The following is a 115,078-nucleotide window of genomic DNA, read 5'->3' on the forward strand; positions in this document are numbered from 1 at the left end:
GCTGGATCATATGGTAGTTCTATTTTTAGTTTTCTAAGGAACCTCCATACTATTCTCCATACTGGCTGTATCAATTTACGTTCCCACCAACAGTGCAGGAGGGTTCCCTTTTCTCCACACCCTCTCTAGCATTTATTGTTTGTAGAGTTTTTTGATGATGGCCATTCTGACCGGTACGAGGTGATACCTCATTGTAGTTTTGATTTGCATTTCTTTAATAATTAGTGATGTTAAGCATCTTTCCATGTGTTGTCCAGGACCAGATGGCTTCCACTCTCCAGCCTCAGTTTCTCCATCTGTGAAATGGGGTTATTAACCCTTGTCCAAAAGCCTTATTGGGAGGATGCAGTGAAACAAGGCAAAGCCCAGATGCACTTTGTGATGCTCACATGGACCTCTTCTCCACCTTCGGGGAAGAATTGGTCTCTGGCCTGGTAGACAACACACATGATAGCTAGACGTGCCCACCTCTGCCCGCTATGGCAAGACATGCCTACCTGCTTCCTGGCACCCCCACTCCAACACAAGCTGGAGCCAGCCTGGTAAATGATGTCTCCTTAACCAACTCCCCTGAGGGCCTTCCAAGGGCCCTCTGGCTGGAGACCAGGGCAATGACCAGAGGGCCCATTCACAGGCTCTGCTCAGGCTTCTGCTGACAGAGATTGGAGAGAAAGCAATATGAATGGAGCTCAGATGGACATAATCAAAGTGCCAGGGCTGCTGTCCCCTCCTCTCTCTGACCTGGATACTTTGAGCCAAGCCCAACCACCCAGCATGGTCCGACCCACCAGGAATTCCTGGAGTTCCCACCAGGAACTCCAAAACCAGCAAGAGGGGGCCATTTGGCCGACTCAGTGCCAGCCGTGGGGAGGGAGGAGGGGTTGAGAGGGGATTTTCTTCATCCAAGCTTCAGATCCGTGGTTCTCAGCCTTGGCTGTGCGTTCGAATCACCTGGGGAGCCTTCTAAGTACTGATGCCCATGTCCCACCCTCAGAGGTTCTGACTTACCCATCTGGGGTGCAGCCTGAACAAAGATATTTAACAAACCTTTCCAGGGGCTCTAAGTGCACCAAGGTTGAGGCCCACGGAAGTGGATTCAGTTCTTTTCCTGATTTACACCTCTTCCCCAAACCCAGGGGAAAATGGTTTCCCTCCTGCCAAGGGCCCTATACAGAAGGAACCCTTGGGCTGGTCTAAGCTCCAGAAAGCAGGGACTGTGTTTTGTTTATCACCATGTCCCCAGTGGCCCAGCCTAAGCCCTGGTACAGACTAGGGGCTCAGTGAACACTGGTGGGATGAGGTGTATGTAACTGAATGAGTGAAGTAATGAAGGAATTCCAGTGGGGACAGGCTACCAAGTTCAAATCCCGCCCCTGCCACTTTCCAGCTGAGTGACTCTGCACGAGTCACTCAACCCCTCCACACCTCCGTTTCCCGTTTCTGTACAATGGAGCTGATGAGGGGTCGGGGGGGAAGGGTGGACACTACTCCATAGAATTGTGTGAGGATTAAACAACTTAGCGGATCTGAAGCACTTAGAACAGTGTCCCTTCCCTGACGCTTCCTTGGCCTCTGTATCAGGCTTCCTAATAGAAAAGTTTACACGAAGAGAGCCTGGATTAGGAACCTCACTTCTGGAAACTCTGCTTCCATAAAGAGGGCAAAAGAGAAGTAAAGGTGGTCACAGTATAGGGAACTTCTTGGGAAAATCGAGACTAAATAAAGAAGCTTAGCCATCTCCCTTCTTTGCTTTCATTATTCGCGAAGAAAAATCAGCCTCACCGCGTCCTTAGACAGTTCCCAAGCCCGGAGCGTGGGAACCGAGAGGGAAGAGTAAGGTTAACACTGTCAATCTCTCCCTCGGTACTGTCCCCACCTAAAAAAGGCAGGCTTGCACCGTCGTGCCCAGGACCGGGGCAGGTCCAGTTCAGCCACAGCCGGGTGTCTCTCCGTGGACTTCCCTGGGCCTTCCCAGGGCTACCTGATTCCCAGGCCCTTCCCTCGCTCCAGACCAGGGTGTGTGCATGTTGCCCGTGGGGGAGGAGGGGGCCCCGCAGGTTCTGAAAAATGGTGTCCTTTCTTTCTTCCTCTTGAGGGCTACGCGGCCGCCTATCCTCGCTGCAAACAGGCCAGGCCGGGCTGGGCGCCGCTCCCGGCCCGGGCGAGGCCGCTGCCCTCTGCGGCAGACGGCGGTGCGCGCTCCCCGCTCCAGCGCCCCGGCTGCCCGGCGGCCCGCGCGCCCTCCCGGTGCAGCAGGCGGGCGCTGTGACGTTCTCGGATAAATGCCGTGTAACTGTGTAGGCGAATGGGAGCTAAAAATAAGAACGGAAAATCTATCATTAAGGTATCATTGCGCCAGCGCAGCTATTTGAAGGCTCCCATGGTCCCTGGCGCCTGCGTTTGAAGCCCGCCTTCAGGCTTTGGAGGGTATTTGCAGAAAACTCCCAGCAGCGGCTCGCCGACCAGACCTCAGGGCGCAGGGGGTGGCGCCCGTAATTATGGCAACACTCAAAATAAAATAAAATAAACGCTCACCTCCCCTCCACATCTCCGTCTGTATTGTCCTTAGGTCGCTGGGGAAGCCACCAGAAGTGGGGCTGGATGCTGAAATGAATGTGACCTGGCCGATTACGCAAATATTAGAATTGAAAGCTCTTTCAGCTCTGTTTCGCCATCCACCTTCCTCCATCTACCACGGATTAGAAAAATAAAGTACCAGGAGGAAGCCTTTGGAGGAGAAAATGACAAATGGGACTTAACCCCAGGTCTACAGTGCGCCGCGGCGGGGCGCAAAGACGCAAAGTCCCGGGATGGCGAGCCTCTGGTGTTCCACTGGGTTAAACGAAAATTGATCCGATTTGCTTTTTAACAGCCGAAGGGGAGAAGAGGATATCAGGGGAGGGAGGACAGGATTTGTTTATGCGTGTGCGTCTGTGTGTCCGGGGAGGGGGAGGAGGCGCCAAGGTGCAGCCTGCGCGCGGCTCTGCGCCTCGGCGGGCTGCGTGCGTGTGTCCCTGTCCGCGCTGCTAAAGCGGGCTCTTCGAGGGATCGGCGTCACATGACTCCGCCTGCCCCTCGCCAGCGCGCAGCTCGCCAGTCCCTCAGTTTGCCCGGCGCCAGGGGAGGGTCGGGAAGCATCTCCAGGGCCCGGGGGCTGTGCGAAGCGGGGAAGAGGTTCTGGAGGGGAATGGTACATCTGGATTCCAGCAGCCGCGGCTCGGCGCCAGATCCCGGACTGTAGAAATTTGGGGGGAGGGGAGAGCGAGAAGGAGCGAGCGAGCGCCTGAGAGAGGCAGCGCGCCGCACGGACAGGGGCTGCCGGGTGCCGCGCGGAGAAAATGTAAGCGCGTGGAGTCTAGCTGGCCTCCGAGCACCATGCAGAAGGGGATCCGGCTGAACGATGGCCACGTCGCGTCCCTGGGACTGCTGGCGCGCAAGGACGGCACGCGCAAGGGCTACCTGAGCAAGCGGAGTTCGGACAACACAAAATGGCAAACCAAGTGGTTCGCGCTGCTGCAGAACCTGCTCTTCTACTTCGAGAGCGACTCGAGCTCGCGGCCCTCGGGGCTCTACCTGCTGGAGGGCTGCGTCTGCGACCGCGCGCCCTCCCCCAAGCCTACGCTCTCGGCCAAGGAGCCTCTGGAGAAACAGGTGAGGCCAGCGCCGCGTCTGACCTCCCAGCGCCCGGGCCGCGGCCCTCGGGGCGCAGGCCCTTCCGCCGGCCGAAGGCGCCCGAACTTTAGTCCTTCTACTCGGCGCCCTCGGCGAGAAGGGAGGGTTGGCCTAAGCGGGCAGTGACCCCGCGGTGGCCAGAGCGGGCAGGGACTGCGGACAGGGAGCGAGTGTGGGCTGCGGCTGCCCTTCACCCGGCGAGCTCGGTGGGAGGCGGGCGCAGAGCGGCCGAGACGCGGAGACGCGGAGGGGGATGAGGCGCGGAGAGAGATGGGCTCCCGCGGGAGACGTAAGCAGTGAATGTAGACCCACATCCAGCCAGAAATGGTGCTCCCACCTCCACTCCCACCCGGGAGAGCCCCGGACCGGGGAGGTGTAATTCCCCGCGCTTAGGCACGGGAAGGGCGAGACGGAGGCGTGCGAGCGCCGCGGCCCCTACCTCACCGCGGCTGGGAGCGAAGAGGAGCCTGCGCGCTCTCTGCCAAGTTGGGAGGCTGCGAGGCCGCAGGGGTCGGTTAGGTGCCATCGACCGGTGGCGCACTCCCAGCCGGCCCCGGGCGCAAGCGACAAACCGAAGGGTTCCAGGGACCTTTCTGATGCGCCGGGGCTGGCGCCAGGGCCGCTGCGGAGGCCGCGGGACAAGTGGGCACATCTCTCCTCCTCCGCCCCCTGCGCCTCCGCCACCGCCGCAGTCGCGGCTCTAGCGCTGCTCTAGCGTTTCCGGAGTTGCGAGGCTAAAAGGCCAGGCTCGGATCTACCGGGGGGCCTGGGCGGGGCGCGGGTGTGCCTTTGGTGTGGAGGGATGGATTAGCACCTGCGGGTGCCGAGCGAGAGCACCAGACAGCGGGAGTGCAATTTTTAAGCTTGATGCGCTCTCCAAAGGCATCTAGTCTGTCCCCCTCCTCTGGGAAGGTAAAGTCAAAGATAGTGGATGCTAACATGTCACCGCTGGGAGGACCTGCGATCCATGGGGACCCAACCAGCTGGTTATTGCCTACATGAGGTCACTGAGGCCAAAAGAGAGAAATTTACTTGCCCAGTGTCATGCCAGGAGTTGAGGCCACCTTAAGGTTCTGAGAAGATAACCGGGGGCTCAAAAGCCATTACTGCAGGCAGACTGGTGGTGATTGAATTGGCTGAAATAAAAGCATCCTTGAAGTCGCCCTCCTAATGGTCGAGACAGATCTGAGCTCAATCCCCGCAGCACATCTCTTCCTTCCCTGCCCTCAGCCCAGAGGTACTGTGAGATGATTTCGAAGGCTGAGAAAGGTGGACAGGAATATGTGAGGGTGGGTCTCTGGGGATGGCAAGCCATGTGGCAGGTAGGGGCTCCCAGATGGCAAAGCAAAGCAAAGAGTAGGCAGCTTCTTAAGTTAAAGGCACAAATGGGGCCTGGAAGACACCTGGGAGACCCAGACCCAGGCTAGGCCAGAGATGCCCTCTCAGCCCTTGATAACCTGCCCTTTGCCAGCCTTCCAGAACATTATCAACACCTGTTGGCCAAAGTCCACCTGTACTACCAGTGGCCTATAGCCCCAACTGGCGCCCATCCTCGGCCCCCTACCCCAGAGCACAGAGCTGAGCTCCCGGGCAGGCGGGGAGAGAGGGCTGAAGGAAGCTGAGTTGTTGGGCACACAGTGTGTGCTCTCAGCCCCTTGGATGCAAAGCCAGAAACAGGCCTGAGACTGAATCACAGCTCTGCAACTTCCTGTCTGTGTGACCTCAGTTAACACACTAAACTTCTCTGAGCCGCTGTTTTGTAAGCGAAATGGAGGTAATAACACCTATATTTCTGGGGTTTTGAGAACACAAATAATATGTATGGAAGTGTGCTCACAGTCCATTTTAGTTTGACATGATAAATGTTAATTGAATCTGAATTATACCCACCTGGACAAGGAATAGAGGTCTGACATAAAATGTTGAAGCTGAAAGGAACCTCAGAGAGATTGTACAGCCCACTCCCATTTTACAGATAGGGAAACTGAAGAGCAGGTTGGGAAGAAACTACCTACCTGTTTCTGATTCAGTGGCAGAGTCAGACCTAGAATTCACCCAATGTCTAAGAATTCCTGAAAATGAGATCTTAGCGTTGATTCCAGATCATTCACCTCTTGGCTTGGGTGTTGAATCTTGCTAGCAGTGGATTATGGGAGGGACAGGAGTGCAAAACCACTTGACCATGTGCACGTGTGGTCTGAGCCGTTTCCCCAGAACACCAACAGTCAGAGATCCTCAAATGTGGTCCCAAGAGTAGCCCTCCTGGCACAAGAGAACAGCAGAGGGTTGGGAATAATAGGGGATGGTCTGGTGCTGCCCAGCTCAGGTGCAAATTTCTGTTAAAGACGTGTGCTTTGTTCCGTACACTTATAGAGATGTTCCATTTGACTCCAGACCGAGAGTTTGGCTCGTATGGAAAAGTAGATCCCGTTCCTTTGGTCTGCACGTGTCTATAAAAACTTCTATCTTTTTCTTTTCTAAACCTTTGAGTAAAATTGACGGCCTCTGCAGCTGCTCCATGTTTCTCCTTGAGGGGGAGCCCCCGTAGCACCCACAGAGCACCCTCATGAGAGGCCCAGCTCCAAGCCATTCTGTGACTGGGTTTGCCTTGTAAACCACAGGAAACCTTGATTCAAAACCCGCTGGGCATGTGGCAGAGAACCCATGTTAGGAGGCCTCAAAGAGGCTATCAGTTTGGACTGGCCAACATCTAGTGAAGACTTGGTTTTAGCAGGATGTCATTTTTATCCAGGCCTGAGCAGGCAGCTTCCATCTGGAGGGGCCAGAGATGGTTTCTCAAGAAATAGAAACCAGGTTTTGGCTGGGAACCACCCGAATGACAGGGATGAGTCAGGGACAAAGCACACAGTATGTGCTCAGGAGACTAATTGAGCTGAACTTACTGGTGTCGCTTGTCAATTCCACATTTCATGTCCTGAGGACTGACTGTGTACCAGTCCAGGCCCAGCGTGGGGTCATAGGCCCAGGAAGCTGGATGTCACAGTCCCCGGCCCCCAGGGAAGATGAACACAGATAAAGATGGTACCTTACACCGTGAAGAGGCTCTAGTAGGATAGGATGGTCACCTTACACTGTGAAGATGCTGTAATAGGAAGGGCTCTCAGGGTGCTCTGGGAGCCCAGGCCCATCCTAACGTGATGTGCTATCCTCTGGCTGCTTCTACACTGCTCTGACGGCGTCTGTGGTGGCTCTGGCCTGGAATCCCGAGGCCTCCTGAGATCGGAGGGGCACAGCCGCGCTCCTGTGCTGACTGACAGTTGCAAGCACCCCTCCACACGCTGGCCTGAGCCCTGCTTGCTCAGCCCTGACCTCCTCACCTCTGACCCTACAGCCCACACACTGAAGGCCCAGAGGCCCTGGACTTCGAATTTGGGTTCAGAGATTGACCCTTGGGGTTCTTGCCCTGCTCAGGCATGGAGTCACCCCACACTGGCTTTTCCCACCCTCACTCCCAGCCCCCCGAAACAGAGCTTCCAGACCCAGCTTCTCAGTGGTGGACTTGACCAAACCAACCCCAGCACTCCCCTTACCGCCCCCCGCACCCCGCCCAGACTCTTCCTGATTCCTGTAAAACAGAAGGGACACAGGTCCCTTCAGCCGGAACCTCAGCACTGATGTGGGCAGAGGTTCCGGAAGCTGGCGGTGCCCATTAGCACCTGTTATCCACCCAGTGGGTGGCTTTCCCTGGAGACAAGAGGAAGTCCCTCTCCTGGTCCTCATTCACAGGACACATTTCTGGTTGGCCTGGTGGATACCTGTTCACAACAGCCCTAAAGCCATGAGTGTGCCCGGTTTACAGATGAGGAAACAATCTCACCAGCGCCACCCAGCAAGGCAGCCACTGAAAGGCTCTCTGGCTTTCTGTGCAGCTGCGCCGTCTTCACCACAAAGCCTGCCTGCCTGTTGCTGTAGCACGTTCAGCCCTCTGGGCCAATCAGAAAAACACAAATGTGAATGTAGGGGAGTAAGTGTACTCGAAAAGCAACCCCCGCCCCAGACACAGGGACACAGGGACGTCATGCACACACGTGGTACCAGCAACTCAGCCCACGATCCTTGCACCTATGGAAGGGCCAGCAGGGCTGCCCCACGGTTCCAGACCAGGCCCAGCCCGGCAGGTGTGGGACCCCAGGGGTAAGTGTGTGGGGTGCCCATCTCCCCACCCCAGCCCCCAGATATTTCTAGCACTGAAATGAGGTTGAAGCAGCTCAGTAAGGACACCTTAATTGGGACAAGGAAGTACCAGGTCCCTGACCCTCTGCTTGGCGACAGTGGGATGAAGGTCAGAAGCAGACGGTACACACACAAGCCTACCCTAAAATCTCACTGCCATTTGCGCGTGCCGTAAACATTTTGGCTCTCGGTGTGAAGCCCATGCTGGGTCTTGTGGATACAGAGAAAAATCAAACTTAATCCTTGTCTTCAAAGGGCTCACGGTGGAGTAGGGCACTCTCCCTAGACTCACTCCCGCAGTAAACACCAAGTGCGAGGAATTCTCCATCCTAAGGAGTCCGGACTCTCTCCCTGCCCCTGCCTTGGTTCAGGAGCTCACAGCGTCAGGGTTGATGTGCTGAACTCGCTCACATGGTCCCATCTCGCCCCACGCCAGTCCCCTGCCACACAGCAAGCCACCAGAGTGAGCTTCTAAAGGGCACACCTGACCATGTGCTAAGCCACTGAAAGTGTCACTGGCTCTCACTGCCTTTAGGAAAAAATGCAGATTCTCCAACATGACCTGGAGGAGCCAGCGGGCTCCGGCCTCTGCCTGCCTTGCTAACTCTGCCCCATCCTCCCATCCCCCTCCTTCCTCACCCTACACCTGCCTCCTCTTTCCCACCTCAAGGCTTCTGCAGCAGCTGCTCCCTGTGCCTGGAATGATCCCCAACTCCCCCCAGCCTTCAGTGACCAACTTCTCCTCCTCCTAAGACCTCCCTTTAGCTCTTAGCCTAAAAGTCACCTCCTGAGGGCCTCCCCTCACCGCAGGAGCTAGAGGAGCCCCAGGTCCCCCATCACAGGCAGGGACAACCCTCTCTCCTTCATCCACATCGCTCATCAGGTTGGGATTAATTGATGTATTTGGCTGGTGGTTTGTGAAGGGTCTTCCTTCCCCTTAGAAGTAAGGGTCAGAGTGCATGTTTTACGTACAATACCTCCCCTAATCGTCCCAACAGCCCTGTGAGGTTATACCTGGTAACCCATTTTTGAGATGACCAAACTGAGGCTCAGAGATGGTAAGCAACTTGTTCAAGGTTACGGAGAGCATATGGGGCAAAGCTGGCCTGTGAACCCAGGTCTACCTGACTCTAAAACCTGAGCTCTCCAGGCACAAGCACAGCATAAAGACTTGGGCTGAGGGACTGTGTGAGTTTACCATCCTCTGCCGAGATAAATGACAAATGAGGGAGAGAGAGAATTAGCAGCAAGCGGAATGATGCCACTGCCTCTCTGGTGACATCTGTGAAGCAGCTTTTGTTTCTGCTTGGGTTGGAACCTTGCACCTCGAATCCCAGGAGTCAAGGATAAACACCCCAAGGCAGGCATCCATACCCTACAGTCCCGTTTCCCTGGAATCCGTGGGAGCCTGGAGCCGGCGCCCCTGTGTACAGAGCCAAGAACAGGACTCAGCCCCCGATGTTTATGCAGGAGAGTTGGTGACGCGTGCACTTGAGGGGGGCCCAGAACACTGCCAACGCCCAAACACCTCCGTAAAGGCGGCTGTCGTGCAGGGAGCAGCTGGGAGCCTCGGACTCCCCCACTGCCCATCATCCGCTGCTCGGGGAGGAGGGCGCAGCCTCGACTCCCGGCTCATTCGCTGAGGGGTTTCTCTGTCTCTGGCAATGACGCAGCCTTAGGTAAACGTTGTGGGTTTCGAGCCACACAGACTGGCTTTGGATCCTGGCTCTGTCACCTCCTACCTAGGGAAGGTCTTATTGCTCTCTGAGCGTCAGTTTCCCCATCTGTGAGATGGAAACCGTAACACAGCCTCCCCGGCAGCCCCGTTCTGAGTGTGGTACTTGATGCTATTGGTAAAGCCCTAGCGTAGCACCGTGGGTCCGATCAATTCACGGTAGCTATTGTGGCTTCAGCTTTCACCTTTAGGACAAGGCTGCTTCTGCATGAAGCAATTACCCAGATCACCTGGCTCTCTGGCAGGTTTGAAGTGAGTCAACACGGAGCCCTGACCCTGGATCTAAAAGTAGGATGGTAAATCTTATCTCAAATAACCTATGGGTTTCTGAGAATGTCTGAGCAAGCATGCCCCTGAAAGAGAAAAAATGGCTGCAGGAGCTTCCTTCAACCCTGGCAGCCACACCTTCACCCAGCCCCATGGATTTCACCTCCTAAATCTCTCTCAGACCATCCACTCTTGTCCCTCTCTTCCTCCAAGGCTCTAGTCCAGACAGCCATCATCTCTTGTCTGGACTTAGGTGGGGGCCTCCTAACAGGTATACTGGTCAGCATGAGTGGCGTCATGCTGCAGTAACAACCAGGCCCCAGATCTCCATGAACATGACAGAGGCTTATTTCTTGCTCATGCTTTAGGTCCCATGCGGTTGGCAGGAGGGCACTGCTCATTGTGATCGCTCAGGGACCCAGCCTGATGGAGATTCATCCTGACACTTGCCTCCACAGTCACCACAGCCAAGGGCAGAGAATGCGGCAGATCTCTCCCTGGCTCTTAAAGCGCCACCCGGAAGTGACCCACGCTGACCACATGACCACAAGGCAGGTCATGTGGCTTCAGTTCAGCGGTGGTGGGGACGTGCAGACCCACCACGTGCCTGAAAGCAGGGCTCTAGAGATGCTGGGAGAACCGTCTCCCTACATCCGCTGCGTCCCGCCATCCCCGTGCCTCTCCGCAGCCAGACCACTTTCCAAAATGCAGATCTGATCACTCACACACACACACACACACACACACACACACACACACACACACTCGAGTAACTGAGGAGAAAGGCAAAGGCGCCGTCTTGATGGGTTTAATGACAGAAAGCAGAATCTGTGCTCACGCTTACAGGGGCATCTCCTTCCCGCCTGGGGGCATCAGGGAGACTCCGCCAAGAAAGGGACAAGTAGGACAGGAAATGTAGGTTGCAGGGTAGGCAGAGCTGGCCCCTAAAGCCTGTGTGCAGGCTACAGAGCGCAGTGGGGAGCCAGCACAGGTCTCTCCGCTAGAGATGAACTGCTGTGATCTCTGTGCTGGAGAGATCACGGCAGGGTGAGAAGAGACAGAAGGACGACCCATCTGGAGGCAGGAGGTCAGGTCAGAGGAGGCTGTGGAACTGAGCAGTAAAAGAGGCCTGAATCTGGGGAGTGCCGAGCACTGAAGGTCCCCCCTCCACTCCCATCCCAGCCGGTCACTGCGTCACCGTGTCACTGAAACCTGGGCTTGCGCTGTGCTACAAAAACCATCCCAGGATGCACCGCACAGCCTCTGGGGCTTCCCACCTCCCGGGCTCGGTGGGCAACGGCAGGGAGTGTCAAGTTCTCATCCCGTGAAAGCACCAGGTGCTGTCCTACCATACCTTCTCCTCCAGCCACCGCTCAGATAGAGCACCTTTGCGGCTTACAAAGTCCTTTTCAGGCTTAGCATTTCCGGTAACCACCAAAGTAACGCTGCTCTTCCTGCAGTTCTACACAGGGGAGAGAGAATCCCCCTTTGGCAGATGAAGCTCAGATAGAGGGAGCTCATCTCCCAACAGATACCTGAGTGTCTGTTGTGCCAGACCCCGAGCTGTCACTGCTAATAAATGTCAGCCCTCCTTGTTCTAGATTGTTCAGGTCAGTGGACATCCAGGCCGACTGTTAAATTCAGCAATTTATACTTAAAGACCAGATCTTACTAATCCAGCAAGGCTAATGCAACTTCTTTGCCCTGAAAAAAAGAGAGAATTATTTTCAAGAAGATACTTCCTAGTTGAATTTTGATTTTTTTTTCAACTTGGAAAATCTAACTCAGACCTTAAAATAAAATTCATTTTAGAAGAGTGAATGAATGAATTTTTAGCAAGCTTAGCCAGTATTCCAGAAACGCATCTAGAAATTCAGACAAGCTTGATCTAGATTGACTTTTCCTCTGTCAGACTATATGAATAAAATATAACCAACTTTATTTAATTCTCTTAGACTCTTAGCCACACTCAAGAAATGAGTGAAATAGTTTGGAAGCACCTAGGCAATCATGCAGCATTCTCTGCGTGCCCACTCACCTTGCCCCGAGCCTGCCGCTGCCCTTCTACCCTCTTTCTCCCGCAAGGGGCCTTACCTGCCCTCCGGCCACACTGGTTGTCACCTGGGCTCCCCTCACCTCTGGTCAGATCCACAGGCTTTGGGGACCTGGGGGAAGGGCTGGTGTTCCAAAAGGAGAGCCCGTACGGTGTGGGCACAGGTGAGGAGAGGCAAGTAAGTAATTACATCTGAGAACTTCTTGGTAGCCTGGACAGAAAAGGGAAACAAGCTGGTTATGGGACACCCATTGCCTCCTGGAAAGACATGGTACAGTTCCTCAAGCATGAGCACTTGTATATCCAGGGGCTTTCATAAGGGGGACCAGTGGGGAAGTGATGACGATCTCCAGGGCAGAATCACTGCAAGAACAGGGGCCCACCCCATCAGTGGCTCCCGTGGGCTCTCAGGGCAGGCTAAGCATGTTTGGTGGAGATCACTCTCCAGTACGCTGGACCGCTGGGGTCCGAAAGAGGAGTGTCCTGGTGACCAGGAGTGCAGGGTGCAGGTTGGAGAACCTGGGGAGTGGATGGCCGGCTGGGCCTCTCAAACAGCCACTGCCTTTTATTTTAAAATTTTAGAATTGGGACTTCCTTGGAGATCCAGTGTTTAAAACTCCATGCTGTCAATGCCAGGGGCACAGGTTTGATCCCTGGTCAGGGAACTAAGATCCCCACATGCCACGTGGCATGGCCAAAAATAAATAAGTAGGTAGATAAAATTTTAGAATTGGTAATATATTACCATGGTTCGACATTCAGAAGTTACAAAGAAGTGTACGTTGACAATGCTCGTTTCTGCTGCTGACCCCGGCAATCCAGTTCTCCTCTCCAAAGGATTTTGATGTTACCAGTTGCTTATGCATTCTTCCAGAGACATTATATATGCAAATATATGCATTATATATGCAAATATATGCAAAGATGTATCGCTCTATGGCCATATATATGCGCATCTGTATAATTATACAAGTGGTAGCATACTACAAACACTATTCTACACCTATTTTTCTCACTATGTTGTGGAGATCGTTCTCTATAAGTATATGGATCGTCCTCGTCCTTTTTTACAGCTGCATAGTATTCCACTGTGTGGATGTGCTGTAGTTTATTTAGCTAATCTCTCGAGGGACATTTGGGTAATATATAGTCTTTTGTTAATTACAAACAGAGCTGCAATTAATAAACACCTTTGTGCATAGGTCATTTCTAACAGAAGGTGAAAGGCAGACATGTCCAGACTGGAATTCATTCCTTCTTTCAGCAAACGTCTAGAGAGGCTGTTGGTGGGAGGGGGAAGGGCAGGCTTGTTGACTTGTGATGACAGATTGAAAGGTGTTCGTGCAGGACCAGCCAAGCATGACATCTGTGGCTGTGGCTCATGGGGTCTGGAGTAATGTACATGGAAACACAGACCATTCAGCAGCAGAAGCTTGGAGGATGACACAGTCCCCCAGGCCACTGGTCAAGCACTGCCTAGTTCAAGGCTGACTCTGGGAGGGAGGGACTTTCACTGGGCTCTTCAGCTCTGACATTCCTGTCTCTCCTCCCACCTCTGTTCCTGTCCCCAGGGGGCAGGCAGGGAGTAGAAGCAAGCGAGTGATAAGGTGTCTAGGAGGTCGGTCCCCGGCAGCAGCTCTCAGCCCTGGGACTCTCAGGAGCCCATAGGAGATGGGGGTCTGAGACAGGCGCTCATCCCCGGGTCAGAGCAGAGGTCACGGTGCAGTAACCAGGCCCTGGGAAGGCCAAGACTTGAGAACCCAGAGGCAGAGGTCGGTGAAGCGAGGCCACTCAGAGCAGGGGGCAAGAATGTCATGAAGTGGGGTGTCCAGACCCTGTGCGGAGCCATACCAGCTGAGCCACAGCCATAGGGCAGGATAGGTGGGTCTTTTCTGGATTGGTGTGGGAGCACCAGTGGGGCTGCTCGAAGCCAACACTTCTGTTGAGCAGGGCCATTTGGGACATACTGTGCCCAGTGAAGCCCCGCTGTGTGGCCAGCATGAGGCTGGTACAGCCAGAGCGGGGAGGGAGCAACGCTGAGAACCGTGCACGGTGCTGCAGAAGCCCTGAGAGAGGGCAGAACACACTCCCAGGGTGGCCTGGCCCAGGTAAGAGCGGGATCTCTCCTGCGAGAGCCAGAGAGCAGACAGGCTTCCCCTGGGATCTCAGCGGTGAGAGGTGGACAGGGACCTCAGGTGACGGGGAGCCTGGATGGATAGCCCCTTATAGAGGGAGAGATGGACTCCAGCCAGAGCATACACACACACACACACACACACACACACACACACACACACACACCCGCAGAGGCCCCTTCAGGTTCCCTCTGGCACCGTCCCCTCTGCACTGGGACTTCGGGAGCGTCGAGCAGAGAGGACTGCCAGGCCAGAACCAGCTGGGACTGTGGTCCCAAAGATGGACCAGGAGGAAGGAGCCAGGACCCAGTGGGGGAGAAGCTGACCCTGCCTGACCAGGCCGCCAGAGTGGACCTACTAAGTGGAAGGGGTGGGGTTGACTGAGAGTGATGGCATCCATCCTGCAGCTGACCCCAGCCCACCTCCCTCTTGGAGGAGACAGCAAGCAGGGGCCCAGACAGGACAGTGGGTCTGGATTCTGGTCAAACAGGATGAATCAGAAGGGGGCAAGACCAGGGGCAGGGAGACCACAGGGGACAGTGGCCCGGGTGGGAGATGAGGGAGCCTGGAAGCAAGCAGTGAGTTTGGCAGAAGGCAGAGTTCCAGAGATATCCAGAGCAGAGACCCTGGTGACCAACTGAATATCAGAAATGGGAAAGAAATGGGAGCCGAAGGTGATGGAAGGAATGCCGCGAATTGCTGATTCGCCGTCATCCTTTGATCTTGGCACAGCTTTGACTCCAGTTCCTAAGCCTCTCCCATGCCTCCTGGGTGTGTGCACGTGCATATGGATTGGTTTGGTTTTGTTTTTTTGAGGGGGGTTAGTTTAAAACAACAGGAATTTATTCTCTCACAGCTCCAGAGGCTAGAAGTCTGAAACCAAGATGCCTGCAGGGCCATGGTCCCTCTGAAGTCTGGAGGGAAGAACCTTTCCTTGCCTCTTGTAGCTCCTGATGGCTGCCAGCAGTCCTCGGTGTTCCTTGCCTTGTAGACACATCTCTCCAGTCTCTGCCTCCCTCTTCACATGGCTTTCTCCCCTGTGTGCCTGTGTCCACATTTCCCTCTTTTTATATATTAAGGCCTCTTCTTATGAATCTGGTATGACTTCATCTTACCTTGATTACATCTGTAAAGACCCTATTTTCAAAGAAGGTCTTTTTCTTAAATTTGTGTTCGAGTAGAATTCATTTACAATGTTGTGTTAGTTTCAGGTGTACAGCAAAGTGAGTCAGTTACACATATACATATATCCACTCTTTTTTAGATTCTTTTTCCTTATAGGTCATTACAGAGTATTGGGTAGAGTTCCCTGTGCTATACAGTAGGTCCTTGTTGGTTATCTGTCTTATACATAGTAGTGTGTATATGTCAATCCCAGTCTCCCAATTTATCCCCCCCCCAACCTGTCCCCCCTTGTAACTGTAAGTTTGTTTCCTACATCTGTGACTCTGTTTCTGTTTTGTAAATAGGTTCATTTATACCATTTTTTTTAGATTCCACATATTTTCACATAAGGTCTTCTTGACAGATTCCGACGAACATGAATGTTAGGGGGAACGCTGTTTGTACACGGGCATGTGAATGCACATGTATGTGGTTTTCCTAGTAATTGCCCACGGATAGGTTGATTAGACCCATCTCTTGGACTTTGCAAATGATCCAGTTACTTTAAAAACCATCATGAGCCCTTTTATGAACCAGGAGCTTTGACAACATCATCTGTTTTACAGAACCCTGTGAGATGGGTAAGAGCCTCCCCTTTGTGTGAAAGAGAAAACAAGTCCACAGAAGTGAAGAGACACGCTGGAGACACCGAAGCTAAATAATAAATAATAAATTTAAACCCAGGCGACTCCAAAGCCTGGTATGTGCCACAACTCCAGGGTCCCAAAGTCCCCGGAACACTGGTTTTCTGGAATGTTGGTAGATCTTCCCAAAAATGAAAACAAAAGTGTTCCGTGGTGGGATAAGTTCTGGAAGAAGGTCCTACATTGCAGGACTGTTCAGTGCCTTTATGAGGTGAGTGGGCCTCCTCTCCCTGAAGAGATATAAGCCTCGTTCATGAAAAGCCAGTGCCCACACCCTTCCAGCCAGCTCACTGCCCAGGCCTGAGAAGCAGATTCAGTGCCACCTGCTTTACGGCTTTTGCTGTTAATCAATTAATGAATAAGCCGGGCTCCCATGCCATGCTGACAAATGCATTCGGTCACCCATTCAAGAAATGAAGGCTATTCCATGCCCAGGCCGAGGAACAGTGCCAGGCTCTGGGGATATTCCTGGTCAAGAATCATTTATTTGAAAGGAACAGGAGCCCATTCAAAGCAGCTTAAGGTTTTTGCTTAAGGAGGACTCTTGGAATAGTTACGGTGATAATTAACGGAACCCAAGGAGAAACCATGTGTCCGGGTCTCCAAGGCCTGGACCAGGAACCATGTCTCTCCGCTCCACCTTCCCCAACTCCCACTCTAGTTACCAGGTCTCCCATCTCCGCTTTTCTCTGAGACACTTCCACTTCCTCCTTTGTCATTTGTGCTTAGAGTTCAGCACACACAGCTCATTCATGTGGTCTGTCTGTGTCACTTCCAAATAACTGGGAACTCCTGGCTGCATAGTGTCTATGGCTACTCCAGGTATCGGCTCCAGGACCGTGCATCTCTAGGAGAACATGGGGGGATGGGGGGAGGGGAAGAGGTGCTTCTGCTGCAGACATTGCTCCCTCTTAGGGGTTCCCAGCACTGGGTGAACATTGCAACCAACTGGGGGGCTTTGAAAAATACCAGTGCCTGAACCGTGTCCTCTCCCTGTTCCCCTTCTCCCACGATCTGCTTTAATGCATCTGAGAAGGGGGCTCAAGCATCCGTGTTTTCTTAGATTCCCAGGTATCCCTAATGTGCACCCCAGATTGAGACTCTCTGCTGTGGTAGGAAAGACAGTAGAAAGGCATTACAGGACTTCCTTGACGGTCCAGTGGTTAAGACTCTGAGCTTCCATTGCAGGGGGCGCAGGTTCCATCCCTGGTCGGGGCATGAAGATCCCGCATGCCACATGACGTCCCAAAAGCGGGAAAAAAAAATCACTACAAGCTGATAATGGCTTTGATGGGGAAGGACGGGGGCGGCACATTTGACAGTCTAGAAGGAGCAGGAAAGAGATACACTAAGACCCGATGGTGTGGAGTGCCCGTGCCTTGCAGAAAGCATTCAGCATCGTGGGCTTTCGTGTGTGTCATTGATTACCATGAGGTGGACAGTGTCTGGGTTACAGTGGGGACTGAAAAATATGGGTTGAATTCACGAATGAGATATCATTCAGGTAGAGAGTTAAAGGTGGAGAGAACTTGATTTTTCATGATTGAGGCCACTTGTGTGTAGCAGACCAAGGCAAGTGTTAGTGTCATGCCCATTGGCCAGAGGGAGATGCAGAGGTTGCCCAGAATCCCTGGCTCTGAGCAACAGAGCCAGACCCAGACCCGGCTGCTGGGACTTCCACCTCCTCCACCTTTTGTAGGGTGACCAAGCACCCCGGTTTGCTCGGGTGTCTTGGTCTTAGCGCTGAAAGTCCTGTACCCGCGGAAACACCTCAGTCCCAGGCAAACTGGGATGGTTGGTCACCGTACCTGTCAGTGGTTTCCCAATGTTCTCTGTCCTGTGGAGGTGCCGCAGCCCGGCCAGCCGGCTGGGACAGGCAGGAGGCAAGGAGAAGGCCAAGCAGGCAGGGTTCCAAGCCTACCTCCCCAGCCCGCAGAGGCTCAGGTCTGCTTTAGCTGTGCTAGATAGAAGTTTATTACCGTACAGGCACTTGGGACTTTGGAAACAAAGGCCCACCTGAGGCAGGAGGGGGCGTAGATCAGCCCACACAGGCATGGGGCAGCAGCATTCAGTTAGTGGTCAGGTGATACAGGGCAGAGAGAGGGCATCCTGGGGACCAGGCATGAGCTGAAGTCCAGGATCGCCGCCTGGTGAGGCCCCAGTTCTAAGTCTAGTACCTCGAACCCAGATGAGGCCACAGGTGTGCTTCTAGAAGGTTTCCTCCAGCCAAGATAAGGACCCGGACATGACTCTGGTCTCGGCACAACCCCAGGTGTGATTTCTGAGTCCCTTCCTAGGAGTTTGGTAGTCCCAGGTGTAGTTTCTGGATCAATCCCTCTTAACCTGCTGAGGCCTCAGGTGAAGGTCTAGACCAGCGAGTGGCTCTCCACCTTGACCACACATTAGGATCACCAAGGGGCGCACAGGCCACACCCAGACTAGTGACAGCGGAGCCCAATGTACAGTCAGGGTTGAGACCCGCTGGTGGAGATGCTTAGCAGCCCAGGTGAAGCCCCAGGCTCTGCCCTGAACCTGGTACGGCTCCTGGAGTCGTTTGAGATCGTTCTAGGGGTCTGATGTTGATGCTTAGAGGGTTTCGGGATCCATCTTGGGACTCCTGGTGGAGCCCCAAGTCAAGGTATCCACCTCTCACTTCAGGTCCAGGGAAGCTCTGGGGAGGCCCCAGGTGGAGCTCTGGGCCCATCCCTGCAGACCTGGTGAGGCTCCAGGAGTAATTTCACCAAGTCTTGCTTCTTCTTTAATGAAGCCAGGGATGGTCCATTGGTGGTTTCTGCTTCTGTTGGATTTCCAGATATGTTCCAACAACTCTAGTTGGGCCTGTCAGGATTCCACATTTGAAATGTGGGTTCCTGGAGGAGGCCCCTGGGTTTATTTCTGAATTTATCCCACATCCTTGATCACATATAGTGTGTGAGTCCTGATCAATGTCCCAGGGAGGCCTCAGATGTGGCTCTGTCTTGACTGGAGAGTTCTAGAGTGCCCCAGGGCTGACTCCAGAACAATGCTTCTGTTCTGCAGAGGGGTCCAGCCAGCACCCACATGAGCCCATATGGTCACATCGTTTTGGCAAACATGGCTAAGCTCTTGTCCCATGGTCATGCTGAGGCCCACGTATTGTTCTCAGTGAGTCTGCCAGACTCCGAGAAGCTTTGAGGGAGTTCTGGTTGGGCAGAATGCCCAAGGTGTGGTCCTGGTCTCATCACAGCCGCTCTAGTGGCCCCAGTTTGAGCCCGGTGTCCACTCTGCCGCTCTGCAATGGTTCACCTCTGGCCTCGACACATCCTTGTAACTCTGGGAAAGCCCAGGGGTGGTTCAGCTTTCAAGGGTGACCTGGGGTCTGTCAGAGCTCTGATCCAACACCAGCTGAGGTGATGGGGCTGTCTCAAGAGCTCTGATGGTACCCAGGGTCACTGTTCATCCCTAGAAATGATGGCTATTGATAGCATTTCCCCAGAACCCCCAGAAACACCCCATTCACCTGCTAGACCACCAGCCTTGTGAGATCCTCAGGCAGTTGCTGGCAGTGGAGCTCCAAGATCTGAGTGGACAGTAGGTACCCAGGGAAGGTGTGTTATTCCGGCTTCTCTTCCTTCCAGCCATGTGGGCTCAGGCAAGCGGCTTCACTTTTCTGCACCTCAGGTTTCTCTGCAGTAAACAGGTAATAAGACCTGTTCCACCTGGTGAATATGGGAATAAAAGAGATCATGGGAAACAAGCATCTGCGTGTTCACCACCTCTCGAGAGATGGGGAAAGTGCATAGGTGGCCACCGCAGCTCGGGCTTTCACCTGCTCCCTCGCAGGGGGAGGACAGCCAGTTATCTGCTTCCTAGGAAAGAAGTGAGAGACCTTGACTCTGCAAAACACACACACACACACACACACACACACACACACACACACACTTCTGGCTGCCACCAAGAACGACAATTAACAGAAAGACAGTCATGTCAGCGGAAGCTAAAAACAAGTTTACGTGCTCCATCCTGCTGTTCCCTGCTGCCTGGGCCCCGAGGGACGGAGGGACAAGGGACAGCGCCCACTGACACAAGACCGCACCGCGGCCTGCGGTGCATCTTCTGAATGGGCAGGCCTCGGGGGCCCTCTCTGCACCTCACTGCCTGCCTCTCTCCTCCTAGTTTCACCAGGACCAGACCCAGGAGGCCTCCGCAGGTGGGGCCCCCAGCACTTTGCCTGTGCACCCTTCTCTCTGGCTGAGCCAGCTTTCCTCTCCGCCCCGAGGCTGACACCCCCGACCCCTGTCTGCAGCCCGCAGAGACGTGGCCTACAGGCACACAGGGTCTGCATGTCCACCCCCCACCCCTGACCCCCGACACCTGCCCTTTATCCTGCCCATGCCTCCCCCAGTCTATGGCATCCCCACCCACCTAGTTGCTCCAGCCGGAAACCTGGGCTTTCTACTCTCCTCCACCCCATCCCGCCACTCAGCTCCACCACCCAGGCCCCGCCCCCTGCCCAGCCTCCTCCCTGGCATCCTTAACCCCACCGCACGGCCCCTCCTACCCGCAAGCACGCCGTACGCTCTCGATTCCATCAACTGAAATAAAACCTGGACCAACCAACGCCTCATCCTCTGGGAAGGCCTTCTGCTTTCCCTGGGCTGAATCAGTGGCTGGCTTTCTCTGGGCCCTTTTTTCTTACCTCCATGACAGTAATGATCGTTGCACTGTGTTCATTATAGCAAACACTTGTACTTACTAGATTTCAGGCATTGTTCTAAGAGCTTTACACGTATTCATTCATAGAACGATATTACAGATGTGTGTCTCTCGTTGGCTCCTCTGCTTCCCTGGGAGCTCGGGCAGCAGACCCCACGTTTGAGCAGCTCTAAGTCGGTCACTGCACCCAACACGAGCTGGCTTCCAGTGGGCTCTGCTCGGGTCTATCTGTTCATTGCTCTAACTCCAGGACCTAGAAGAGTGTGTTGAAACATTTGTGTGGAGTGAATTAAATGCATGCTGCCCTGAATTGATACCAGGTCCCCAAAGGGGATGTTCTCTTGGTGTGTTTTCTCTGCCTTTCTCCCAGCATACCTGATGGTTTAAAAGTGGCTTTTTTGCAGTTTGTTGGTAAATAGGACTTTGTGGGGTTTGCTTCCTTCTTACAATAGCCTAAGCGTAGGTTCTGTTACATGGTACAAAGCCTGCCTTAATAGAGAGCTTGAAACCGCTAAACAGAATGGCGTTCCGATGATCACGAGTAATGAATCCTTGCCTAGCAGATGTGGCAATGAGCACTTTGCAGAATGGCCAGATCGTTAACGGGAGACGCTGCCGGTTCCGTGCCGATCGCCCTGGTAATCGGAGCTGTCTTCTTCTTGGTGCAGCACTATTTCACGGTTAACTTCAGCCACGAGAACCAGAAAGCCTTGGAGCTGAGGACAGAGGACGCCAGGGATTGTGACGAGTGGGTGGCAGCCATCGCTCACGCCAGGTATGTCTCGCCCACCCGAAGGCCCCGTCCTGAGCAGACTCAAACCCCAGGAGGGGAAGGCATGGAGGAGGAGGAGATGGGGGGAGGATGGAAGCTGTAAGAAGGGCATCTTGACAGGCCCGCCCTTAGAGCCCCGGAGCTCTGGGACGTGCCTCCCTGGGGTGCACAGGGAACCAAGGGCCCTGAGGTGCAGCGTTACAGCCTCCTGCCCCCTTCAACCAGATGAGCTCCTTTTTTTCATACTAGGAGAACTGAGTACAATTTGGTTGGATTACAGGGCTTTATAGCCACCAAAGGCTAAGACCACCAGGGTTCTAACCCGGATGCGGCAGGAATGGACTAGTCCTGTCTTTTCTCCGGGCCTTGGTTTTCTCATCTGTAAACTGAAATTCTGTAAACCTCTCTGAGCTCAGATGTTCAGGGATTCTAGACCTGCTCGTCCCTTCATTCCCAACAATGTGTACCCCTTTCTGGAGGGATTCACTGGGCCAGGTGGGGAGAAAAGCAAAAGGAGAGTGTATGCTGCAGAGAAAATGGGGGCTCCAAGCTGCGTTGAGTCTTCCTGGGTCTTGGGGAAATGATGGGCTTGTGGGCTAGGGTGTGGCCCCCAAGCTAACAATCCCCTGGCAAAGCTAAGTACTGTCAGGTGGGATGGACACCCAGACTCACCCCTTTGAGCAGTAGATCTTTCTGGCTGACTGGATAATGGTGTGTTCCTGTGTCTACTCTCCAGTAAAGTGTAAGCTCCTCGGGGCAGGGACTAAGTAGGATTCTTTGCATCCCCAGGGCCTTATAAAGGTATAGACAAGTTCTCAGCAGTGTAGATGGGAAGAATGCAAAGATGAATGAATGGATAGAGGTTGGATGTTGAGTTTATATGTGGAAGGTGAATGATGGATCAATAGAGGGTAAATGAATGATAAATGGATGAGTGTTGAAAGTATATGTGAAGGACGGATGGATGGATGGATGATAAATCAATGATGGGTAGATGAATGTTGATGGGTAGATGATGGATCCATCAGGTGAAGATGGATATAGATAGATGGATACCAGAGCCCTTCCTTGAGCCTTGGATCAAGCCAGCTGACCAGAAACCATTTATTATGGCTATAGCACTGACCTTGACCCTGAGGTCAAGCCACCTCCATCCCTATCCTCAAGGAGTGTCCAGTCTAGCTAATGGAGACTAGGTTCTCACCTATGAATCAACAGAGTCAGGCTCTGAGTGTGGTACTGGGCAGACAGGGATGGATGCAACACAGGTATTCCCCCAGGGCTACCCCAGCCTAGTCAGGAAGACACTAAACAGATGTACAAACAGCTCCGGTGCATGAAGGCCGTGTTAAGTACAAGGCACCACAGGAGACATCTTCAGGGAAATGGGGGAATCTGGGGGATCTGGAAATAGGGCATGTCATGCTATGGGCACGTCAGCCCCTCCACCAGCCCCCAAAAAGCCTTAAATAAAGGCAGTGATCTAGGAAAGACAATTCCAAGAAAAATGAAGAGACAAAGTTTGGATGTCAGAAGGCTGGTGATGTTGGACATTGGACTGGAACCAGATCAGAACGATCTTGAATACCCAGCTGAGATGTTTGAGCTCTCCTCTGTGAACAGTGGGAAACCATCAAAGGTTTTATACCAGGATGATCAGAGCTATGGTTTGGAGTGGAAACTGCTGGCATTGTGGAGAATGGAATCAAGCAGGAAGAACCCAGATTCAGGAAAAGCAGTTGGACCTCAGGCTCCCCGCACTAAACTAGAACCAATAGCAGGGCTGTTTTGAGAAGCAAATGAAATGATTTATGTGGCGGGGCTTTGCAAGTGTTGAGGTATTATAGAATTCTAATTTGGTGTATATTCTGGATAACCAGGACTACCTTGACTTCGAAAATCAATTCACACCAAAATTTTCTAGAGACAATGAGATACCACTACCTGTAGAATCTACAAGGGCTGAATTGAAAAAAAATGACAGTAGCAAAATTGGAGAGGGGGTGGAGTAACCATAAATCACATGATGCTAGTGGGAGCATAAAGTGGTTCAACCACTTTGAAAAATTGTTAGGCATTTCCTTTAAAAGTGAAACATACACCTACTCTGTGACCCAGCAGTTACACTTCTTAGTATTCATCTAAGAGAAACGAAAAACATCTACCAAAAATCGGGTATGCAAATGTCCTTAGCAGCTTTTTGCACAATAGTCCCAAAACTAGAAATAACCAAGGTGTCTATCAACAGACAGATGTAGAAAGGAATCTTAATACATCCATGCGATGGAATGCCGCTCAGTAATAAAAAGGAACCCAATGGGAGGGAGGCTCAAGAGGGAGGGGATATGGGGACATATGTATGCATATGGCTGGTTCACTTTGCTGTACAACAGAAACTAACACAGTATTGTGAAGCAATTATACTCCAATAAAGATCTATTAAATATATATTATATATATATATATACATAAATATGTAACAAAACAGATGAATTTCAAAGTCGATAGGCTGCGTAAAAAGAGCCAGACACAAAATAGCACATGCTGCCTGATTCCTGTTATATGAAAGTCTAAAACAGGCAGAACTCAACTGTGGTGATAGAAATCCAAACAGTAGTTGCTTGTGGGATGGGGATTGACAGGGAAGGGGCACGAGGGAACTCCCTGGGTTGATGGGAATTTCCTTTATCTCGATTAGGGTGTATGCATTTATCTACATGGATCAAACTGTTTATTTAAGGTCTGTGCTTTCCATTATATGGGCATTAATCCTCAAATTTTTAAAATAAATTCTATCTATTAGAGTGTTTTAGTTCTCTACTGCTACAGAACAAATTATCACAAACTTAGCAGCTTAAGGGACTCCCCTGGAGGTCCAGGGGTTAAGACTCCATGCTCCCACTGCAGGGGGCGTGGGTTCAGTCCCTGGTCAGGGAACTAAAATCCCACACGCCATTGTGGTGCGGCCGAAAAAAAAACCCCACAAACTTAGCAGCTTAAAACCACACCCATTGCTCAGTTTTGTAGGTCGGAAGTCTGGGCTCGGCTGTGGTCTCTGCACAGAGACCCATGGGCTGAAATCAAGGAGTCAGTCAAGCGGGACTCTTACCTCGAGGTTCTGGAGAAATCTCTGCTTCCAAGCTCACGCCTGTCGTTGGCAAAAGTCAGTTCCTTGTAGGACTGGTGTCCCTGTTTCCCTGCTAGCCGTCAGCTAGGGATGGCTCTCAGCTCCACGAGGTCCTGCCTTCCTTTCCCTGTGGTCCCCGCCATCCTTAAGCCAACAACGGCTCACCAAACCCTTCTCCAGCCCCAAATCTCTGACCTCCCCTTCTGTAACCAGCCAGAGAAAACTCTCCATTTTCAAAGGCTCATGTGATTGGGTCAGGCCCACCTAGAGAATCTCCCTGTGTTAAGGTCAGCTATGCTGCATAGTATAGCCTAGTAAGAGGAATAAAACGCATCATAGTCATCATCCCAGAGATTATGCAGGGCTTCGAAACCAGGGCAGGAAACTTGGGGCTATCTTAGAATTCTGTCTGCCACAGAGAGGGGACAATGATTCTTTAAGCAACTCACTAAACTGGAAATTGGTTCCAAGTAGCCCATAAAATCCTAATCATATGGGGTTTTTTGGGTTTTTTTTTTTTTTTTTTTTTGCGGTACGTGGGCCTCTCACTGTTGTGGCCTCTCCCGCTGCGGAGCACAGGCTCCAGACGGGCAGGCTCAGTAGTTGTGGCTCACGGGCCCAGCCGCTCCGCGGCATGTGGGATCTTCCCGGACCGGGGCACGAACCCGTGTCCCCTGCATCGGCAGGCGGACTCTCAACCACTGCGCCACCAGGGAAGCCCGACACCACCTACCTTTGAACAAAAACCTCTCGGAACTCACCATCCTTTAGGAAGCCAGGGGGACGTGCCAGTTGGACATGGTTTGTCTTCCCTGGTCAAGCCCAGGGGTCTGAGTCAACCCACTGGCCTCAGAGGAATGTCCTCCTTTGGGCCTATAGGGCTGGGACGGGGGTCACAGTGATGGTCACCAGTAAGGGAAACAGAGTCCCCTTCCCTAGAAGAGTTGTCACCAGCCAGTCTGGCTCAGGTGCAGCTTGTCAGGCACCTCCTGGGCCAACAGAAGCCACAGGCTCTTCCCTAGGCAGCCGGCTGTGTGACCAAAGGACAGACGATAGGCTCTGAGCGTTATTTAACCTCAGATCGTGTGCACCATGAGAGTACGTGCACGTGTGTGTGTCAAGGGAGAGACCGGCTCTCTTCCACAGCAATATTGAGTAGTAGGTAGGCTTGCATGTACCTAATTTAGTTTTTATTTCCATATACATAGTAGATACATGGTATATACAAAAATAAGCACTGTAGTGTATGAATAGGTATAGAGACACAATGTACTCTCCCACCATATGCATAATAGTCTAGTATTCTGGGATGCCCCTGTGGTATGCGTATGTACAGCAATGTATAAAATGTAACACCGAGTGTGGCTTGTGGCCTGCATCTCAGCGAGGAGAACTAGATGCAAACCAGACAGCCACGTGGGAGTCCTCTTCAGGGACTGGAGCCTGATTCCGACTCCACCTTTGACGCTCCTTGACTGTTATTTGGGGGCAACTCACTTCCCCTCTCTGGGCCTCAGTTTCTTCATTTATAAAATGAGGCAGTTGGCCTTTCGTGATTCCCGAGTATCCTTGCAGCCCTGCGAATCTGTGCATCTATAAAGACAGTGTTGCACAGAGATGTGGATGGACCTAGAGACTGTCATACAGAGTGAAGTAAGTCAGACAGAGAAAAACAAATATCTTATATGAACGCATATATGTGGAATCTAGAAAAATGGTACAGATGAACCTATTTGCAGGCAGAAATAGAGACACAGACGTAGAGAACGAATGTATGGATACCAAGGGGAGAAGGGGGGTAGGAAGAACCGGGAGATTGGGATTGACGCATATACACTATTGATACTACGTATAAAATAGATAACTAACGAGGACCTGCTGTAGAGCACAGGGAACTCTACTCAATTCTCTGTGGTGACCTACATGGGAAGGAACTCTAAAAAAAGTGGGGATCTATGTATACGTATAGCTGATTCACTTTGCTGTTGAGCAAGAAACTAACACAACATTGTAAAGCAACTGTACTCAATAAAAATTTAAAAAAGAGACAGTGCTGCACAAAGAGGTGTATTGATGAGAGGGGGGAGGGGAAGGAGAAGAAGGAAGAACAGGGGGAGCCGGAGTGGGGAGGGAGGGAGGCAGGCAGAGAGGGCCGGTGAAGGGAAGAAAGGGAGGTGCAAACAGACCTAATTGTCCTGCAGATGAGACTCTGGCTCCCCATTTTGAAGCACCAGGGCGAGTGCCATCGCTGAAAACAAGCTACTGAAGGCTCTGCATTTTCATACCCCCTGGAGCGAGGAGAGATGAGGTGGTGTGAAAATGGATTCCTTCATGCTCTCGGTTGAAGTTCCTTTGCAAGTAAAGACAATTAAGCCTCTTGGGAAGTTGGGAAAACATTAAAACCTGATCATTCTGGTTTAAATTCATTATAATAAGAGATGCACAAAAATCCTCATTTTAACCAAGTAGTACTGCAGACCGAAGAATTCTCTCCCTGCCCGGCCGCACCCTCCCACCTTCGGGGCACAGCTGGGCAGCCTCCTTCTCTGACACCATCAGGGGACCACTGCCTACCACTTTGCTACACAGCCCCTTTCATAGAGCAAAGCTGTTTCCCACCCTCTGCCTCCTGACCTCTTCACCTCAAACCTGGGGGTTTGTAGGGAAGCTATCCTTGTCCCATTTTGCCATGAGGGTCACAGGGACTTAAAGAACTTGTGTAACACAGCTTCTGAGTCTGTGACGAGAGCCAGTGTCCCTAAACTGGCACCCCCCTGACTAGCCACATCCAGGGTACCTGGAAGGTCATGTCAGTAGATTCCAGACTGAAAAGTGTCCCCTCCATGTAAGCGGGAGATGGTTGGTGACCCCAGAGAGGGACCCAGTTCCTGTGGGTGCTGGGGCCGAATGCCAGCCCGCAGAGGGCTGAGGGGTGAATGGGGAAGAGGGAACATGGGGATGATGGGTGCGGTTGCTCTTCCAGCAAGCCTCACCTTGAAGGTGGAAGAGAGGGGCAGGAGTTCAGGGGAGGGTGGAGGAGGGCGAGGGCGCATCCTCATCCTAAGTGGGGAGTGACTTGAGGCTTCGCATATGCTGAGGAGAAAAAGCCAGTGGAGCTGTTAGGCAGAATCTGATGCACAGAAATCCTGAGGAGGGGTCGGGGGCTAGGGATGTGGCGGGGAGGGAGACGGTGGTTACCACGGCACTGGCATACCGCACAGAGCTTCGTGTGTGTCCACAGATTTCATCCTCACGGCAACTCTGCAGGGTGTGGACTGCCATCATCCCCATTGTATGGAGGAGCAAACTGAGGCACAGAGAGGCTGAGTGACCTCTCCGAGGTCCCTCAGCTGGTGGGTGTGGGAGCTGGGGCTGAGCCGGGCAGATTAGGTCCGAGCAGGGATGCTGCCCTTGAGACAGGATGAGGGTGGGCGTGCCGTGGGGCTGGCGGGAAGTGACGGAACAGCACTGCACATCATGCAGGCTGTGATGTCAGAGCAGGACCGCCTGCAGAGGACTGGGGGTGGGGGTGGGGGGTGGTGAGGAATGAGGTTGAAGGGGGCCGAAGCTCTGGGGTGGGTGGGGAGCTGGCAGGGACACCAGAAATGTTTCAAAGCCCCGCTGAGGTTGGAAGGTGGGAAACGGGGGGCTGCCCACTGCCGAGAGGGGGACACAGGAAGGAAGACGAGGGTGAGCGCGAGGAGGAGCCCAGGATGCGGGCAGAGGGGAATCTTATGAGATCCTATCTGGTGGTCCTGGGCTGAAGCAAAAAGGGAGAGGAAAGATGGGGGCCAGGGAGAGGGGGGACTGGAGACCTCGGCCCCCAGACTTCGTTGCAGACACTCCCAGAGACCAATAAACCTGCCCTCCGAATCTGTGCCTTGCAAGTCTCCTGCCCCTGCCCCGGTGGGCACCCCTCCCTGCAATGGTGAGCTTCCCTTCCACAGCCTCTCTGCCCTCTGAGACTGGACCCCATTTATAGAATCGGGTTTCTCCCCAGCTCTGACACCTTCAAATGCAGGTGTTGTGGGTATCAGGGAGAAGCCAGGCCTGTGACCTTGGGCAGCCCTCGGCCCAGCTCATCTTCCAAGTCCCACCTGCCTGCCCTCCCCCTCGTCGTGATGCTCTGCAAATCTGAGACGTGTTCATTTACACAAAGGCTGGGACCACTTCTTCTACCCTCTGATCCTTTGGGGTACTCTCTGATCTGGCCCCACCTAAACACCCAGCCCCATTGCTAATTACCCCCAGCACAGGCCTTCCACCTGAGGCTGCCCTTGGATGGGCATGTGCCCAGAGCACTGGGTTTGGAATCCAAAGACCTAGATTCCGATTCTGGTGGGAGAGAGTGCTCCGCCTCCAGGAAGTCTTCCCTGATTACAGGTCCTTGTTGCTGGCCTGGCCCCTCTTCTGATTCCTACAGCACTAACAGCCTTTGGTGCATGAGTTGGCACCCAGGTGTACTGCACAGGTTCTTCAGATGTCTCCCAGCCAGTGCAATGTCTGTGCCTGACTCGCCTCTGTGTGTCGTCCATTCACTCAGTTGCATCCATGCAATAAATGTTCACTGGGCTAGGCCCTGGGCAGACAGGAGTAAGCAGCACAGGCATAGTCCCTGCCATCAGAGAAGGCAGGGTCTCCTGAGGAAACAAAAGTAACCGGACACCCCCAATCAGTCTGGCCAGCGCTATGGTAATAGCACCCCGGGAGTACTGCAGGAACACCCTACACATTATGGCGGGAGGGGGGAGGGAAGACTTCTGGGAAATGACATTTCAACTAGGACCTACTCTGGGAAAGAGGATGGAGCTAGCCCAGGGAGAGGGGGGAGGAGGCATGTTTCAGACAGAAGATCTGTCTGCGCAAAGGCCCCGAGGGTGAGGGCGGTTGGGCAAGGTGAGAACAAGACCAGGTGGAGGAACCAGATGTCAGAGTGTGAGCCGGGAGCTGGGGAAGGGGCCAGAGCCATCGGTAGCAGCACAGCAGCCAGGCTAAGGCCTCGGGCACTGTGTCTGGCAGTCAGGACCTTCTCCTAAGTGCAGTCTGTGGGGAGCCCCACTTCTGGTTGGATCTCCAGGGGGCCAGGAGGCCGTGGCTTACCTGCCGTGTTCCTCTGTCCACAGCTACCGGACCCTGGCCACGGAGCACGAGGCATTGATGCAGAAGTACTTGCACCTGCTGCAGATCGTGGAGACCGAGAAGACGGTGGCCAAGCAGCTGCGGCAGCAGATCGAGGATGGGGAGATTGAGATTGAACGGCTGAAGGCAGAGGTGACCGACCACCTGGGGAGCGGAGGAGGCTGGCGGGGGGCCCGGGCCTCAGACCTCAAACCCGGGCTCCCGCAGGGTCAGGGAGGCACGTGATGGGCAAGAGGGACCCACTCCAGCCACGGCTGTGCCAGCTTCCAAACTTAAAGTCAGTGATGCTGGCAGAGTGGGAAGGTCCTGGGGTCAGATCTGGGGTCGAAGCCCACCTCTGCTACTTACCAACTGCAACCTGGAGCAAGTCCTCCAGCCTCTCTGCACCTCCATCCTTAAAACAGGCTGTTTCTCCCTAGCTGACAGGTTGTGAGGATCAAGTGAGATCATTTATGGGCGAGTTCCTGGTTACTCTGCTGACAGCCACACGGGCGGAGGGGGTGAGGGCAGGGCCAGAGGGTGGCTGGTAGGTCCTTAGACTGTGGCTCGGGCTCAGCTCCAAGGCGGTCCCTTCCCTCTGCCTCTCACAACTGTCCGGAGGCTGAGCCGTTGCTAGGTTAAGCCTTCTAGAACTTCACCACTCAACGTGTGGTCCATGCAACAGCAGCCCATGAGAAATGCAGAACCTAGGGCCCCACCCAGATCTCCCAAATCAGAACCTGCACTTTAACCACATCCCGGGAGATTCTCATTTATGGGTTGGCCAAAGAGTTCGTACAGGTTTTTCCGTAACATCGGCGGAAAATCCCGAACAAACTCTTCGGCCAACCCAATACATTAAAGCTTGGGAAGCGCTGGCTTTCAGCCCTTAGACACCCCTTCCCAGCTGTGCACGCCGCCACGCAGTGATCTGATCGCCTCTCACCCCCTCACTTCACCAGCGCGCTCAGAACCATCTGGCTCCCTCACACAAGGTCTGCGACTCTGAGCCGAGGAGGGGCATATGAAAACACAGATCCCTGCAATCGGAGTTAGCTGCATAATTTGCAGGGCCCGATGCAAGGTGAAAATGCAAGGCTCCGGCCAGCGTGGGGGAAGTCAGTCTCCCCTTCCCACTCGCCACGGCCTCCGCCCATCGTGGGCAGGCCACCGACGACTTCAACCGCCAACTCCCCTAACCTCTGCACCACGATGCACTCAGTATCTAGATTCAGGTGGGCAAGGGACCCTTGCCAAGTCATCCACTTAATGCACCAGGCAGTATCAGCCCGGGCAGGACAGTTGTCTCCTCGCCCTGCCCTGTGACACCACAGGTATGCACAAGACCCACCTTCGCTGTACCTACACCAGGCCCTGCAGAGGGTGGAGGCGGACAGTGAGATGTGTCTGCTGGGCTGACTTGACCCGTTGTCACCCAGACAGAGGGTTGCAGAGGCCTGGGTCCCAGGATGCCGGGGTATAAGGAATAGGCAGGGAGACAGGAACACGCATGAGCTGAGGCTCCAAGCCCCTGGGGTGTGCCCCATGGTCCCATCAGACTCACTCACAAAACGCAAATTCAAAAAGAAGATTCTTAAGAATTTCAAGACAGCAACAGCTGTCTATCACCTTTGCAAGAACCAATTGTTACGTTTTCAAGAATTTTGCAAGCTAGTTATTCAACCTTTGGTAGCTTCAAATGGGCTAAGGTAGGAATGCCCACACCATGGAAACTGGCAGGTGCTACCAGTCAGAGGTTTTCTTTCAGAGAGCTGGTCATGAAGCATTTACCGATATCCCATTGTCTACATCTTTTTTCCTAATGTGCAGGACCTGGTGCAAAATAAAACTGCAGGGCCCTTAAGAATCTCAAAGCAGCAGCAGCAGAGCTTTAAAGCAAGCGTTGGTCCCTTCTAAGCCTGGAGCCCTGCACGGGTCACACATCCAGGAATCCAGCCCTGTTTCTACTCCCAACCCTGTAGCCCCCACCCCTAGCACTGGAAGTGACAGGAGATCACATCCAAACAAAAGCCTGCAGAAAGCTTTACCAGGCGTATCTATCCACCTCTGTCTTAGTCTCTTTTCTCCCATCTAAACAGCCCTGTTAGGCTTCATCTTTCATAACCCAAAGACCCTACGGACCATCTAAAACAAAGGGAATGTCTACCTCTGAGAAGAATCGCCCCCCCCCCCCAGAATGCTCAGTTTGGCCCATTTCATTGTTTTGTTGGTTGGTTGGTTGGGGGTTTTTTGGCCGCTTTATGCGGCTTGCAGGGTCTTAGTTCCCCGGCCAGGGACGGAACCAGCGACCCCTGCAGTGGAAACGCGGAGTCCTAACCGCTGGACCGCCAGGGAATTCCCCCATTTCATTGTTTTAATAGCTGTTTTCCTCCCATTTATGATGGGAAGTAAATTTGGAGAGTGAAGACAGGCCCTAAAGGGCAAAATAGGAGTTTAGAGGTAGTCGTAATATTTTATTGGCTTGGAAGCACTCAGGATCCTGGGCGGCTGACACTGGAAGAAATGGAAAAGATCTTTAGTTCAGGGTTTAAATAAAAATTTAGGGCTTCCCTGGTGGCGCAGGGGTTAAGAATCCGCCTGCCGATGCAGGGGACACGGGTTCGAGCCCTGGTCTGGGAAAATCCCACATGTCGTGGAGCAGCTAAGTCTGTGTGCCACAACTACTGAACCTGCGCTCTAGAGCCTGTGCTCCGCAATGAGAGAAGCCACCGCGATGAGAAGCCTGCGCACTGCAACGAAGAGTAGCCCCCGCTAGCCACAACTAGAGAAAGCCCACGTGCAGCAACAAAGACCCAACACAGCCAAAAAGAAATTAATTAAATAAATAAATAAAGAACTAAAAAGAACTAAAAACATTGAAAAAAAAATTTAGCCATGGGATCGGTTCTGCAAACAAACTTCAACATGGTACCCCACTTCATAAACTAGGTCAGTGAGGGGACTACTCTGGGAGAAGTAAGAAAGGACGGCCGTGACCCCTCCCATGCAGCCCCTCCCCAGGCCCCCTCTCCAGGGCCCACCCTGCATGCCTTGAGTCCCGCTTCCCATCTCCCCCTTGTCATCCTCGCCCCTGCCTCCCTGGCACACAACACCCTGTCATACCTGTGCCTTTGTTCACACACCCCCTCTCAAATTCCCTCCATCCTGTAGCCCACCTGTTGGGCTCTTTGTCCTTCAAAACTCCTTCCAGGTAGCCCTTGCCGCTTTCATGGTGAGACCTTCCCATTGCAGTAGGTACATACCTCGCTTCTGGCCTCTCCTTGTCCGATTATAAATTGCCTCTCTGGGGGTCTGACCCCCTTCTCAGGCTGAAAGGTCCTCCCGGGAAGGGATCTGACTCATCCACCTTACCCAGTGGCGAGCTGTGTCTCACCAGTACCCAACTCAAAGACTGCATCAGGATCCGCTGACACTGTTGGCACAAAGGCAGACAGAGATGGGCACCCACTGGGCTTGGAGGAGACCAGAAGAGATCAAGAAGGAGGGAGAAAGAACTGAGCTGCATGGCAAGAGCTACAGAGACCTGCAGGAAAAGCAAGAGCTACAGAGATCGTTAGTAAAACCTTGGAGGCTAATAAAAAGGAAGGAACCTGGATTAATTCCACTATCAATGACTGCACTGCCGAAATGCATTCTGGATGAAAGACACTGTCTCCAGAGGGGGGAGCAGGATGGGGCAGAAGCCCATGCGCTATGCCTCAAAGGGGTGTGGCAAGCAGGGTTTTCCTCTGATGGGTCAAGGGGGCCAGACCATGGGTGGCCAGTGGGCGGGGGCCAGCGGAGACACCAGGCTTTGAGCCAGCTCAGACAGCTGGAGCTGGACTCTAGCTGGCAAGTTGGGTGTGAGCCAAAGTCCCCACTCTGTATGGCCTTCATTGACTGGGGTCAGCTGAGCAGACCCTGAACATCCAGCAAGCAAACCAGGGTCCAAGGCGAATCCATCTCCAGAAGAGACCTGCCAGGGTAAGAGAAAGGCTGCCTCCGTGAGCTCACCTGACACTGGCTCCTGGCAGAGATGGGCTGTAGCCCAAGACTTCTGCAGGGTCCCCAGGCTCACAGCCCTCTAGAGCTTTGCCCACCAAGCCTGATCCTTAAACAAAGACTCCAAGGCTGCTGGCACTGCCTGTGCACGTAGCATAGTACCTGACCTAATTGCATCTATTTTTTGCCCTGGTCCCTGCTGAGTAGATGTCCTGGAATGCCTCTCTCTGAGACAAGCGCCAGTTTTAAATACAGACCACACACACACACACACACACACACACACACACACACACTGCCATCCAAAAGAAAAAAAAGGTTTCCGTGTGCAAATCTCAAAACTGGCAAAGAAAGCAGACTGGCAAGGAGGTGACAACATCAGACCAAAGGTGGGCATTGACTGGGCATCCTTGCGTCTCTGAGCTCTCCAGTAGCCTGCCTCTGTGTGTGTGTGTGTGTGTGTGTGTGTGTGTGTGTGTGTGCGCGCGCGCGCGCACGCGCACGTTCCTTAGGCCTTTAGAATACAGATCAAAGAATCAGCCTTTATTTTAATGTGCAGATGTTCCCAGAGAATGGAGAGAAAAGGTGGGGGGGAGAGAAAAAAGAAAAGCCCATGTCGGTGCTGAATATTTCTCAGATATTTTCAGCCGCTCTCCAAGCACAGGCCAGGGTAATTTTAGCAACCCGCAAGTGGAGAGCGGGTAACTCTTCCATCTTGCTTTCAAAGTGCTCAATTCGCTCAATTGTGAGAGCCCATTCATTCTGCACTTCAGCAAGTGGCCTTGAGGGGACAAAGCCACGTGCTCTGAAGAGGATCGAGGGGCTCTGGCTTTGTGGCAGTGTTTGTGGATTCCCCTGAGCTGCTATCTTTAGACGTGTGGGGCTCGATGACTGCAGTGTTTTCCTGTGGTTGAGGTTTGTGTTGCTGCTGCTTTTCTGATCCTTTCGAAAAAAAATGTTTTTAATGAAACCTCTTTTATTATTTTTTATTTATTTATTTTTTTGCCGAGCTATGCGGCACGTGGGATCTTAGTTCCCTGACCAGGGAGGGAACTCGTGCCCCCTGAAATGGAAACGTGGAGTCCCAACCACTAGACTCCCAGCCAGGGAGGTCCCTGCTCTGATCCTTCTTTAACTTACTTACTTATGTAGCCAACAAATATATGTTGAGTGTCAGCCGAATGGTAAGCGCCGGCAGCCCAGGAATGAATGAAACAGGGTGGTCCTTCGCCCACAGAGCTCACAGCCGCGATGGAATACATAGGCATTGCCTGCATTTTCCCGGGAAAGTCCGCAGGCCGTGGGAGCCTTGTGGAGGACCCCCAGCAGAGACTTGTGGACTCGGGGGTGGCAGGAAGGAACCCACCCAGGGGCTACACCACAGGCCCGTCCACCTGAGCGGTGCCAGAGGCTCCAGCCACAGTATGGCTAAAGGCACCCCTTCTCCTGGTCACCACCCCGTTGGTCTTGTTCTTGCAGCTGGGCCGACCTCTCTGATCCCGAGATCTGGCAAATGGAGATTCTTAGATCAGCTCAAACGTTCGTTTCCGGGGCTGTTGCATTTTTCTAGGCCAGCAGTTTCCCGGTTGTGCTCCAAAGAGGGCTCCAAGTCAGAGAAGTGCTTCCGGGTTGTCCCAGGACGGGACAGCCAAGCCAGCAGCGCTTTCATCTGAAGTCCTGCTGGGGCTCCAGGACGGTTTTGTTTGAAAAAAATAGTGGGACTACCCAAGTGCCCACCGATGGATGAATGGACGGCAACATGGGGTCTGTACATACGACGGATGTTACTCAGCCTTAAAAAAGAAGGAAAGTCTGACACATGCTGTGACATGGGTGAACCTTGAGGATGTTCTGCTGGTGAAATAAGCCAGCCACAGAAAGACAAATACTGTCTGATTCCACTTAGGCGAGGTCCCTAGAGGAGTCAAATTCATAGAGACAGAAAGTAGAAGGGCGGGTGCCAGGGGCTGAGGGAGGAGGGATGGGGAGTCAGTGTGTTTTGTTTTGTTTAGGCTGCACCGTGTGGCATGCGGGATCTTAGTTCCCTGACCAGGGATCAGACCCACACCCCCTGCAGTGGAAACGCAGAGCCTTAACCGCCGGACCGCCAGAGAAGTCATTAAACTCATTATTAAACTCATTAAACTCATTATGGTTTAATGAGTACAGAGCTCGGGGAGTTGAGAAAGTTCTGGAGGCGGATGGTGGTGACGGTTGCACAACAGTGTGAATGTACTTGACGCCACTGAACTGTGCACTTAAAATTGGTTAAAATGGTAAATTTTATGTTATATATATTTTACCACAGTAAAAAATTCGAAAGTAAAGGGACTGATGGTTTAGGGAATAAGGAAGAGAATCACAGATTTGGACCAAAGCTCCCAGATTACAGATGGGTTGCCTGCAGCCCAGAGAGTGCCTCGCCCAGGGTCACTCGGAGTCAGAGCCCAGCTGCCCTGGACCCAGGTGGACAGGGTCCCGGTCCGGTGCTCACTCACCGACTTCTGGCTCGAAACCTCCCACAGAGCAAAGGACATGAGCTGCAGTACCACTGGTCCTTGGGGAGCACGTGGCAGGGCGCTCACTCACCACACCACGCCTGGTGGCAGCCGGAGGGGTGGGGCTTCCACCAGCTGGTGCCGCGCGGCCCCCGCAGCTGACCTGTGTTTCCATTGCAGATCGCATCCCTGCTCAAGGACAATGAGCGCATCCAGTCCACCCAGACTGTCACACCCAACGACGAAGACAGTGACATCAAGAAAATCAAGAAGGTCTGTACCATCTCTCGGGGCTGGCAAATCTGCCCTGGCCCTCTTTAGAGAGCCCCCTGGCACAGCCCAGGGTCTGCAGTGTCCACCTACTGTCCCACTGCTCCCGGGCGTGCCACTCCCACCTCCGCTCCAAAGGCAGAATCAACAGCCCCTCACCCCAGACCAGCACCTCGTCGAGCCATGTTTTCTGGTTGTCTCTGTGAGGTAGGGTGGTTCAGCCCATTTGACAGATAGGAGCACTAAGGCTCAAGAGATGAAAGAGTAGATAGAGCCAGGGCAGGAACCCAGGCTGTGAGACTCACAGCCGAGAGCTTTCCGCACAACCCTGGGCAGCCTCAATGAGACCCCAGGCCACACGTCCACTGTCACAGCCCTGCATGCCCGCCTTCCCCCCAGCTACTGTCCTGCAAACACCTCCTCCTTTCATCCCCGGCAGGCGTCAACATGGGAGCCGGCCTCTGTGACACCCCTTAGCTGGCCCCACTGGTTTTACACTATTAGAGGCTAGGAGGAACATCTCAGAAGGTATGAGAAAGCTGCCCGGTGGCAGAGAGAATGACCAGCACCATAGGCCACCCCATGGAGGGGCATGTGGAGAGGAAGAGTATGGTCTGTGTTTGCAGCTTGCCAGACTTGAAGCAGGGGAGCCTGACTCACTGTAAGAAAAACACACGAAACCAGAAAATCCTCCTTGTTGAGAGCGTAAAAGGACACCAGCGCCATCCAGACCAGAAAACTGCTAACTGGCATCCCACAGGCCAAGTTCAGCCTACCAGCATGTTTGGGGTTCTTAGCCCACACGGTGTTTCTTTTTTCCCTTTTTAATTTGTTGCCAGTGCTTTAAAAGCTAAACATTTCACATAAAAATATGTATTTCTGGTTTCTCAAAAATAGGAAGAGCTAACATTCATTACGCACTTTCCATGTGCCAGACACTATTCTAGGAGATTTATGCAGATTAATCTGTTCCTAACTAAAAGCCCTCTGAGGTTTTATTATTATCTGCGTTTCACATGTGGGGTTGCTGAGGCACAGAAAGGCAAAGTGACTTCCCCAGGTCACACAGCTAAGTATTTGCAGAGTGACATTTAAACCTTGGCCACCAAGCTCCAGAGCCCACATCCTTGGTCACTGGGACACACGATCTCTTGGAAAAGCAGAAGGTCTCACAGCCCGGGCCCACCTCCTGCACGTGGTGACTGCTGGCCCTAGGCCAGGTGCTCTCCCATTAGTGCCCACCCAGCCGGCTTCAGGATCTATAGGACCTGCCAGGCCCCCATGGACATTGGGATTTGCCACCAGTGCCACCTGGGGTCTGAGCCAAGCCCCGCCCAGGCAGGGATGCACTGGCCTTCCTTCTCTGCCATGGCCCCACTGGGCTTCCCGGCCCGTTTTGCAAAGCCATTCTGGTTGGAACATTTTTTTAAGTACCACCTGAAATGCACCTCCCTCCTTTTGTTTTCACCCTCCTGGGGCCTCAGAGCAAGGCCCTCCTTTATCCAGAAAAGCTTTCTCCTTCAAGGAGATCTGTCGTGCTGAGGCCAGGCCTCTCCTCCCCAGGGCAGACATCCTTGGCCAAAGGTCTGCACCCGGATCGTTGCATCTGCTGTGCATGGCCAGTGCCCTTTGCAGCTGATAATATTTTGATGAGTGCCTTGGCAGGTGGCCCCTGGATCTCCAGGTGCCCCCACCCCAGCACCGCCCAGCACCCTTGCTCCTGGGGCCCTGGGGCCCTCCCTGTGCAGCCCCTGAGCTTGCACACAGCTCAGCAGCAGGGATGGTGGGGAGCTGCATGGTGCCTTGGTTGGAAGCGTGCATATCTTAAAACAGTTCTCTGTGTCTGTGAATTGAGGCCCTTCCCAAGTTCTTGCCAGAACGAGGCCAGGCCAAGCAGCCCGACTCCAAGTTGGGCAAGTCAAGTGTCTGTGTTCATTTCCCCACGGAGGTAGAGGAGAGGCTCCAGGCGGGCGCCGATGAGGCCCAAGCATGAGATTAACTAATTTGCCGCACTGAATTTGATAATCGCCCTCTATCCAGACGAGCTTTCATTGAAACTTCGGGGCTTTCAGGCCAGTCATTAGGCAAGAAGAGGTGTGAGCCATGCCCAGCACAGCCTGGCAACCCTCTATGCTCAAGCCCCCTCCCGTGATGGGGACTCAGGGCCACACTTTTCCTCCTTCGGAGGATGTTGCCAAAGCAACCTGGGGGATGTGGTTTAAATGCAGAGGGCCGGGGCAGGGCCTGGGGGTTTGCATTTCGAACAAGTTCTGGGGAGATGCTGATGCTCCCGTGCAGGGACCTCACTTTGAGTCCAGCCGTCATCTCATTAGCCCCGTGGCACAGATGGGAAACGGGCTTAGAGGAACCAGAGGGCTTGCCCGGCACCACACAGGCAGAAGCACCAGGCCTGATCTTTTGCCTCAGCTCTTTTCCCTACGTGCCCGGCGTGGGGGACAGCAGGGCCTTGGCCCCTGCCCTCGGGGCGCTCACAGCCTGGAAGGACCAGAGCAGCTGAGGCTAACGGGAGACCCTCCCGCTGGTCTCGGCGCCCAGGTGCAGAGCTTCCTGCGGGGCTGGCTGTGCCGGCGCAAGTGGAAGACCATCATCCAGGACTACATCCGGTCGCCGCATGCCGACAGCATGCGGAAGAGGAACCAGGTGGTGTTCAGCATGCTGGAGGCCGAGGCCGAGTACGTGCAGCAGCTGCACATCCTTGTCAACAACTTCCTGCGCCCCCTGCGGATGGCCGCCAGCTCCAAGAAGCCTCCCATCACGCACGACGATGTCAGCAGCATCTTCCTGAACAGGTGAGCACCCTGAAGCTCAGCGCCCCCTCCCGGAGCCCTTGGCTGGGGCGGGAAGAGGCAGCCTAGCCGGCACTGAACTTGGACACGAGCCCTTGACTAGTCCCCGCCAAATGCATAGGAGGAAACTGAGACCCAGAGAGGAAGGAAGCTGCCCGAGGTCCCATGACGAGAAGCCAGTGCCCAGCTACTGCAGGCGGGAATACAGACAGAGGCCCACGTAGTATATGTCTAAACTAGTGGTTCAACTGGGGCAATGCTGGGAGACATGTTTTTTTTTTAATTTATTTTTTGCTTCAGAAGGATCAAGGAGGATCCATGGCTGGCAATCCCTGGGAGGCAAATTTTTTTTTGAATTTTATTTTGTTTACTTTTTTATACAGCAGGTTTTTATTAGTTATCCATTTTATACATATTAGTGTATATACGGGAGACATTTTTGATTGTCACAACTTGGCGGGGCTGCAGGGGAGGGTTTGCAACTGGCATCTGGTGGGTAGAAGTCAGGGAAGCTGCTGAACATCCTACCGTGCGCAGAGCAGTCTCCCACAGCAGAGAATTCTTCCACCAAAAATAATCATGCCAAGGTTGAGAAACCCTGGTTTAAATGTTTACAAGTTATAAATCAAGCTACAGAAAACCACATGGGTTCCATTCTTCTACCTTCATATCACCGTCGTAACGATCTAGAAGCCAGGGCTAAATTTTTAGAATCCTGAGTCCCCTTAGCGTGGGGCTGTGTATCACACTACCCACATATCTTACGAAAGCAAGGCTGAGCTGATGGCTGCCCTTCTGCTGTCAACCTCTTTTTAAAAGTCTTAGGAAATGGTTTAAATGAGCTTTTTGGTAGGCATGAAAATTGGGTAAACTAGGTAAAAGCAACAAATATGAAAACCTATCAACAGAGTGCTATCTACAAATGATTCTCGATCAGGAATTAAAGGAAATCACTGTGTGCTCCAGGTTGTTCATTCAGCTGCATTTCTTTTAAAGTATCCATCATTCCAGTCATTTCACTAATTGCAGCTGGCCCTCATCCACGCCCTCTGCAGAGGTGTTTGGGACCCAGGGTCACCTCCCCTGTGCCCTGCTCTTCCCCTTTACCTGCCAGTGTGCTGTGACGGGTTTAGGGACCTGTGGGACACCCGGAAGGAGATGGGATAGAGGCAGTGGACGTGGGTCTGATTCTGAGAGGTTGAGCCGGAGATGCTGAAAGTCACTGGGAGAAGGACAAGGACAGGGACATTGGGATGCTGACACCATGGATGTGGATGAGGTGTCGGAGTATGGGGACATGGTGGGGGTGAGGAGCAGGGGGAGGGGAGTGGCTTTCAGCCTCATTAGACCTTCTAGAAACTGAATCACTGGGCCTTACAATGTTGCTTTTTTTTTTTTTTTTTTGCGGTACGCGGGCCTCTCACTGTTGTGGCCTCTCCCGTTGCGGAGCACAGGCTCCAGACGCGCAGGCTCAGCGGCCATGGCCCACGGGCCCAGCCGCTCCGCGGCATGTGGGATCTTCCCGGACCGGGGCACGAACCCGTGTCCCCTGCATCGGCAGGCGGACTCTCAACCACTGCGCCAGCAGGGAAGCCCAAGGTTGCTTTTTAATATACATTTCAAACACAGTTTTTAGAGAGTAAATAAATGCTTTGATTTCTTTATTAAAACAAAGAAAATAGGTATTATTGTTTTGTGAAGTCAGGTAAGATTTTCTCCAGAAACTACAGTTGGGTCTTTTAAACTCAATGACCTGGAATTTGGCTGAAAAGTGTGAAGAACTTGTTTCTTCCTGAATAAACTCCGGACAGCTCAGCTGGAGTCACAGCTTCTCGAGCGTGAACGCTGGGCCTCACCCCGAGCTTCTCAGTCTGTAGGTCTGGAGTAGAGCATAGGGATTGCATTTCCAGCAAGTCTGTAGGGGCAGCTGCTGCTGCAGGTCCCAGAGCACACGGAAATGAGAGGTTTGAGGTAACCGCAGGGGACTGCCTGTATTGGAGGCTCGGCCACGGACCTGCCTGAGAAATACTTCAGGAAGCATTGTAATAGTTCTAGGTTGTTGGTGCTTTCCTTGCATTTTAGGCCACAGTTGCAAACTTTTGGTGACCGTGTATCATAAGCACTAAGAGATAAAGGTGCCCTTTTGTATTTATTTAATCTTTGCATAATTTTGTTACACTGCATTCAATGGAATTCTTTTCGCCTGTAATCTTTGGTTAAGAGTATTCAGACCAACTCACAGAATGTGTTCAAAAGTTGTTTGAAGAAAATCACAACGTGATTTTATATTTTTGTCTGTTAGTCACTGCATGGATCAGATCAGATGCCTTTAACAGAATAAACAGGAGGGAAGAAAGTTCCCTCTTTTGCTGGTGTCCTTCTAAGCCCCTGCAAGGCCTGTTTCTCCTGTTCCACAATGTGCCCAAGGTTGACTGTTTCCCATCTTAGCAGTCTCATTGATCCTGGTCAAAATAGCCCCAGCCTGATCAATCTTTAAGGCCTCCAGAATATGGACTCTAGCGGTCCTCGGAAACACTGACCAGGGAATGGGACCTGCCTCTTGTAGGTGTTGGAGAATCAGATGAGAGCTCACGTAAAGCATCTAGTACAGAGCCCAGCATAGCCCAAGTGCTCATAAGAGCTAGACATTAGTACAACAAGAAAGCTTCACTATGATGCACCCTGTGAGAAACTGAATTCAAATCTAATGTGGAGGGAGCACTTCTCAACTCATTCTGTGAGGCCAGCATGACTCTAATACCGAAATCAGAAAAAGACATTATGGGGAAAGAACACTGCCGACCCCTATTGCTCGTGATCATAGATGCAAAATATTATAAAATCGAATCCAGAAATATATGAAAAGGATAATACATCATGACCAAGTGGAATTTATCCCAGGAATGCAAGGTTGGTTCAACATTGAAAATTAATCAAATATGTTTTACTGTATTTTCTTACAATATTAAGTAAGAAGAACCAATGATCCTATCAATGGATGCCAATCTGAGGTGACTGGCTTCTCTCCACCCCCGGCCCCTGTTCTCAATCGGGAGCAGGTCAGAATTCTTTCCTTCCCCCGGGGCCCAGGGTGGGGCAGGAGGAGCTGGAAAATTACTGCCTTCTAATCATTCAGCCCTCACTATATGATCCACTGGGTACATAAGAGCGTAAGCTTCACTGTCTTAACCTCTGTGCTTTTTGTGAGCACAAAGAACGGCTGAAATTTTTTTTTCATTAACTGTGTAGCAACCCTGCACAGCACTTTGCGTGACTGAATGTTTTGGACTACACTCACCACGTTAAGATGGTGTTTTGTGGGGCCTGCTTGGTGCCAGGCTCTCTGTAAGCACTTGGCCTACGTAATTTCCAATCCTCAGAGACGCCCCATGAGGCTGGTACCAGAGATCAGAGAGGTGACGGGGTGTGCTCATGGTTCGGGTGGGCTGTGATTTTAAGCCAGTTCTGTTTTATGTGAAGGCCTGTGCTTCCCCCCTGCTGCCCTGTTAAATAATGGGCTGGAATCTTCACCGACCCCCATCCTCCTTACCCCCATGCCTGCTCATCACAGCCCAGGTCTCAGCACGTACTCCTGCCCACGCCTGCGCTGTCGAGAACTTTCGATTGTACGTGAGCCCAGCCTTCCCTCTTACCGTGTAGGTGCTGTGGAGGCCGGATCCGGGACATGAACCGTCCAGGTCTCCCTGCCTCGGACCACAGCACAGAGTCTGTATGTGTCACAGGTCAAGGGCGGAGGCTGCCAGCCCACTCACTAGAAGGCATTTCTGCACATAGCTTTCCCTTGGATTTGCATTTAGGCTGAAATGTACAGCCACATTAGACACCTGATGCCAATTTGGTGACTTCATTTGCTGGAGTTCTTTAAAAGAAGTCCTTGAGAAGAGAGAGGCCTCTCTCCAGGTTGGCAGATTCACGGAGGACGCTGCCGAGCTGGGGAGGGGGTTAATTGTGTGCTTCCTGAATGCTGCGGGGGGAATCTTTGAAGGAAACGTGTGCACCAGGTTATGTTTAACTGAAACAATGAGCATATACTCTTGGGCTATTTCCCTTTAATAAAAACCATGCCCAGCAACGTGTGCTGGGAACCACAGGCACTGCCCCGTGATGAGCGGCATCCCGCCTGGGGGACAGATGGTTCCTATCTTGATGCCCGCTCTGACTGATTGGCAGAGGTTGCCTGGAGTCCTGGGTGGAGAAGAATGATGAGGCTCAGTGGGGGCGTGTGCTGCCATCGATTCGTCTTGTCTGCATGGCCCGGGGAGTGAGGAGGGACAGGCACAGGGTGAGGCTGGAGTGAAGAGGCCTGGTTCTGCCCTCCACGGGCCAAGCCCTGTGTACCTAGGACCAGCCTTGGGCAAGTCACACTCCTTTCTGGGCTCAAGAAGGGAACCAGGCAAAATGAGCACTTCCCGAAGCAGACAAGTCACTTCCTCTCCCTAGAATTCTTCCCACCCTACTGTCGTTCCTATTTTCCTTATGACAGCTGTCTCCGACTCTTTTTTCCATGTCTTTCCTTGGATGTCCCTGACCACCCCCATGCCCCTTGTCACCATTGGCTTATGTTCCCTTGTTGTGTGCTTCCAGGGCCCCCATGCTGCCCCTTTTGTAGCATTCATGGCACTTAAATAATGATTTCTTCTGTGCATAGATTCCCTGCTGGACTATAAGTGTGCGGGGCCATAGAATATAGTTGCCCCGGCTGTGCACTGCACAACTCAGGGACAACGTTCACATAGACTAGGGATCAGCAAACTTCTTCTGTCAAGGGTCAGATAGTAAATATTTTAGGCCTTGTGGGCCAGAGGGTCTCTGTCCAAACTAGGTGGTCTTAGGCAATCCTAAATGAATGGGTGTTGCTGTGTTCCAATAAACCTTGACTTATGGACACTAAAGTGTGAATTTCATCTAATTTTTACTTATCATAAAATATTCTTTGGATTTTTTTTCAACCGTTTAAAATTATACAAAGTCCTTCTAAGCTTACAGGCTGTACAGAAACAGAAAGTGGGCCAGTATTCTATATGGCAAGATTCCATGTCGTAAAGACGTCATTTCAGCCGAATCATGCTATACACTCAATATAATTCCAATCGAAGTGCAGCCTAGCAGAGTGATTTTAATGTTCAACTGAAGGAGTAAAATGCATGTAAATAGATAATAATGTGCTGAAAAAAACAATGAAAGAAACATTTCCTACATTGATTAAAATGTATTATAGGCCCATAAATATATGAAAAGTAACGAAAACAGCGTGAGACTATTGCCAGAACAGGCCAGTAGTCCATCAAAATAAAATACAAAGTCCAGAAACAGACTTAGGCATGTATGAGAATTTAGTAACAAAAAAGGCAGCTTAGCAAAGCAGTGAGAGCAGCTGCAGTATCTGATAAATAAAATGGGGCAATTGGCTACAAACTGAAAGAAAGATTAACGTTTATATCCCTGACTCACATCCTACACCAAAGTAAACTCTAGGTAAGTACTTATGTGTAAAAATGAAAGAGTAAAATAAAATATAGGTGAGTGTGCATGCAGTCTAAGAGTGGGAAAAGACATGATGCCTGAAGCAAAAACACAGAAAGAAAAGCTCACAGGGCAAAATGGAAAACCTTCCAAAAACACCAAACACAAATCGTTGGGCAAATAGCTGAGCAAAAAAATATCTGCAATGTATGTGTTAAGATTATACGCTTAATATGGAGAGTTATTTTAAATTAATAAAAGTGAAACTAGTAAATGGACATGACTTGGCAGTTCCCCAAAGAAGCAATTCAAATGGTCAATACAAAGGAGAAATGTTCAACCAACCCACTCACAATGATTTTGTAAAGCAAATCGAATCAAAATGAGATTATTTTTTTCTTATCAGATAGGTAACAGTGGTAGTTTCTGCGTAGTAGGAGGACAAGTGAAATCCTCACAGTTTATAGTACTTTAAAAACGGAGGTTTCATCTATTATATTTTTATAGTCCCAGCTTATGATGTTCCTAACGTGCTACCCTACAAGTCCATGCCGTGAATCCCGCACAGTGCAACCTGCAGCCGTCTGTGGGAGCTGCCCGGGAACGGGGCCCTGAGTCTTGCTGTGGCGGTGCTCGGGGGCATCCAGAGCCTCTCAGCTCCCCAGGAACCCCTGAAAGTCCTCCTACCTCCACCCTGCCCCGCATCAGGACCCACGTTCTCCCTTCTGTGCACTTTCACGCACCCCTGGACGGGTGTCTTTTGAATTTTTCTAAGGGTCTTCCCATGTGGACGACTAAAGTGCTTCACATTGGTACAGTACATGTTTATCTATTCAGTAACTAGTTCAGGGGCCACAGACAGGAAGAAACCAGCCCTGTCAAGGGTGAATCTGTCACAGACTTGTTACCTAAAACTGCAAATGACTTCAGCCATCAGGCGGGGCCCCTAGTCCAGAAATCACGGTGTCACCACACCTGGGGGGGCCTGTTCTTTTGGGACTTTAGGGAGATGACAGTTAATTCACGGTAATGAGAGGAGCCACTCTCAGGAATGAGAACTCGGGAGTGTTTCTGCTACTTAGATACTTGTTAAAGGCCCTACCGGTTCCAGCCCTTCTGCACATCCTGCGGGTGTGATGGAGTTATAAGCTCTGCTCTTCAGCTGTAGGTGCCATGTTCTGTTCTCTCTCCGCACCACCACCTCTCACCTCCCTCACCCCTTTCTCTCTTGCAGCCCTCCCTTCTTTTCTTTTTCACACCCTTTTTCTCCCCACCCACCCTGTTTTCTCTGCAGAGTGGGGTGCTCAGGGCATTTCAAACTCCTCTGGGGTCAGGAAGCCCCGTGCCTCCCAGGCCCCCTGTGAACGTGAGATTCCAGGCCCCCATTGGCTTCCTGTGCCTCACAGCTCAGGGGCGTCTCTGCGCCCACCCAGCGCCTTCCACTCCCTGCCCTTGTCCTGAGAGTGTGAGACCCCAGGATGGGGGTTTGCCTTCAGGACACAAACTCCTGGGAGAGGGGACAGCACCCAATGACAGAGCCAGTGGGGACTTGAGGGGGCCAGGGAAGCCAGCAGCCGGAGTGCCCCCTCCTCGGCCGGCTTCACGGGCATTTGACTGCATGCTTAGAAAAACCGTGCTTAATTTGAGGCTCTGCTGTCACCATCCTGAAATTCCTCATCATTGGTTAACCAGGGGCCGGCGTGTTTGTTTTGCGTTAGGCCCCGTAGACTGTAGGGTCCATCCCACTGATGGGGTTTCTCGTGGGGTCTCACCTGAGAAGGTTTGCTGCTATAGTCCCACAGGCAGTGACAGCCCCTGCCCTCTCCCCTGGGGCCCCTCAGCTCTACTGAACTTTGGGGGAGGGGACACCTGGAAGGAGAGGAACTCCTGGCCGGAGCTTACCCTGTGCTTTCTCTTCCAGCGAGACCATCATGTTTTTGCACCAGATCTTTTACCAAGGCCTGAAGGCCCGCATCTCCAGCTGGCCCACTCTGGTCCTCGGTGAGTAGCAGCCCTGGCAGAGGTCTCCTGCCCCTCCGCCCCCATCCCCACCTGAGAAGTCCCTGTGCAGGGGCCACACCTCCTGGCTGCTGGTACTTTTGTCCTTCCCGAATGTAACAGAGCGGCCCCTTAAAAACTCACAGAATCCCTCAGAGGGAGCAGAAGAGGAAAGAGAAGTTGGCAAAAGCTACATTTCTAGGAGGAAGTGATATATTTTTAGTTTCTTATCTGCTTTTCCCTTTTAAAAATAATATATAGGTACCCATCTGAGAAAATCTGAGAATCCAGAAAAGTAGGAAACATTTAAAAATATCAACGTTTCTGCTTCCCAAAGATAACTACTGTAAACACTCCGGTGTGTTTCCTTCCAATTTTTTTTCCTATGCATAGATCTTGGGGTTGTTTTTTTTTTTTCCATTTTACATAATTGCAAACATACTGAATATAGAATTTGAATCTTGCTGTGGGTTTTTCTTTTTTTTTACTTAACATAATTGCATAAGTGTTTTCTCAAGCTGAAAGTATGCTTTTTGATGGCTGTATAATGTTCCAGTGCCCCGTGAGTCTGCCACCATCTGTGTAGCCATCTCCCTTCGTCGACTCTTAAAGTTGTTCTACCTTTTTGCTACTAAAAATAATCATCCCTGCGTGTGAAGTTGTCTCCATGTTAGAGAGCATTCCCCTGAGACAGGTGCCCAGAAGTAGAATTACTGAAACAATGGGGATGGACTCCCCGCCGTGTACACGTCGTCACCTTGCTCTCCAAGCCCTCACTCCTGGGAGTGATGTACAGGAGTGCGTCCCACATCCCGCCCCTCCCACACTGGGTACCATCTTCCTTTCACTTAATTCAATAGGAAAAGGTGAGTGTTGGTGTCACTTCCACTCTGGGGTCGAGGGAACAGGCTCAGGGAGGTGAAAGGACAGCTGAGGCTGAAAAGGCTCCTCTGCCCACGGGCCAGGAGACTTCCAGGGGCAGTGGCACCATTTTGTTTTTCTCCAAGGTCAAAATAAGAAGCAGGCCTAGAAAGACACAGGCTGCACTTTCTGTAGTCATACAGCTAAAGAGGTTGTCCACTGGGTAGTTGGATGCCCTACATGAGAGCTCCCACTTAGAGTTTGCTCCAAGGAAAGCTTGTCTTTCTTTTTTTAAAATTTTATTTTATTGAAGTATGGTTGATTTACTATGTTGTGTTAATTTCTGCTGTATAGCAAAGTGATTCAGTTATACATATATATACATTCTTTTTTTAATATTCTTTTCCATTACGGTTTATCATAGGATACTGAATATAGTTCTCTGTGCTATACAGTAGGACCTTGTTGTTTATCCGTTCTATATACAAAAGCTTACATCTGCTGACCCCAACCTCCCCTTCATCCCTCCCCCACCTCCCCTCCCCCTTGGCAACCAGAATTCTGTTCTCTATGTCTGTGAGTCTGTTTCTGTTTCTTAGATAAGTTCCTTTGTGTCGTGTTTTAGATTCCACATATAAGTGATATCATATGGTATTTGTCTCCTCTTTCTGACTTACTTCACTTTGTATGATCATTTCTAGTTGCATTGTCTTTCTTTTTAATGGGGTTACTAAGCAGAGGTTTTAGAGGGTCCATCCCATCCCTTCAAGTGTTGAAAGGCAGGTTTGGGCTTTGGGGAGCTAGAAGGACAGGATGTTAGATACCCAGGAGGTTGAGACAGACGGAGGGTTGAGCAGGGGGTCCACCTCACTGAGCCAGGGGCTGCAGAGCTGGGGAGGTCTGGAAAGACAGGGACAGAGGGACAAAGGGGACAACAGGTGAAGGGACAGAGACTCAGGAAAGCATATCATGGGGTGGAAAGCGCTGGAATGGGGGAGTTGGAAAGCCTGGTTCCAGGCCAGCTCCTGACTCTGACAGGTCACAGTCACAGGTGGGACACTCTGGGAGGGGGGCCCCTGGGGACCCCTCAGCATAACAGCCTGGCAGAGCCAGGGCACTGGGGGGAGCGGACTACAAAGCATTTGCAACAGGGGTCTCAGCCACCCCCAGGGAAGCTCGGGAACTGAGGTGGCCCTTCAGGGACGTCCCCCATCGAGGCAGGGGCCGGCCTTCACCCCCCGATCTGGACCTGTCATTGGGCTCCAGCTTGTGCAAGGCAGCTTCCTTCAGCTGAGAGCAGTTCCCAGCAAGGGCGAACCCAGCTGAGAGCCACCCGCACTGGTGGCAGCTGGGGAGCAAGTGCCTGGGTCCACCAGGGGTTCCGGGGGACACACCGCAGCACCCTCTATACCTCCTCTCTCTGACCTCCGGTACACAGGTGTCAGACTAGACAGAAAAACCTCAAAAACCTGTGAATCTGCTGTGGTCTCAATGCCTGGGGCCACCCTGTCTGGCCTAGGAGAGGGCAGTGGTGCCAGAGTCATCTCCGACGACTCCGGTGGGGCTTTGAGCCGCGCCCCGACCTCCCCGGGTGGGGCTGGGGGAGCCGAGGGCGCCCCCGCTGCCCGCTGAGTCCCGCCTCCTTCCAGCCGACCTGTTCGACATCCTGCTGCCCATGCTCAACATCTACCAGGAGTTCGTCCGCAACCACCAGTACAGCCTGCAGATCCTGGCGCACTGCAAGCAGAACCGCGACTTCGACAAGCTGCTGAAGCACTACGAGGCCAAGCCCGACTGCGAGGAGAGGACGCTGGAGACCTTCCTCACCTACCCCATGTTCCAGGTGTGCCCGCCCCGCCTGCCAGGGCGCATGCGCGGGAGGGCTGCGGCCGACTGGGGGCCGGGGCGCGGAGTGCCGAGGGCCACGGCCGTGCAAACCCCCGGTGGCCTGGAGAACGAACGGGGTTAGGACTCTCCGCCGACCCTGGCTGGGGGAGGCCGTGCAGGAAGTGAGGGGCAGCTCCTGGTCCTGAGTCCATCTCCAGGTCCTGCCTTCTGCGGGGCAGAACCTCAAGCTCTGGGCTCTCGTCCCAGACAAGACCCTGGAAGAGCCTCCAAGTTGAGAGAGTCTGGGATCAGAAGTGCAGTGGGTGTCCTTCCTCAGCCCCGCTCATGGGGGTCCTCGGAGCTGAGAGCCCCCTTCTCTGCCCACCCTGCCCCCCCATCTGTCTACCCTGCTCTCTCCGTCTCTCTCTTGCTTCATCGCTGTCTCTCTCTCCCTGCCTCTGTCTCTCTGGCCCTCTGGCCCTGTCCCTGCCTCTCCCCACTGCAGATCCCCAGGTACATCCTGACGCTGCACGAGCTCCTGGCCCACACCCCTCACGAGCACGTGGAGCGCAACAGCCTGGACTACGCCAAGTCCAAACTGGAGGAGCTGTCCAGGTGAGCCCCGCGGGGGTCCCAGCCGGTGGGCAGGCCCAGGCTGAGGGTGCCCCCACCCGGGGTTTGCCGAGCCCCAGATGGGAAAAGCTCGTGCTCCGGTTAGGATTCCGAGGTGGGGGCACCCACAGCTTGTCCCACCTGGAAGCCGGGTCCCCAGGAGCAGTCTGAGGGGTGTACAGCTCCAGCCCAGGTGGGCACCCAGTGAGATAGGATGCGGTGTACGCTGTCCCTCGTACAGATGGGGTCCAAGGAAGGGCCCTGGGCACTTAGTGGGCCCATCTCCCAGGTCAGGGATCTGCCCAGGACTCGCAGGCACTCTCTGCCCATTTCCTCGGTTCTCCAGTGTCCGTGTGTCAAAACCGGTGGCTTTAGGAGCCCCAGGGGTCCTGGGTGTCGGGCTTTCATGTGCCCCAGGCTCTGTTCAGCAGCAGGCAGTGTCCGTCGGGGGACAGGCCATGGTTGGGCCACCGTCAGAGGCCGCAGCCCCCCCTAGTCAAGGCCCTCCCCTGTCCTCCCTCACTCCCCGAAGCCCAAGGAATTCCTCGCTGCACGGGCAGGAGCTAAAGGACTGGAGGGAGGCACTGCCACAGCCCAGGCAACAGGGGACACGGCCACACCAGGGGGTGGCCGTGGAGGTGAGGACTCTGGAGTTTTCTGAAGGTGGAACCTCCAAGAGTTTCTGATGGATGAGAGGTGAGGAGAGAGAGAGAAAATGAGAGTCGAGGGTGATTCCAGAGTTTTCTGCCGAGCAGCCAGAAGGATGCATTGCCGTTGTGCAAGATGGAGAAGGCGCCAGAGGGGCAGGTTTGGAGGCGGGCGTCTTCCTCGCCGCGTTGGAGTTTTACTTGGGGGTGTGTTGGACCTGAGATGGCCAACAGCGGTGGAAATGACAAAAAGGGAGTCGGTGTTTGAGTCTGGAGTTCAGGGAGCCAAGATATACCAGATCGTCAGCTCGGAGATGGTATTTAGAGTCACAAGGCTGGTGAGATCACCAAGGGAGTGAGTTTAGGTGGGAATGAGGTATGAACCAAGGGCTGAGCCTGGGGCCTCCACCGGTGCAGGCCAAGAGGTAAGGAGGGGCCTTGTGGTCAGAGAGAGGAGGCCAGGAGCTGCAAAGGAGGATGGGTCTGCAGGGTGTGGGGTTCAGCCCTCAGCCCTGCCCGGGGCCCTGCCCGCCATTCAGAGCCCTAAAAGGCTGCCCAGGTCCAACGAGTGGCAGCCGGTGAGGCCATGGCTCCCGGCTGGACAGAGGGAGGACCAGGGCAGGACACAGGCCCCAGAGCGCAGGATTAGGGAGGAGATGTAATCAGGGCGTGACTGCAAACAAACAAAACCATCACAGGGCGTAGACCCCAGTTCCCTCATGCCCCAGGGAGCCAGATCCTGCGTACTCTTCCCCAAGCAGAAGACTTGGGACCCCCATGAGGCTGTGAGTTCCTCGACACCGCGGGGTGCCCTGTCCCAGTGCAGGCAGCACCCCAGTCCCCTCCCCTCCCCCACCCCGGGTCCTGGGTGTACAGCCTGCTTTTCTTTTGTCCCCCTGATCACCTGCACCTGGCCCTGAACCCAGCCCGAGCGGCACAGAAAAGGGTTTTCCCATCACGTGACAAGGGCCCTTTCTTCCTCCTGGCGCCCTCCCCTGGGCCCTGAGGAAAACTCCAGCCCTGACAGGAAGTCAGCAACCAAGCCCTCCCTGGCAGTGCTCAGAACCCTGCACCCCTCTCCCCTCGGGACTGGCTGTCTCCTCCCTCTGGCCTTTGTCCCACTTTGTCTCCGGAGCCCCTAACTCCTGGGCTCACTGATAACCCAGGTCCTCACTTCCGGTTCCCCCAGGAGCCTCAGGCCCCGGAACCCCGGGGCTGCCTTCCTGGAGCCCCGCCCAGCACCCCCAGCCGCGTGTGCAGTGGCGGCCCCTCCAGCACAAATCCCAGCCTGGGGCCACTGACCCTGAGCAGCTGAAGTTTATCCATGTCTAACAGCAAAACTAGTTTTGCTACTTTGGAATCACCCCCTTCTATTTTAGCAAATCTAGCCTCAGCAAAGTCCCCACCCTCGTCAAGAGAGAGGGTCCTGATTGCCTTGGACTACTTGCAAAAATGAATCCCTATCCATGGAACTGCAGATGCCCTGAAAGGTGCCTCCCTGTCCCATGTCTTTTCCAGAAGAAGGCTAAGGCCTGGGCTTCTGAGAAGAGCATCGCTGGGGCCCGGGTGGGAGGAGGGGCATGTGGGTGGAGAGCCGTGGCTCCCAGGGCAGAGACCGCATCTCGATGCCCCAGTCTGATACCCAGAAGAAATAACGAGTTACAGTACACCACCTATGTTTTTTTTACAATACCATTTTTGCAGCCCTGATAATGGCAATGATCACCACCCTTTATTCCAGCACCTGTCATGTGCCAGGCATGAGGTCAGCCCATGAAATGCATTATTTTCCATCCTCACCCCAACAGTCTACAGATGGGGAAAGTAAGGATTAGAAGGGTTGAGTAATTTGTTCAGCATCGTGTTGATTCCAGTAATCACAGCTCCAGCTCCACCAGTGTCATCTCTCATTGTTGGAGGGTTTAAACTGGATAATGACTGTGAGAGAACTCTGTAAGCCACACACACATTAATCAGCTCTCTTAGTGGTCTTAATTGTGGAATTTCATGCATCAGCAGACAAACAGGAGGCTTTGTGCTTTCCTTAGAGTAGGTGGGGTGCTTTTTCCAGACACCCTCCAAAAAAAAAAAAAAAAGATTCACTACTTTCCTAAGACTCCTGGAGACCCATCCAGGGTCTTAGCAAAGTTGGCAGTTCACACCTACCTTTTCCCACCAACGCTCTTTAAAACAAAAACAAAAACAAAAACAAAAACAGTTAAACAGTGCCACCTCCTGGAGAGGAGAGGTGTTGCAGCAGTCAGAACAAGGACAAAAAGTTGTCTGTATTCTCAGATGAAGGGGCAAGCTGTGTCCTGCTTACTTCCCGGTCGTGCCAGAGCCTATAGAAGTAAACTGAAGTCAGTCTTCCCCTGAGCCAGCTGGATTGCCAGGTGCTCCGAAAATAAGCCATTCCAGAACCCAAACATTAAGGAAACAACCCTTTAAAGAGTGTGTAGGCGGAAGAAACAGCAAGTACTAATTGCCCCAAGGCAGGAATGAGCTTGGTTTGTACTTTGGATGGAAATAAGGCCAATAGTGGGATGAGGGGGAGGGTAATGAACAAAGGTTGTCCCCTCTACTCCCATCTTCCTCCAGTTCTGCTGTCTCTCTTCCATGTGGTTCAGACTTTTTTTTTTTTTTTTTGCGGTACGCGGGCCTCTCACTGTTGTGGCCTCTCCCGTTGTGGAGCACAGGCTCCGGATGCACAGGCTCAACGGCCATGGCTCACGGGCCCAGCCGCTCCACGGCGTGTGGGATCTTCCCGGACCGGGGCACGAACCCGTGTCCCCCTGCATTGGCAGGCGGACCCTCAACCACTGCGCCACCAGGGAAGCCCCAGACTTTTTTTTTAAGTTTATTTCAGCTTCACAATCATTATTGGTAATCACGTACCAATTTTTTAAAAGTTTTTATTTTATTTATTTATTTATTTGGTTGGGTCTTAGCTGCAGCACGCATGTGGGATCTAGTTTCCCAACTAGGGATCGAACCCGGGACCCTCTGCCTTGGGAGCGTGGAGCCTTAACCACTGCGCCACCAGGGAAGTCCCCGGTTCAGCCTTTTTAAAATCAGACAGACCTGCTTCTCAGCCTCCTTGGGCTGTCAGAGCATAAAATGAGATCACGCCTGTAAAGTGCACACACACAGCGGGCACTCAAGAGATGCGCGCTCTCTCCCCTTTCATGACAACAGGTTCCACCTGAGAATCCAGGCTCTCTTCCGAGGTCTAGCCAGAGACACAGCATTCCCTGCACCCTGGGAGGTGAGGGTAGCCTGTCTCTGATTGTCGTTTCCTGTCCCCACAGGATAATGCACGACGAAGTGAGTGAAACAGAGAACATCCGGAAAAACCTGGCCATTGAGCGCATGATCATTGAAGGCTGTGAAATCCTCCTGGACACCAGCCAGACCTTTGTGAGACAAGGTATGGCCCGTGCGCCCCGCCTCTCCCACCCACCACCAGGCTGGCCCCAGCAGCGAGAGGCACGCGGCACTCAGGACGCCACCAGTGGGTTGGGCTGCTGCGTGCCAAAACCTGCAAGCGTGATTGCAGAGTATTCCGGGCCTGCGGGGGGAATGCGACAGCTACATGTGCATGTCGGTATCTATAGATATCGATGCTGGTATTATTGGTTTTCACAGTTTCCTTCTCTCCAGATGTAAACATAATTCTTCCCAGATGGTCTTGGTTTGTCTATTGTACATCATAGTAAAACATTGACATGTCCTTTTGGGGAGAGAGTAGGGGGCGGAGGATGAGGACAGATTCCAATTGGCCCCATGAATCACAAGCATTTTCAGGGTCCGAGATGGAGCTGGCGTGGGTCAGTCCCTCTGTCCTTTGCTTGGCATCCTTCGCCTCTTGGGGGAGGCCGTGGTCCCAGTGGTCCTGGGTAGGGTTCCCTTCACCCTTGGGCCTCGGCTGACCTTGGGGACAGTTTTGAGGGTCACAGCCCTATTGAGAGGGGCAGGAGAGGCTCTCTGTGGCCCAGGGGACTGACTTCCAACTCGGGGATGTCAGAGCTGCGATGCCTTGAAGGTTCTGATTCCATGTCCTATGGGAAACTCAGCTTGTGCTCGCGTGCCCTAGAGGTGACTCCACCTCGGGATGGACCTCCCGCCTTCCTTCCGTCGAGTTGGGGTTCTCTGACTAGATGAAGAGCTTCCCAGCACCTCCTGCTGGCCTGTGCAGCTGCCTCTGGCCCCCGCTGCCCTTGGCCTGAGTATCCTCAATGTGGAGGTTGTTCTGAGCCCCTATGTCCTTCCCACAGGCCCACCCTGGGACCTGCTGAGCCCAGAGCCAGCCTAGCCTGACTCCCAGCTCCCCCTGAGCTGTGCTGTGCCCAAGCTGGAGGTGGCCGGAAGAATGACCTATCTTGGGGTCAGCAGTGTCCCCAGAGACCAGAAATCTGCTCCATCACCCTGAGCCAAAGCAGTTCTTCCCCTCCTGAGGGTGGGGAAGATCAGACAGGGGAACCCAGCGAGCCCTTTCTCATTTAGTCAGTCGTGCTGCCACCGCCAAGGACACCTGCCCTATTCATGCCAGACCAACTCAGGTCTCCAGGGACGCCCAGAGAATAGACCCTGCCCCGCCCTCCAGAACTGACTGTGCAGGGGAGAGGGAGTCAGGATACAGGAAAGGGTTCTGTGCAGTGATGAACGTGGGCAGGAGGCAGATGGCTGCCCAGAGCAGGGCTGGGGAGAGTCAGGGAGGGCTTCCCGAAGAGGCGGCACTGGACTCTGCAGCAGAGCGTGCTATGACCAGTTGGTCACGTCTGCGGTGGCTGCATGTGACAGCAGGTGCCCAGTGGATCTTGTTCATCCCTCTGGGCCAGAGCCAGCTCCCCGCTTGTTCAACCTCCTGCCACCCCCAGACCTCAGCCCAGCCCTGCATTCTCACCTCACGGGCCATGTCCTTTGGGGTTCCTTTGCTCTCCAAGGCTCTGGCCCTGGCTGGGAGGTCAAAGGTCCTGCATGGAGCTTCTCTCATCATTCTCCACCCCCCAAACCCCACCACCCGGCCCTGAGGAGGGGCTGGAGGGAGGGTCCAAGGTGCGTGTTTGCTACCAAGAACTAGGATTGCCTTGTCCCACTGCCCTGGCTGCTGGCATCGCACCTCCACCTGCAGCCTCAAAGCCAGGTCAGAGGCGGAGGGTCATTCCGGTAGATGCACTCAGGCTCTCTCTCCTCCATCCGCAGGCTCCCTCATCCAGGTGCCCATGTCTGAAAAGGGCAAGATCACCAGGGGGCGCCTGGGGTCTCTGTCCCTAAAGAAAGAGGGCGAGCGACAGTGCTTCCTGTTTTCTAAGCATCTGATCATCTGTACCAGAGGCTCTGGTGGGAAGCTTCACCTGACCAAGGTAGGGACGGCGGGAGCGAAGCTGCTGGGGCTGGAGGTCAGACACCGCCTTTACCCTAGGGGTCCCGACTGACCCTGATCGCGGGGCCCAGGGTGGACCAGGGTGTCAGAGACGCGTGAGTGTGCACGCACGCGCCCCGGTCTGACTGGCGGCTTGGCATGAGAAGGCCACTGACGGATTTTCTACTGGAGAAGTCGTGGGAAATGGGAAAGCGAGCACGAAGACCCCTCAAGGAGCCCCCAGAGTTGGGGGCTGGGGCAGAGGAGCCAGGGGGTCCAGACAAGACCTTCAAAGGCCTGTGTACGTGTATCTAAGGGGCCGGGGAGGATGGTGGCACCTGGCTGAGGGCAGAGCAGCAGCCAGAGCCTTTGTCTCATTTCCAACCAAAAAGAGGTCAGAGGGCTTCCCTCGTGGCGCAGTGGTTGGGAGTCCGCCTGCCGATGCAGGGGACACGGGTTCGTGCCCCAGTCTGGGAAGATCCCACATGCCGCAGAGCGACTGGGCCCGTGAGCCACGGCCACTGAGCCTGCGCGTCCGGAGCCTGTGCTCCGCAACGGGAGAGGCCCGCGTACCGCAAAAAAAAAAAAAAAAAAAAAAAAAAGTCAGAGTTCAGACAGCGGCCCCTCGTGACGCCCTTGGGGACTCACTCTGCCAGCACAAGACTCTGCACCCGGGGCAGAATCTCCTGCTCCCCGGCACAGCACACGGCTTATCCCGCTGCTGTGAGCTCACGATCCGGTCCCACCTCTGTCTGCTACATATGTGTGACCCTGGAAACGTCCCGCGCCTGTTCACACCTCAGTTCCTCATCTGCAAAACAGGGATGACTGTCCTCAGCAGAGGCGTGCACAGATGCAGGCAGGTGCCCGTAAATCTGCTCTGGGAAGCAGGAAGCCCTTGCCTCTGTAAGCGACAGTCTCCCCGGCACTGCGTCCATCCCGTGGAAGCTCGCTTCTGAAGATTTTAAATCTGAACGCGCTGTGGCCTGGAAAGGGCCAGAAGGTGCCCTTAATTAAGCCAGAGCATCAGGGAAACCATTCTTCCAGACCCTGGATGCCTGGCCCGTAACCTCCTGCAGAGCTAATTGATCAGGCACTGGCTTCAGGGAATATACTGCTTATGTTAACATGTCAATGCATTAGTTGGTCGGCTGCACAAGGGGCAATTAATTTACAAACACTGAAGACTCCAGTTTCAACCAAATTATGTATCAAGGAAAGCCTTCATTATTTACTAGCTCTGGAGTTTCTCCTGGGAAGATCTCTGTCCAGGCTGGGGGGACGGTTCCCCCAGCAGGTGGGGGTCAGTAGGGGCAGGTTGAACTGGAGACTTCAAGACGGCTTTTTAGTCTGAAAGCACGTGCTTTTATGTTTGTTAGTTTTATCTTCTTTTGGTTTGGGGGGTTGTTTATTTGTTTGTTGGAGTTTTCAAAGTCTCTTAGCATATTGGTAAAGAGCATGGAATCTGAGAGCTACTCAAATTCTAGCCCTGCCACTTACCAGTGGGTGACCTCACCAAGCCTCAGTTTACTTACCTGCAAAATGGGAGTGAACGGCTTCCCTGGTGGCGCAGTGCTTAAGAATCTGCCTGCCAATGCAGGGGACACGGGTTCGAGCCCTGGTCCGGGAAGATCCCACGTGCCACGGAGCAACTAAGCCCGTGCACCGCAACAACTGAGCCTGCACTCTAGAGCCCGCGAGCCACAAGTCCTGAGCCTGCATGCCACAACTACTGAAGCCCACGTGTCTAGAGCCCGTGCTCCACAACACGAGAAGCCACCGCAATGAGAAGCCTGCACACCGCAACGAAGAGTAGCCCCCGCTCGCCGCAACTAGAGAAAGCCCGCACGCAGCAACGAAGACCCAACATAGCCAAAAATAAAATAAATAAGATAAATAAATAATTTTTTTTTTTTTAATGGGAGTGAAAATACCTACTTCATGGGAGTGCTATGAGACTTAAGTGAGGAAGTGGGTGCAAAACACATGGCCCCATGCCTGGTACATTACATAGTAAGTGCTCAACAGGTAATAGTTGTTGTCACTCTTAATTATGTAGTATGAACTTGTAATAATAATAATAATAGCAAGCCTTTGCATGATGATTACTATGAGCCAGGCACTAGCCCAAATACATCATGTATATTTAATTCACAGAACAACCCACGGAGGCAGATAACTATTACTTTCCCTATTGTATAAATAAGGGAACTGAGGCTTCTAGAAACAGCCAGCAAGTGGCAGAGCAGGGATTTGAACCCAGGCAGTCTGGCTCCAGAGTCTGTGTTCTGAAACCAAAGCTAAAATTCAAACCACTTCTTGTTAAATACTGCCACTGGAAATCGAATGCCTTCAGTCCTCCTAAAAGGGACCTGCTACAACTCCCCAAGATCTAAAACTACCGTAAGAATTTTTTGGGACTTAAAGTAAGAGAAGGTTAGAGTTAGATGGGCTTTGGAGATTACCCAGCCCAGTGACATCAGTGGTCAGGTTAAGGCCCAACAAGGCCTGGGGGGCTCCCCCAGGGCCACCAAAGAACCAAACAAGAAGCAGAATGCAGGATTCGGGGGCCCACTCTTGATACTTTCTCCAGGTCCCCCTCTGCCTTCCAGGTGGCAGCCTGCCCTGCAGACATTTTCATGTATAGATTAGCCACCTGGCCAGGTTTCTGTTATTGTCAGTTATTATGTTATTTATCTGTTGCTGTCCCCCAAATGGAGTGCCTTTTTTTTTTTTTGGCCATACCACATACAGCATGTGGGATCTTAGTTCCCGGACCAGGGATTGAACCCACGCCCCCTGCAGTGGAAGTGTGGAGTCTTAACCACTGGACCACCAGGGAAGTCCCCTGGAGTGGCTTAAAACAAACATTTGTTGTCTCAAACAGTTTCTGCACGTTAGGAAGTCAGGACAACGTAGCTGGGTGGACATATGTGGCCCAGGGTTTCTTATGAGGTTGCAGTCAAGGTGGCAGCTGGGGCTGCAGTCATCGGAGGCTCGACTGGGGCCGGGATCCTTTTCCAGCGTGGCTCCCACACATGGCTGTTGGCAGGAGGCCTCGTCCCTCATCTGTAGCCCTCTCCTCATGACACGGCAGCTGGCTTCCCCCAGAACGAGTGGTCCAAGAAACAACAAGAGAGCAAGCAGGAGGCTGCAGACCCCAAAGCGGAACACCATCACTCCTGCTTTATTCTCTTAATGAGGAGCACGTCACTAAGTCCAGTTAACACTCAAGGGGAAGGGGAGTAGCCTTCACCTTTTGAAGGATGGGGTATCGGAGAATTCGTGGACGTGCTTTGCAACCAGCACGGTGGTGGTAACTTTCATTTCTCACTACAGGATCAAGGGATCTCACACCTAAAAGATGCTCAGACACTCAAGGCTAAGAGGCGTTTTTCCAGACATTCCTAATAATTAAAAGCCAGCCACTGACCTTGAGCTGGGAACAGGCCCATGAGGCTCTTTCCAGTCTCTGCCACTTACCTACCAGGTGACCTTGGGCAAGACGCTTAACTCCCTGATTTCATTTCTTCATCTGTCGGAATAATACCTGAGACAGGTCTGTAAATTGGTCCTGTTTCCCTGTTGGTAACGTGCAGGGTTTAGCCTAGAATGAGGGAGTTCAAACTTCAGACTTAGGGCTACCAGGTGATGCCTCAGAGCCGCTGTAGGGCAAGAAAAGGCCGTGCAAGCCAGGTTCTAGCCCCTCCACCCCCAGCCCGACCTTGGCCCTCCTTTGGGGAAGGCGTCTCTGAGCAATCCCATTTGAGCCACTTCCCTGGGCTTCCTATATGGAGATAAAGTTCTTCAACTTGAAAACCAAAATACCCACTTGGCACGTAATGTCCACACACACATGTGCGCCTATGTGGGTGCTCACTCCTCACCCCGATATTCTGGAACTCCGAAACTAGCACCTCTCTCGCTTTGATTCAAGGTGGCCCCTGCTCTTTTTCAGAATGGAGTCATATCCCTCATTGACTGCACTTTATTGGAGGAGCCAGAAAGCACGGAGGAAGAAGGTAAGTGTGCAAGTCACGTGCAAGCCTGCGTGTGCTCACACAGACGCACACACACTCCCCCTGAAAGGTTGGACCCGGGCATTGGTTTTTTTTCTTGGGAGAAAGGGAGGATGCTGGACCCGGAGAGGCTGGTCCTGGGTCTTTAGAGAAGGAGCTCTCTGGCCCTGCAGGTGACAGCCTCCTCCCCCTTCCTGGTTCCTTCCAAGCTCCTTGGGTCCCTGGACTCGGTGCCGTTGGGTTTGGGGGTCACACTTCTCAGTGAGCACCCCTCCTTCACGCATCAATTTGCTACATGCACAGTGGCTCACTGGGCCACGAGGAAGAGGCCGGGGAGGCACCGGGCCTGTCTCTGTCCTCCAGTGGAAACGGGTGGGGTGTGCAGGGACACACGTGCCACCACCAGAGGGAGTGCAGGGGAACGGTCCCCCGCAGTGGTGTTGGAGTGACCAGGACGGGAGGCGAGACTTGGGGAGAAGGGAGCATGTGAGTGGGGCCCCAGCAAACCAGAAGGGGCTGGGCAGGGAGCTGGGGGAAGGTGGTGCCCAGGTGCTCGGAAAGCCGCCGTGTAGGGGTGTCCATGGGATCTCTCTCCCCGGGGAATCAAAATTGGGGGATGGGCTTATTATTTTAGGTGAAGGGGTAGGGTCACTACTGTCTCTTGATTGGACCAAAGTTGGTCCTCGTCTCCCTCCTTCACTGGCCCCCCAGCAAGGCTCTGGAGGCCCTCCCCTGGGGGTGCACCAGCTGGACTCTCCGTCTTTGCCTTTCCCCAGGGTGGGGCTCCTCGAAGCAGGGCTGTGTCTGAAGGACCCCAGATCCCAGTCCCGGCATGGCTTGGGCTCGGGCTCAGGGTTTGCTGGGGGCTGGGGGCGTAGTCCACACACACACACACACACACACACACACACACACACACACACGTGCGCGCGTGCCCTGGTCAGCCGCAGCGGGAGCTGGGCTCTGCACCCTTCGTGACCCTCCACTGGGGACGGAGCCAAGCGCCCCCCCACCTCCCCCACCAAGGCAAAAATACATGTGCAGCAATTTATCTGGAGCTCTTACCAGCATGATCTTCAGTCTTGGCCACAGCTGGTCCCGATTCAAGTGGAACTGTCAGTCCCCAAAGCCCTTTTCCCTCCAGGGCCACGAAAGGGAGAGAGGCGTGGCCCCGTGCATCCCCCACTCAACACACAGACACCCCACTTATGAGGAGCCAGCGTCATCCCATCCTCGAGTCACCGCACGGAGCGGGCTCTCCAGTGCCCTCACATTCTCACGTGTCAGCACTGGAAGGGTCAGGGACCTCAGAGCCGTCACGCCCCACTCTGCTTGTACAGGAGGACGTCTGAAGCCCAGAGCGGGAAGGGTATCACCCCAAGGTCACACAGCCAGCAAGCAGAGACCAGAGCTGTAGCAGGCCTTCCACAACATTCCACCCCATTCAGGGGACCCCTGATGAATGTGGCCGTGTTGCAAGGAATCTCTGAACTGTGATCTTAGTCTTTCCAAATAAAGAGTTCAAGGAACCCTTCGGGTTAAGAGCAGTAATAAAAATACCTAGAATTTACTTTGGCTTTGGGGAGCTCTCAACTGAGCTATTAGGATCTAAAGTTCTCCTCCTGGCCCCTGTATCACCTTGGCGTAGCTGGAGGGCCCAGCTGTGAGGCCAGTTCTAGACCTTGCTTAGCCGCTGCCCGGCTGGGGGTCTTATAAAGTCCTCCCCGGAGACCTCAGCTCCCCGTTGGCCTAATGAGGGTAGAGCCGACTGGTGATTCCGAAAGGCTCTTCCAACGCGGCATTGGAGCTGTCCCTGTGGGGTTGTAAGCTACTCTGCGCTCTAGGTCTTAGTTTCTCCGTCTTTGAAGTGGGGATTCCTCACCTTAAGAAAAAAAAAAAGATGTTCTGAAACTAGCAAGTGGCCTGGTGCCCTACTGCTGCCTTCACCAGTGGGGCGAGGCAGATATCGTGCAGTCGTTTTCCAACTCAGAAAGGCCCACACTCACGCGGCTAACTCCGTGTTTTGCACCTGGAAGCCAAAGGATCCGGCCAAGACATAGACCACTTGGATTTTAAGATCGGGGTGGAACCAAAGGATTCCCCGCCCTTCACAGTCATCCTCGTGGCCTCATCCAGACAGGAGAAGGCGGCGTGGACCAGTGACATCAGCCAGGTGAGCGACATCACTTGTCCTTGAAAGCAGGTGGTCCCTTCATGCCTAAGCTGGTGGGGGGCGGGAGGCAGCTACAGGGTTCTAATGGAAAAGACGTGAGTATCTCTGCCAACCAAGGCTGAGCCCAGCTAGCTGTCCAGCTCGCAGAGTCCCCTGGGCCCCCCGTAGAGTGTGGTCTGGGAGCCCCTTGCATCTGGATCATCCCTAGGGCAGTTTTTAAAACTCCAGATTCCTGGGCTCCCCTCTGGTCCCCTGCAGATTTACTACATCCAAGCCTCTGGCACGAGGCCTGGGAACCTACGTTTCGGCACACGCCCCAGGCCATTGGTACCACAGAAAAGTCTGAGCACCGTGACCCAAGGGTGCTGGATGTAGCAGAGCCAGGAGAGAAAGCAAAGGGCCCGCAAAGCCCGGAGTCCGCTCTGCAGGAGGGAAGGTTTGCCTGCACCAGCGTTAGGGCCCCACTGGGAGAGTCACAGGAAGCACAGACCTCCCAGGGACCAGAGAGCAGACCCAGAGGACTGCGGTCACTTGCAGGACCAGGGCAGAGGTCTGAGTCTGGAAAGAGGCTGTCGGCAGCACCGGGCTGCTGGCCCAGGACAGGCCTCTCCTTGGGCCCATCCAGGGCCTGCAGTGGGTCAGCCCAGCCCCATCCCAGGAGCACAGGAACCTCTCTGGACCACCTGCTCTCTGCACAGTGGAGGAGAGTATTAGGAGAGCAGCTGATGGTGGGAGGAAGGGGGCAGCGAGGCTGGAGATGTCCCCCTTTCGGGGGAGGGGGCCTGGGAGCTGTGTTTATGGAGAACTGGGGGGCAGAGCCTTTACTGTATTTCAGGGCAGTCCCCCCACTCACTCCCTGCCCCTCATTTTTAGGCCTCACACCTGGGCTGCCCTGCCTGCCCAGCGCGCCGCCCCGCAGTGTGGCAGGGTGAGGACAACTAGTAGCAGACGTCTGCTCTTTCTCAGTCTTGCCCTCCCAGCTTCAAACAACCAGCCTGAGGGCTTCCCTGGTGGCGCAGTGGTTGGGAGTCCGCCTGCCGATGCGGGGAACGCGGGTTTGTGCCCCGGTTCCTGGGGGATCCCACATGCTGCGGAGCAGCTGGGCCCGTGAGCCATGGCCGCTGAGCCTGCGCGTCCGAAGCCTGTGCTCCGCAATGGGAGAGGCCACAACAGTGAGAGGCCCGCGTACCACAAAAAAAAAAACAAAAAACAAAATAAAAACAAACAACCAGCATGCCCCGGAGAAAACCGAAAAACTGGAAGGCTCGAGCATGGCCTTTTCTAGTCCTCAGGGAGCCATCAGAGGCTCAGGGCTGCTCGCCTGGAGGGTACCCCCCGGGCCTGTGTCCTCTTGAGGGCTGCATTGCTGATACCACCAGGCGTCAGGGCCCCCCAGGCCCACTGATGCCTCCAGGCAGCTCTGATCGGTGGCCAGGCACCCTGCGTTGCAGGGTTGCCAATGGAACCAGAGCTAAAGAAAGTCTCAGGTGTGCAGCTGGAGAAAGTGGGCTGGGAAGGGCCACTGACACAAGCCTTCCTCTGGGGCCCGCGAAAAACTAGGGGTCCTGGCCCTGACCCACTGTGCCCGCCTCTCTGCTCTCACTTCCCGGTGACCTTGGCCCCTACCCGCACGTACACATCCTCAAAACCAGAAGATACTGTGATGTGACCCTGTAGCCCGGGCCAAGGAGAGACCCTCTCTTGGCAGAAATGTGAGAGCTTGGAGCAGGGGGCAATGAGAAGGAAAAAGTGATGTATCTCTGAGTCTTTTCTTTTTGTTTGGGTGTGTACTGTTTATTCAAAGAAAGATTTGGATTTTGAATTTTTTTCAGAGGCTGAGTAAAATGTACAATCTCCTCCCTTAGTGCTGGCAGCCTTGCCACCCCCAGGCAGGATTTTTACTATGGAAAACCGTCTGTGGCTTCAGGATGTGGGCACTGTGGTGAGCAGAGGACGGGGGTGGGCAGGACGGCACCCGCTGAGCCGGCCTCCCAGGACAGAGGCCCCAGGTCACTGTGGATCTGATCTTGTCCTCGCTGCTGGACCTCAGAGGTCAGCCACAGAGTGGCCAGGGTCAGACACTTCCATTTTTGCAAACAGCCCGAGGAGGTAGGAACCATTATCCCCATTTTGCAGGTAGGGAAACTAAGGCCCAGGGAAGTCGAGTACATCCCCAAAAGGTCACTGAGCTGGGGACTTGACTTCGCATCAGAACCCAAGGGATGCTGTGCGTTGACCCTGCCCTTGCCTGGACGACGCCCTTTGACCTTGCATCAGGCCGGGGCCTGCGCAGCCTCGCTCGGCAGAACCGCCGCTGGGCCTGGGTCTCGGAACGGAGACGGAGGCTCTGACCCGGGGGTCCTCTCTCTGATTCCAGTGTGTGGATAACATCCGGTGCAATGGCCTCATGATGAACGCATTTGAGGAAAATTCCAAGGTCACTGTGCCGCAGATGATCAAGTAAGTGCCCTGAGCCCCCTCTTGTCCGGGCTGAGCTCCAGAGGGCCACACAGTGACCACGAGGGGCTCGGAAGATGCCGGGGTTCATCTCTGGGGTGTGTTAGGTGTTTGATTTCAGTTAACTTCTATTTGGTTGATGGCTTTGGTTTAGTTTTTGTAGTTGTTTGTCTTGAAAATGTGGATTTTCGTATTAGGCTGTTTAAAGTGGAACATCAGGAATGACATTTCATGCACTCTGTTTTTTTTAATAACCATTTTTCTTTTGTTTGGGCAATGCCAGGGAGGAAGGGCGAGGGGGCTGCCATCCTGCTGAGCTCAGCTCTCTGAGCCCCGCCGGGCAGCGCAGCCTCCTGGCCTGCACCAGCCCTGCTTCTCCTCCAGCATCTGCTCGCCTGACCCCCTCACGGTGCCCCCCAGGTGGCCCACTGGTTCCCTGGCCTCCATCTGAACCGCTGAATTCCTGGCTGCTCTGCCCACCTGGCATATGCCAGGACCCAGCTAACCGACCCCAGGCGTGTTGTCCTGCCCAAAGCAAACCTTGGGGACCCACTGCCTCTTTGCTACTTGAAGTGCACACTCAGGGGAACTGCAGGCCGTTATGTAGTGAGGGTGTGAAAGGTCCCACCCACCCCGTTTCGACAGCAGGCCTGATGAAGCGAGCACGCCAGCAGCTAGGAGCTAGCCCAGGCAGGGTCGTGTACGCCAGAGCTTTCAAGCATCCGGCTGAGTTTATGAGGAGTAGCCCCACCCCACCCCATGGCTACATTGTTTAACAGCCGAAGGTGCTGGAGCCCAGAAGAAAGGTCTGGACTTGAAGGCACGAGCCCTGGCCCACAGCTTCTGCTCTGTGTATGATTATGGACAAGTCACTTAACATGTCTGAGCTCGGGTCTCTCACCTGTTATTGGGAGATGATAACACCCACCTGCCTACCTCCTGGATTTGTTTCAACAATGAATTTAAAAAACCACATGTAGAATGATGGTTAAATGTATAGTGGGTACCTACTTATCTTCTGCAAAGAGTGCGTATTGAGGCAGTAAAAGTGAGCAGATGAAACCAAAATAAACTCACCCGTGAAAGAAAAAATAACAGCATTTTAAACTATGATGGTGATAAAGGGAATGGAATATCCAGGTCAAAGTGACAACTCCAAGGACCTGTCGGCTCCCAGACTTAAGCGTGGCCTCCTTGGCAGGAGTAGCCCATGGGCAGCGTCCCACTGCGAGGGCGCCAGGGAGCAGAGATGAGCAGATGTGGCATCCGTCCTCAGGGAGTTCTCCATTTAGTGAGAGAAAGAGACACATAGAACTCGTAAAACGCTAGCGGGTGCTACAGAATAGAATTGTATGATGCTACGAACGAGGGTTCAGAGAATGAGTGACTCGTTCACCTGGCACAGCTGGGGAAGACTTTCCCAAGAAGAGGACATCAGAACTGACCTCAAAGGATAAGTTAGGGTTTGCTAAATGGTGGAGGGGGAAGGGCATCCTGGGAAGAGGGAACAGCATGTGCAAAGACGCAGAGGCAGCGAAGCACATGGTGTGTTTGGGGAATGATAAAACGTTCCATGGGGCTGCAGTGTTGGGAGAGTGGTATGTCCTGGGGGAAATAACCTTAATGCAATTGTGGCCTCCAAGTTCACTACCAGATAAACTCTCCCAGAGGTCTTGGAACAGAAAGGTTCGCAGACCCAATTAAGATGCTTAACCACACAGTCTAGTGAATCAATTTTAAACACTTAGTGAGAAACCAGGGGAAAGAGAAAGGATAGTAAGTTAGTGCCTGTTACACGTAGTTGCATGAGCTAGTTACACCGTGGCCATGGTCCAGCCTCTCTCCCTGCCCCATCTACCTTCCTTGCTGGTGGAGCAGCTACAAGGACCAGAGTTGAAGCTTGATCAGTGGATCCAAGGGCACAAGGCGGTGACGGGCGCCCCCTGGTGGCCAGGGATAGAGTGGCAACAGAGAGCCTGCCTGGAAAAAGGCATCAGTGGTATAGCTGGAGGGTCCGTGGCTGGGGGGACATTCCCTAGATGTGTTCCCCGTAAGCCTCTGAGTTTCTGGCATGGTTCCCATTTCAGATACCCCACCCTGTTGTCAGACTGAATTAAGAGCGTCCTGATTTTTGGTTTGCAATACAAAGAAACATTTAGTCCCATGCACCCTGAGTATTCCTGCTACCCTCCCGACACACTGCATCCTGGCCCTCTGGTGGGTAGATGCTAGTGGCAGCGTTTGAGAGGAAGGTCCCAGAGAATGAAGGTCATCAACCACCAGCAGCCCAAAGATCCAAGAAGTCTCATTCCATCTGCCCTGGGTCCTGAGGCTCTGCCCCAACATGTGACCTCAAGGACAGGTAGACCGAAGGCGGGGCACTCCCCCTGCAGAAGGAAGAAGAGGGAAGCCCTTTCCAATCAAGCCCAGGCCTCTCGATGCCTGGGAGACAGGAATGCCACTTGGAGTTTCATCAAGAAGTATTGGGGGGCTTCCCTGGAGGTCCAGTGGTTAAGACTTCGCCTTCCAGTGCAGCGGATATGGGTTCGATCCCTGGTCAGGGAGCTAAGATCCCACATGCCTCGCAGCCAAAAAACCAAAGCGTAAAACAGAAGCAATATTGTAACAAATTTTAATAAAGACTTTAAAAATGGTCCACGTCAAAAAAAAAAAAATCTCAAAAAAAAAAAAAAGTATTGGGAGAGCAAAGAGAGAGGCAGGCCTGAATTTACAGTCAAGAGATGCTTGTGTTGTGAGGGACCGAAAACCCCTTCTAGCAGGGCTGGTAAATATCTAACACACGAGCCAGCCATTTGGATCAGAATCCGGAATCCGTGGCAGACATTACTAATGGGTCACGGCAGTCTTTAAGGCTGAGCCTGTAATGGTCAACACAGCCCCAGGCAGTTACTCCCAGTCTGGCAGAACTGGTATCCAGGATAAAAGCTGTTTTTATCACTGCTTTATTGTGCCGTCCCATTTTACAGATAAGGCAACTAAAGTCCAAAATAGGTTTACGTAACATTGGAGTTGCCAGAGGCACCATCACCAGCAATGATTGTGAGGCTTGCGACAGAGAAGAAGCGGGCAAGGGAGGTTGATAGAAAAGGGAGGGCTTGGGACTTCCCTGGTGGTCCAGTGGTTAAGACTCCCCACTCCCAATGCAAGGGGGCTCGGGTTCGATCCCCGGTCGGAAAACTAAGATCCCGCATGCTGCATGGTACTGAAAAAAGCAACAAAAACAATAAATAAATAAATAAAATAAAAATAAATCTTTTAAAAAATTCCATTAACCCTTGGAAAAAAAAGAAAAGGGAGGGCTTTTCTCACTTTCTCTACCCCCCTCCAGTGGCAGAAGGAGCCCAAAAAGAAGGTGCTAGAAGCAAACCCTTGCCAGAGGGGTCCAATAATCACCACTGAGGATGTCAGGTCTAGGCTGGACGCTTCGGGATCCATGGTGTGTGAGGAGTTGCACTGTCCTTCTAGAAGGTGCAGTCCCGTGGTGGGGAACTGGCTTGAGTTAAGGGAGTCCTTTCACCCAAGGGCCGAGGGCAGCTGTCCAGGGATGGTGCCACTGCGTCCCTCCCATCTGCAAGTACTTTCTCCTGCCCACTGTCTTTCAGTTTTGCTTCTCTGCAACTTTTCTTCTTCCTTTAGAGGTTTGTAGTCAGCTGGCTGGATCCCTGTCTGTCTATTCCATGCCGCTTACATTCTCTCTCCTCACTTGAACCTCTCCACCTTCTCTGCATTCTGGGAAAATTTCTCAAGTTGGCTTCTTGTGTCACTCATTTGATTTTCTGAGTCTCTCATCTGCTGTTACTTGCATTCATGTCCTCTGATTCAACACTCTGGTCTTTCGTTTCCAAGAAATCTTTCCGATCTCAGATGATTTCCTCTTCCTGGTTGCTTCTTGCGGTTCGGTCAATGCAATATATATTCTCCTGAATCTTGGTGAAAAATAAAACAGGTGTTTTCTAAAATGTTCTGTGTCTTGCAGCAAAGCTACATTAGAAGGAATCATTCCTGTTTCTTCAGGATTGTCTCTTTTCAAACTGAAAGAAGAGAGACCTGTGGATGTTCAGACCCAGCTCAGCCCTCAGGTCCTCAGCCCACGATGGTCTGGTTGACCACCAGACGCCTGTCCTCACGTGTTGGCAGCCTGAGAGGAATGGGACTTGCTGCCACCAGATCCAATTTGGAAGGTCCCAGAAAAGGACTTGGATTGCTCTGGCTTGGGTTATACCCTCACCCGATGCAAAAATCACTTTGGCCAGAGATGAAGGACTTTGATAGATCTAATCCAGGATGACTGCTCAGCCCTGAGGGTTTCCCTTTTAGTCCAGCTGATGTAACGCAGGCTATGTTAATTGACCCTAATACTTTAAGAAGCAGCCTAGGTGAGGTCAAGGAGGAGATGACCTCCCTCTACAAAGACTGAGAAGGTTGAATAAACTGCTAAGGATTCCGCCCTGCCTTGGCACAGGGGCCGGAGGTGTAGCTCTTCATAACTAAGGGACGAGAGATGTCAGCAGATTGCTGGCAGCAGGAGCAACTAGTAACAAAAATGTGTAAGACTTTGAGACTTAGAAAAATATTAGACCTTTGCGAATTGAATTAAGCTATTTGTCATATCTGCTGACATTGCTCATGTAGTTTTTAATTTTGGATTGTGAGCTCATTTTCAGTGGGGGGTTTTATCTTTGAATGTCTTGTAGAACCTGGTTGACAGATGCCCTTCCAGAAAGGTCTTGCATTTTTTTCCACCAGTTGCCCCAGGAGCATTACATCCTGTGACTACACTAATACTCTTTGGGCTTCCCAGACCACAAAGATAGTAGGTATTTGTCTTCCAAAACCACTGGAAGGGCAAATAATACACTCTCAAGGGAGCTTGACACTCTCCCCATGCTTCCCCCCTCACAGCCTGGGCTAAAACAGAAAACTTGCAATCTTCCTTTCCTGGTGGGTAGATTTTTCTAGGCCCCCTTTCACTGAGCCTATAACCCTTCAAGGGTCCCAGCTTTCCATGGGGGTCTCACTCCAACTCCCTCCACCCACAGGCCCAGGCCTGGTCTACTTCTCTGTTGAAACCAAGGCACTTGGTTTCCAAGAGCAACAGATGCCCTAAAGGCAGCGAAAGCATCAACCGGTTTCCAAATTTCTCTTCATTTTTGGCCCCTGGAAATTTCCCGTATATTTTTTGCCCCTAGTTGTTTTTTTTCTATTGAGATATAATTCATATAACATAAAAGTCACCATTTGAAAGTGTACAATTCAGTGGATTTTACTCTATTCACTGTGTTGTGCAACCATCACCACTGTCTAATTCCAGAATATTTCCATCACCCCAAAAAGAAACCCATGCATATTAGCAGTCACTTCCAGTTCCCCCCTATTTCTACCCCCTGGCACCCACCACTCTACTTTCTGTGTCTATAGATTTGGCTCTTCCGGATATTTCATATAAATGAAATCCTACAATGTGTGGACTTTTGTGACTAGGTTCTTTCACCTAGCATGTTCTCAGGAGTCATCCATGTTGTAGCATATATCAGTATTTCATCCCTTTTTATGGCTGAATAGTATTCCATTGTATGGATAGATCACATTCTGTTTATCCTTTCATCAGTTCATAGACATTTGGGTTGTTTCCACTTTGGGGCAATTATGAATAACGCTGCTCTGAATATGTGTGTCCATGCTTTTGTGTGAACGGACTTTCTTCATAGCTTGTGAACGTGGCAGCACATTATTTTTAAGTTTGTTATATTTCATCCAGCATTTCTAAGAGTTTTATAATGTCAGGTCTTCAGGTATTACTGGGAAAAAGAAGTTGCAGCCCATTTTTCCTCAACGTCAGTCTTCCAGAGCTTTCCTTGTTCCCGTCACAAGCCACCCCGTCCTTCATCCGTCCCTCCATCCTTGGCTGTTGGTGCGCTGGGGAGACAGTGATGGGTGTGCCGTGGTCCAGCCCTCGGGGAGCTCGCAGCCCGGTCGGGGAGACAGCCACGGACTCAGACACCTTCAGACCCAAGTGCCTTCTCGGTCCCTCCTCCCTCCTCAGGTCCGACGCCTCCTTATATTGTGATGACGTGGACATTCGCTTCAGCAAAACCATGAACTCCTGCAAAGTGCTGCAGATCCGCTATGCCAGCGTGGAGCGGCTGTTGGAGAGGCTGACGGACCTGCGCTTCCTGAGCATCGACTTCCTCAACACCTTCCTGCACTCCTATCGCGTCTTCACCACCGCCGTCGTGGTCCTGGACAAGCTCATCACCATCTACAGGAAACCCATCAGTGCCATCCCCGCCAGGTGGGCAGGCCTCCTCCTCCCGGGCCGACCCGCACAGCTTCTGGGCCCAGGAGGGAGACCAAGCTCGGCAGCGGGCTGGAACCTGAGCTGGGGGGATGAGGCCCCCCACGCCCTGGGAACCAAGCCCGCCCTTTGCAAAGAGGTCGGGGAGGGCTGACCTGCCTGACGCTGCTTCTCGAACCCAGCTTTCTCCATCTCCCACCCCCGGCTCCTGGGGTGGGGTAGAGTTTGGGGGGGGGGGGTCGTCTCCTCCACAGGACAGGGTTTCCCCACCTTCCCCATTTAAGAAAGGAAAAAAAGAGGAGGGGCGAAGTCAAGGGAAGAAGGGAGGGAGAGAAAGAGACAGAGAGAGAATCTTATCCCCTCTCTGCTGCGACCACGTCCTGCTCTGAAGAAGAGAGTCACTTTTTGCACACTTGGGGTGGTTTTCCACCTGTGGAGGGCTGGCCACCTGAGCCTTGGCTTCAAGGCCATCTTTTCCATCTGTGTTGTCACAGCTCAGCCCTGTTGGGGGCCAACTGGGACCAGAAAGGTCAAGAGGCTTGCCCCAGGGCTCCTGGAAGTCTGTGGCAAAGTGGGGACTTGAACCCAGGGCCCTGGTCTCGTTGAGCCCACACGGCCACCCCTGTCTGAGTCTGGGTGACAGGCAGGGCGGAGGTGCCCCCCTTGCATTCCTTTCCCACCTGTCCTCCTCACATCCCAGCTTTAACCAGCCTTCAGCTGCCCACCCCCAGCCCGGCCAAGCTTTGAGGGGCCAGGTGGGGTCACTGTGAACCCAGGGTCCCTGCCAGGTTAGAATTCTAAGGGCAGGCACATCCCACACGGCAGGGTCAGGCGCTAGACTGGCCGAGACCCGGGGCCAGCCCAAAGAGCCAGCCTCAGAACGTCAACATTTACCAGTCCAACTGCTGGGGACCCAGCTTAGTGAACAAAGACCTTTACCCCCATCTCGCCAGATGATTACCCAGCCAAGGGTAGTACCAGCGAGGCACCACGGGGGCAGGTCAAACCCAGCAAGACCCTACCCGCAGCCCAGTTTGAGATGGGTGAGGAAGGTAGCTTTCAATTCTCACCCAGCAGAGGGGAAAGTGAGGCACAGAGGAATGAAGGACCTGTCTGAGGCTACCCAGCAGTTGGTCAAGTTCAGGGACCCTGATCAACCTCACCGCTCCAGGAGGGGCCTGCCAGGAAAGGAGGAAGGCCAACTGGTGCTTTCCTTTTCTGCCTGGATGCCTCTAAGTCCTCCCCCACCCCCCACCCACCCACCCCCGCGGGTGAGACTGGGGCTGGGGCCTCGTCTCTACAACACCAACTCCCAGGGCCGCCTGGGGGCCGGGCAACCATCCCCCCGCCCCGCCCTGCCCCACGCTTCTGCTGCCCGCGCAGGCCAGCTGCCCAGAGTACACCTCCGTCCCCTCCCCCAGCCCCTCCGTGTCCCCCTCCCCCCCAGTGCTGCAGTTCACCTGCTAAACCTCAGCAGCCGTCTTCCCAGGGCTCTGAGAGAGCAGGAAGAACTGCCCCATCCGGGATGGAGTCACGCCTGAAAAGCAATCGAGGTCATTCCTGAGGGATCCAGCAGGTCACCCGCCCCGCCCCCCCCCCCCCCGCCGGAACCTGGGAACCCCCTGGGATTCCACCCAGCAGGCAGAGCCTGTAGTGGGAAGAGGCAGGTTCAGCCGTACCGCCTTGACCAAACCCCTTCACCTCTCTGAGCCTGTTTCCTGTCTGTGAAATGGGAACACCAGCACCTTCCCCCTGGGGCAACCGTGAGGATTAAGAGATGGGGTCTGTCCCATGCTGAATGCATTCCATGCACACGAGCTGCTGTTTGTGTTATCATGTATGCATCTCCTGTTCCCAACCCGGCCCTGAGCTGCGGGCCCTGCCTGCAGGCGGTAGGAGCGTGGTCAGGGCTGCTGGGAGCCTCCCGCCCCCCAAGTTTACACCTGAGGCTGACCAAGCGCCCAGGTGGGGTGGAAAGGACACTGGGTTTAGCGTCAGGAGGCATCAAGTGAGTCATTTCCCATCTCTGAGTCTCAGCTTCATCCATAAACTCTCTGGACCTGGGTGAGGAGGACGTCAGAGGTGCTGGTGACACCGAGCCCGTGCGGGGGACAGAGAGAGGTTTCTCAGAAGCCTGCAGGTCAGGAAGACCCGCAGCGTCACGGGTCAGCTGCTGCTGCTGGCCAGAGGGATACAAAGAGGGAGCATCAGGCAGGCCTACGCGCCACCACAGTCCCTGCCCCCCTCCCGGAACAGGACACTTGGGCCTATAGACACCTGGCTACAGACCATTGAACTACCCGGCCCCTTTGGCGTGGCCTCCTCTCAAACCTGCCCACTCAGAGGACCAGCCCGGCGGTCAGGGAGCATGAGGATGAGGGAGCCGTTGCTGCCCCGCTGAGCCCCCCAGGAGACGGGGGACCCCCAGGCCTGGGCCGGCAGCCAGGCCTACACTGACCGTTTGTTTTCATCCCTTCCCTGGCCCTCCCCCCAGGTCATTGGAGCTCTTGTTCGCCAGTGGCCAGAACAACAAGCTCCTGTACGGCGACCCCCCCAAGTCGCCACGCGCCACCCGCAAGTTCTCCTCACCCCCACCCCTGTCCATCACCAAGACGTCATCCCCGAGCCGCCGGCGGAAGCTCTCCCTAAACATCCCCATCATCACGGGTGGCAAGGCCCTGGACCTGGCCGCCCTCAGCTGCAACTCCAACGGCTACACCAGCATGTACTCGGCCATGTCGCCCTTCAGCAAGGCCACGCTGGACACCAGCAAGCTGTACGTGTCCAGCAGCTTCGCCAGCAAGATTCCAGATGAGGGCGATATGAGCGCTGAGAAGCCCGAGGAATCCTCAGCTCCCAGCAAACAGAGTGAGTGGATGCGAGGGCCAAGCCGCCCCTTGCTCACGGGCCCACTGAGCCGGCCCAGCCCCACCGGGAGTCTGGGGGGTCCTGGCCAGATGGTGGTGGCAGTGCAGAGCCTGGGTGGGGGAGGGACAGGCAGAGATGCCCAGGAAGTGGGATGAGTGTCCCTCCCGCTGCCCTGATGACAGCTTCCTCTTGCATCCTTGTATCTGTCCATCTCTGCAGCGGACGTGTCCTGGGCCAGGCCCCAGTCAGGGCCTAGGAGAGAAGAGGGCATCAGATGGGGCTCCTGCAGGCCGGGGTTCACAGTGTGGCTGAGGAACGGGACCAGACACGGAAACATGGGCGCCTGATGCATGTGGTGTTAGAGGGGCGCTTGAGGGACCCCGAGCACGGAGTGGGGACGCCATCGGGAGAGCCTGAGAAGGCTTCCTGGAGGACCTATTAGATCTAGATTTGTCACCAGGAGGAAGGGAGAACATTCTAGACAAAGGGAATGGAGTGGGCAAGACTGAGAAGCAAGGAAAAGCGTTGTGTGTTCAGGCAACACCGTGAAACTCAGCACACCTGGAACACCGGGTGTGGGGCAGTGGCCGGAGGTGGTGCCGGGCAGGCTCGGCCCTCCCTGCTCTCAGAAGCCCAACCATTCTAGAATGGCATTTGTTGGGAGGATTGTCTGACTGTGTCTTAGGCTGGGTCAGCCCACATCCTGGGTGACACCAGCCTTGTCTTGGTTAGCACACATGTGCATACGTACATACACACAGGCGTGTACACACACGAACACACACCCCTGGGCTGGATGGAAGCCCCAGCCTTCGAGGAGGAGGCCTTTGAAAAAACTTTTAAGATGGTCGGAAGTTCTGTCCTCTGAGTTGAGAAGAGGGAAGTCAGCAGGACGACCAGCAGACGGCAAAGCCGGGGAGGGGTCAAGCCCCCAGGAGCTTCCGGTACCAAGTGACGTTTACTGTGGTGCATACAGTAAATAGGGGACAGGCGCAGCCGAAAGTCAGTAACCAGTGTAACAGCCGAGCAGAGAGCCCCAGATGCCGTCCCGCAGGAGCGGAGGACGGAGCCCCTGGCAGGGCAACGTCAAGGGGCCAGAACTCCATCTGCCACAGCCTGCAGTGAGTCCAGGCCTGACGCGTGACAAGATGTGATGCGAGACGGTCCTGAGAAGTCATCTCATCTAATCTCACACTTTTTTCTTTTTTTAAAAAAAATTTATTTATTTTATTGATTGATTTTTTGGCTGCATTGAGTCTTCGTTGCTGCACTTGGGCTTTCTCCAGTTGCGGCGAGCAGGGGCTACTCTTCCTTGCGGTGCACGGGCTTCTCATTGTCATGGCTTCTCTTGTTGCGGAGCACAGGCTCTAGGCGTGCGGGCTTCAGTAGTTGTGGCACGCGGGCTCAGTAGTTGTGGCTCGTGGGCTCTAGGGCACAGGCTTAGTAGTTGTGGCTTGCGGGCTCTAGAGCGCAGACTCAGTAGTTGTGGTGCACAGGCTTAGTTGCTCCGCAGCATGTAGGATCTTCCCGGACCAGGGATCAAACCCATGTCCCTTGAATTGGCAGGTGGATTTTTAACCACTGTGCCACCAGGGAAGCCCCTCGTACCGGGCTTCTTGACCAGTGATCCAGGTGACCCTGAACCTGTCTAACTGTACACCAGAGTTTGTGTGTGTGTGTGTGTGTGTGTGTGTGTGTGTGTGTGTGCACGCACACATATGGACATTCTTTTCTAAAGAGGAGACCTATAGCTTTCTTTGGCTTCTCACAAAGGTCAGGTGTAACTCCACTTACTTTCTAGTTGGGGAAACTGTGGACCAGAGAGGTGAAGAGTTTTCGACCAAGATCTCACCACGCCAGAGCTGGACTTTTGATATAATTCATCTGCTTTCCCCGAAGTGTATAAACCATGAGTCGCCCAAGATTCAGGGGGACTGTCCAAACCAGGACACTTTTGATAGTGACCGGGTGCATGGGACAATAGGTATAAAGCAGGATTTTATATCCTGGACGGTCACCCTAACTAAGATGCTTCACACGCACACCAAAAAAGCGGGGAGTGGGGTAGTACCTTGCTACTCAAAGTGTGGTCCGTGGACCAGCCTCGCGGGCATCACCCCGCCCGGGCCCCACCCCAGACCTCTGAACCAGAATCTGTATTCTAACAAGATCCCCAGGTGTGCCCATTAAGGTTTGAGGAGCCTGGCAGAGCAAAAGCCACCTTGGAGATTGACAGGTCCATCAGCAAGTAAAAGGTCTGATGGGGCCCCGTGGCAAATGAAGATGTTAAACTGTCCTCAACAGGTATATGCCAAACCTACTCCGTTTGCTTCATTAAATTCTAGACCGGCATGTAAGAGTCATGGACGATTTGAGAAACATCAAATTGTTTCCTTCTTTTCTCCCAGGCTCAGAAGTCTCCATGAGGGAAGAGTCAGATAACGATCAAAACCAGAGTGACGAAGGTGACACTGAGACATCACCAACCAAATCGCCAACAACACCAAAATCGGTCAAAAGCAAAAATTCCTCAGGTACAATCCACCGACCCGAAACCACAGGTCAATTCCAGAGGACATGTACCATCCAGGTGGGGAGAAGGTGGCGGGTCAGGCTGAGGAAAGGCCAGTGGGGGTCACGCCTGCTGTTTTATGAGTGACTCCTAAGTGCAGGAACCCAGCTGCACTTCACGACCCCGGGGGGCTGCAACACTGGCTGGTAAATCCTACTTTTCAACTCAGCAGAATCACTCCCCTGACCTCAGACAAGACTACCTAACCCACCCAACGCAGATGGGCAGGAAGGCCCAGCATTTGGCCTCATTCATGGAAAGATCCAGGTTCAGAAGGTGTTTCCTGAGCTGCTGCTACATGTCAGGCTCTGGGCCAGACTCTTTAATAACATCCGACACCTTGCAGCGGGGCCGGGACATTCCTGTTTTTTCATCTAAGGGGAAAGTCTCCGAGAGGTTGTGGTGATGCCCACCCAAGTCTCAGACTCATGACCCTGGAGGGTTCTCGGGGAGCCGCTGGGTCTCTGGTTCCCGTTAAGCACTTCCCCACATACAGGGGGGCTCTGAGGTACCCAAAGGTGAGGCATAAGCTTATGGAAGCCCCTGGTCCCACATACAAGGTGCAGCCTGAACCCCGAACTCCCCCAACCCCCCAGGCCCTCTGAGGAGACCCAGTAAGTCACAGGGTCACCCACCTGCAGAGAGAAACTGCCCAGACACACTGTAGGCCTACCACAGCCCCTCAGGTACACGGAAGCAGATCTCACAGACAGCCGAATTCCAGAAATCAGCTTTGAGTTTTAAAGTCAGTCATTTGCGCCTCACTGCATAAGTGCTGTTACTTTCTCCTAAGGATGGATTGCTCTCCAGAGACTTACAAGCTGAAGCTTAAGGTTTCTGGAGTGAGATTCTGCTACTATTACTGCTAAAAAAATAATGATTATTATTAATTGCATTGATATTCCATGGCATATATATTGGGTCGGCCAAAACATTCATTTGGGTTTTTCCATAAGATACAGCTTTTCACACAATACTAAGTACTTTCATCTGTGTTAACTCCTTTCATCTTTACATCCATCTTTTGAAGCAGGTGTTAATATCCCTATTATCCAGAGATTATTTTGACTCAGAGAGGTTAGGTAATTTACCCAAGGCCACACAGCTAGTACAGGGGGCGAAGACTCAGAGTGTGGTGCTCTTTCCACCCCACCGTGCCAGGGAGACCGTCAGTATGAGTTATCCATGTCAGACACTGGACAGGTTATGTGTTCATTCCAAATAGACTGAAAGGGAAGAAAACTCACAATGCTGTCCTCAAGCAGGGCTGTGCCCAGCTGGGCCTAAGAGGTAAAGGGTTTGGAGCTGCAGAGGGATGGAAGGGGTGGACGGTTGGTGGGACCTTCTCAACTCAGCAGGAGAAACAGAGGGGGGCAGGGGCTTTCCCTACTCTGAGGCAGCCCTGGGGTGACATGGCATGGATGAGCGTGTCCCTTCCCGGGGACCCCAGCAGGGGAACAGACCCCGCTGCCACCGCCTGACAAGCCGTGGGTGCAGTGAGCACAGCCAGCCCGTCTTAGGCCCCTTCTAGCCTCAGGACCCCTGGTTTCCTGAGCCGAGGGCTGGACCAAGAAGAACTGACGAGTGGTTCCGTGCTCTCCACAGAGTTCCCACTCTTCTCTTATAACAATGGAGTTGTCATGACCTCCTGTCGCGAGCTGGACAGTAACCGCAGCGCCCTGTCCGCAGCCTCCGCCTTTGCTATAGCAACTGCAGGCGCCAATGAGGGCGCCCCAAACAAGGAGAAGTACCGGAGGATGTCCCTGGCTAGCGCAGGTACGGGGATCGCTCACGGCTGGTGACAACAGCGTGGCCCCAGGGGCTTGTCCCCCTTCGAATGTGGAGCGACTGCTGCCCCAGGCTTGTTGTGTGCCGAGCCTCCTGTCTGGAGGCCCCTTCCTCCCCACCCACCCCCTCTGCTACTCCAAACCTCTGCTCGGAGTCAAGCCCACTGCCCACGGGAAGCTCGGCCATCCCCACCGCCTCCCACTGCCACGACATTGGTCCTGCAGAGAAGGGGTCCCGGAGGGCTCTGATCCAGTGTGGCCCTGTCTGGAGAGGCTGCCAGACGCCTCCAGCCGCCCCTGAAAGGTGCCAAGGTCCGGGAGAGGCGGGTGTGTACGGACTGTGTCCACAGAGAAGTCGTGACATCCAGTCTCACTGGTCAGAACCTGGGATGGTTGTCACATATTTTCATATCCCCTGCCCATAGCCCACCCGCCAGCAGCCATGCGGGGCAGCCCGACTTCCCCAGATCTGGGGTCTGAGTCTGGACTAGAGGCCAGTGCTGTTTCTTATCCTCGCGTCCCCACTCTTGCCTCTGCCACATGTGCCGCCAGGCTTTCCCCCCGACCAGAGGAACGGAGACAAGGAGTTTGTGATCCGCAGAGCGGCCACCAATCGCGTCCTGAATGTGCTCCGCCACTGGGTCTCCAAGCACTCTCAGGTGGGTGGGACTAACCCCGGGGCGGGCTGCTGGGAACCCGAGGCCACTGACCCCAGGAGCCAGCCACCCTGATGTTCTCGGGAGGGCCTACTCAGATCCCCTACAGGGGGACCTAGGACATTCCAGGGGACGAGGGGCCTCTGCTCTCCACCTCTGTCTACAGCAGGGATACCTCCCAGAGCCTGGCCCAGGGGTGTAGCGGTCAAGATCAAGGGATGGTCCTTGATCTTGCCCAGTGCCTTCTACCTCTGGGTCTGGAGGTTCCACTGACGCCCGGCCAGGCAGCTAGGGAAGAGGGGGGTGAGGCGGCAGCCTGCCGTGGGCAGGAGCCGAACCCTCAGCCTCCTCCTGTGGCCGGGCCGGGACCACCCCAGGGCAGCTGGAACAGTAGCCACAGCCGCCCTCCCTTCTTCCCCCCAGGACTTTGAGACCAACGACGAGCTCAAATGCAAGGTGATCAGCTTCCTGGAGGAGGTCATGCACGACCCGGAGCTCCTGACCCAGGAGCGGAAGGCTGCAGCCAACATCATCAGGTAAGGGCTGAGGTCGGCCTGCTGGGATGGGGCCCAGCGCTCGGCCTCCGGACGGCTGGCCAGAGGCAGGGAGGCGAGGAGGGACGGTCCCAGGCCGAAGGACTGCCTCAGGCAGGTGTGCTGGGAGGATCTCGGGGCAGCCAGGCTCTCGAGTGGGCTATCGATGTGCAGTTCTCCCCTCTGCCTGCCCCCGTCAGGCCTTGAGCCCCTTGAGGCAAGAAGGGTGTCTGCTTCTCCATCCACACCCACTGCGAACACCTGTCTAGCCCATTGCCGTCCTGCGTGGTAGCCACTAGCGACATATAGGTGTGAAATCTCAATTAATTAAAATTAAATAAAATTTAACATTCAGTTCTGGGACTTTCTGGCGGTCCAGTGGTTAGGACTCCAAACTTTCACTGCAGGGGACTTGGGTTCCAACCCTTGTCAGGGAAGATCCCACATGCCACCCAGACCAAAAAAAAAAAAAAAAAAAGAATATCATTAAAAAAAAATAAATTAATAAAATTCAGCTCCTTGGTCACACGAGCCACAGGTGGCTGGAACCTCCGTACTGGGCAGCATAAAGAACATTCCCATCGTTGAGGAGGGTTCTGTTGAACAGCACCGGCAAGCCCCTGTTTCTAGGTGCTCAGGGAATGTCTGTTGAATTGAGTTAAATTGTCCCCAAACCTGTCCTTTTTCCTCCTGCCCCAGACTGCCTCTCCTGACGGAGGTCAGAGGTCAGGTGGCCCCACGTCCAAGCCCTGCTGGCTCAGACAGTGACTCACTGTGTGACCTTGGGCAAGCCCCTTCTCTGAACCTCGTTTTTCTCCTCTGTAAAATGGGCGAACAGGGCTTCCCTGGTGGCACAGTAGTTGAGAGTCCGCCTGCCGATGCAGGGGACACAGGTTCGTGCCCCGGTCCGGGAAGATCCCACATGCCGTGGAGCGGCTGGGCCCGTGAGCCATGGCCACTGAGCCTGCGCGTCCGGAGCCTGTGCTCCGCAACGGGAGAGGCCCCAACAGTGAGAGGCCCGCGTACCGCAGAAAAATAAAATAAAATGGGCGAACAACACCCACTTCCAGGGCTGTGGGGAGGCTGTGGTGAGATCATACGGATGCCTCTGCAGGTCTTTCAGGGGTGTCGGGCGCAGGCCCCAGTCCACCCTCCGCTCCCATCCTGCTGACTCAGGCTGCCCTCTGGCCCTGCCCAGGTGCACGGGCTCGCGGTCAGGCCTCACCTCCTCACCTCTTGCCTGGCTCCGGCTGCCCCTCTGTGTCCTGCCGTCACGGTCTCTGACCCAGACTTGCAGCCACTTTCCTGCCGACAACCCAGTCTGCAGTCTTCCTCCAGCCAGACCATCCGCTTTGCTTTCCCAAGGCCCGTGCTGCAGGCCCCGTCGTTCCTGCAGGCTCAGCGTCCTAGAATCTCTTCCACACCTCCCTGCCTTCAGTACCTGCCCCCTAGACACACACGCACACACACGTATGCATACGCGCACACACACATGCACAGAGTCAGCCACCAGGTCCCCCAGGCACCTCTTCCTGGTTCCCGGGAGGCTTGCAGGGCTGTGCCAGGACCCTGAGCCTATCGGCCAAAGTTCCCCTCGGTCAGGGAGCTTGTGTGGGATGCTGCCGGGGTGCAGGGGAACGAGCCGGCTGTGCTGTTGGGCAGCCCTGGTGTGGACGGTGGACCCACCGAGCCCCAGCTGCGGGTCTGCAGGTGAGATTCTGCTGAGCCACTGCTTCCTCGGAGGGAGAGCGCCAGTGACTCAACCAGGCCCCGCAGCCTCCTGAGCGTCCCCCCAGCCCCAGCTTGGCTCTCAGGCCCATCCCTGGGATTCACGATTGCTGTCGGAACGAGGGCGCAGCACTTTGGCCTGACTCCGAGGGTCCACCCTCATTCCCCACCACTGCTTGGGACCCGCTCGACTGTACTCAGCAGCCCATCAGTGGCGTCCCACCTCCGGGCCTTTGGCCCCCACACTGCTGTCTCCCACCATCCTCCGTCTCTCCCGTTTGGACGGCTTCCCAGCCCCTCCTGGCCTCTCTGATCCTCCAGTCCTGAAGCTCCTTCCCCTCCTTCCCCCCATCATCCCACAGGCACGCAGGAGCACGGACCACATGCCCAGCCCCGTGCCGGGTACCAGAGCTACAGGGACAAATCAGACATCACTCTGCCCTCAGGGGCTCCTGGCGGGTCTAGAGGTGGTGGTGGCGAGGGGAGGGGGACAGGCACATACACAGCCGTTTCAACATGGGGAGCCTGAGGCTGAGATCACAGGAAGCCCCGGGGCTGAGGGAGCCCTAGGTGGGGACCTTGCCCAGCCAGGGAGCTGAATCCTGAAGACAGCCCATCAAGAAGTCAGTGACGGGCTTCCCTGGTGGCGCAGTGGTTGGGAGTCCGCCTGCCGATGCGGGGGACGTGGGTTTGTGCCCCCGTCCGGGAGGATACTGCATGCCGCGGAGCGGCTGGGCCTGTGAGCCATGGCCGCTGAGCCTGCGCGTCCGGAGCCTGTGCTCCGTAACGGGAGGGGCCACAACAGTGAGAGGCCACAACAGTGAGAGGCCCGCGTACAGCAAAAAAAAAAAAGAAGTCAGTGACAAGAAAGGGGAAAGGGGGCTCCTGGCGCACGAAATGGCAGAGCACAGACAGAGAGATGGGGGGGCCGAGACCGTGGGGCCTTGCGCGATAGGGTGGGGGTGGTGCTGCCCCAAAGGCTGGGGGGGCTGAGCACATGGGGCTCATTGTGCTTTCTCGTCCCATAGGACTCTGACCCAGGATGACCCGGGGGACAGCCAGATCACGCTGGAGGAGCTCACACAGACGGTGAGCCAGGCCTGCCCCCTTGCTCACTGGCCAAGTCTGTCCTTCCCTGGCCTGCTGGCTCCTGGGATCCCCACCCAACGACCCCTTGATGGAGTTCAGTCACCCCCTGTATTGGTTTCCTAGAGCTGCCCTAACAAATACCCCAGACTGGTGACTTAAAATAACAGAATTTTATTCTCTCATAGTTCTGGAGGCCCGAAGTCTGAAATTAAGGTGTCGCTGGGGCCGTGCTCCATCCAAAGGTTCTAGGGAAGGACCCTTCTGGGCCTCTTCCGGCATCTGGTAGCCCTGGGCATTGCTTGGCTTGTGGCAGTGAATCTCCCATCTCTGTCTCCATCATCACATGACCATCTTCTCCCTGGGTGTCCCTGCATCCTCTTCCCTCCGTGTACGTCTGTCCCTGTGTCCAAACTTCCCCGTCTTATAAAGATACCAGTCATACTGGATTAGGCCCACTCTTAATGACCTCATCTTACCTGAGCACATCTATAAAGACCTTATTTCCAAATAAGGTCACAGTCACAGGTACCAGGGTTTAGGACTTCAGCATATCTTTTTTTGGGTGGTGGGGAATTCAACCCATAACACCACCACCTCCATTTTCTTCCTCCTCTGTCTCCCATCCCTCCCCTGACCCCTCAACTCTCTCTGGTCGCATTGTCCCTGGAAGGAGGAGGGTAGGAAGCCAAGCCTTCAGTGTATGAGCTGCCCCTCTGCGCTGGAGCTGTGCTAGTGCCTTAAACACGCTTATCAATAGTGCTGCAAGTTTATATCATTATCCCCACCTTCCGGAGGAGGCAGCTGAGGCAGGGGTAGGGGGAGCGACCCAGCCCAGGTTATGCTAAGTGACGGAGCTGGTGTTCGCACTCAGAACTCACTGCACACGCCACACTGCCTCACCTGGAGGGGACAGGATGCAGTTGGCCACCTGCCTAGAAATGAGGGGACTCCGGGCAGAGTTCACGGTAGCATTCCATGTGGTGGAAGGGGACGATGGTCTGTGGGCTTCCAGGGCCTGGCTGGGCCCACTTTTATTTCCAGGTTGATGACGTGCCACCACGAGCCACCCCAGAGCCCCAGGCCCCTGCCATCCACCACTGCCGCCAAGGAAGCTCAAAGCCAACTCCGACCTCCCCGGAGGTAGAGCCCGTGCGGGCCCCTCGGCCCCCGCTGGCTCGCTCTTCAAGCTGGACGAGTGACGTCCATTCTGTCCCAAGTAGCCAGTGTGAGGACTTGGGCCTCTGGGTTCTGAGCCCGCTGCTCCCCTCTTGTCCCCTCTCCTGACTCCTGGAGCTCGTTCTCCCTGCTCGGGGTCGGGTGAGGCCATCCATGGAACACTGGCACCCTGCCTGCCCCTGGCCCCTGAGAGCAGCACTGCAGGACTGGCACCCCAGGAAGCCACATGTGCCCCCTGCAGGGAAGCTCAGGGGAGCAGCTACACTCTGCTCTTGTTTCCCAGTAGGGGCCCGACTGGAATGTTTACCTCAAGAGCCTGAGGGCCTCTTGTTCCTTCACGAAGAGCTGAGGCTCTTCCAGAACAAAGCACTGCCCGCCGAACAGCCCCCGGCCCTGACCTGGTTCGCAGAGGCCAGAGGGCCTGCAAGGGGCACGTCCAGTGTGGAGGAGGCCCCACGGCCTCACCAGAGAGCAGAAGGGCTTCCTGCTGTGACGGCCTTCCAAGCCTCTGCTGCCAGGCTCAGCCCTCACCTGGCCACGCCAGGAGGAAGCAGGGGGAGCCGCCCCTCCTCCTTGCCCAGTGCTCCTCCTCTGTGCCTCTCCACAGCGCTCAGTGCCCCCGGCCACTGGGCCACCCCACCCTGGCTCGCAGGCCACTCCCCAGGCCCAGCCTGGCCCTTGGTCCTGACAGTTCAGCCATCCTGGGCCTTCAGGAGCGGGCTGAGCTCCCCGCCTGCCGCCCCTGCTTCAGAGGCTGGGGGCTCCTCCCCATGAGCCTCCTGACCCCCAACACGGTGTCCCAGGAGGCACCTGCTGCTCTCGTCCCCACATCCCCGCTGCCTTCCTGAGAACTTGTCCTCCCCTGTTGGCATCGTATCCCTCACACCCGGGCTCCTGCATCTGGGCTTCTGCACAGAGCATTCCTGGCCCAGGGTGACTGTGTCGGGGGATGCATGGACCCTCACCACACACACACACATGCACACACACCACACACACACACCACACACACCACACACCACCACACACCACCACACACACACCACACACCACCACACACCACCACACACACACACCACACACACACCACACACACACACACCACACACACACACCACACACACACACCACACACACACCACACACACCACACACACACACCACACACACACACCACACACACACCACACACACCACACACCACCACACACACACCACACACACACACCACACACACTACACACACTACACACGCACACACACACACCACACATGCATACACACCACACACACATACCACACACACCACACACCACCACACACACACACACCACACACACCACACACCACCACACACACACACACCACACACACCACACACCACCACACACACACCACACACACTACACACACACACACACACCACACACACACACCACATACACCACACACACACCACACACACACACACTACACGCACGCACACACACACCACACACACACCAGACACACCACACATACTACACACACACACACCACACACACATACCACACAAACACACACCACACACACATACCACACACACACACCACACACACCACACACACACACACCACACACACACCACACACACTACACACACACACACACACCACACACACACACCACATACACCACACACACACCACACACACACACACTACACGCACGCACACACACACCACACACACACCAGACACACCACACATACTACACACACACACACCACACACACATACCACACAAACACACACCACACACACATACCACACACACACACCACACACACCACACACACACACACCACACACACACCACACACACACACACACCACACACACATACATATACACACACACACCACACACACATACCACACACACACACCACACACACCACACACACACACACCACACACACACCACACACACACACACACCACACACACATACATATACACACACACACCACACACACATACCACGCAGAGGCTGGAGTAGGAGCCCTTTCCTCGGCTTTCCCACACTCTGTCCCTGCTCTGGTCCTGTGACTGGAGCTCCTGAAGCCAGGGACGTGTTTTCTGGTCTTTCTGTCTCTGGTGTCTCGCGGGGACCTGGCAGGGCAGTTCTGGATGACTGTTTGCCGAGAAGTGGGAGGGAGAGACTCTGTCCAGGAGGGGGGGCTTGTTCCCTTGATTCGGGGTCACCCCACTTTCCTTGTGATCAGTGCAGCTTCCAGGGGCTCCGCCGGCTGGCCGGGCGCTCTGGGCAGGGTAGCTGGCCCCTCTCCTCCCTCGCAGCCCTGTTGGCCCCAAGGGGGAGAACAGGGGCGTCCTTGGTCCTGACTCTCTTCCCAAGACTGCACAGTTGTCCCCTCCCCCTATTTTCTCTAGCTCCCTCCAGCCTCTCCCACATCCAGCAGACTTTCCAGAGGCCTTTGTGCCCTGGGCCTCCTCTTGTCTAATCCCTGCCGTGGGGACACCGGCCCCCTCGCCAGTGCTTGCTGAGGATTTCCCCTGATTGGGGGGCTCAGGTAGTGGTCACCTTTAAAGGTGGTGTCCATGGTGGCCCTGGGGGCGGCGGCATGGTACCCAGGGCTAAGGCAGACAGTTGTCTTCTGGGCGCAGGACGGGGGCACTGTCCCAGGAGGCACTCACACCGGTGAGTTCTTCTCTGCTAATGAAGGTTAAAAGGAAATTTTATGGGGAATTCCCTGGCGGTCCAGTGGTTAGGGCTACACGCTCTCACTGCCGAGGGCCCAGGTTCAATCCCACTTGGGGAACTAAGATCCCACAAATCCTACAAGCTTCACACCATGCAGCATAGCCAAAAAAAAAGAAATTTTACGGAGCCAGTTGTGGACCCAGACAGGACCTGAAGGGAGAGACGGATCACAGCCTGGAGTCGGACGGCCTGGGTTCGGGTCTCAGTCGGCCTGTTTCTGGCTGATTGCCGTGGGCTAGTTATTAGTCTCTGGGTGCCTCTGTCGTCTCGTCCATGCTCTGGGGGCAAGTGATGACCAAACGAGTGACCCTGAAGCACAGCACAGGCCTGCGCGTGCACGTATACACACACACACACGGGGCACGACAGACAGTAACTCCCAGCCCCCCCCATCCCGTCCTCATCTCCCCTCGGCAGGTCTGCCGGCGGGGGGCCTCCCCAGTCACGCCCCGCCCACCCACTCACCAGAATCGAGGTGGAGATGCCCTCCAAGAAGTGGCCAAAAAGCCAGAAGGTGTCCCTCATGGGCCTAACTGGGACCTTGCTCCTCTCAGGCTGAAGGCGTGAAGGCCGAGCCCTTTGAAAACCACTCAGCCCTGGAGATCGCGGAGCAGCTGACCCTGTTGGACCACCTGGTCTTCAAGAAGATCCCTTATGAGTGAGTGGGTGCAGGTTCAGACACCCCACCCTTCCTCCTCGGGCACCGTCTTTGGCTGAATCCCCATCCCTAAAGCATGCGCAGTAGATTTCCAGAGCTGCATGGATTGATCCTCCACAGCTTGCAACAAAAATGCATGTGCCGGCAGGGATGAGAGAGGATCCCATCCCCTTTCCTGTCCCCAAGTTCCGTCCTTACCTACCAGCTACACGCGCGTGCCCGCGCACGCACACACGCACACGCACACACACACTTTTCCAGAAGCATCTCTAATTCGGTGCTCCTTTCCTGGAGGTCTAGAAAAGGAGTGTGTGTTCACGTATGTGCACACATGTACATGTGAGCAAATGTGCACACACGCATGAGTGTGTGTCGGTGTGTATGCATGTGCAGGAGCAGACTCTGGGGGGACTCTCTGGACTTTGAAGCAGCCCCAAGGCCTGGTTGTTACCTGCTCTGGCCTGTAGTCAATCACCCCCAGCTGTTCGTTGTAACTATACCACCTACATAATTTTGTACCACCCTTTATTCGCCTAACGGTACACCAAAATGGTATCTGTAAAGACACCGTTTTTAATAAGTGCACAGTATTCCCCAGCCGTGCACTAAGCCGTGGGCTTGTTCCCAGTTTTCACTTTTATGTTTAAAGCTGGGGTAAACCTCCTTGTAACTAAATATGTCTCTGAATTTCTGACAATTGTCCTAGAATAGTTTCCTGAAATTGGAATCACCGCTTCTGAGGTTATGAATCATTGTAGGACTTTTGATCTCTGCTTTCCAGAAAGGTAGCCCCACCTGGCACACACAGAGGCCCCCCACCGACTGGGGCACTACCTCACCTAGACAGAGAGTGTCGACAGTTTAGAAACCTGCCGCATCTCCTGCATGTAGAGACAGCAGTTATTTCTGACAGTAGTTATTGCTCCCTCCTGCCCATGGAACTGTCCAGGTCACTCTCACAGTCACTATCAAATAAGGAGCTTCTCCTGGAGGCCTGGATGGTCTATGGTCCCATGAGGTCACCATTACCAGAGCACGCTGCTGGCTTGGCTTGCAAGCTCCTTTGTACTTCCATCTGGCCCTTTTTTGTGGGCTTCTGTCCTCCCTGTTCTACAGACCAGCTTCTGCAAGGTGACTTTAAAACGGGAGCTCTCCCGTTCAGAAACAAGATCCAAAACAAGATCTGATGTGCCCATCGCACCATATCTCATTTCAGCCTCACAATAACCCTGTAAGAAAAGTATTGTCACTATTCCCGTTTCACAGATGAGGACACTGAGGCCCTGAGATATCAAGGGCTTACCCAAAGCCACACAGCTGGTACGAGGCAGAGCTAGACCTGACCCCAGGGTCCCTTCCTCTCGAGGGCTCTGCAGAAAGTTACTCCCCAGAAATGACAACTTCAAAAAGCAGAGAACTCAAAGCAAAGAAATCAGCAAGGCAAACCTAACCTCATCCACCCTGGGTTTCTCCCTTTCTTCCTACAGGGAGTTCTTCGGACAAGGATGGATGAAACTGGAAAAGAATGAAAGGACCCCTTATATCATGAAAACCACTAAGCATTTCAATGATGTGAGTATGGGGGTAGGGGAGCGGGTGCAGTGCCTTTCTCTGCAGGTTTCTCTTCGGTGAGACCCTCTGAACGGGCTGTACACCTGGCTAGAACCAGACCACCTGGGTCCTCTCCAGCTCTGTGATTCATGGGCACGATAATTTCATTTAAAGCTCACGCCCATCCTAAAAGATGGGGGCTGTTATCACACTTTAGATACAAAGAAGCCGAGACTCTGAAGGGCAGACACCTGAGGTCTCCTGACCAGTGTCTGGTAGCTCGTGGCCTTCCTCTGCGCTACAGCCCCAGCCAGAAGGAAGAAATCTCTCCCGGCAACTTCCCCGCATTTGCCCAAGCTCCAACCCCTGTAGCCGCAGGGACCCGTCTACCCCCAGCCTTGTGACAGCCTTGAGGGCATTTGCACTCAGCATCTTCATTCCTCTGTTGATGAATTTAACCATCAACACAAGAGCTTTTGACGGCCAGTAGTGGAGGCATATGAGTCCACTTGTCCTGACCGCCTGGTCAAGGCCGCATCACGTCACACACAGCCGGGGACGGACCTTCATCCTGGGAAGGTCCTCGGCAGCTGGAGGAAACAAGGAGGACCCAGGTATTGCAGCTCAGGGGAGGAGCCCGACAGGGAACACAGCCGTAGAATGGAGAGCAGGATGCATAGCAGGAGAGAGGAAGCGATGGATGTGGGCGAGGCCCCAGGAAACACACACAAGGCCTGAGTCGGAGGACGCCTGACCCAAAAGTCCAACCACAGCACCAGGCAGCAAAAAAAGTCCCTCTCCGGGGACTTCCCTGGTGGTCCAGTGGTTAGGACTCCACACTTCCAATGCAGGGGGCGTGGGTTCCATCCCCGGTCGGGGGGCTAAGATCCCACATGCCGCACCGCGCGGCCAAAAATAAAAAGTCCCTCCCTCTCCCCCCCACCCCCTCCCCCAGTGTGTGCCCAGGAATCACGTAAGTAAAAGGTGAGACTATGAAGTGAGCATTTATTGAATGTTGACCATGTGCCAAGCACTACGCCAAGGGTTTCGTAAGCATCATCTCATTTCATCCTGTTATTCTCATTTTTGTCTAATTCTCTGTTGTGGATGAAGAAACCGAGGCTCAAGGAAGTTAAAGTTCACCCCCAGTCATCAGCAGGAGAACCTGCTTTGAACCCCCACAACCCACCTCCAGAGGGCTACCCTCATCGCTACCTGCTATTTGGCCATCTCTGTTAAAATCCACCTTCCTTTGTTTTCAGGTACACAGCATGTGTACCTCTTTGAAAGTGATATTCACAGCTTCTTCACAGTTTCTTAATCTCTCCCTGACACAGGGTTTGGTTTGCTTTTGTTTTTGCTGTTTCCCAGTCCTGTTGTCTTTAATTCTTTATCTTATTGATTGGTACCGGCTAGGATCTCCAGTATCAGTGCTAGAACTAGGGTAAGTTGAACGAGGTGCTCAGGGGGCAAAATTTAAGGGACTGTTCACCCTTGAGTGCATGCACTTGCATCCTGGGTGCCTCCAGACCTGGCCCTTTATGACAGTGTTCAACAGAAATGGTGATAGTGAATCTTGTTCTTGGTTTTAAAGAGAATGCTTCTAATATTTCCCTGCTTAGGATAATGTTTGTTTCTTTATCAAGTTAAAGAAATTCTTTTTCTTATTCCTTGTTTGCTCATAGTGGTTTTTACTATAAATGAATACTGCATTTTATCAAAAATTTTTCTGCATCTATTGAGATGGTCGTATGATTTTTCTCCTTTAAATCTGTTGATGTGATGAATGACAGTTACAGAGTTTTCTCTAATATTCAACCATCCTTGTGTTCCATGGACAAATCTAAAATATTCATGTTATATTAAACAAATGGATGTGTAATTTTTCCTTCTTGTATTTTCTGTATCTGGATTTGGTATCAAGATTGTACTGGCTTCATAGAATAAGTTGACAGGTATTCCTTTTTTCTCTCTTCTCTGGAAGATTTGACTACTCTATTCCTTTAAAAAAGTTATATAACATATGTAAAACTGTTTTGAATTCAGTGTTTTCTTTATGGAAAAAAAAATACTACTTCAATTTAATTAAGGTTTATAATATGTGTGCTATTTTGTACTACCATTCCTCCCGGATTCTCTTCAGTAGTTTTCCCTTCTTAAATAGTTTTATAATTCATTCTTCTTTATATGCATCCCTTAGAAATTTTTCTAAAGAAGAATATTTCTGGGTGGTAAAGCCCTACAATTTATATTCATTGGTAACTGTCCTTTAATCACCTTTATTTTTTTTAATAACAAGTCATGTTTTCTGTACTTTTTATTTTTAAATAATTATTGATTCATAGGAAATTGCAAAGAAATGTACAGGGAGGTCCAGTATTTCCTGCTGCCCCAGTTCCTTGTGGTTGTAGCTCCCTGATGTTTTGGCCCCAGCTTCCTACCCCCTGGCTGCTCCAGGTCCAGTCCACATTTAGTTTGTTTGTGTGTATGTGATTGTTTGCTGTGCAGGGGTAGAGTAGTCCTTGGATATGTGAGACCAGGGATGCCCCAAAGTGTGTGTCCTATCCAAGCTTTAGTTGTATGGTGGGAGTTTCCCTCAGAGCTTGGCTCTTCTTAACTCTCTGTTCTTCTGGATAAACTTCAGAATTACTTTGTCAAGTTTTCAAGATAACTCCCATTGCGTGTTTTATTGGATTGCATTAAACTTGTACATTAGTTTTGAAAAAAGACATATTTACCTTTCCATTTTGGAATCTAATCTTTTCTTTCATTAATCAATTCTTTTATTACCTTTGGTAATAAAAGGTATTTTTATTTATTTTTCATGTGGCATCCTACATAGTTCTCATTACAGGTCCCAGGTAATTTCCAGATTCCCACTGGTATTTTGAAGATGGTATCTTTTTTCATTGTATTTTCTAATTGGTATTGCTAATATATAAAAAAAAAATTATTTTTGTCTATTGAGTCTTTAACCAGCTACCCTAATGAGCTCCGTTGGTTGTTCTGGCAGTTTTCCAATTCATTCTTCCAGGAATTTTCAAACAGACAATCATTTAATCTGCAAATAATGGTGATTTATCATCTTTACAATACTTACTCCTTTTACTTTTTTCTTATCTTATTGCATGGGCTTAAAGATCAGTAACTTGATTGCTTCAGAAATCATCCGCAATGAGGACATCAATGCGAGGGTGAGCGCCATCGAGAAGTGGGTGGCCGTGGCTGACATATGCCGATGCTTACACAACTACAATGCTGTTCTGGAGATCACCTCATCCATGAACCGGAGCGCAATCTTCCGGCTGAAAAAGACATGGCTCAAAGTCTCTAAGCAGGTGCGGGCAGGAAGCCAGCTTGGCCTGATGATCTGGGCTGGGGCTGGGGCGGAGAGACCAGAGGGCCACCATCCATAGGTGGATGAAGGACAGGGTGAGGGCCAGTACTCCCAGGTAAAACAGAGAACCTCTTCTATTTCACCTGGGACCAGATGTCAGGCCAACGGATGTGGCACTAGGACCTTGTGGGACTTTAATTCCCACTTGAATAATCAATATGCCAAAGTGGGATATAGGACAGTGATTATTGGCCCCAACGCTCTTTTCCTTGAGTTGGGACAAAAGAGTGGTGACTTCTTGGGGATCTCAGTCCAGATCTGCAGGTTACCGAGATGGTGGCCAGATGATCCTGCAAGTCCTTTCCTCGGATGTTGATTTCACCAGCCCTTCTGGCCCCCAGAGGGTTAACTTGTCCCTGTTACCCATTAGATAGTGTGTGATCTTAAATATGGGCTTGATCTTTATTCACTCAGAACCTGATTCTGAAAAACCATAAGGTGGAATCTTCCTCAGGAATAAAGCTCCTTGCCCTGGGGTCACGAGGAGGCAGATCTCCTGAAAGGAGAGCACAACGGGACACTTAGGCCACCTCCTTTCTGGGTACACTGGATGTCCCTGCCCCAGCCTGCATGTTGGCAGAAAGCTGGACAGTGACCACCAAGGGACAGGGTAAACCTCCAAAGGCACCAGTAACTTGGTTATAGTGTCTCTGGTCCTACAGCCAGGTGGGCTGTGTGGGGCCCAGGGTCTCCAAGGGGCCTGTCCCATCTGGACCGTTCTGGACTTACCCCCCTCATAGTTCTGTTTCTCCCCTGCCCCTCACTACTCTCCTCGTGCCAATGGCAGGGCATGATTCTACTCCCCAGGCAGGCAGCAGGTCCATAAGTCCCTCCTACTTAGATAAGCAGCCAATCTCAGGACAGCCCTGGGACATCTCTGCTGCCCTTCCTCTGCCAGCCAATCACTGCAGCTCCAGATTCCAGCAGGACTGCAAAGTACCCCTTCCATCCAATGAGGCTGGGCCTCTTGCTTAGCACACAGAGATGCCAGGGTCAGGACGAAAACCAGAAGATGTCTCTCTTGTGAGCGGGCTTCTAGAAAGAACAGAGGCTGGAAGTGCGGGAGCTCAGGTGAGCAGGCACATCTGGCCACACGTGGCACACAGTGTCATAAACTCCTGAAGTCGGGTTGAGCAAGGCTGCCACAGAACCTCTAAGTCATCTAGGCTGGTCGGCCTGTTGAGGTTCAGACGTGGCTATGGGCAGAGTCTGAGGGACCCATTTCAGGTCAGCATCTTTCTTCTCCTGCCCTATTCCATCAGAATGATGTCATCTTTTCTAGAAGCCCACAGACCAGGCTCCATTTTCCTACCCCATTTCTGGGGGTGTGGGAATTTCTTGGCTTCATTCCCCAGCGTCACCCTTGTCATAGAGTTGGCAGGGAACTGCCTTGACCATCCTGAAGTCTTCCATTCTCTGAGGAGAGTGCAAATGGAGAGCAGTTAGAGGTCAAGGTGTGTGATCTGTCCTGCCTTCCGGGATGTCATTCAAGACCTAGGGCCAGCCAGCCTGGTCCAAAAATCAAAGATGCCTCTGAAAACACATCTAGGCCTGCACCCTCTATGGCAGACTGGACCACACTGGCTTCCCCCAGCCCTTCAGTTTGCGCTATAGTTGTCCGTGTGCATAGTGCCCGGCTCCAAGAGCTTCTGGATAGCCATGGCCGTGGCCTGGTCAACACCAACCAGGAACAGTTCACTGTCCCTCTGCAGGTATCCCATAGGCCAAGATGGCCACATTTCTGCAGCTAGTTTTTTTTTTATCATTCCCTTCCATGTGCCAGCCCAAAGCAGAAAAGCCTGTGTCCAAGTCCAGTCTAGCCTCGGCAAGAGTCAGAATTAGTTTGGGATGTCCGGTGCCTCCCCTTTCTTCTTCCAACCTCTCTTCCCATCCTCTTTGAAAATAAAAACTTTCCCTCGGGAAAGGATCAGATGATGCATCTCTATAGGATGATGCAGATGACTAATGCAGTTATATGTGCTTCCTCTCCCTGGAATGGTTGGATTTCAGTAGAGACATAAGCCTCTCTTTGACTAACTATACTTTTTGGCTTCTTTGGAAGGAGCAGCCTTGGCCATCCAGAAGTCTTGTTTGGTGAACAGGAAAGGATGGTATTTAAGAGGCCATATATAATCATCTTTCGTCCTGACACTATTTCCAAGGCAGGCTCCTTGCTTGGTCTCTGGTTTCAGAGACGTGTTCCAAGTGCTCCCATATTTCGGCTCCCTAGTGTCCATACTCCAGCAGAGATGCCCAAGGCCCCAGGGGGCCTGCTAGCCCAGTGAGCCTCAAAGGATGGAAGCTCCTGGCATGGCCAGAAGGTGCTTGAGCTGCTTCAAGTCAGAACACACTTTCTAAGCAGCAGCTGGGAAAATCCAGTGGCCTCCCAGGATACACATCTCCTTCCTGGACAGAGAGCAATAACCGGAAGAGGAGCAGACACACACCTCAAGTAAGCACGCAGGTGCGGAAGAAATCAAAGTGTGCCCACCTCAGAGCCACGAATTGGCCCCAAGTGTATGCAAAAACCCCACCCACCAGAATATCCTTTGTACCTTTTCATGGTCTCTAAGCGTGGTGATGCTACGTGGCTGTGTAGCTCTTATGTCACCCACAATTCTGGACTGTCTGAACGAGTATTGCCCTTAAGGAACACCTGGACCTACCCTCCCGTTTTCCAGATACGAAGGTCAAAACCTAGCAAAGTGAGTGGAGCGCTACCTTGCCCACGGGCGTGCTGAGGGTGGGCGACAGAGTCCACTGAGGGCTCTGGACACTCAGACCCCACATCTGGCCTCAAGCTGCAGCATCTCATGTCTCTGCAGGTGGAGGGGAAAGAAGAGGAGGCAAGAGCACAGCTCTGGAAAGAGATTAAGTGCAGGAGGGCCGTTGAGAGCCTGGGGTGGAGGTTGGCCTGGGCGTCTGAGAAGGGTCATCGCAGGTGAAAGCAGAATCACCTGCCCTTGGCTTGGTGGGGCTCGTTCCATCCTGGCCTGTGGCTCTTTCACCAGATCCAGAATAAATGTTTGCTTTGAGCGGGGTCAGTCCAAACCAGGCGGCAAGACTTCGGATTGATAGGAGGGACCGAGCAGATGGGTGTGCTTTGCCATCCTTTCTCCTTGAAGAGTGCACACCAACCTCTTCTTCCATCAGAAGGAAGATTTAGCTTGTCGTCTTCCGCAGGCAGGTTTCTCAGATAAAAATTGGACCCGACGATCAGGGGTGTACTTGGCCTCTGTGGCCAGTGTCCCCTCCAGGCTGACTAGCCCCTCTGGTAATAAGATGCACGGCTGGTCTCCGGCCCGGTTTCTCAACCACATTCTGGATTCTGAGGATTAGAGCTGGAAAGGTGGTCACTAGTCATCTCCCCGTTTTATGAATGAGGGCGCTGAGGACCTCAGAGGTGAAGGGGTTTCCGCAGGTCATGCAGGAGAAGCACAGAGCCAGGCTCCACCCAGGACATGCTCTGTGGCACACAGCTGGTCCCTTAAGACAAACTCCAGCCACCCAAGTTGCTCCGGCCTGACACGTCGGCAGGGCCTGGCAGGTCATTTGGCAGATGGGACCCTTTGCTGCAGGGTTTCCTCTTCTCCATCAAAGTCTTTTCTCCTTTGATGATCAGTTCACCTGCCATCTTTTTTTCTTGCTTCTTAAATCTGGGTGGTGCTCCTGATATAGCAAAGTGAAGGTATGAGAAGATGGTCACATCTTTTGGGTACAGTCATTAGAAAGATCGTGATGATGACGCATCGGCCATGCCCTGTATCGGGTCCAGGTCCCTGGAGTTACCCCCGCCAAGTCCTTCCCAACCACCCAGCTCTCAGGACCCTGACACTTGGACCCTCCTGACCCTACTCCCATGTTTCTGAAAGATGTATGAGCACGGGCAAGCAAAACAAAGATCCGTGTCTGCCTCCTCAGGAGTCCAGGGTCAAGTCCCCAGACCCAGGAAGTCCCCAGATCCCCGTGCCCTATCTCGAGGAGGCAAAGCGAAGCCCCGGAGTGTGGGCCAGAGTCGCGGGCCTTGCTGTGTGCTGTAAATACTTCTGATTCCTTCTAGACAAAAGCTTTGATTGATAAGCTCCAAAAGCTTGTGTCGTCAGAGGGCAGATTTAAGAATCTGAGAGAAGCTCTGAAAAAGTAAGTGTGTGTCATTTTGTCACCGTTATTTTTTAAATTGGAGAACCACACTGCAGAGGCATTCACGTGCCACCCCTGGCTGGAGCAGGAGGTCTGTCTGTCTGTCCATCTGTCTACCCACAAGACCGACCCCTACACATCCCAGACCCCCAGGGCAGGTCAGCTTTGTCCTCCATCTTCTACCAGAGAAATTCCAAGGTGTCAGGGCATTTCCCGGGAGAGGCACAGCAATAGCCTTGAGACGTGCAGTAGCTGTGATGATGATAATAGCGGTGCCGGATTCCTTGATTCCAAAATGCACGTTTTATTTTACATTTTACCATTTCTGACATCAGGATGCATCTCACAGTCAGTGTATTTGTTTCGTATGATTGTGTTTCCTTTTTGTACTGGATAATTAGCCATCAAGACAAGAGTGCATTTTACACACAATGGCATCTTGGAATCGAAGAAATACGGTTTTACCAGTAATTTACACCTTATAGTTTGCAAAGTTTGTGCCCTGCCTGGCCATGGTGTGTGCAGCCCCATTAACGCTGCCTGGGAGGTGGGCCTTCTCAACCTCGGCCTTCTTGTCCTTTAGACCAGGATTTTGTTGTTTTTTTTTTGCCACACCACGCGGAATGTGGGATCTTAGTTCCCCCAGCTAGGGTTCAAGCCTGCGCCCGCTGCAGTGGAAGTGCAGAGTCTTAACCACTGGACCACCAGGGAGGTCCCTAGACCAGGACAGTTTTTGTCGTGGGGACTGTCCTGTGCATAGAAAGATGTTTCTCAGCATCCCTGGCCTCTACCCATGAAATGCCAGTGTCCACCCCGCCCCCGCCGTTATGACAACCGAGAAGGTCTCCAGACATGGCCAGCTATCCTCAGGGAGGCAAAATCGCCCCCATTGAGAACCACTGTTGTGAGACAGATTCTCCCATGGTGTTTCTCCAGACAAGGACACAGGAACTAGTGGCTGGCCCAAGGATTTGGGGCCATGGTGACAGAGCCGGGCCTCGGCCCAGGCTGGCCTCCCAGGCCAGTGCTCCATGGTTTGCCCGAGGTTACCTCCCATGAGGGTCCAGGCCAGCTCTCCCAGGGCAGCGGTGACTCGACCCGTTGGTACATGCTGTGGCCACGTACGCACATGAAATGTGGGTTTGCTCACTCTGGTTAGACACGCACTTGGGGTTTCTCCACTAGTCTCTGCCACTGTGTTCCCCTCGGGCACTTGAACGTGTGCCCCGTTGGGCTGGCCCTCACCCTCTCTCTCCCTGCCTGGCTGGCTACTTGCTGGACTTTGGAGAGACCCTGGGAGACCTCTAGGGTCCCGGCTCCTTATAGAGCCCGGGAATGCCTTTCCTCCCTTCCGCGAGGGATCACGTGCTCACTGCCAGTACAAGGCCACTGAAGTCCGCGACCACCCAGCACGTCCAGCCTCGCCGGTGGCTCTGACACACCACACACCCGCCCTGCCAGCCCCCGTCTGCCTTTCTCGTTTTCTTCCTGCCGTACCTGGTCTGTCCCTTGTGCCGGCTCCGTGTGCCATTGCCTTGACCATCTCCACTTTATTTGTGTCCTCAGACAGATGTTCCACCCATCTGTGCTGTCCGGCCGTCTCTCCTCCGCCTGGGCTCTGCGGAGCCCCCGTGGACTGTGCTTGCGGGGAGCTGCCCCCCCCGTGCATTCACCAACCTGTCCGTCCGCCCGCAGGGTGCTCTGCTCCATCAGCCTCCTTCACATGGCTTCCTCGTCCACCGCCGCCGCTGCCTCCACCGCGTCCGTGGTCCCCCATTCTGTCCGAGTCCCCATGCTGACTGTCTTCCCTCTTTCAGGTTACCCGTGGGCCTATGTAAGTGCCTCTCCCAGACGCCTCTGCTCCCTGCCACACGGGGCGGAGGTGGCCTTCGGGCATCTGGGCGCTAAGACCTTTATGCAAACCGGGTTCCTGCCTTATGGAGATATAGGCCAAGCCAGGCAGGGGAAGGGCAGATTGGGGCAAACGTGTCTGCGCTCTTTCTTCGGAGGCACTGAGGTTTATACTTAGAGCGGTGTTGTGTCAGGGTCTGGGGGTCGTCTCACCAGGCAGGGGACGGGCCGGAGGGAGTGCAGTGAGGTGGTGGGCACAGCTGGTGACCCCCCCAGACAAGGAGCCCGTGATGGACCCCACCGCGTAAGTCCTCAGACCCATTCTGAGGTCTTGGGCATCCTTTTTCTTCTGTCATTATATCATTCAGCCTTGTGCCAGCAGCCGGGCTAGCACGTGACCTTTTCCCTTTACTGCCAAATCCTGCCTCCCGTCCCCGGCCACTCCCTTAAATATCCCCTGGCCCACCTACGGTGCTTCCGTCCCCTGCCCGGGCGCCCCCAGATGAATGTTATCTACCCTTCTCATTCCCCAAACCACACCCTGGTCCAACCCCTGAGACTGTCCCCTCCTCTCAGCCACCCAGGGACCAGAACCTTCCCACAGCTCCAGCCAACAACATGTGGCTGAGGGCTAACTACGTTCGGCAGTAAAATGCGGTCGCCAGCTCTTTGGGGGCCAGTCCCAGTTTTGCCCGTCCGTCTCTGACGGGCTCATCTGCACTTTTGTCTTTAGCTTGACTAGGATGCCCACGGAAGGAACGCAGGGGCCGGGCTCTCACTGCTAGCTGCTGCCATGAAAGCCCTTCCCGTCTGTTCCCGTCAGTGGAGGGTGGGAACAGCTCTGGAGGGGCGAGTCTGCCAGCGGACCAGCAGGTCACCACGCAGCCACCTCCAAACGGGGGGAGCATCCGTCTATCTACGTGGATATGATGGATCCAGAGTCCTGGAGTTCCAGAGTCTCAGGGGCTCCATCTTTATTTTCTGTCTGTGGCCCCAGAGCAAAGCCCAGTCTCTTGCTAATGAGACAACAGAGCAGGGAGTATCCAGGAGGCAGAAAGCAAGACTGGACCCCGAGTCCCACCCACACTGCCCACACATTGCCAAAAAAAAAAAAGAAAAAAAAAATTTTTTTTTCCATAACCTGAGTACCTGATTTCCCTGCACCCCATGCCAGCGCCGAGACCTATAAGAGAGAGCAGCCCATCCCACGGCTGCGACGGGGTGAAGGAGAGGGCTGACCCGTGCCGTCACCGCCCGTTTCCTGGGGTCAGGTGGAGCGCCCCTCGGGCAGCTGCATCTCGCTTTGTCGCCGGTACCAGTTAATTTCTTTCATCCCCCTTGACATCAGCAGGAATTTCTTGGTAGAAACATCAAGTGCGGGGGCCCCAAACAACCACAGACGAGATCCAGCTGTCAGGTGTCACCCCGTCTAGGCCTGCCCGAACGCCAGGAGCAGCTTTTAGGATGGGGGACGGGGCACTTTTCTTTCTCTCCCTGAAACGTCAGACACAGGCATGGCGGGGCTCTGCCGAAAGAGGAAGCGCCCCCCCACACACAATTTCAGCCTTGTTGGCCCCGCCCTGATCCAGGGCAAGGCTGGATCCCTCCTGACAGGGGCCAGATGCCCACATGGAAAGTTCAGAGCTAGCCATAGGTTGGGTGTTTTGTCTACACGAAGCCCCTACCATGCTCCCCTGCTCGCTCAGATGCTCAGCACGGTCTGTCTCCATGCAGTGGGGCCCTTTGGGGGCCCTCCACCAGCCCCGTGTGCCCCACACCTGTCCCCACCGCCCCCTACACTGGCCACTCCAGCAGCCCCATATATTTACCTACGTGGCTCTGGATTTGGGTTGGTTGGGTGTGCGTGTGTGTGCGTGTGTGTGTGTACATGGTTGAATTAAGAGTGGTGTTCCCTGGACCCCTCACCGTGAAGGTAGTAAACAGGAACAGAGTTTGGTGCTGGGGCTGGCAGTGCCACTTGCCGTGACTAAATTGCCCGTCCATCACCTTTCCACTACTGGATCAGAAACCCCAGTAAACACCTCAGGGAGATCCACCTCCCTGGGAGACCAGAGGACTCCCAGACTTTTTTCACTGGTCTGGGTGGTCAGAGCCCCTGTGAGGCATCCGGAAACACCCTGCGTTCTTCAGTCATTCACAGGCAGCAAGCAGCACCCAGCCTCCCCTTCTGCCTCTATCTGAGATAAGAGGTCCTTTGAGCTCTGCGGGCTACCTGGTTCCCATTAAGGGCAGGGGGAGTGCGGCGCCCCCCAGAACCTGCCGGTCAGCACAGTGCCTCAGCCGTCCAGCTCCAGAGCGGCTGCTCAGACCTTTGAACTCTTTCTCCATCAGATCCACCAGCCTGTGCTCCAGACTTGGAGTTTGACGGAAAGGAAGTGAAAAGCCAGGCATGTAGAAGTCATGGACTATAATGGCCAGAAGGACCCAGAGAGGTCTGCCAGTGACCAGTATGATTCTTGCTTTTTTTTCTTTTTCACAACTCACAGTAAAAAAAAAAAAAAAAAAAAATTGCATTTGACAGTGTGACCCTATATACAAATGTATATATGCATAACAGCAACAAAAATTTCACAAAGCAGTTTTAGTCCATGCAATGAACCCAGATATCACCTATTCTCTCTTTTTTTTAATTTAAAAAAAATCTGGTCAACACTCACCAAATTGGTTTCAACACCCATGAAAGGGTGAAGACCGACAGTTCAAAAAACATTTCTCCTGCTCACTGTTTCCCAAACTCCAAGCATCCACTTCCTTCAAGACTTTGCCGTATCCGTGTGTCAGCTATATTTGCATTTACTTAATGGTCTCCTTTAAATTAACTCACTATTTCCCAGAAATACATTTAAATGAGAAGGAAAACTCTATACAGCAAATGGGAAACCAGCGTATTTGCCATAAATACACAGGTTACCATAAAAAATAAATACAGTGAAATCAAAATAATATTATTAAATTCCGGCCAGATCCTGGTGTTTCCTGAGTGAGACCTGTTACTATTTGTTCAAAAAGAAAAATAGAGGAAAACGGCACGTGTTAGAAAGTGTCAAAGCTATGCTGTCACCAAATGAGCTCTCTCCTTGAAGGGGGGGGGGAGAGGGGAATGAAAATCTAATGTTTCTTATCATATGAATCAATTTATTTGAACAGTGTCTGGGCATCACCTAAAATCAACTCTCAAATCACTTAAACTTGTCTTAGCTAACATCAGTTCTCTGGTACGAGGGGAACCTGAGGACCAGAGAGGGAAAGAACTGGCCTAGGGTCACACAGCAAGCAGGCAAGGGACAGAGGCCAGGTTTCTGTTCTTGCTCTACCATCCTCCCTGCCTCCCCTTCCTCTGGAGTGGCAGGACTGTCACAAGGAGACAAAGGTGAGATGGGCTAGAAAGGCGGGTCCCTGTACCTGTGTGCTGAGCTGAGAGAAGGCTCCGGAACACTGTTTGAGGAGTCCCCTGGGTGAACTATCTGGAGCTCTGCCAGAGGAGAGTGACCACTGGACCCATCACAGAGTCACCCCCTTAACCTAGCACCCCACCCAGAGGCACCAGAACAAGTTGTGCAGGAACAGTAACAGGAGCCCCTGCTTCAGAGCCACAGATCAGAGAGGTCCGGCCCATACTGCAGAGTACCATCCCCACGAAGGCCATCCCCCAGGAGCCACCGGTCCTGGGAGCCGTCTCACCCAGCGCCCCCGCCCAGAAGCCGAATCCAGGATGGTGATCTCAGAGGGCAAGGGTTCCCTGAGCTGGCAGCCCAGGGCTTGGGTGGGCAGAGATTCCAGTGGGGAAGAAGTAAAGGGAGAGAAGTCTTGGGGAAAGAAAGAGACAAGGGGCTCGGTGGGGTGGCTGGTGGTGACTGGCAGGAAAGGGCACGGTGCTGTGAAGCCCCCCGGGATGTGATTCTAGGGCGGGATCGGGATGGAGAGTTTCAGGGGAGAGACAGAAAGGAAAGGCGAGCTGGGAGGGGGCTGGCGGCCAAGCCCCAGGGCTCCATCTGGGAGGGAGAGCGGAGAGGTAGAGGAGGGCCTTCTGGCTTGGGATGGGAGGGGTGATTGATTGAGACGCCCCAGGCCCCAGCAGGCACCATGTCACCCCCACCACCCCGGAGGACTGACCCTCACACCCAGCTGGCAATCCGAGCCCCAAGAGGGGCTATTACTCTCGGCGAATAGAAATCCCTTTCCCTCCAGCAAAGCGAGAGATGCATGCGGGGTGTTCTGTTCTTGGTAGAGACTCGAGTTTTTAAGTGAAAAACTTCTGTTAACGCCATTTGCTTCAAAGTTGTGACCCACCCTGTGTCCCTTACCTGGGGATGTACCTCACTGACCTGGCCTTCATCGAAGAGGGGACGCCCAACTACACGGAGGACGGCCTGGTCAACTTCTCCAAGATGAGAATGGTGCGTTCCCCACAGCAGAGCGGGGCAGGGGTGGGGGGAACATCAAAACCCAGACCCAAGCCCCGGGCTCACCGAGCTGTGCCCGACAGTCCTGGCCGACTGGACACGGCACACGCACTGGGGAGCCTGAACCCGGCTTCTCCAGTAAGAACAGTCACTTCCTCAAACGAGCAGCTAGCATCTGGCAGGCCCGGAGCCAGCTCTACCTGCATCTCCTCCTTTAATGCCCACAGTCTGAGGGGTGGGTGCTCTTATTATTCTCCACCTTACAGGTGAGCAGGCTGAGGCTTGGAGTCATCAATGACCAGCCCAAGGTCACCCCTAAGGAAAAGGCAGAGCCGGGTCTGGGGCCCAAGCCTGTCAGACTCCAAAGCCTGCCCCTTTATTCGCACCCCATCCATTACTGTTCAGATAAGCACTTGCGTTATGTGGCCGCAGCAAAGTCATTTCTGCAGCACCTCCTAAGCAAGTAGGTTTCCAGTTTCCCCAGAGGAGTCTAGACCCTGAGAGGGGAGATGAGGATCCTTCCAGCAGGGAGCCTGCTTTCCAGCCAACCTTCTCGTCTTCTCACTCCAACTAGAGAGCCTCTATTTGTATCGGTTCTGTGTCATGGGGTTCCTCCCGAGATTTTGTTCAATAGGTAAGGTTTCTCTGTCAAAGGCAAGTTGGCAGCACTGACCTGGGAACAGGATGGGGGAGCCCCTTGGTGTGGTCTTGCACGTGGTGGGCACGTAGAAAGTGGCAGAGGCCTTTAGCTGTTGCTGGAATTGAGGGGGGCTGTTTTAGGATGTTGGATAAGCCAGCACCACTGATCAAATGATATGTTTTTCTCTTAATCACATAGTATAATTAGCCTATAGATTCTTTTTTTTTAGCAACAGAAATCACTCATTTATTTTCATTACTCAGAGAAAATGATTGGTAATTTTCTTTTACTGTATTATCTCTGAGTCTTTAAAACAATTCTTTCTTCATCATCTATCATGTGACCCTACTAAATACACTTTTTACCTTTCAGAATATGCATCTTTTTTATTGAAGTATAGTTCATTTACAATATTGTGATAGTTTCAGGTATATGACATAGTAATGCAGTATTTTTATAGATTATGTGACTGGATAAAGAAGATGTGGTGTATACACACACACACACACACACACACACACACGGAGAAAGAGGAATGTTATTCAGCCATAAAAAAGAAGGAAATTCTAAGAGGTACAAACTATTGCTTTGGCCAAAAAGTTCGTTCGGTTACTGAATACGTTGTTCAGTAAAGTTCTTGGTAAAAATGAAAAATGTGTCTTTACTTGAAACCTAACGAACTTTTTCGCCAACCCAATATTATGTATAAAATAAGCTACAAGGTTATGTTGTACAACACGGGGCATATAGCCAATATTTTATAACAGCTATAAGTGGAGTATAACCTTCAAAAATTGTGAATCACTATATTGTGCAGCTGGTAACATATAATATTGTACATCAACTATAGTTCAATAAATAAATCAATTGCATGAAATTCTGCCATTTGCAACAATGTGGATGGACCTAGAGGGTATTATACTTAGTGAAATAAGTCAGAGAAGGACAAATACTCTATGTCATAACTTATAACCTGTAGACATATAGATTCTTACCAAGTGTCAGCCTTTGAGGCAGGTGGCTGGTTTAAAGAAACTCTCGCTGCCTCAGTGGGGTCTCCCAGGAGGTGAATTAAGAGGCTGACTGCAGACATGTCTGTGGATGTCCCTTCTGTTGTGTGGCATGGGTTGGGGGGAGGGGGTTTGGGGGAGGGGGTACTAAGAGAAAACTGTCTTCCAAACCCCTCCTTCCTTCCCGCAGATATCCCATATCATCCGAGAGATTCGCCAGTTTCAACAAACTGCGTACAAGATAGAGCACCAGGCAAAGGTAAGCCGGCAGCTTTTTCGGTCACTTCCGCTTTTTCACAAGGGCTCTGGCTGCACTGCCTTCCTCCCTGCCTTTTCCGCTCCACACCCAACCACTTTCTGCCCCGGAGTTCCCTGGGCCCTCTCTTTTCGGAAATCCTTCTTGTCCCCTGTCCCCTGACCCGCCCTGAGTTCCCCCGCCTTTGGACTGCGCTTGTGCTAATCTTTCAGCTCCTGTCTGATTTTTACCTGCCATGGGATGGTTTATAATCATGTCTGACCCCCCCTGAGGCAGGAGAGGCAGTGTTTATCATATCTTTTCGAACTGCTCACCAGTTTCAAAACTCACAGCTAGAAAGGGCACACAGCAAAAAGTCCCCCAGCCTCCAAGTTCCCCTCCCAAAGCCAACCGTATCATCCATTTTTTGTGTGTGTATGCAAACACACCCCAACTTTTTTTTTACTATAATGTCTACTGTAGCATACTATACATTGCTCCAGCATCATTCCTTCTTCCCTTAATAACATATCTTGGAGATATTTCCCGTTGAGGCAGAGGCATTCTCCTTCTTCCTTACGGCTGCAGAGAAATTCAGGTATTTATTCGATCCTCTATCCTGATGGACATTTAGGTTGTTTCAGTCTTTTGCTGCTATAGGCAAGGTGGGGGAGAAAACACCTTGTACATTCGGGAATCAGAGGGTGCTGTGAGAGTGTGAATCCAGGGGCCTGTACTGGGGTTGGGGGACAGGGCCCATCTGAGAAGCACAGAGACCGCAGACGGCAGCTATGAGTAGCCTCAGACAAGCCTGAACCAGGTGGGACTGTGGGCTTCTAGAAGGATCTGGAGCCGTGTCCTAAGGAGAGTGGGAAGCCCTGAAAGGAGCTTACAGGACTGGATTAATACGCATTTTTTAAAAGGTGGTGGGGCTGTATGGAGAGAGGTTGGCATGTTAGTCTCATTTCACTACTCAAACCCTGTGCTGTTAGCCCCATTTTACAGTTAAAATAACTGGGACTTGCTAATCCAGACTCTGGCTCCGAATCCTATGACTTTTTTACGCTGCCCAGAGATGTACTTGCTTTCCATCCAGCTTCTTAACCTCCTAGTTTGAAGTTCACAAAAGATATCCAGCTCCAGACACACTCCTGAACATACCAGAAAATCAAGCTCTTAGTATTTTTCCCTTCTACCTTCCTTTGTGATAGACTTGCCCTGTTTCCTGCCATGTTCCGTGAACTCACTATCTGTCTTATAGCTGACAGCCACAAAGAGAAGAAAAATCAGTGGGTGAACCAATTGTGCCACTTTTTCCTTGTTCGCTCATTCGCTCAAGTATTTACTGAGCATGTACTGTGTGCCAGGCACTGTATTAGGCCTTGGCCCCTTCTTAAACTAGCCCTCGAGCTCCAGAGGCAATACAAATACATGTTGCTGCCCTTTAGACTCTTTTCCTTAACAGCTTTGCAGTGGTGGTGTTTGCTGCCAGTCTCCTGCTAAAGCAAAATTTTTAGGGAAACAAATGCTCATGACGGAGGAAACTAACTAACCAGTCTGCTGATTCCCAGAGTGTTTGGGAGGGTTGAGATTTTGTGCTCTAGAAAGGACTGTTCACAGGAAGCTGCTAGCTATTTATAAAAGTCTGGTCTATTTCACATGGCTATAAAATCACCACATCTTTATCAGTGGCTATGAGTTAATCTAGACCGTGGTAGCTGAGATTGTCTTCCTCGAGGTGCTGGGTGAGAGCCACTCATCAGACACAATAATCATTTCATCTGTGACTGGTGATCAGCGTCGCAGGAAGCCGGTTCCGTCCCTCACAGTAGCAGAGGGTCCATTAGCAAAGACGCTCGCAACAAAGACTTGATTTTTCTCAAGCAGCTCAGATGATTCCCAATTACGTGCTAAGAAATATAATGTGTTTTCTTCTTTCTGCTCTGAGTTTCTGTGGAAAAACATGAACCTCCGGCTCCAAACAACTGACAAGTCAATGAGCCTGGGAAGATGCTTTTCGAAGGGCGGGTGGGGTTTGCCTGTGAGATCTGGGCTCTGATCTCTCATCGTACACTGAACACACAGGAATCCAGCAAAACACTTGAGAGCAGTGTGACGTGGGGAGGGAGGAGGAAGGAGAGTGATTGAGTCCACGAGGTGACTCTTCCTGATTTTCCACTCTGAGATTTTGCCCTGGAGTGAGCCCCATGAGACGAAAGCCTCCTTAGACGGCCTCAGTTTCCACTGTCTTCTCTTGGGTGAATCTCTCTCGGTGTTACAAAACCTGGTGTTTAACTACGTTTTTCCAACATACAGAAACATTGAAAGAATTGTGAACACCCGTACATCCACTACCTAGATGCTACAATTAACGTTTTAGATATGTAGATAGAGATGTTTTTTTAATATGAGCCCCAAATATTTCACCTAATGTTCAACCAAAGAAACGGTGGTCAAGAGTAATTTTGACTATATGTGATTTTATATTACTGTGAAGACAAAAAAGGCAAAAAATAATACTAAGAAACAGCACTGCTTAATGCACCTTTGCCTCATGTGCAAGCCTGGCACCCCTCCCCGCCTCCACCCTAGTGCCTGATTCCCGGGAGACACCCGACGTCCACGTAGTATTATGGAGGTCCCATCGCCCTGCCATTCCTTTTTCTCTTTTCCTTTTCTCAGGTAACCCAATATTTACTGGACCAATCTTTTGTAATGGACGAAGAAAGTCTCTACAAGTGTTCTCTCCGAATAGAACCAAAACTCCCCACCTGAAGCTGTACCCAGCCCACCGCCATGGACACATGCTATATGATATTGTACATAGTCGTTTGGTTTCTCTGGGTTTTCTTCTTTAGTATGTGCTTCTCCAAGAATACAAATCCGTTCTTGTTCTTAGATTCCTGTAGAACCAAAATATGAATCTCTGCACCGGTTAGGACTTGGTCCACGCACCCCATCCCTCGTTTCCTGCAGTGCCTGTTTCTCTGAAACAATTGTACTCTTAGTCTGTTCTTCCCAGCCCCTCACTCTCCCCCAAAGGGAAAACAGAATCCGTGCATACACGAATCTTTGGCACCAGTCCTGCTTCTGTCCGTCCCCAGCCCAGGCCCCTGGGTTGAGCTGGCCACACAGCATCCTCTGGCATGTTCCATGTAGCTGTTATAACAGGGTGGGGGGTAGGGGGGAGGCGGGAGGGGGAACCGTACCCTGAAGTCCAGTCATCGACGAATCTTCCCGCTGACGGTGATGCCAATTTCCAAAGCAGCTTTTTCAGCCAAAATCGCAGGTCTCAAAACTCCGTGTCTCCCAGTGACCTGGAGAGAAAGGAGTCCTGTCCGCTGAGAACCACGCCCTGCGACACTGAGGCCACCACCTCGTTCAGGCACTACGTCGCTCCTGGCTCTGAGAATAAACCCAGGTAGCGTGACTAGCAGTCTCGATAACCCTGGACAAGGCCCTGGAACTTCCTGAGGAAAACAGAATCACAACACAAAGTCATGTCGACTTCTGCCGACGGCTGCCCAGCATTCACTGCGAGTCGGGAACACACAAGAATGTCACTTTTCCTCTATGAGCTGCCTAACGGTCACTACAAGCTTACGTTGAGTTGCTCCAAGTCTGTATGCCTTGTGAAAAAAATAGTACCACACTGTAGAATTAGGAAATCAATAACCAAGTGTTTTTATTGCATATACTGTAGTCCTGTCTAAATGCCTTCTAGCAGGAATATAGTACCGTAGTGCTTATTCTGTGAATATTACCATCTATTTTTTACATTGTACAGTATAGAAAACACAGGTTAACTCTGAAGTGGCAGGCATGCTCCACTCTGACAAACAGACAACTTTTGCTGTAAGCAATACCTAGTGGTATGAGAATTCTCTTTCAAGTCCTACAATATTTCAACTTACAGCTTGTTTGGAAAAAAAAAGAAATTTCCATTTTTGTAAAAATATATGTTTCCTGATTACCTCTTGCTAATAAATCTATTCTATCTCAGGGTGAACAGCGGAATTTTGACGGGTTTCATTGATTCACGCAAGGGATATTTGCTGAGCACTTGGTCCTTATCAGGCCCTGGGCTCAGACCAGAGATCTGGAGCGATAAGGGCAGAATCCCTGCTTTTGGGGGGTACTCAGAGTCTGATGAGGGAGACTGTTGATGTTCTCTATTGCAGCAGGAACAAATACCTCCAAAACTTAATGTGATGGCTGAAAACAATCTTTCACGGTTTTGTGAGTTGACTGGGTCCAGCTGGTGGTTCTTGCTTGGAGTCCCTTGTGAGGTGCCGGTCACAGAGCAGCTGAGGCTGGAGTCATCTGAAGGCTCGACTGGACGGGGTGTCCAAGATGGTGCTCTCCCATAGCTGGGGGCTGAGCTGGGCTGTCAACCGGAGCGTCCACACGTGGCCTCTCCACGTGGCTTGGGCTTCTCACAGTATGGCAGCTGGGTCCGAAGAGCAGCCTTCCTAGAGCCTCAGGCAGAAGCTGCAAGGCTTCTTCTGACCTAGGCTCAGAATTCCCAGAACACCACACCCACAGTGTTCTATTGGTCAAGCACGTCACCAAGGCCAGCCTGGTCACAAGGGGAAGAGAATCAAGCACCTCCTCTTGATGGGAAGAGCCACAAAGAATGTGCAGCCACCTTTAAGCTACTAGAGAGACAGACCGTTTGAGCCACGCTGTCACAGGATGGTGCAGGAAGTGCCTTGGGGACACCACGGAGGAAAGGACAGTGGTGGGGGATTGGAAAAAGCTCTACAGAGGTGTAAGGATGGTGTGGGATAAGTAGGGATGATTTTCCAGAAGAAGGTGGCGGGGAGGACATGCCGGGCAGGGGGACCAGCGAAATCCCAGAAACATGAAAGAATACACTTGTTTGGGGAAGAGCTAGTATGGGCGTGGCCCCAGGGAAGGCACTGGTCCTCCCCAGACCCCTCCTCACAACCACCCAGAACACGACCCTCAGTGACAGGCATGAGGCCCGCTGGGAGGCAAGACCCTTTTCCCTGGGAGCTGCAGCCAACAGGCTCCATGACTGCTTGTTTTCTTCAGACACAGAAAAGCAGTTAAGGTTGCTGGGAGGATTCAGCGTGCTGCTACAAGCTGCTACCCTGAGGTGATGAGCACGGGACAAGCACTTGCTAACCATGAGCTATCTGTAGAGCCCTGACTGTTTCAGGTCATCTTAGGCACTGTGGACTTAGCCATGAACAATGCAGTCAAGGTCCCTGCCTTGGGACTTCCCTGGTGGTTAAGACTCTGTGCTCCCAATGCAGGGGGCCCGGGTTCTATCCCTGGTCAGGGAACTAGATCCCACATGCCACAACTAAAAGATCCCACGTACCAGCAACTAAAGATCTGGCGTGGGGCTTCCCTGGTGGCGCAGTGGTTGAGAGTCCGCCTGCCGATGCAGGGGACACGGGTTCGTGCCCCGGTCCAGGAAGATCCCACATGCCGCGGAGCGGCTGGGCCCGTGAGCCATGGCCGCTGAGCCTGCGCTCCGCAACGGGAGAGGCCACAACAGTGAGAGGCCCGCGTACCGCAAAAAAAAAAAAAAAAAAAGTTTTGAAACTAGAGAGAGGTACTGCACAATGTTGCACAGTGTTCTGTAGGCATTAAATGTCTCTGAATTCTACACTTTAAAATGGTTAATTCATGGGACTTCCCTGGTGGTCCAGTGGTTAAGACTCCACGCTTCCACTGCAGGGGCCACGGGTTCCATCCCTGGTTGGGGAACTAAGATCCTGCATTCCACGTGGTGTGGCCAAAAATTAAAAAATAAAAATAAATAAAATAGTTAATTCATGTTATGTGAATTTCACCTCAAAAGAAAAAAAAAAGACAGAAAGAACTGAATGTAACCGTCTGCTCATTAAAAAATGCTCCAGATGTGATCAGAAATTATATCAGTTAATGGGATAACTCTGAATTATATGTTTTAAAATGGTTAGTTGTATACTATATTGATTTCACTTCATTTGAAATTAAAAAAAAAAAAACAGTAAAAAAAGAAACGGGGGCAGGGGGTTGTTCAGAGAGAGCTTCTTAGAGGCACTGTCCCAAACTGGGCCTTGAAGGGCTAGAAACCCAAGGTTTCTAGCTGAGCAAAGAGTGGGGAGCCTGAGTGTCTCAGATGAGAGACAGTCCGAGCGATGGCTGAGCAAGTCTGGTGAGGCATCCAGGGAGAGAGGGGACCAGGCAGGTGGCAGGTGGGAGGGGCCTGCCGGGGCCCCTGAGTGGCTGGCCGGGGAGTCACCCAGAGGTACCACAGCAGGGCTTGATGGTGAAATCAGGCAGACTCCCTCTGTCCCAACCTGACTCTATTTTCATTCAGACAGCCCCTTATCAGCACTGATCACAGCATACGCCATAATGTATGTTTAGTGTGCAGTTACTACCCACACTCAGATCAAGTGACTCGTGGCCCAGAGACAGTCAAGGCCCATTTCTTATTGCCGGCAAGGGAAGTCAGGTATGTCCTGCTCACACAGGACAGGGTCCTGGCAAACCGGCTGCTCGCCTTCCAGGTCTGGAGCCTCCCCACGGCCCCAACTACTGTGCTTTCTCTTTGGTTCCCGCCAAGCCTCGTGTCCACCCACAAACCCGTACACCCATTCTTGCTTCTCTCCAGCCCTCTCACGGCACCCGGAAACCTCATCAGGAGGGGAGTACAGCACCTGCAAACCTCTCTCAGCCAGGATCCGCAGCCCCTCACATATCACCTTTAAAGCCACCAGCGTTTTATCGTCTGACTCAATAAATAACAACAGCGACCGCTACTGCTACCGTTTCTGTCCAACTTGCAGCGTGTCAGGCTCTGTGTCTGAGCTCGAGCTCCTGGGTATTTTTACCTCCATTTCACAGAGGAGGGCAAGATACAGGAAACCTGATTTTCAAAATATTTAACCACCAGTATGGCATGAGTACTGACCACTCAGACTAACGGCCAAAAGGGTGCAAACTTGCTGAAAATCAACGAGCTCTGCAGGACACTCTCCAAAATAGTAGAGGATGAAGCATAACAGTGTGTGATGCAGATGATTAATTCAGGAGATCAGGAAGAGGAAGTTTCTGTGGAGGCAAGAGGACAAGGCAGGAGGAGGGGGGTGGAGGTAGGGCTGTGCCCAGAACAGGGAGCTCACCTGTGGACTGGTGAGGAGTGCAGTGGCAGTGGATGCTGCAAACAGAGTAGGGATATATCATAGAAGGTCTTAAGTGAAAACAAAGGAGTGTAGATGGGGAGAATGTGTGAACAACAAGTGACTGAAGGAGGCCCTGGAGGCAGACACGCTCTGGGCTCCAGCCCCTGAGTTCCTGCCTCCCGCAGATGCAAGAGTGAAGCAAACCGAACAGGGATAAGTTTCCCCTGCACAGGAGTACAGGGGCTTACAGAAAAGTCCAGAAACTGGTGCTCCGTCATAGGGCCAGGACGAGGGTGAAAGAAATGAGACATACCCTCTCAGGTGCAACATTTAAGGGAGGGCCAAAAAACTCAGTCATGATATTTTTATTGCATAATATTTTAATGCAGTATTTTAAAATAACAAAAATTAATGCAAAAACCTATGATGAACAAAATATCACACATGAAGAAACAAAACAATGACAGGATAAAACCCTATACTTGTTCAACATAACCTTACTGGCTTCACCCCAGTCCTGGCCATAATGAAACACAGCTTCTGGACTTTTCTGCAAGCCTTCACACTTTCTTGGATGTGAATACAGCATCTTCAGGGCTTAAAACAAAACCAGTGGTGGTTCCCATGTTCCCTGACTTCTTAGGGGACAAACAACGCCTTCTCATGCAGTTGGAGGACATTGTCAGGCTGACTTCTCTGACTCAGGGCAAGGGAAATAATCAAGATAGCTAAACAGGATGTCTCCTCATCAACAATGGAGCTAGCAAGAGGTCCAGCTTCATATTACGATCCAACCGAAGTTGCTCTTTGATGCAGACTCATACACCTCATGCATTCGTTACCTTTCCCACTCTACAAACTCTCTGATCACTCATCTCTATATCCACTGATTCATCCTGCCACCCATCCCCATCTATCCATCCAATCCATCCATCCACCCATCCATCCGTCAGTGAGGCTTCTTCTGACCCTGCCTCCATTTATTTTTTTTTAATTATTATGATTATTTTTATTTATTTATTTTTTTGCAGTACGTGGGCCTCTCACTGTTGTGGCCTCTCCTGTTGCGGAGCACAGACTCCGGACACGCAGGCCCAGCAGCCACGGCTCACGGGCCCAGCCGCTCCGCGGCATGTGGGATCCTCCCGGACCGGGGCGCGAACCCGTGTCCCCTGCATCGGCAGGTGGACTCTCAACCACTGCGCCACCAGGGAAGCCCCCACCCATCCATCCCATCCATCCATCCATCCATCCATCCATCCTTCCTTCTTTCCAACCAAGCATCCATTTAGTCTTTCAACCATAAAGCCATTTTCCCATATATCCATCCATCCCTACTTCCATCCATTCATCCACTTCTGCATCTTACAGACCGTCATCCACCCAAACCACTTAACCAGACCTCTGCTTACCTACTATGTAAAATCAGCATGTGGGTGTGAAAAGAGCTCCATCACCTACCAGCAGACCTACTTAACTTCTCCAAATCTAATTTCTTTATCAAGAACGTGGCTGTGTGCATTCTCAAAGAACCTTCACGGGGCTGTTATGAGCATTAAAGAACAAAATCCCTGTAAATGGTAGTTATTGTAAATATTACATTATTACGGCAATTATTATTATTATTACAAGATGCTAGAGGTAGAGGGCAGAAATATAATAAGTCTGGTGAGGGGCCCAGTTTTCCTGCCGGGATGCTGACTCTGACAAGTGATCTGGGAAACCAGTTAAAGCCGTAGGTAATAGCTGGGGAGGGGATAATGTTCTGAGGGGAAGAGGGGAATGACCAGCAGATTTGGCCTAAAGAAAAAGCATCAGTGGAGGTGGGGTGGGCAATAATTCCTAGAACAGTAAGAAGGAGGCGCTGACTGAGGATTTCAGGAGCTGCGGTTGGGGTTGGTTGGATGCCTGAGCTCTGCTGATGCGTCAGGGAACTCTAGGCCTGGACAATCAGGAAGGCAGGCAGGCCTCCAGGCTCAGTTTCATTCACCTGCTTCCGTGGAGCAGCTGCCCACTCCTGTGGAGAAGGCTGCCTTCCTTTCCGGCGGATGCCGCAGAACGAATCTGCTTCCAAGCTGATTGAGGTCGTTGGCGGAATTCAGCTCCATGTGGTTGTGGGGTTGAGGTCTCCGTTTCCTTACTGGCCGTGGGCTGGGGTCATTCTCAGCTTCCAGAGGCCACTCACAGTCCTTGGCTCAGGGCCCCCGTCAAAGCCAGCCATGGTGGGTAGAGTCCTTCTCATGGTTCAAAGAGCTCTGACCTCCCTCTGCCTCATCTCTCTGAGCCTCCCGCTTTCCTCTTCTGCTCTGAATGGCCACTGTGATTACATCAGGACCTCTCAGCTAATACAGGATAATCCCCCCAAATCAGCTGATTTGAAGCCTAATTCCACCTGCAAAGTCCCTGCCCAGCAGCCTGTAGATTGTGTTCGATCAAATAACTGAGCGATGGAAACTAGAATTCTGCCCACCATTCCTGGCTCGGCACTCTGTGTCCAGCACCAGTCCTCAACCTCCCCTCTGTGGGAATACAGAGGACCAAGACCGCAAAGAAACCCTCACAGAGGTGACGCCCGGCTGGAGCCATAGGAGTAGATGAACTCACCAAGAAAGTGGCTGCAGGGAGCAAACGATGGAGAGAGAGCCCAAGACTGAGCCCGTATTTGGGGTGAGTCACTATTATGGTGCCGTGCTTGGGTCCAGTGTTTTACCTATAACTAAACTGTAAAACTATATTTAACCACTCTGGGAGGCAGGGCACCTACTCCCATTTTACAGATGAGGAAACTGAGGTCCTGTGGGGGCGAACCACTGGCTTAGGTCACATGGTGAATCTGTAGTAGGACTAGAACCAAACATTAGTCTATAACTGACCAGGCCAGTGCCTTTCATATCTCAGGCCTTCTGGAATGAACCACAAAGGAGGGTCACTGGAGACCCAGCACAGGGAACGAGTTTGGGGTCTGAGGTCTAATACTAGGGCCTTCGGTCCTGCCACTCTCCAGGTGGCTCAGATGGGGAGAAAGATGAGGTGGTTCCTGCACACCTGAAGGATAGGCCATCCCAGAGGCTGGACACCTTTATCCCAAAGCCAGGGGCTTAACTTTCCAAATAGCAACCATGCAGGGTCTTTTCTCAGACATTTGCCTCAAAGCACACCCAAGGGGCATCCAGACAGGGGCTGATTTATAAACTGACAAAGATCTGCTTTATCTGAAAAGACAGTGTCTGCTGGCACTGCTAACCTTCATGCAGATTCAGGGCCCACCCTGAGCGGTCACCCTGAAGCCCTGTAAGTGCCGATTCCAGAGCCATACCCAGACCTGCTAGTCAAATCCCAAGACAGAACTCCAGGAATCTGCTTCCCCAGGAGCCTCACAGGCAGAGTCTGGGTGAGAACTAGGTTTCCTCCTGTCTGAGGGAGGGAGACATAAGACAGCTCAGATCTGACAGGCCAGCCCTAACAGGCTCTGACCACACCGAAATGCCTCGGGCTGCAAAGGAGCAGGGTGAGCAAGTGCAGTAGGTCAAACCTGGGTTCAGACTCCCTCTGCACGCTTACTGGGAACGTTACCATCAACTCTCGGAGCCTCAGTTTCCCCATTTGTAAAATGGCAGGTCCACAACCTGCCACTTGGCAGGGTGATGACCTAAGTGAAGAACCTGGTCCCACTGGGTGCTGCAGGCAGGTCTGATCATCCTCTCCTCTCCCTTGAAGCAACCCCTGTGCATGTTTCCTTCATTGAAGATGTTCATTGTTTTATTTATCTCACACCCAGACTCTTATAAATCATATTCTTCCTTTTTCAGATTTGCAAAAAAGAAAAAATGGCTCTACAGCTGCTAATAGGACTTTCTCAGCAGAAAGACTTTAGACTTTCTGGGGGGGCGGGCGGGGCTAGGGGTGGAACAAGCTCATAAAAACTGCTATCTACTTCCTC

The 115,078-nt window shown here is 53.0% G+C and overlaps 1 protein-coding gene across 1 annotated transcript; it reads left to right on the forward strand.

Annotated features, from left to right (window-relative positions):
* The first annotated feature begins 3,375 nt into the window (after positions 1-3,375).
* RASGRF1 (Ras protein specific guanine nucleotide releasing factor 1) lies at positions 3,376-107,144 on the forward strand. Its single transcript, XM_033852649.2, has 27 exons — positions 3,376-3,651; positions 21,231-21,337; positions 29,585-29,732; positions 36,260-36,352; positions 38,906-39,159; positions 46,562-46,641; positions 49,149-49,342; positions 49,832-49,941; positions 53,894-54,012; positions 55,788-55,948; positions 59,906-59,969; positions 62,003-62,139; positions 64,517-64,599; positions 70,661-70,909; positions 73,407-73,780; positions 76,189-76,314; positions 77,958-78,128; positions 78,692-78,798; positions 79,219-79,331; positions 82,085-82,145; positions 86,639-86,742; positions 88,230-88,314; positions 91,434-91,631; positions 95,751-95,830; positions 101,982-102,099; positions 103,946-104,014; positions 106,673-107,144. The coding sequence occupies exons 1-27, from the start codon at positions 3,376-3,378 to the stop codon at positions 106,763-106,765; spliced, it is 3,774 nt and encodes a 1,257-aa protein (XP_033708540.1). The 3' UTR covers positions 106,766-107,144.
* Positions 107,145-115,078: the final 7,934 nt, after the last annotated feature.

This window comes from Tursiops truncatus, chromosome 2 (assembly GCF_011762595.2).
Source record: "Tursiops truncatus isolate mTurTru1 chromosome 2, mTurTru1.mat.Y, whole genome shotgun sequence".
NCBI lineage: Eukaryota > Metazoa > Chordata > Mammalia > Artiodactyla > Delphinidae > Tursiops > Tursiops truncatus.

What these genes read in the sequence shown, in the direction of transcription:
- RASGRF1 (XM_033852649.2), top strand. Translation starts at nt 3,376, where the DNA reads ATGCAGAAGGGGATCCGGCTGAACGATGGCCACGTCGCGTCCCTGGGA. An exon ending in CTGGCCCACTCTGGTCCTCG is followed by an intron (nt 46,642 to 49,148) that starts GTGAGTAGCAGC and finishes GCCTCCTTCCAG; the next exon opens with CCGACCTGTTCGACATCCTG. An exon ending in TTCAAGAAGATCCCTTATGA is followed by an intron (nt 86,743 to 88,229) that starts GTGAGTGGGTGC and finishes TTCTTCCTACAG; the next exon opens with GGAGTTCTTCGGACAAGGAT.